The sequence below is a fragment of the Biomphalaria glabrata genome, chromosome 5 (genome assembly GCF_947242115.1).
Source record: "Biomphalaria glabrata chromosome 5, xgBioGlab47.1, whole genome shotgun sequence".
Classification (NCBI taxonomy): Eukaryota; Metazoa; Mollusca; class Gastropoda; family Planorbidae; genus Biomphalaria; species Biomphalaria glabrata.
The window spans coordinates 6,075,236-6,197,131 of NC_074715.1; the positions used below are offsets into that span (position 1 = coordinate 6,075,236).

Here is a 121,896-nt window from a genome sequence, read left to right on the forward strand (position 1 = left end):
AAGGTTGAGAATAAGCTCAAGATGGACGAAGACAAGACAGAAATAATTAAGATTGGTACTGGGAACAACGTCTCAAAAGTTTTCTTCGACTCAACATGATCTTTCGACCCACACATAAGTCAGCTCTGCAAGGGTCTTAATCTGCAGCTGCGCATATTAGGCCAGATCCGACCATATTTAACAACGGCGTCAATAAAAAAGCTAGCTGTGGCATTCGTACTCTCCCGCCTTGACTACTGTAACGCCGTGCTAGCAGGTATACCTGATCACAAAATAGCCAAGCTGCAACGTATTCAGAACAACGCCGCAAGAATAGTCCTTAGAAAAACAAGACGAGATTCTGCTACTACGCTCTTGCGCACGCTCCATTGGCTTCCTGTGAAAGCGAGAATCGATTACAATCTTTACTCCTTCTGATATTTCTCTATTGTATAAATAAATTTTGGACTACTCACTATTTATGCTTGAATCCTAATTTTTTTTTTCGGCGGCGATCCTCAAAGCCATAATCTAAATGTGTGTATCTTATCTTTTCAAGAAACAAATTGGTTGTATTTGCAATGTAGTAATGGCCTATAAATTCATATTAGAATATTTTTCAAGTCAAATATTATTCAAAACCTTCTTGAAAATTAGATATTTTTGTGCGTTAAACCATCATTCTGTTGATGACTTATGCTGACCAAAATAAGCCTACTACAAGAGATCTCGCTTCACATGAAGATAATATTACGACAAATACGCCTAATAAAGATAAACTTACGCCACTTGTGCCTCGATTGTCAGTCACACTTCAGGATAGGCCCTCGCTCCCATGTTACTTTATTCTACTTATTTTTGACCTGCCTTTTTTTAATAGGATGAATAGCTGTAGTTGTCAGGAGAATGCGTTTCTGCAGTGGAAAACGCTTGGCGTCGGGGCCCCGAACCTCGCCGGGAGAGCTTACAGCGCTCCCCCAGACCCCCCCTAGCTGTTAAGAAAAGGCCTTAACATGGCTGTTTGTTGTTTTGGTTTTTTTGCACAGGGTTAGGGTTCGGAAAAAATCGCCCGCCCCTCCCACTCCAAAGTTCTGGATCCGCTAGTGCACGGAGGCCAACAAGGAAAGCGCACGTCCTCATATAATTTGGCTCCACACTTTTACACATGGAGTGCGGCACCTCCACTCATGGAGGACCTCAGAGCATTGGATAGCAAGTGGGTAGAGGCTAATTTGTTTCTGTAACCAAAGGTGTTTTCTTCTGAAATACGCACTCTTCTAATTACGTGCTCTTAGTATACTCGTACTCCTCTGTTTTCAAACATGTGCTCTTCTAAATCACGCGATTTTCTGAAACACGTACACTTCTTTACTTAATTACGATCTCATTGTTTCTAAAAAAAAGCGGCTCCTCTTTTTCGAAACACGTTCTTTTGTTTTCTAAAGCATGTGTTGTTCTTTTTCGAGAACGTGTTTCGACAAGTTCTTTTGTTTTCTAAAGCATATGTTGTTCTCTTTTGAAACACGTCTTTTCTATTCTAAATAATGTATATATCTCTTCAAAAACTTTTGCTCTTTTTAAAGGCATCCTATTCTCTTCCGAATCATTTGCTTTTCTCTTCTGAAACACATGATCATCCTTTCTAAAATAAAGTGCATCTCTTTTTTTTTAAAACGCATGATTTTCTAATTTACGTTCTCTTCTTTTTTTAAATCATTTGCTCTTATAAAACACATGGTTCTTTCTTCTAAAAGATATTTTAACGATTGTCAATATCTGGCCTTACAGAAATCGATGGAACGTCACTCCACCATTCAGGTTGATCATGATGCTGCCAAGGTACGTGAACGCGTCCAACTCTTCAAGCTTTGACTCGCTAAGTCTGACGGGGGCACCCTTTGCCTTATATCCCACTCGCAAAATTTTAGTTTTATCAAAGTTTATGCGGAGGCCAATTTTGGGTGCCTCTCTATCTAGGCTCTCCGTCATTTCTTGTATGCCTTTATTTATAGCCCCGAGTAGTGCAACGTCATCAGCAAAGTCCAAGTCTGTCATTCGGTTTTTGTTCACGCCATGGAATACCAAAGGCAGTCTGGTTCATTGCTCTCATTATGAAGTCGATGGCTAGGAGGAAAAGGAAGGGAGATAAGATGCACCTCTGTCTCGATGCTAAAAAGTCGGTTGTTCCTTCTGCTGTTTTAATGCAGCAACTAGACTGACTTGTGAGCTAAAAGGTGGTCAACGTAACAGAAGCGCCCCATGGAAACGATTCAAAGCCCAGCTCAGGCGTCAACTTTCTTTGGCTGACATAGAAGAGAGCACCTGGTTGCATGCGGCATCAGAACGAGACAGCTGGAGGTCACTCACGAAGGCCGCGGGATAAACATTTGAGACCCAAAAAAAATCCGCTGCCAAGGACACATGCAGACGACGAAAAGAAAATCTAAATCGACCACCTGCGGACAATGGTTATGCTTTCCCTGGGTGTGGCAAAATATGTAGGTCACAGCTGGGGCTGCGCAGCCACGGGAAATACTGCACTCCTCACTAATCTTTGGACTCGAAGACAAGCCTTATTTATTATTAGTCTGACTGTATAGGTGTCGTAGGATCTGGACGAATTTTTCTGGGATGCCGTATTCTCTAACTATTTTCCTTAGTGATTCTCGGAGGACACTATCATACGCTTTCTTAAAGTCTACGAAACTGATCGTTAGCCGTTGTTGGTACTCAAGACTTAGTTTTATGATATTTCGTAGAACGAAGATCTGCTCTGTACATGATCTGCCTCTTTTCTGAATCTCTCATCTACAGACTGTTGAAGCCGTCTCAACAAAACAGTGCTGAAAATTTTGCCCGGGACAGAGAGGAGAGTAATGCCCCTCCAGTTGTTGCAGTCTGCCAAGTTGCCCTTTTTTGGAAGCTTTACAGTCACTCCTTTTTGCCAGTCCTCGGGGACTTTTGAAGTCCGCCAACAGAGATTTAAGAGATCAGTCATTCTGTTAACAATGCACTGTCCTCCATAATATTTTAGCATTTCTGCTGACACCATGTCTAGCCCTTGTGCTTTGTTGTTCTTTAGCACTGCAATGGCCATAGTAACGTCCTCAGCAGTTATTAGGTCTGTCTTGACCTTGAGATCATTGTCCAGAGAGGAGCCCTTGAATGTGTACGCCAGGTCTGACGACGGTTGGTTAAGGGTCTCTTTGAAGTGCTCTACCCATCTTGCATCCTGTTCTTCTTTCGTTAGCAAAGTTTTGCCTTGCTTGTCTTTTATCGGTGTCCACTCTTTGCTCCAGTGAGATCTCGGACAATACGATGGAGAGTTTTTGTGTCATTTCTGCATGCAGCTGCTTGTGCCTCTTAACCCTTCTGTTCAATCCAGTCCCGTTTATCTCGCCGACAAAAAATATGAGTCATTTTTTCCACACATTCTCATGATTGTCATTTTCCCCCATTTTATCAGCTTTTCTTTAGCTAGAATCGTTATAGTTGCTATTTATTATAACGTCACCGATAGCCCACAGCCTAAGGATAAAATATACGTTAACATTTTAAAATAATTTTCAAAATTAAGGTCGCTAATTAAAGAGTGCCTAATTAACCGGTGCCTAATTTTCCACTTTGTCAAAAAGTGCCTAATTATCCGGTGTCTAAATTTCCGGGTGCCTAATTATCCGGGTGCCTAAATTTCCGGGTGCCTAAATATCCGTAAATATGCGGTGCCTAAATATCCGTTGCCTAAATTTCCTAAATTCGTCTGTATGATGGGCAAGCTTGTTGGTGGAGGTTAGTAATTAGCCCTATCTCTTTTTTTTTTTTTTTTTTTTGACGATTCGGTTGGAAAACAACGTTGGTGCTGTGTCTGGGTATAAATCCGAGACCATCCTTACGACTTTCCAGTGCACCTACCAGACGACAAAGTAGCCATTCAAGTAAAAGACACTATCCCACGATAAATGTAATTATCGCTATATCTTAAAAATATGTGTTGGGCCTATAAACCTCCTTCCCAATACAGTCACAATAAGTAGATAAAAAGTCAACATCTTTAATGTTTCCCAAAGTAACAAACAGAATTTGATGTTTCATTTTCTTGTTTAATACCTATTTTAAGTCTAAATCTAGAGTTCTGGTAATGGAAAAAAAAGATCCTTACTTTATAAAAAGACAGTCAAAATAGGTACTACTATCAACGGCTTAATTAACATAGATGAAAACAAAAGAAAGAAGGAAGTATGGGACCCAAACGTCACGACCAACGCACCGTCACCGCATTATAATAAGCTTGATGAAAGCAGTTCCCTACAATGACTCCAACTGAAAAAAAAACGGGTTAATGTTTTGAAGTTAATATAAAGTTTGAGATGACGTTCAGGATATTTTAAGGAAACTTTTAAATTTTTTTAACCATTTTGTTTTTACAAAATTGCAGTGTAGGGCAGGCCAACTCCTAACAAAATAAACAAAAGATACACATTCAAAAATAGTATGGTACACCGCTCTAGTCATATGTTACAACTATGTAAATAAATAGCCATCAACTCACTGGCCTTCTCTATACAAAATAAACAAAAGATACACTCAAAAATTGTATGGCACACCGCCCTAGTCATATTATATATACACTGTCGTCACATTCTGGAAATCACACATCAGTGTAGAAAAATAAAGGTCACAGGCCTCAGGTCAACACATGACCACTTTTGACCATTCTGGGGTTACAGACTTCAGGCTTACACAGCCAACTGAAGGTCACAGGCATCAGGTCGAAACACGACCACTTTTGGCCACTCTGGGGTTAGGCTTCAGGCCGACACAGCCACTTTTAGCCAAAAAAAACAAAACATAAGGGTCATGATGTACTATAAGCTTCAGGGAAACCTATGAGCCTACAAGCTTCATAGAATCCCACCTATAGACATCCGTTAGGTAGGGTCTATCTGATGATTCAGTACAGGTTGAATCCCTCAGAAACAAGGCTATAAAAATGTCATATTAGGGAGTAGCCCAGGATGCAGAACATCAGGGTTAAACATGCTGCCTGGAAATCATTTGAGGCTATATCTACTAATAAATACATTATATAAAATACTACAATGACTAAAGATATATTTAGCCCAAAGATCTCCAGAGCAGGGCACACTTCTCCCGAGTACCCCAAGACACACGACCAATAACAGAAAAAAAAAATTACAACACAGGTCCAGTGGTCAAGCTGGTAACTCAGGAGCAAGTGGCAACTAAACACGGTCTACATGCTCTTATATAAACTTCATAAGGGGAATCACTCTAGTCTTTCCCCATTATGTAACAGTCAACAGTGTAAAAATTGTGGCTTGTGGTCCAGACCCTTGATTGACATGTTATCTCCATATAAACAAACTCATATTAAGTAGTGCAGACCCTTATAAAAATTCTTCTCGAAGTAGACAAACTAAGTTCCCTCATAAGATGTAACCTCTAGACTCTAGACAGTGTCAACACGTTGACATCTGGCTAAATGTGGTCAGCTGTGAAATCAATGTTATGGACTAAATAAACAAAAGGAGGTGGGGGTTGCTCATCTTTACCTCCGCACATCTAGACAGATTATCAGCGTTACGTAGTTAAGGAATATTCCATGTTTACTAGAGCACTCAAAGGTCATGACAAGCTTTTAAAAGGTGTCAGACATCGCTGCTACGTATGTAATGCGAATTTATAGTGTAATGTTTTATTTCTATGTCTAACACGCCTTGTCTTTGTACTAAAAGATATTTGGTGCATAGTCATAGTTTATGGTTTTAAAAACAAATTCTTACATTAGAACTGACATTATTGAATCATGTCCACTTTATGAATATTGGTATATCCTATACTCTTAAGCGAGCAATTCTTGTATGTATGTATGTATGTATGTATATATATTTATATTTATATATATATATAAATTTTATTTCGAAAACGGCTCTAACGATTTTCTTTAAAAGTTCATGGTATGTGCATAATAGTGAGAAAAAAATTCTCAACTCATTGGCAACCATGTGCTCTCTTCTATGTCAGCTAAGTCAAGTTTGCGCCATAAGCTGGTCTTTTAAGGGTTTCGGTGTTACGTCAACCACTTTTTAGCTCACCAAAAAAAACACTGCCTTTGGCATGCGTTCGTCTAAGATTCGTCTCCCATATAGGATACTGCTCTGTCCAGCGTAACTGTCGGACTTAAAGAATTCCCTCTATACAAAGGCCGCGGATACACATTTGAGACCAAAAGAAAATTTGCTGCCGAGGACAGACGCAGACGCTAAAAGAAAATCTTAATCGAGCATCGCGGACAATGGTTATGCTTGCCCTGGATGTGGCAAGATATGTAGGTCACAGCTGCAATCCTCATTAATTTTCGGACTCTAAGACAAGCCTTATTATTATTATTATTTTGCTGGTGAATTATTACCATGTGTTCATGCTTCAGTGTCTACCTCTCCTGTACCAAAACAAAGGAACTGGTCATAACACAGCTTCTCTACGCCTTACTTGCTCACACTAAACATGATATCCATCTAGCGGTCAACGAGTTTGAGTACACTGCAGCCTCTTTTGATTTAACTATAAACCTCGGTAAAAAGCTTGGAGTTAGGGCCAGGAGAGATCTGAATGGATGGATGTGTAAAAGCAGGCCATAGTACCACAAGGATGGATGGATGGCAAAAGCCGGTATGAACTTCCTATAGTCAGGCTGGGCAGGGCACGTATCCCGTATGGGTAACGAGCATATTGTTTGGCGTAACAGAGGTGCCCCACGGAAACGTTTCTTTAGAAAACTAATGCCATGATTTAAGTCTAATAAGAAAAAATGCGCCATTTTACTTTGTCACTAAGTGCATGTTTTACCCTATAACGTAGAGAAGTTACATTGCAAAGACTTTCTTCCAAGCCAATAATAGTAAGCCTACAATAGTTTTACGCAAAAGATAGATTGTAAAACTATAAGACGGACGTGAGCTGTAGTTTGTCTAGACTGTAGGAGGACTTAAAAGACTTTAAATTTAATCGACATGTACAATTAGGCCTACAATTAGAACTAACAGAACACTAAAACAACTCTTCAGATTAGTAGTCTTTATCCGATCGTTCATTTTCGTAATTACAAGAATATTCCCAAAATGACTTCGGGTATATAACCTTCCGAAATTATTTAACAGAGCGAGGTTCGGCCACCTGGTACAAAAATATTCTCAAAATGACTTCGGGTATATATCCTTCCTTAACAAATTATTCATCCGAGCGAGGCTCGGTCACCTGATATTTTTTATTAACGTGGAGATTTAGTTTGGCGACATTCGACGATTTCCTTCATTGAGTATTAAACTTATTGTTCGACATTATTTATCAGCGACCTTTTTATTGTTTGTCTTTGGCCTGTGTTGTTTCGATATTTAAGTGTTACCTCCGTTTGGCGTATCTGGAAAAGACTTAGCGCGGAGGCGCCTAACAATATTAATAGAAATATATGTTCTACGCTGTAGTTTTTACTATCCAGTTTACTATCCGGGAGGGATATTCGACCGGAGCCGAATATTGCCGAGTAGTGAAAAAATGCCGAATATTCGGCAGAAGACAGAGCCGGAGCGACTATCCGGTGCATCCCTAATATATATATATATAGCGGAGGTGCACTGGCAGAGCGGTAAAGTGCTTGGCTTCTGAACCGGGGGTCCCGGGTTCGAATCTTGGTGAAGAATGGGATTTTTATTTCAGGATCCTTGGGCGCCTCTGAGTCCACCCAGCTCTAATGGCACCTGATTGTCCTGACATAAGTTGGGGAAAAGTAAGAGCGGTTGGTCGTTGTACTGGCCACATGATACCCTTGTTAACCGTAGGCCACAGAATCAGATGACCATTACATCATATGCCCTATAGACCACAAGATCTGAAAGGGGAACTTTACTTATATATATATATATATATATATATATATATATATATATATATATATATATATATAATTAATAGATTTTATTTTCAATTAATTAAATGATTTTAATACATCAAATCATGACTAGTTTTGTAGACCTCTCTTTGGTAGATCTAGTATATAGCTTATTTAGATTCTTTCTAAATATTCTATAAATATTTAGATCTACATTCTCCTAAATTCTAAATAACTAGATCTAGATTAGTTGTTGTTTTTTTTTTTGTTTAATATATATAGATCTAGATGGCATACTGCCGCATACTAATAGTACGGTGACTATCATTTACTAGGTTTAGTATATAGTGACAATTTAATCCAGTCTATGTTTTAATCTTAGTATTTATGTTAAATATCGTAATAACTTGAGGGAGGCAACTCAACGAGACATTGATGTTTATTTACATGGAGACATGACAACACATAGGGCATCTACCTTGAGCACAGTATCTTCATCAGCTCTAGACTTGGGTGGAAATCGTTCTCCCTTCTCATAATTCGTAGGGACAAGAAGGAAAATGATATTGTTTCTGTAGCTGGAGAGACTATTGAAATTGTGCAAACCTTTAAATACCTTGGTACTATCCTAGACAATAAACTAAATTTTACTGCAAATACTGATTATATCAGCAAAAAAGGGCAGCAAAGATTACGACTACTAAGAAAACTGTCCTCGTTTAATGTTAGTGAAAAGGCCTTGGCTATGTTTTATCACGCTCACATCTGCAATATTTTAAGTTTCAATATCATTGCCTGGTATGGCAATCTGAGCATTAAAAATAAAAATAAACTTAATAGAATCCTAAATGCTGCTGGCAAAATCATTGGCAAAAAACAAACCCCATTTGGGCAGTTGTTTGAGACAAACATCTATAAAAAAAGCTAACAAGATCCTCGAAATAAAGAATCACCCTTTGTGTCAGGATTTTGTGATTTTACCATCACAAAAGAGATACAAGACACCGATAGCAAAGACAAACAGACACAAACACTCTTTTGTTCCCCTGGCAATCAAATCATTAAATAAGAACAATCTGGTATAAACTTTGTCACATGTAAATTATGAGTGAGTCTGGTGTGAATATACACTTTGGTTTCTTATAGTTATAATGTTTTTTGTTTGGTGTAATGCACAAATTGTAAGACAAATTTCCTTACGGATAATAAAGATTATTATTATTATTATATTAATGTCAACATCCGTTTCTGTCTAGTTTCTGGCCGTGCGCACCTTCTGCACTATCTTGGACTGCGGTGTGCATGGCGGGCTTATAACATTGCCCCCTTCTTAGCACTTTTCGTCCCGAAAAGAAACAGTGCAGTAGAGGTTTGACAGTTCAGGTGGAGGTCGATCAGTGGGAGTCACAGACGACAGGTAGCGTGTTCCCCACGAAGCCATTCGCACTGTTTTTCTCCGGTGCCGCTTTCTCTTTCTCCAGTTGATCAAGCTGTTCTTGAGACAATGACGTGGCCGTTAGGCACACACAACGATAGTGTCGAGCACTGTTTTCTTCAACACAGCCGTTGATCGGACACATTGTATCAGCAGACCCTCCCCACAGACGCCTCTTATTGGAGCTGCAGATTCACATGCAGCCACGTTGCAAACAAAGTCCAATGCGCCGCAGTCATCATCAGCTAACAGTCTCACTTCCAGGAAATAGGTCTCTTCAAGTTCAAGTTAAAGATGTCTTCCTCTTGCCAGCTCAGATTTCGCCTGGATTGATTGACATTCGTCTATGCCAATGTCGTTGATGATGGCAGAAGTACACATGTCCTGTTGGTGGCTTTCTTGGCATCTAAATTCTATGTGTGATGCGCCACACGTACAGTTCATGCTAAACTTCTGGATGCATTTGTCAAGCTTCGAATTTCCCTCGTGAACACCGGCAGATAGGCAGAGGTCTTTAAGGTCCATAGCAACAGGCTTGGACGCAGATCCGACGTTGTCTTGATCTGTCCAGCTCATTGATGTACTCGTAACAGGTACAACAGGAACAAACGCTTCAGGCACATAACAGACTTCAGTTTCTTCATTTATCTCTTTCCTTTCAATTTGGTACATCCCGTTGAGATCGTCGCAGCGATCGTTGTCACGTTTCTCGTCTAGAAAGTCACGCCCACAAAACTTGCCCACAACACAACCATAGACGGCGCTCCAATCCCCAGCATCTCCGTCACCACTGTTTGTGCAGCCACAGTCCTGACCATGCAACTTCACCAACGAGTCTACAGACAACTGCTCCTTCACCAACGCGTCTATTTCTGCTTTCGCTTGAGACACCATTTTATCTACCTTGTTACCCATACTGTTATTTTGTTCACACATTGCATCAATACCTTCATGTATCCTGCTAAAAAGGCATAAATCTCCGGTTTAATTTCAAATAGGTAGGTATCCGGATCTTCGTCTTCATCGATCAGAGCTTGCCGAAGATGAGCTGTAAGCACCTCCTTGGTACCACCATGCTTCAGACGTCGGTAACGAAGTTCCTAAGACTAAGACTGCTTTATTGATCCTTACGGAAATTTATTGTGATTACAAGGACTCTTTTCTCATATAAAGACAACACAACAGAAAAATACACATAAATACAACAGACAACAGAGTTCATTCAGCGACTACACACAGGTATCTTGGTGCATTTCATGTTCCCTGATTAATGAGTGGCGGTGATAGAGTCTGATCGAGTGAGGTACGAACGAGTTTTTGTACCGCTCCGTTCTTGTTTTGATTGACAGCAGTCGCCAACTTCGCGACGACCTGACGTAGTTCTGATGGAGCGGGTGGCCGTTGTCTTCCAAGATTTTTTCGATTTTTCTTAGGCACTTTTGTTCAAAAAGTTCCTTTAAATGTGGTAATGTTGTGATGTTTTCTAGACGTTGCAACAGTTTAGATGAGGCGTTGCCTTGCCAACAAATTATTCCGTATGTTAGCAGATTTTGTATAGTCGCGCCGTAAAAAGTCTCAAGGATCTTCTTGTTTAGTTTAAAAGCTATTGAGTTTGTATAGAAAAAGAGTCGCTGGGCTGTTTTCTTTGTCAGAGTTCCAAGGTGGTCTTCCCTTGAGAGCTTGTTGTTGATGATAACGCCTAGATATTTATATGCCTATACTTGTTCTATAGATGTAGTGTTTATTTGCAGTTCACGTATAGTTTGTTTTTTCTTTCTAAAATCTATTATAAGTTCTTTAGTTTTTGTGACATTCAGTTCTAGAAAGTTGTCGGTGCACCAGTTTGTAAACTCTTCTATCGAGCTTCGATACTGAGTTTCGTCTCCTGAAATAAGACCGACTATGACAGTATCATCAGCGAATTTAATGAGTTTAACTGAGTAATAGATGCTTCTTATGTCATTAGTGTAAAGAGTGTACAGTACAGGAGAAAGTACACAACCTTATGGAGCACCAGTACATAGTACTCGAGTTGACGATTTGGTGTTGTTGACTTTAACATACTGGGGCCGTTGGGTTAAAAGGTTTAGAACCCATGCTTGTAAGTAAGGGGCTTACATTTAAGTTACTCGCTTTGTTTATAATTAGATATGGCTGTATGGTATTGAAAGCCGAGGAGAAATCTACGAAGAGGACTCGTGCATATGTTTTGCCTTAGCTCTTTAACTAAGAGTTGGTCTAGTTGTTTCAAAGATGCCATTGTGATCGAATCGTACCTCCTCTCGTTGAGTCGCCTATAATCCCACTTCTGACACCAATGTAATAACTGAAGGGAAGCAACTCAACAAATACCAACAAATTTCTAAAAACTTAAAATATAAAAAAAAAAAAAAACATTTGACCATTAATATTCCATATTACCCCCAAGATAGAACACATAAATTTTGATATTACAAGATTTTAAACATTTATTCTTAATATTAAAGTATATATTTATTATCTACCAAAATTATTATGATGGGTTTGATTTTAAGCATTTATACATTAAAAAAAAACAAGGGGTGTAATGTAAAGACAACTAACAATTTTTTAAGAACATTTTATTAGACTACTATTGCAATTTACAATTTGAATTTAAATTGCCGGTTTTGTTTCTTAGCTAAAGATTAGTTTCCACTTCGTTAACTTTATATAATACAAAACTTTGAAAAAATAGGCCTACAAGAAATCTTATATTGCCCAACTTCTCATATTACAACAATTTCCGCTACCGCTATATTTTAAATATTTCGTATAAAAAAATCAAATGGGTTCAATATTACTATTTGAGTTATAAAAAAAAATCATTTTAATATTCACTATTAATCTCCATGAATTGGTCATATGGGATACCCAACCAATGACTAAAAACTTGAAAACAAAAAAAAAAAACAACGCTGGACCGCATATTACCCACAACTTAGTATCCCATATTACCGCCAAGTTAAAACACTGAAATTTTGATATTACGAGATTTTAAAAATGTATTCTTAATATTTGATTATATATTTATTATCTACCAAAATTAATATGATGTCTTCAATTTTAAGCATTTGTACATCAATAATAAATGTAATGTAATGTAAAGACTATTAATACAAGATTTTAACATTTTTATTCTAAATATTTACTTATGTATTCATTAGCTATCAAAATTAATATGATGGTTTACATTTTAAGCATTTCGATATCCTTAAAAAATTTGATTTAATATAGAGACAATTAACAATTTTCTAAGTATTGTTCATTAGTTTAACATTGAAATTTACAATTTGAATTTAAATTGCGGATGTTGTTTCTTAGCTAAAGACTTGTTTCCACTTCGTTAAATTGTATATAATACCGAACTATGAAAAAAATACAAAATAAAATACTCATATTGCGCCAAATCTCATATTACCGTACTTCCCGTTATATTTAAAATAAATTTTCTTCAAAAAATCAGATACATTTTGGAATTACGTTTACAGTTATTAAAAAAAAATCATTCTAGTTTTCCGTATTACCCTCCATGATTTGGTTATATGGGATACACTTAAAAACTTAAAAAATATTTTAAAAAAAAACATGAAACCATAAATTAACCCCAACTTGGTATCCCATATTACCCTAAAGATAGAACAATAAAAAATTTGCTATTAAAAGATTTTAAAAATGTATTTTTTATATTCACATATATTTATTTTCTACTAAAATTAATATAGTGGCTTACATTTTAAGCATTTAGACATCCTTAGAAAAATGTAATGTAGAGGCAAATACCAATTTTCTAAAAATATCTATTAGACTTCTATTGCAATTTACTATTTGAATTTAAATTGTGGATGTTGTTTCTTAGCTAAAGTCTTGTTTCCACTTCGTTAACTTTATATAATACAAAACTATGAAAAAATACTAGAAATCTTATATTGCCCCACTTCTCATATTACCCATTTTCCGCTACCGTTATATTTTAATTAAATATTTCGTATAAAAAATCAGATGAGTTCAAGCATTACTTTTTGAGTTATTAAAAAAAAATCATTTTAATATTCCATATTGCCCTCCATGAATTAGTCATATGGGATAACCAATTACTAAAAATTTGATAACATAAAAAAAACATTGTACCGTAAATCACCCCCAACTTATTTGTTATGACATGATTAGAATTTAGTATTTGTTTCGGGAATAAGGGGAAAGTTTTACTTAGAGACAAGTGAAGTGAAAGATATTTAAAAAATAAGAACGCTCTAAGTTAACGAGCACCAGAACCAGAAACCGTACCACCGAAGAACCGAGCTGTTGCAGACCAGTACCGAAGGACCTTGGAGAGCCGGAACGTTCGCTATCCTTACCAGAGCGTTAGTGAATACATCGCCGTGAGCCTTGCCGCCGGGACAGACGTAGCGTAGGAAGAGTCGACCCGAGACTGACGAGTTATCGCCGCTTCTTAGACAGATAAGTCAAGTGTTATTTAACTACTTTCTTCTTAGAATAATTAGAGTCTGTAGGGACCACTCGCTAGATTATCACTACTAGGTTAAATTGTGGTGGATTGGGGTTGTGGATCATTTAGTTAAGCATTTTTTTTTGTAGTAACGTTATTAATTGTTTGCAATACTCCCGTCTTAAGTCTTACTGTCAGACAAAATTTTTCTCCCCCCCCCCCCAACCCCGCCCCCTAGCGAATTTCTTTTTTTTATTTATGTGTGTGTGTGTACATCATCTTTATTACATTCTGACCCTTCATTCTTTCGGAAGACGTTTATTGTGCCCTAGAATAGGTTCTTCCTGGAGTGAGTGGAAAAATTGTAGATTTCCTGCCAATGCCAGCAAGGGTGTCTGGTGGAGCGCTAGGAGCCCCCCCCCCCCATCGCGGGGCGGAGCCCCGCCGCCAATCTCTATTTCTGGTATTGAAAGCCAACAAAATGCATATTCTGAGGTATCTACAGTGCATTTTCCTGCTATTAAAAAGTTTTATTTCAAAAACCTAATGTGCTATTCTTACTGACCCTACCGCGCCGTTCGGAGCATTTGACGTCAAGCTGTTTCCATAAAAATCTGTCACTGGTAATGTCTGAAGCCTCTTCCCACCTGCCAGGAGGACCTCAATGAATGAGTGGCGTCAAGTTGTACTAGGATATCATTGCAACTCTTCTTATGCGTAATTCATTTTGTCGGAGAACATGTCCCGCAAACCTCATGCGTCGCTCTCTCACAATCTCTCTCACAATCTTACTAAAGGGTCGACTCCCAGTTCGGCATAGGATTTCCTTGATTTAAACCCGATCTCTATAACTGACTCCTAAAAATTGTCTTAGCCATCTTTGTTGAGCCACATTTAGTGTTTTTCAATTTCGGCAGATGCCTATTCATTGTACTTTATTAATGGAGCCCCGCCACTGGTAGAAATGTGTAACCTATCTTGAATACGCTCTCGGAATTAAGTGACTGTAGTTTGCTTTAGATTTTATATCGAAAAGGGAAGTTTTATCGTCAAAATCATCTGTTGGGGGTTTTAAACTAAAAGTTTTTTTTTTATTCAAAACCCCATTTAGCTGCGGTAATATAATTTAGTAACTGTAGTTTGCATTAGAATAATATTGAAGATAAACGTTTTCCACCTCAAAACACTCTGTAGGTGAATTTTAAACTCAAAATCATCTGGAGGGGTTTTAAAACTTTTTAAAAAGCCATCTATAGGAAAGGGGTTTAAACCTAAAAACCCCAATAAGATTGGCTACTCTCAAATAATTTTAGTGTGTAATTTGCTTTTTTATATTGAAGAGGTATTTTTTAGCCTCAAACCCCTCTGAAGGGGGTTTAAACTCAAAACCCTATTTGGCAACGCTCATAGCATTTTGAGTGCGTAATTTGCTTTTTTTCTTACACTGAAGATGTGTTTTTTAGCTTCATATCCCGCTGGCGGAGGTTTTAAACTCAAAATCCCTTTTGGCTACGCTCAGTGGCGTAGCTACCAATGTGCGGGTGGTGCGGGCCGCACAGGGCACCAAGTGGTGAGGGGCCCCAAAATTCCCCCAGTGTGTATTATTTTCCTATTTGCCTGAGCGTTTCAGTAAAAACGACTAATTGTATGGACACGAACAAAAATAAACATTTTATTTTAAACATGAACTAACGATTTTTAAACTAGTCATGTCGAAATTTTGTTTCATCTCCTTGACTATTTCTTCAATACAATGTAAGCTATAGAATCTAATTTACAAGATTTATTTCGGACACACGGCACATGTTGTTACTACACTGATCAATGCTCTGTAATATAAAGAAGAAAAAGAAGATAGACCAACCTTTTTTTACTTCATTGTTTAGTCCACTGGTTTAATCTAGATATAGAGTTTATAAATATATTACTAAACTCTAGCTCTAAGCAATTATCTTAGTTTATTCATTTCTTTATGATTCTTTATAGTTTAATTTTGGAAATAATTCTATTGTAATGTCAATATTTTTAAATAAGCTAACCTTTGTTTTATACGAGCTTTTTTTTTTTAAACTAACTAAAAATAGAAAAACATGAGACCAGCAGAGCTCACATTCAGTCATCGCTTGCTTGGAGGGAACTTGAAGTTCGCCTGGGAGTAGTTAACAGTATTGACAACAAGGCCCGAGATTTGATTATACAAGAGACGAAAACCTGGAGAGACTACCTGAAGAGAATGTTGGACATCATTCGTTTTCTCTCAAAGCAAAATCTGGCACTCCGTGGGCATCGCGAGCGAGCTGAAGAAGTGTTGGAAGGGCGAAATCAAGGCAATTTCTTGGATTTAGTAAAATTACTATCAAAGTACGATCCACTCTTGAGGGAGCTTTGAACTAAGCTTTGTTCAAGACCGAATACATACATGTCTCCACAAATACAAAATGAATTTATTACAATATTGGGGGATCACGTTAAAAAACAAATCATACAGCAAGTAAAACAAGCCAAATATTTCTCTATTATTTTTGACCTGACATCTCAAAGCTGGATCAAACTTCCCAAATTTTACGGTACGTTGTCATGGATAATGACGGGGTGCAGGTTCGTGAGTCTTTTATTGACTTCATCGACGCAAAGTACAAGCATGCTGCTGGAATCGCTGAGATGATTCTAGAGAAACTGCGTTCGGATGTATTAGACATAATGGTCAAGGCTATGATAATGCTGCGGTCATGAAAGGTCAAAACTACGGTGTCCAAAAACGTATTCTAGAAGTCAATCCCAAAGCACTATTCATTGCCTGCTCAAACCATTCTCTTAATTTAGCAGGAATTCGAGCTGCTGAAGCCGAAGTCGATTCGGTAACATTTTTTGGTACACTGGACCGTTTGCACGCATTTTTCTCAACTTCAACACACCGCTGGGATATCCTCATCAAAATAACCGAAACTAGCCTTAAACGTTTAGTTGAGACCCGCTGGAGCGCCAGAGGAGAAGCCGTCAAGATGGTTAAGGATAAATTTTCTAAAATTATAGAAACTCTGGAGTCATTAACTAGCAGAGATGAAAATTCATCGACTAGATCTGAAGCAGGTAGATTATTAGTTGCTATTCAGTCTTTTAATTTTCTCACATATCTTGGATTTTGGGCTCCTGTATTAACTGAAATTAATGATGCGCAAGTCTACCTTCAAAAAACAAGGATTTTCTATTCGACACTGCTCACTCAAACTAAAAACAGAGACATTTTAAAGTAGTAATTGAGAGGACATCGCTGAAGCCAGCATTACCTTTGCCGAAAGCATGTGCTCAGATCTGACAATCAGTACAGAACCTTAAAAAAGTATTGGCCATAAGAAAAATGTGCCTGGTGAGAAAAGTGACGACTCTGTACTTACACACAAAGAAGAGCTACGAAGGGAAATTTATTCTACCTTAGACAGGATTGTTCAAGAAATAATCACCCGATTCGAGCAACTTCATGATGTAGCAGATAGATATTAATTTGTGTCGCCTTCCCAGCTATTAAATCCTCAGGTCGAAATCAATCTCGATAGTACTCCTAGCGACATTGATAAAAACGAATTTCTGTTGGAGCGAATCGCTTCAACGGTTTGTCATAGTTTCACCAGAAGCCTCTGAACTTCCAAAACAAGGACCTGTTGAGCTCTTGAAATTTATAAAAAAATATCAGCTAGATGATTCAGTCACGAAATTTGGTCATCATGATTCACATATTTTTGACTATTGCGGTAAGCGTCGCTATATGCGAGAGAAGTTTTACCAAACTGATCAAGAATTACTTGCGATCAACGATGTCAAATTTACGACTCACTAATTTGGCCATTTTTTCCATTGAACAAGAGCTGGTGGAATAAATTGACTTCGATAAAATTATTGATACTTTTTCCAGCAAGAAAGCGTGTAAAATTCACTTGTAGTATGTTTATGTAAAAGTGATTTTTTTTGAATTAACAATATTTGATTAATGAATATATATTATTTTAAACAAAAAAGTAAGGTTTTGCAATGTTATTAATTAGTTAGCTTTTTTTAGGGGGTGGTGGGGGAGGGCATCAAAATGAGGTACCGCACCAGGCATCATATACTCTAGCTACGCCACTGGCTACGCTCATAGATTTTAGAGAGTAATTTGCTTTTTTTTATATATTGAAGAGGTATTTTTTAGCTTCATACTCCACTGAAGGGGAGTTTAAACTCAAAACCCCTTTGACTACACTCATATCATTTTGAGTGTATAATTTACTTTGTTTTTATTATTAAAGAGGTATTTTTTACCTTCAAACCCCGCTGAAAGGGGGGGGGGTTAAACTAAAAATTGAGTCAAAACCTATTTAGCTACGCTCATAACATTTTGAGTGCGTAATTAGCTTTTTTTATATTGAAGAGGTATTTTTTAGCTTCAAACCCTACTGAAGAGAGAGGGGGTAAACACAAAACCCTTTTGGCTACGCTCATAGAATTTTGAGTGTGTAATTTGCTTTTTTTTATATTGAAGAGGGGGTTTATCGTAAATTTTGGAGGGGGTGTTTAAAAGCAAAATCTTCCGAAACTATGCTTTTGGAATTTGGGGATTGTCGTTTGCATTTTTTAAAATTTGTTTTATACAACAGGGGGATTTAACTGCAAAAAAACCCTGGTAGGGTGTTTTAAACTCGACCCCCCTGGTTGGGGCATTTAAACTCGACCCCCCCCCGGTAGGGTGTTTTAAACTCGACCCCCCCCCCCCGGTAGGGTGTTTTAAACTCGACCCCCCATGATAGGGTAGGGGAATATAAGCTCAAAACCCCTTGGTTGTATTGGGGCAAGTGATGGTTTAGTATTAAAATCTCACCTAAAATAAAAAAAAAATCAAAACAAAAAATCAGTCACTAAATTCCGATTCCCCCCTGCGGGGGGGGGGGGGGAGGATTTCATTTCGGGAGGGGTTTGAACCCCCCCCCCTGGCTACGCCCATGCCTGGCTGTGAAAGCAGGTAAGATGTAACTAAGATCTAGCGTAATCTAGACTAGATCTGAGGAACAATCGAGGTGAAACCTGTTGCCCATTCGTAATTTTGGTATTTGTAAATAGACAGGTTGGTCTATTTACCGGCGACTCGTGTTGAGTAACACGTAGTCAGTTGAGTGTGCGTGTGTCGCACATCGTTTTCAGTCGGGTCAGAGTGTAGCCTACACACTTGTACCAAGGATACTAAGTTTATCTTGGGAAATGGTGAAAGTGATTATAAGTCTAAGTTGGTAGTCTAGACGCCAAGGGTCTAGAGGGACGAATTTAATTCGGTTGAATTGAGAAATATTAGTAAGCCGCGGAGCGAGGTTAATTAAGCTCAAAAGATAATTCTATTTATAGAACATAGGTAATAGAATCTATTAAGCTTTGGTGCAAGATAATTTAGCTAACAAGCGAGGAAAAGTAACATAAAGGTAATATGGCAACTACTTCAGGTTACGACCTAGAAGATTTTAGGAAAAGGTTGATTCAAGAGGCCAAGACGGAACTAAAACTGCGCGGCAAAGAACTAACTGCCTATGTGCAGCAGATGGTGGCGGCGGAAGCAGAACGCTTGGAGAAGGAGAGAATTAGAGAAGCAGAAAGCTTGGAGAAGGAGAGAATTAGAGAAGCAGAACGCTTGGAGAAGGAGAGAATTAGAGAAGCAGAATGCTTGGAGAGAGAGAAAGCTAGAGAACCTGAAAGAGTCAGAGAAAAAGAAAAAGAAGAAGCAGACCGCATATAGCGGGAACGAGTTAGAGAGGCAGAAAAGTTGGAGGCGGAACGGATAGAGAGAGAGAAAAAAAGGAAAAAGCGGACAGAAAAGTAAGAATTCAAGTTGAACAGATGAGGTTAGAGGCTGGAGTAAGTGTGCCCACTGAAGGTAACAGTAACAATAGCGCCAACACAGAAAACCAGAGTAGCGCCGCATGGATCAAGAAGAAGATACAACCTTTTGTGGAAGACAAAGACGACATTGGCGACTATTTGAAACGTTTTGAGATCAAGTTAGAGAAGTTTAATGTACAAGAGAAGGAGTGGTCCAAAATCTTGTTGGATTTCGTGCATGGGCAAGCTCTCGCGATTAGCCAAAACCACGACCACTGGATGCAAAACAGCTATCAGGTATTAAAAAAGGAAATGCTTAACGCCTACGGGCACAACGCTGCAACGTTCCGAAAGAAGTACTACGAGAATACACCATTCAGCCAAGTTGATCCACAAAAACCATCAACTCAGAAAAGGATTTCTTCAATAAATGGCTCGGATTCGAGAATGTGGAGAACACCTATGAGGGGTTGAAGAACTTTATTCAATTTTATCAATAAGTGCGACCCTCAGCTACAGCCCTTTATAAAGGAAAGAAACCCTAAAACAATTGAAGACTTGGTAGAAATCATTAGGACCTTTAGAAACGCCTACCCAAACAACCCACTTTCAGTTGGAGACCACAGAAAAGTCATTGACTTGGTAGGGTACATTAAGGGAAATGATGTTAGTGATAGGGAGTATGGTAGAAAAAATTATGTTAATGATAGGGATTATGGTATAAGAAATGATGGTAACAATTACCTATGGTAGGAAAAATAATAGGTACAGGGAACGTGGAAGCAATGGTCGGGATAGTTTTGATGGTATGATAGACCTTGGGAAAATGAAAACAATGGCAGGGAAAGGTTAGATAGGAGACTAGATAGACCTAAATCGGGTGTTAGAAACCTTAGGGATGTGACATGTTTTAACTGTCAGGGAAAGGGACACATGGCATACCAGTGTAGGAAACACAAAGGTAATGGAGCTGGCAATAGAAATACACAGGGTAACAGTAGCACTAGTGACAGAGGAGGTAATCAGGGAAACCGTAGACAGGAGAGGGATAATCGACCACCAGATAGGGTTAATTTTGTAAGGAGCATCCTAGGCAGTGAGCAGGATAATGGGGATTGTGAACCAGATAAAGAAATTAATTATGTCGACAGTGGTGAAAATGAATTTAAACTATAGGCCTATGGGAAGCGTGGTCGAGATCACGAGAGGCTAAGTGCGCTTGAACTTGGCTTGTCTTGGCTACCTAGAAGGGGGCTCGAGGTTCGACACCCGACTCGGGCAGAGTTGCGTTTACTGAGCGCCTAAAGGCAGCACAGAAAACCAACTCCTAGATACCCCCCTCCACTGGTCCACAAATGAGATTGGACCAAAGCGCTCTGAGCATGCTATAAGCATGAAAGTAGCGCTATATAAAAGCTATAATAATAAAAGCTATAATAATAATATCCGGGCAGCATAGGTAATAAGCAGGTGAATGTGATCCGGACACAGCTAGCACGACGCTCGCAGTTCGAGGAGGATTAGTTAGAGATAAAGATTATTTGGGCTATACCAAATCAGTTAGATTGGCAGACGGCAAAATTAAGAGGTGTGAAGCATGCAAAGTGTTCCTTCAATATCCATTGTACACAGGGTATTTGCGAAGGGGTAGCCATGCCGAGGTTATCTAGAGATGTTTTACTTGGAAATGTAGAAAGTGTCAGAACTGCTACTGACAAACAGGTTAAAAGGAGAAGTAGGTGAGGCGAACATGAGGCGAAACAAAGGATATAATTAGTTTTAATTGCCATAAACATGGACATGTCACTAGAAAGTGCTGGGGTAGAACAGAACAGTATGAACAGAAAATTGCGAGTTCGGATAGGAGGCGCAGGTCTAGGTCCGACAGGGATGAAAGAAGAGATCACTAAACAGGTAGAAGGTCATATGAGTTTGATAGTGGAGTAAGAAGAGATGTAAACATGGGCGTAGCCAGGGGAGGGGGGGTTTGGGGTTCAAACCCCCCCCCCCCGAAATGAATACCCCCCCTTGGGGGGGGATCGGAATTTAGTGAATGATTTTTTGCTTTGATTTTGTTTATTTTAGGTGAGATTTTAATACTAAACCATCAATTGCCCCAGCACAACCAATGGGGTTTTGAGTTTAAAAACCCTTACCAGGGGGTTTTGAGTTTAAAACCCCCTACCAGGGGGGTTCGAGTTTAAAAACCCCTACTAGGGGTTTTGAGTTTTAAACCCCCTACTTGGGGTTTTTGCAGTTAACCCCCCCTCTTCAATATAAAAAAAAATTAATTACGCACTCAAAATGTTATGCGCGTAGCTAAATGGGTTTTGACTTACTTTTTAGTTTAAACCCCACTTCAGCGGGGTTTGAAGGTAAAAAATACCTCTTTAATAATAAAAACAAAATGTTTTGAGTGTAGTCAAATAGGTTTTGAGTTTAAACTCCCCTCCAGTGGAGTTTGAAGCTAAAAAGTACCTCTTCAATATAAATAAAAGCAAATTACTCACACTAAAATCTATGAACGCAGCCAAAGGGGTTGAGGTTGAGGCTAAAAAATACATCTTCAGTGTAAAAAAAAAAAAAAAAAGCAAATTACGCACTCAAAATGCTATGAGCCTTGCCAAAAGGGGTTTTGAGTTTAAACCCCCATTCAGAGGGGTTTTAATGCTAAAAATACCTCTTCAATATAAAAAAAAAAGCAAATTACACACTAAAATTATTTGAGAGTAGCCAATCCAATCGGGGGTTTTGAGTTTAAACCCCTCTTCTACAGATGGCGTTTGTTTAAAACCCCTCCAGATAGTTTTGAGTTTAAGATCCCCCTACAGAGCCTTTTGAGGTGGAAAACCTCCAACAGATGATTTTGACGATAAAACTTCTCTTTTCGATATAAAATCTAAAGCAAACTACAGTCACTTAATTCCAAGAGCGTATTCAAGAGTGGTTACACATTTTTACCAGTGGCAGGGCTCCCTTAATAAACTGTAGTGAATAGTCATCTGCCGAAATTGAAAAACACTAAATGTGGCTCAACAAAGATGGCTAAGACAGATTTTAGTAGTCAGTTAGAGAGATCGGGTTTAAATCAAGGAAATCCTATGCCGAACTCGGTCGTCCCTTTAGTAAGATTGTGAGAGAGCGACGCATGAGGTTTGCGGGACATGTTCTCCGACAAAATGAATTACGCATAAGAAGAATTGCAATGATATCCTAGTACAACTTGACGCCACTCATTCATTGAGGTCCTCATGGCAGGTGGGAAGAGGCTTCAGACATTACCAGTGACAGATTTTTATGGAAACAGCTTGACGTCAAATGCTCCGAACGGCGCGGTAGGGTCAGTAAGAATAGCACATTAGGTTTTTGAAATAAAACTTTTTAATAGCAGGAAAATGCACTGTAGATACCTCAGAATATGCATTTTGTTGGCTTTCAATACCAGAAATAGTGCTTGGCGGCGGGGCTGCCCCGCGCTAGCACTCCCCAGACCCCATTGCTAGTAATGGCAGGGAATCTACAATTTTATGGAAACAGCTTGACGGCAAATGCGCCAAACGGCGCGAGAGGGTCTAAGTCAGTAAGAATAGCACATTAGGTTTTTGAAATAAAACTTTTTAATAGCAGGAAAATGCACTGTAGATACCTCAGAATATGCATTTTGTTGGCTTTCAATATCAGAAATAGTGCTTGGCGGCGGGGCTTTGCCCCGCGCTGGGGGAGCTCCTAGCGCTCCCCCAGACCCCCTTGCTAGTATTGGCGGGGAATCTACAATTTTTCCACTAACTCATGGAAGAACCTATTCTAGGGCACAATAAACGTCTTCCGAAAGAATGAAGGGTCAGAATGCAATAAAGATTATGTACACACACACACACATAAATACATATAAAAAAAAATTTCGCTGGGGGAGGGGGGTCGGGGGGGGGGGAGAAAAAAATCCCCCCCCCCCCGAAAAAAATCCTGGCTACGCCCGTGGATGTAAACTCCAGTTGGAGAGAGCAAACGCATGGCTCGTGCAGATAGCGGATATGACATAACGCTATACGACCAGAGTCTGTACATAATTATGTAAATATATGTTATTTCAATTATTTCATTCTTAATTTGTAATAAATTGACTTGTCTAGTATTTATTACTAGATAGGTTATAGGTGGACTCTAGTTCCGTTCAGATAGTGTAATGTACATATAGTTAATTTTGTAATTTGGCTGTTAGGTTGGCTCAGTTGGTTGGTAATTATATATTTACTTATTGTGTAGGTATGCTTAGTATGTATGTACGACTAGAAAGGGCATTAATAAGGCGACAGTGTAATTTTTACCACGGAGCGAGTAAGTTTTATGATTTTGCATATTTTATGTGATCATACATCAGTAAAGAGTTAGATCGTGGTGTAACAAGTGGAGAGAGAAAATTGGTGATATGTATAGCTAGACGTACTCATGGTGTCTGCATGAACTATGTCTACGGCCTACAGTCACTTGCGAGATACCACATTGGACAGTACTACATAGTAACACCTGGTGGAAGCAGGGGTGCAGATGAACTTGATTTTGTGACGTTTGTTTGTAAAATGTTTTACATGTTTCGGATGTTACTTCAGAGTTGAAGTAAATTACTTCCTGGTCCAAACCTCCCACAGGATGACGGGGGATGGGAGCGGGCAGGATTTGAACCCGGGACCATCGATAAATCTGAACGACAGTCCAGCGTGCAAACTGCACGACCAGGCAGCCATCGTTGGAGAAGTTGAAGCCAGACTCAAGATTCAAGTTGTGTTGTTGTTTATGTTTCCCTACATTTTGGCCCTTGCACAATGTAAGACTAAGACAGTAGATAAAAAATTGACAGGTAATTTTGTTTAGCTGGAGGGGGAGGAGTTGTTATGACATGATTAGAATTTAGTATTTGTTTCGGGAATAAGGAGAAAGTTTTACTTAGTGACAAGTGACGTGACAGATCTTTAAAAAAAATAAGAACGTTCTAAGTTACGCTACAAACAAGACGCTTTGTGTAGAACAGTAGAAATAACAATTAATAGATATACGGCTTTACTGAAAGACATTGGACGGATCCCTTCTTAAGTATTAAAGTGTTTATTATTGTTTGATATTAGCGTCGACTACTTATATTGATTGTTTGATTATTTCGCCGGTGTTCCTGATTTAGTTGAAGGCTACCTCCTGTTTATTTCATTGATTGGATTCGACACCGCGGAAGAGCCTTAACATGGTATCCCATATTACCCCAAAGGTAGAAAACTGAAAATTTTGATATTACAAGATTTTAAACATGCATTCTTAATATTTGATTATATATTTATTATTCATCAAAATTAATATGATGATTTATATTTTTAGCAATTAAGCATCCTTGAAAATGTGATGTAATGTAAAGACAACTACCAATTTTCTAAGAACATTTTATTAGTCTTCTATTGCTATTTACAATTTTAATTTAAATTCCGGGTGTTGTTTCTTAGCTAAAGACTTATTTCCACTTCGTTAACTTTATATAATACAAAACTAAAAAAAAAATACATGAAATCTTATATTGCCCCACTTCTCATATCCGCTACCGCTATATTTGAATTAATACTAGAAACCTCATGTTGCCTCCTTCTTATATTACCCCCCCCCATCTATTTTTTTCCCATTATAGGCTACTCAACCGCTATAATTGAAATACATTTTCTTCGAAAAATCAGATGGATTGAAGCATTACTTTTTTATTTATTATAAAAAAAAATTCTACCTTTTTGTATTCACTCTATGACTGGTTAATATGCCTAAAAACTTAAAAATAAAAATAACAAGGTTACAAACGACAGTTTGTGTGGAAACAAACTCAAAATCGGCCCCCGAAGTGGTCCACCCAGGCAGGCTTCAATATTTTCAGAAAGAACATCCAATTGAAATTATATCAAAGACAAATGAGAGATAAAAATGGAGAAAGAAGGTTAACAGATCTTGCCCCAACGGTGCAGCAGATCAAAGGATAGGTGAAAGTGAATGTAAAGTTAGATGTGAACCTGGCCTAACTAGTTCCTATTTTAGACCTTGTGGTATATAGGGCTGATGATTTAAAGTTCATCTGTTTTTGTGGCCTACGGTTAACGAGGGTGTCATGTAGCCAGCACAACGACCAACCGCCTTTACTTTTCCCCAACTAATGTCAGGTACCCATTAGAACTGAGTGGACTCAGAGGCGCTCAAAGATTCCAAAGTTGAAAATCCCAGTCTTCACCAGGATTCGAACCCGGGACCCCCGAGCCTCCCCTGGCCTAACTGATGTCTTATTATTGATCTAAATGTTTTGAAAAGGTTCAATCTCTTAATCTGATCCTCAAAAAAAAATACAAATTTTAAGTTGCAAAAATTTCGACAATAAATAAAATGGCCTTTACAAGATTACTATTCGTTTTAAATTAGGTCTAACTTATAATACATACTTTTTCTCTTTAAAAAACTGCTTGCATAACTGATTTTAAAAATTAGATTTTTCGCTTTCAGAAAAAAAAAAGCCGATGCATCAGAACTTTGAATGGTCTAAAATATTGTGATGTCGGATTTTTATATCTTTTCTAGTTTACGAGATCTAAACGGGACAGACGGACAGACATTTCGCACAAAGCTAATAGCGTCTTTTCCCCTTTCGGGGGCCGCTAAAAAACATTAAGCCATAAATTACCCCAACTTGGTATCCCACACTACACCCAAGTCAGAACACTGAAAAAATTGTTATTAAAAGATTTTTAAAATGTATTTTTAATATTTACACATGTATTCATTATCATTAAAGCTGAATGTCTTCCAACTCCGATGCCTAAGGCGGATCTTTAAAATAAAGTGGCAAGATAGGAAGTGCTTCGAAGAGCAGGGTACCAGGACATCGCTCTGTTATCAGCAGCAGACGCCTTGGCTGGCTTGGCCATGTTAGTAGAATGTCTGTAGGTCGACTTTCACAGGACATTCTGTATGGCGATGTAATAGAAGGCAGGAGAGCCGCTGGTCGCCCACTTTTACGTTATACGGATATATGTAAACACGACATGAAGCTCTTCAAAATCGACACTTGCAGCTGCGAAGAGATGGCACTGGATAGATCCACATGGAGAGAGAGCATAAAGGAAGGGTCACGGATTGCAGATGTCATACACAACAGAAGCAGAAAGAAGGGTGAAAATGCAACGGCGCCTGGTGGTTACATATGCCCAACCTGCAATCGCAGCTGTGTATCAAGGATTGGCCTCTTTAGTCACACAAGAAGTTGCAAAAGGAAAAGATCGTCTCTCGAGACGTAAAATGCTACAGATTCATTATCTACTAAAATTAATATGATGGCTTACATTTTAAGCATCCTTAAAAAAATCTGAATTAATGTAAAGACAACTACCAATTTTCTAAGAACATTTTATTAGACTACAATTGCAATTTACAATTTGAATTTAAATTGCGGATGTTTTTTCTTAGCTAAAGAATTGTTTCCACTTCGTTAACTTTTTATAATACCGAACTAAGAAAAAAATATTAGAAATCTTATATTGCTCCACTTCTCATATTACAACAATTTCAGCTACTGCTATATTTAAAATAGTACTAGAAACCTCATATTGCCCCCTTCTTATATTACCCCATCTCATTTTTCCACCTTTTCCTGTATCGCTATGTTTGAAATAAAAATTTTCTTCGAAAAATCAGATGGATTGAAGCATTACTTTTTTAGTTATTATTTTTAAAAAATTTATAGCTTTCCTTTTTACTCTATCAATGTAGGGATACACAACCAATGTCAAAAAACTTATTTTATTTATTTATTTATATATTCATTATCTTCCAAAATTAATAGGATGGTTTACATTTTAAGCATTTAAACATACTTTTAAAAATGTGAGGTAGTGTAAAGACAAATACCAATTTTCTAAAAACATATTATTAGACTTCTATTGCAATTTACAATTTGAATTTAATTTGCGAATGTTGTTTCCACTTTGTTAACTTTATATAATATAAACTATGAAAAAATACTAGAAATCCTTTATTGCCCCACTTCTCACATTACCCCATTTTCCGCTACCGCTATATTAAAATATTTCGTATAAAAATCAGATGGGTTCAAGCATTACTTTTTGAGTAATTCAAAAAAACATTTTAATATTCCATATTACACTCCATGAATGGGTTATATGGGCCACCCAACGAATAACTAAAAAACTTAAAAACATTAAAAAAAAACATTGGACCATAAATTACCCACAACTTGGTATCCCATATTTCTGTGGCATTTTACGTCTCGAGAGACGATCTTTTCCCTTTGCAACTTCTTGTGTGACTAAAGAGGCCTACTGGCATTCTATGAACGTGGCCAAGCCAGCCAAGGCGTCTGCTGCTGATAACAGAGCGGATGTCCTGGCATCCTGCTCTATGTAGCACTTCCTCATTGGTTATTTTCTCTTGCCACCTTATTTTAAAGATCCGCATTAGGCATCGGAGGTGGAAGACATTCAGCTTTTTTTCCTGCCATTAGGTTGACCATGTTTCACTTCCGTACAGCAAGGTGCTAGTCAGCAATATGTTGTCCTAGACTCTTTTCTGCAACCGTGACATTGTGGCCATTGCCTTGGCTATCCTGTTGTCTTTATCCAGTAGAGTGTTGTTGGATATGATGGAGCCAAGGTAACAAAAGTGATCAAAAATTTCTAGTGGTTGGCCATTAATGCTTACTTGAGGTGCAGTGTTTGTGTTTTGGACAAGTATCTTAGTCTTGCTTTGACTGATGTTTAAGCCGAACTTCTGGCAAGCAGCAGATAGTTTGTCAACCATGGACTGTAGCTGAATATCAGAATCAGCCACAATAGCTGCATCATCAGCATACAGGAGTTCCCTGACGAGTAGCTTCCTAACCTTGGTTTTCGCCCGCAGCCTTGATACATTAAATAGTTTTCCAGAGGATCTTGTATGGAGAAACATATTACCCTTAAGGTAAAACAATGAAATTTTGATATTACAAGATTTTAAAAATGTATTGTTAATATATATATATTGTTATGACTCTGCCATGCGCACCGCCGTCGAGGCTAGTGCAGAGATGCGCACTTCTAGTAACCAGACCAGAAAAGGATGTTGACATTAGGAGACAATCGATTTTCGCCCAAGTTGAGAGCCTAGATAAAGATGCTGTGATCAATACATGTTGTTCGATGTGCCTCGTTGAGTTGCCTCACTTAAGTTATAATAATATTAACTTCCAAAACTTAATATGATGGCTTTAATTTTAAGCATAAAAAAATGTAATGTAAAGACAATTAATATAAGATTTTAAAAATGTGTTCTTAATATTAACTTATGTATTCATAAGCTTTGAAAATTAATATGATGGTTTACATTTCAGCAATTTGACATCCTTAATTTTAAAAATATTATGTAATATAAAGACAATTAACAATTTTCCAATAACATTTTATTAGACTAATAATATTGCAATTTAAAATTTGAATTTAAATTGCGAATGATGTTTCTTTGCTAAAGACTTGTTTCCACTTCGTCAAATTTTATATAATGTTCAAAAATGAAAAAATACAAAAATGCTCTTAATGCCCCCCATCTCATATTACCCTGCCTTCCGTTATATTTGAAATAAATTTTCTTTGAAAAAACCAGATAGTTTTTGAGTTATTATAAAAAGAATTATTCTAGCTTTCCGTATTCACTCTATGAATGGGTCACCCCATTTTCCGCTAACACTATATTTGAATTAATACTAGAAACCTCATACTTTTTCATATTACCCCCCATTTCATTTTTTCCCATTTTCCCGCTATATTTGAAATAAATTTCCTTCGAAAAATCAGATTTCAAGCATTACTTTTGAGATTGAAAACTTACCCTCCATTAATGGGTTATTTGGGATACTCAACCAATGACTAAAAACTTAAAAAACAAAAGAAAACAAAAAAACATTGGAGCATAAATTACCCCCAACTTGGTATCCCAAGGTAGAATACTAAAAAATAAGATGGGGTTATTCATTGGTTACTATATTTGGATCTGTGCAGATGTCAAACCTATGATTACGCAGCCACAATGAGAGGCCGTCTGTCTCTTAGAAAAAAAAATCCGAAGGCAACATTTCTGAACTGTAATACTCACTCTCTGAACCTGGCAGCTCTTCATTCTGCTTAGATCAAGCAATCGTCACCTTTTTTTTGAACTGTACATGAATCATGAATTATTCAACTTTTTTTTCCAATTCACCCCAGAGATGGGCCAAACTGTAACAAGCTGTAGCCGGGAGTTTTAAAAATGTGGTCCGCAAGAGAAGAAGCTGTTGGAGAAACTTACTGAATCAACAACTGAAATAACGGACACTAGAAGCAATGAACAGAGATTTCTTCATGCAGTGGAAAATTATGATTTTTTTTTCTTATCTAGAATTCTGGCCAAATCGATATAGTTCAGTAGAAGCTACAAAAATCTGGACCACATACGTGAAGATGCTGAAAAAATTAAAACCCTTTCATGCTTTCAATGCAGAAAGTGATATGAATTGAAATAAACAACGGTATTATTTATGAAAAGGGTGTTAATGATTATATCCTGTTAATTTCACTGATATACTGTACCAATTGGAATGTAGGGTTATATATTTATTAAGTACTATCTCATGTCATGATGTCAAATGTCAAAATGCAAGAGCCCCGAAAACCCAGTGGCGTACCCTGCCGCAAGACGAACATTTACCAAGATGGCTGCACTCTTCAGTCTTGTTCAATAAACTTTCACATATATTTTTTAGCTTTAAAATAGTTCGTAAATGAAAAAAAAAAAAGAAAAAAGAAATGTAAGATTCTTTGTGCGGATCTAGAAGAAAGAGTATTCCTGAATCATATTACAATGCGCTTGCTGTATTTATCTTATTGGAACTACATAGGGTATAGGTAACCCCTAACCCTATTGAGAGTTCGAATTATAGAATTATATGCTTCAAACGATAGCAATACCCCAACTTTCGAGAAACGAATAGATGAGTTTGAATCTTTTTTACACACAATTATCATTCATGATCTATTTTTGTTTAAAGCCTAGTAAATATGAATTTAAAAAGTCGTTTACATTGCTGTCAACTACATTATATGATTCGGTTAGTCATTCTAATGCTTTTATTTTTGTTATTCCTATATCACAAAGAATATGAAGACGGCTATAAAGAATGGGCTAAAAAGGGCGATAAAGATGTACAGAAGAAATTGATTTGAACAAGCATAAACGAGTAGAGGTATTTGTTAAAACTATGTATGTTCCCAAAAATTACACGGTAGCATTGGGAGACCTGGATCCATCGAAAAACGCATCCAAGACGAACATGCAGCGATCAAGTGTAATGTTTCATCCATAACTATAGGGTTTGTAATATAGTAATATTATGGAATTGCAGGAAACAGTTGCAGAGTTAAATTATGCAAGTAGTGAAAAGAAGGGACTGGCAATCGTTAGGTGCATAACAAATTATGGTTTGTGTTAGGATTTGCTAGGGCAGCATTAAGATGTGGTAACGTTGTTTCCATAAAAGTGTGGCGCGTAATTATGAGCATGTCTCTTTTTGTACTTTACAAGCCCCGTTCGAGCCATGATCCATGATTAATTTTGTCTTTGCAAAGAGTTAAAAGATAGTTTCTTCATGTTGCATCAAAACATTTAAATTAATTTGCTGTTTTTCGACGACATACATTGAAAAAAAAATCTTGAGGGAGAACTGACAACGTTCATTATCAATTCATATTCATATTCATACCGGTACCGAGAAGTTAAAAAAAAAGAAAAAGATTCTCAATTTCCAATATATTGTAATGTGAATTTTTGTGTGAATATTTATGTGAAAGTGAAAGAATAATTGCCTTTTCCATTCAAAATTTCTAATAATTCCTTAACGAATTTTTGAAAAAAGCAATAAAATTTGTTAAATGTATAGAATAAACAACAAAACCCCTAACCCTAACCCTAACACCTACATCTCAACGCCTGGCATCAATTTCTGAAAGGGACTTCAAGGAAACGTTGACTGACACCGGACTAATGAACAGATACCAACAATCCCAAAACTAGCAAGTGTTCGAGTTGAAAAAAAAGTACAGTAGTTTACAAAAGTATGAACTGTAGAATATTCGTATCACAAATAACAAACTAGTGTTTAAGAGGGAAGACATTTGGAACTCCATTTATTACGTAAACTAGCGGTATTGCACCGACGCGTTAGTGTGCAAATATAATACCAATATTTTAACTCAAAAATAACTAACAAACTAGTCAACTAAAAAGTCAATTCACAAATCGTGTTACGTAAGGTTCATGCGGTCTAGAGGTGTATTTTATAATCTTATGTCCTCTGAAAAGTCATAATTATTGTCAAAAAATCTGTTTGCTTTTCTCAGAAGACTTTCTAATGTGTTTTCTGTTTCTTCTGTAGCCTGATCTAGGCTTAGAATGTTTCGAAAATAGTGTTCCTGGATTTCACTTTGAATTACATTCTGACTGCCGTTCCGTCTTGTAGTGGATTTTGATTCTTAACTCCTTTCCTCTTGTCATAATAATGTTTCTGAGACTGTCTCTCTGAGTCAAACCGATCACAATCCAACCATGCTGTACGGAAGGTCTGGTGTCTTGGTAGGTATTCGGGTATTCTGACACATTTTGATTCTCATGTTCAGCACACTGCTACAATCCCTAACTGTAACTTCAATGCCTGGTCAAAACAGGACTTCTCTGGCTCTCTGCTTATTCAATATTCAGATTTAGCATGTAAGCTTGGTTGCATGACTATTCTCAGAATTTCTCAGAAATTGATAACTGAAATGGAGTTTTTTCTTCTTTTGTCATCGTCCCCCTTTCACACACATTCGCAAAAATCCAGATTTACACTACAAAGCACGTAAAAAAAATCTAAATTCTCAGAAACATAGAACCAATAAACAAAATCATACACAATGTCATGTTAATGCTAACACAATTCTAAAGTTAAATAACATTTATAATCATCACAATAAAAACTGTTATTAGGAGCAACTTAAACTTATGTTAACATAATACTTCCAACTCATAATTAAAATCTAAACCAGCTCACTACCAATTTCTATTCTGTGAACTACACTCCGTGCCAGTCTTTTCTTGTAAATGTGCATTTATAAAAACTACACTATTTCTCCCCAAAGTACAACGTGAGAAATTATCTACAACATTTCTCTGGTATTGTCCTGACCTCAAATTTATAGTTCTATTTAAATTATTGAATGCCAACGGACTATGATGACTACAAATGGAATTTAGCCGCCATCAGATAAAAACTTTACTTTGTTATACACCAAACCAGTGATGCCCAACCTTATTTGGTCTGCGGGCCATTTTAATTTTCGGCATTCGTGTCGCGGGCCATAACACCAAAAAGAAAAAAAATATATTTATATAATAAGCTATTTTAATAGTTTACATAAATTAATGTGATGCATGAAGTTTATCCAAAACCATCTTCTCAATATCTGGCTGCATAGATGAAACACCAAGTCGGAGCACTGAATCTAGATGTTCATCCGTGAGGCCATTACGTCACATGGTTTTCGCCCGTTTCATCATTGAAAAAGTTTGTTCACACAAATAAATGCTTGAAAACATTGTGATCATCCTTAGTGCTTGTTTTCGAAGATGTGGAAACGCTTCCTCAGGTAACATGGAGTAGAAGTCAATGGTCTGCATCACTTGAAATTTGTCAAGCAGGGATGTCTGGCTTTGTAAGTCAATCGGTTCCAGTTGCAGATCTCTCGGGGCACTTGACACATCGGCAGCAAACGGATTTTCAAAAAGACGGATTTCATTTTTTATATTCTGAAAAGCTACAAATCTTTCACTGAAATGATTCATCAAGAGCCTCAGAAGTTAGATCATTCTTTTTTTTAGGGAAAGACATATTTAGCTGCTTATCATTTTGTAGAGTGGTACAGGTTGGAAAGTGGACAAGATGCACCTTTTCCGCCTGTTGAATGAAGAGTTCAAATTTTGTTTGGAAATCACATATGTCTGCATACACATGCAAAATCAATTTCTTTCCCTTATAGTTTGGTGTTGAGTTCATTTAGATGTGATGTGATGTCGCATAAAATAGTCAAATCCCACAACCATGAGGGGTCGTGCAGTTGTGGATCTTGTTTTGATATTTACGTCATAAATATTTTAATTTCGTGTCTGAAATCAAACAAATGTTTTAACCAGACTTCCCCCCCCCCTTTCCTGCACTTTACTGTGAAATAGAACGTCTTCATATTCGGACTCTATTTCTGTTAGAAAATATTTGAAAATTTTGTGATTCAACGCTTTTGTGATTTGATGAAATTTACAGTGTTGAGCACAATCATCATCACATGGTCGTCCAAATTCAAAACCTTTCCACAGAGATTTTGTTGGTGAATGATGCAGTGAAGCCGCAGGGGTTCAGTTCCATTTGACTCAAAAACTTTTAAAATAACTCTTGCTGTCATTCCGCTGTGACATCCAACCGTATTTCTAGCGCCATCAGTAGTCACTCCGAATAATTATTCCAAGGAAGAGCAAGGTCCTCTATGATGGTTAACACTTCTTTGAACAGATCTTCTCCAGCTGTAGTCCCATGCATGTTCCTCATAGCTGTTTGCTCTTCTGATATATCAAAATTGCTGTTTGTACCGCGAATAAATACCAAGAGTTGTGCAGTATCCGTTATGTCAGTGGACTCGTCAGCAGCAATAGACATTTCGAATTCTGCTGCTCTGTCTTTTAATTGTGAATGAAGATTTACCCCCATATCTTCCACTCGCCTTGTAATTGTCATGGGAGAAAGGCTGACAGCTTCTACTGCATTCTTCTTTTCAGGACAAATCAATGCTAGCAAACACTTTTTTACACATTCGCCATCGCAAAAAGTCTTTATCGCTCTACGTAAGATGTAAGCAACTCTGTAGCTGGCCCTTGTCGCAGACTCATTTTCTTGTCTCTTTTTGTGAAATATTCTTGTCAATCCCCCAATATCTAGTCGTAACTTGGCAATCTTGTCTTCGGGGCTCAAACCAAGAATGCCACTGTTGTGACACGGTTACTGTATATTCCACACAACAAAAGTAAAGATCTGTCCACTTTACCTGAAAGTTTCTACATTTAGAGTCCACTTTTCGTTTCTCTCCCATTTCATTAAATCACAAACGTTAAACACTACGGTACCAATCGCTTTGACATCAAAAGAACACGAACCCAAAATGATGTATCAATGATGCTCTGTGTTGCACACAAAAGGTGTCAAGGACATGGCTAGTTCAAGACAGTAGAGGAATTTTCCAAGAATTAAAAATAGCTATCAAGTTTTATCGCCATTGAAAAAAAACAACACTTGTGTTCTTACAATACAAAAAATAATTATTATGAATATTAAAATATCAAACATAAAAATGGAATTCATCAAAGAATGAGTAAGAAGCCTAACTTAAAGAGAATATTTTTTCAACATTATAATTTTGTACATTTTTTTTTACATTTTGTTCCAATGCTTTGGCGGGCCGGATAGGAGCACGTCGCGGGCCGGATATGGCCCGCGGGCCGTAGTTTGGGCACCGCTGCACCAAACAATTGCCAGTCCCTCTTTTTTGACTGTAAGTGTTCGTTCCAGTCCTCATTAAAGATGTAGATATTATCCAAATAGCAAATGGTTTCTCCTCTGTGTCCAAATATCTTTGCTAAACCTAAAATCATCACATTCCACTGAAATACGCCGAACGGTCTCTTAAATGCAGATAATGGTTTAGCCTCTTACTTTAAAGGTACTTTAAAAAACGTGGTGAAAATTTTTGCTTTTTTTAATTTAGTAAACTTTTCCTCCGCCTGCGGCATTTCAAATTATATAACTTTATTTGTATTTGGTCTAAATTTTTTTTTATAACACGACTGGTGCAGCACATGCTGAATTAGTTAGTTCTATCACTCCCAATTAAAGTAGCTCATATATTTCTTTCTGTAACGTTTCTGGTACAGCATATTGTGGAAGTTTATTTGGGGCTCTGACTGTCAATTCGTTCTTCCTTGTAGATTGGTAAAAATGTTCTTAAAATCTTCCTTAGCTCTGTCTGACGAGATTCCATTCACTTTCACATCTCCATGTCAGCATTCACGGATTCACCCATGATCAATGAGTCTTCTTTACTGATTTTCTCTTTGTCGAGGCAATTCTTATAGCATATCCACATGAAATATTTCAGCCTTGAATCACAACAGTTTCGTGGATCCCCATATGGCCTGCATCATGCCCATTCTTAGCATTTTTAAATTCAGCTGGTACAACACCAATAATTTTTCTTCCTCATGACTTCAGATCAATTATCAGCATGCATCAACCATTCCAGTAAAATATGGTGTATTAATTTTAATGCTAGCAACTGGTAATTCTACGGTCTTGCTAACAAACATCTCAAAGTTCTGGACTTACCGGTATATTCTTGTTCTACCAATTTCCTATTAACTCGTCCTTCCTAGTTTGTTTCCAACGAAGGTCTCTAGGCTTCATAAACATGTTAACATTGACAAGCTTTAATCTAGCAGAACCCAATCATGCTACATCCTTGATACGGATGTCTGCCTTTTAAAATCTTCAAACAATCTGGCGCTCTAAGGCACTATCTCTACATAACAAAATACGAATCTATAATACAAACGTAAAGTCTGACCTTCTTTACCAGTCTTTTTCAAACTGTGCCGCAGGAGTTTTCAAAACGCCACAGGTCTGCCTAAATTTTTATTTTACGTTACAAATACAGTGATGACCAGTAATAGTAGTGGATCGCTCCATTGTGACGAAAAGTGGTGTTAGCTCTTCAGGTTATGGAATTTTCCAATATATATATAATATTTTAATGACTCAAATGAAGGCCACCTTTGCAGTTCTTGAAAGGGTAAATTGTTTAGGTGTATGCTAATAATAACAAATTATCAATAAGCGTTATTCATTGTTTATAAATGGAGGAAATACGTTAGCAAAAATGTAACTTCGAAACGAAGGTACAAAGAAAATTACATCGGATGCTCCATTGCCATTCCGTCTTATCTGCAATGCAATGAGGCGCTTGTTCCAAGCAAATTGAAAAGACACTTGGAACATCCAGCTGTAAAAGCGCAACAGAAGGAATACTTCGAAAACATCAGGTCAACAAAATAAACAAGCTAAGAAACTTACGAACTACCTAAAGCTGACAGAAAAGGGATTGATTGCAAGTTATAAGGTTGCTCAGTTATTAGCGAAACGCAAGAAAGCACACACAGAGGCTGAATCAGTCATTGCACCAGCATTAGCAATAGGACCCGATGCCGCAGAAAAAGTTAAAGTTCCGGCTGTGGTCTCTTCACTTACACTTGTCACTTACATTAGCGACAAAGTCCAGCTGCTAGCTTTTATTCGGTTTATAAGGGATGAAAAATGTGTCAACGAATTCTTATTTTGCAAAGACTTACAAACTACGACAAAAGTCGTGAACGAAAACATTTTGCTATTCAAACTACAGTGGAAAAACTGTCAGCGTTTGCACTGATGGCTGTCCTTCCATGCTAGGTAACAGAAATGGATTCGTCACTCTTGTGCGTAAAGAAAATCCAAATATATTGCTGAAAGATTTGATGCCTGTTCTTGATCAAGTGATTCATCTCAACCGCTTACATCCCGACTTTTCTCAGCTTTGTGTGTATCACACCAACGTTCGTTAGCTATCCAGGGGAAAAGTGTTAAAGCGTGTCGTCCAACATCAAGGACCATCGGAACCATCGGAAACCATCATCACTGCATCATCAAAACTGAAGTCATTTGGTAAAAAATTGTCTTTGTGGTAATGTAAGATCTTGAAAGGAATCTTCAACTGCTTTTCTACTTACAAAGAATGAGCTTCAAATAAAGAAAACACCCCCGAAATTCTTGACACTACTTTTCAACAGTTGGAAGTAATGAATATGGGTGGGTCAGCTATCCATTTGGAAACAATGACGCTACTGTCAGACACCATTTTTAGAACCCCTCTAAGATTTGGTTTGTAGTATTTGACTATTCCGTGCAGTTAGCACGAGATCATTTTTTGGTCAGCAACTGACCACGGGGTGAAGACCACAGTTGATCTTGGATTCCTTTAGAGAGAGGAGCGTTATAGTCTCCCCGAGTATAATGTATAACTATTAAAGTAATTACTATTGTGTACGCAGAGTTTATTTCATTGGAGTAATCTGAAATGTGAAATAGAACGTATAATTTCTGACGGCTGAAGTTGCCAATATCTTTGCGAATTATTTCATGTAAATAAAAACCATGTCTGCTAACATCGCGTCCATTAATAGTTTGCTGAAATGTTGTGGTAGGAGAGTTCAGCATGTTAGTATTCTTACGCACTAGCAAATCTAGTGCGTGTCTCAATGTATTTAGTTAAGGAGACAAAGAACATTATAATAATACCAGAAGAGGTATCTAAATCACACAGAGGCAGACCAATTCAGGACCGTCCAGGCTGGTACAAAGTATCCAGTCCGTGACAGCTACAAATCTTACAACGGAAGAAGGTTTTAAAAAACTATTTTGGAGCCTCGATTTGATTAAAAAAAAAACGGCACCCTTCACATTAAATGAAATACTTAAAAACAGGTAAAATAATTTTTCTGTTTCTGTTTCTCTTTGTGGTGTGCCGCGAAATTTTTGTTGTTTTTTTATTGTGCCGCCAAACGAAAAGTTTGAGAAACACTGTTTCTATACGGTTCAGTAACTTGGAGAGTTACTAAAACAAATATGGAAAAGCTCCAGACTTTTGTTAACAGATGACTACGCCGGATATTTGGAGTTAGAAAAGATAACTACTATCGATTTGTGGGAAAGAGGAAAATGGACAGACCCAAGCAAACCTGGAAGAGGTCAGTCAGATAGAATATAACGGTGACGGCATTGGTCCAATCAGATAAATCGCTATTTTACTAAATGGTCTATCTGGTAAATTCACCTGGTGCTTTTATTTTTCTTGTCTTTTTTATTTGACATACTTTGCACGAATCACATAGTTTTTTATGTCCTTATGGCCCAAATAATTCTTATATTCTTTGTTTCGTTTTATGAGAATATGTCCAGCGTGCGCTATATCGTGCCCGTTTTCCATAATATGCTGCCTAAATTCTCGAATTATTTTTGGAAAGGAAGTCTCCTTTCATCAAGCATTCGCACCATTCCACATTTACACTACGATTCGCACGTAACAGGACATCATTTTGCCGTGCAAAAAGATTTTTCAGGTGCTTCGGATACAATAGATGAAGTCATGATGGTAGTAAATAAATGGTTGATCTTTAAACATTCACATTATCAACGTGTAAAGGTTTCAAATAAGAATCAAAGCCAACGCGAAGATGAGAAAACTTATGAAACATTTAAGATAGAATATATATATAGTTGTACCAAACAATCTCAGATACCTGAAAATCCAAGCTTCTGCTGTGTAGTAGCGAATTTTTACAAGAAAGAACCAGTGACAGAGCCTACCGAAGGGTGAGTCAGATGGCGATAGTGGAAAATGCTAATAGAAAAATTTGGAATACATTTTTACTAAGGCTATAATCTTGTTTCTTTAGATTTCAACGAGGCCATCGGAAGCTTTCTGGCATGTTAGGATAAACACAGCGTCATCTAATTCGACAAGCAATTATAACCCCTTTTGGTAGGTACAAATTTGGTCTGAAAGTGAAAATGAAAGACTGAAAGGCTGTTTCAAATTATGTTGATAGGAAGAGGAAGAAGCACAAAGAAATCCTGTTATTAACCTTAGAGAGCATATGTCAAGAAAAAAGAGTCAAATCAAACACGAAAAGTCTACAGAAGCAGGAATTAAACCAGAATGCACCTAAAGATATCGATTCTGTGGCAAGACGTTCCAGACCTGTCGACAGATTTACAGCCCATAAGTTGACGAGGAAGAACACATAATTTGTTTGGTCTGATCAGTGCACACTAGCTTGGAGCAGCGAAAATTTGTCCATAGCTGATAAACCCTGATACATTTAAAAAAAAACGTGAAACGACATGTTGCAAGTAAAGATGAAGAAATAAGTTATCGTTATTGATTTTAGTGGTAGAGGTGGATAGAGCAACCAGCATCCTCAATAAGCTTTGAAATAATGAAAATGTAAGGTTGTTATGGTTAAATATGATTTATTTATTTTTAAAAAGCCTTATATCAATTCATTCACATCTCATAGAAATAATATCACATTGATCGAATTTTTTTTATAAAAGCAGAACATTGAATGAAAAGACTGTCCAGCCTAGCTCTGCATATTTTATGATAATTGGGTCCAGTTTTCTTTCTTTCATTTTCATATAGTTCAAAAATAATAAATTTATACTATTATATGGTCGAGACATTTTTGTTTTTAAAATTTCCGAAAATCTAATCTTGCGCTAGTTTGTGGAAGCAAATTTCTTGTGTTATGACTACTTTTTTTTTCTAAAAAGCACATTTTAAAAAATTAACTTTTAGTCAAGACACGGGGTCACATGCGGCTCTTTGGATGTGAAGTTGCGGCTCTTTGGATGTGAAGTTGCGGCTTTCATAGGCAGATGATATTTATTGTGACACGTTTTATTAAATAGTTTTGAATCGTTTAACAAGGATAAAGGCACCAATTCTATCTCTCAGCCACTTAACTCGCTTTTCACCCATTAATCACACTGAATTAGAGAACGACAAATAGTTTTTCAAGGTCTAAAGCAGCATCGCGATAAAATCAGTGGAACGTTTGACACGAATTAATTTACAGATGAATTAGCTGATAGATTTGAGAAGTACAAAACTACAAAACCATTCTATCATTCATAGTAAATCGGTACAATAGTACCGAAATCCACATTAGGGATAGATATTGCATCTCTGCAAATGCAATTGGTCGATTAAAAAAGTAAAGCTTTGTGGAGTGGACATATTCGTGGTAGCAAGCGTTCTCTTGCATATATATATAATTAAACGTAAGATGCCCACTAACGAAAATTTAAAATTGTGTTTGAAACTAAAAAAAAGTTATGAGCTAAATTTATCCAAGCTTTCTTAAACCATGCAAAGAAAAGGATCCCATTGAATTTGTTTGCTCAATTGTTTGTTATTGAAGTACATGTTAGTGTTTTAAATAAATGTTTATCTGCTTTAGTTGTTACCGAAATAAAGAAATAATAATGTAATAATGCTACACATATATTTTCTAATTTGTTTTCATAAACACTACGTTTATATGAATGTTTTCTTTTTCAGTAAAAAAAAAAAAATTGTGTCAGTACTTTGTGGTTCTTTTAAAACGTCGAAATTTTGTAAATTGTAATTTTTGGCTCTTCCGACTCAATAGGTTGCCGACTCGAAGTAAGAAGCAAAGTTGTTTTTTTTACAAACTTTTCTTTTAAAACTTTTGTGCTTCGTAACTGTTGTATATACCATCTGAAATCTACGTCTAAGTTAGTGGCAATTTTGAAAAGCTTCCTTTCATGTTTGCACCATGTAAACCAGAGTCTCTCATTGCAGCACAATTATTTATTTAGGCTTTGGAGATATTTAGTTTTATGTAGTTTTATTTACATTTAGACTACAATGACTTTTAAGATTATTTTAAAAAAATTAACATTTTAGCTCATAAATTTCATAAAATTAACATAACTTGAATCATCATTAACGTTCACTAAAAGAAAGTTTATTATTAAAACCACTGTGTGCTGATTTTCTTGTTGATTTTCCAAGTTGGAGAGAAACTATTACAATTTTATTCAGAGTAATAAATAATAAAAATCAAATAATTTTGTAATTTTTTGGTCGAGAATCTATTTGCATTTGCTTATCAAACAAGTTCAAGATAATGCTTAGTTGCACTAATTTTTATAGGCTTAGATCGCCTAAATCTAAAGGTTTAGATTTTATTGGGCGTCTTCGGTAAACAATCTGTTTTCGGAGCGCTAGCCGAAGATGGAGTTCAGTGTTGGTGAGATCATTGAATGTTTTTGTGCAGACAACTTAATGAAGATCAGACTTTCAGACTGCAGATCTGCAGATTTGTTTTTAGCTGTCACTTCTCCATCAGCGTTTACATTATTACAGCTTATATGAATTCGTTTTAAGATACCAACTCAGGTTTTACGCAAGTAGAACGAAAACCTTTTTCTTGTGAAGTTGAAGATGTCCACCAGCTTAGATGGTTTCATGGCGTGATTATTTAAAACTTTGTTGCATAAAAAGCACATAGGCGATACAGGAAATTAAAAATAAAAAAAAAAGATTACGTCCAACGAGTCACGCATCTAATCCATTCTTTTCATCTTTAATTATTCTTTTGGTCTTACTACTTTTTATTAGTCTGTATTTGGGAATGTCTTTCCACCATATTAATATTAATTGTAATGTGCTCTGTGATTCCTTATTATTTCTCATGTGAATGTGTTGGGGGGTTTATTAAGGGGTCAGGTCCTCACAATGGCAGTTCATTTTCTCCTTTGTCTCCTTTTTCAGTGGTATTTAGGATCTCATTAAAGTATCTCTCGATTAACCTGCTGTTTTCAGTGTGATCCAGCTTGCAATCCGTTCTTTTCATCTTTTTTTCATATACGTTCGTTAAGTTTCCCTCCTTTGCTAGTTCATTTGAGAAATGTTTTCCCATTCCCGTTTTTTTCTTTCTCATAACTTTTGTGGCCCTTCTTGCTTCATTGTATTGCTGTCTAGTGTTTGTGGTTTCTCTTTGTGGCATTATCATCCGAGCATTGTTTTTTCTCTTCTCTAATTTGTCTGCATTCATCATCATTCTCGTTCTTTTGTTTAAATCTTTGATGTGTTAATGTGTTTCTTATTTATTGTTGACACATACAGACAGAAAAACACACACACATCTGTGACCTACATTTTTTGCCACATCCATTGTCCGTAGGTCGTCGATTTAGATTATCTTTTAGCCGCCTGCGTTTGTCCTCGAATGCGGATTTTCCTTTGGTTTTTAATGTGTATCCCGAAGTCTTCATGTGGCTGTGTAGCCCTATTTTGGAGAGACACTCCCGTCCACAGATAGCGCAGATTAAGGTGGCTTTTGCTTCGGTGGTTTTTCTTCCTGAGCTGAGACCCATGTACTTTCACTATCCATAGCTTTCTTGGTCACTGTCTCTCTCCATCTGTTGCGGTCTAGAGTTATGTCTTCCCAATAGTCAGTATAGATGTTCACTGATTTGACGTCACGTTTATGTATGTAACGGAGGTGGGGGCCACAGTTTTTCTTGTGCCAGTCGCAAGTTGTCCATAGAGGATAATTTTCGGGATGCGCTTGTCCTCCATCCGGCGAACATGTCCAAGCCAGCGCAAAAGGCGTTGTCTAAGGGCTGTAAAGTTGCTTTGGAATGAGTTCAGTTTTTTCTCTTGCTTTGCGTAGGTGGTCCATGCCTTGTATACTTCCATTTTGGTCACCGTAGTTAGCTTGTGACTCTTGGCCTGAGTCTAGCGGGTTTTTTTTTTATCTCTTCTAGTGACAGGTCATCGTTAATCGTGGATCCCAGATAGCAGAATTCGTTTACTGCGTCCAGCTTGTTATCGTCTATGAGGATGGAGGGTGGTGCTGTAGCATTTGGTCCCATAACATTGTTTTCTTCGTGCTAATAGGTCTTTTCAGAAGCGGGACATTAGTGACTGAAGTTCCTCTTGCGTGTGTGCCACTACCGCTGCGTCATCCGCGAAAATCTCTTAGGAGGGTGGCTCTGATTTTAGTTTTGGCCCTCAGTCTGGCAATATTTAGGAGTTTGCCATCAAATCTGGAATGGATGCCTTCGGTGGATTTGTCAAACGCATTGTGGATTAGCAGTGAAAATAGTATTCCAAAGAGGGTTGGGGCCAGGACACATCCTGTTTATACTGAAACTTTCAGAGCTGGCACCGTTGAATTGCACTGTACCCATCATATTTTGGTGGAAAGATACGATTACATTTAGTAGCTTGGGTATTATCTGTAAAATTTTAAAGAGGCCATCTCTGCTGACTAGATCGAAGGCCTTTGTCAGGTCAATGAACGCAATATACAAAGGCATCCTTTGTTCTCTGCACTTTTCCTGGAGTTGGCGGATGGAAAAAATCATGTCAATCTTGGATCTCCCTGAGCGATAGCCGCATTGTGATTCTGGATAGACCCGATCAGCGAGTTTTTGTAGCCTGGGAAGTATCACTCGAGCAAAGACTTACGATACTTAGGAGGGAGATTCCCCTGTAATTGTTGCAGTTGCTTCTGTCACCTTTGTTCTTATACAGTGTAATGATCTTAGCATCCCGCAGGTCTTGTGGCACAGCACCTTCTTGCCAACATTTGCAAAGCAGTTCGTGTAGAGGTTGGATTAGAGTAGTTTTGCATTGTTTTTTTTAGAAGATCTGGGGGGATACCATCGCATCCGGGTGCTTTGCGGGCAGCAATATTGTCTATGGCTTTGTTGAGTTCTGACAGGGTGGATGTTTCGTCTAGCTCGTTCATTGTGGGTAATTGTATGATAGCCTTAAGGGCTGAGTCAGAGACTGAGCTTGTTGTGGCGTAGAGCTCAGAGTAATGTTCTACCCAACGTTTGCATTTGTTGGCACTTGTATGTGATAATTTCCCCAGTGGATGATTTAAGAGGTGCTGTCTTGTTTTGGCAGGGTACGAGAGCCTTCTTATGTTGCCCACTTGGGCTGCGAGCTGAATATTCTTACTGAGCTCTACCCAGTATTCATTGGCACAGATCCTTGCTGTCCTCTGTGCATTGTCATGTAATAATTACCAATTAATCTAATTGTTTTGTAAAGGGTCAATGTCTTATTCAAAGCGTCAAGAAAAAAAAACACCCCAACATTTCCGTATGAAAAAATAATTCTTAAGTGTAAGTGTCTTATTTGTACTAAATATTGTTTTGTAAATGTAGTAGTTAGTATAACGGAACCTACTTAACAATGCATTTGTAAAATTTTTTTTTGGACAAAAATCTAAAACCGTTTGCAAAATTGTGTTGAAAATATGGTACATTGTCATCTTCCTTACTAAATAGCCTCCCGTAATTGTTACTATTAATAGTTTTAAAAGTGGTGTATTTTTATGAAAAAAAAATTGCTTGCATACTTGAATTTAAAAATTAAATTTTTCGCTTTCAGAAAAGAAAAAAGTAACCGTTGCATCAGAATTTGCACTGTACCCATCATATTTTGGTTGAAAGATACATTTAGTAGCTTGGGTGTAAAATTTTAACTGCTAACTAGATCGAAGGTAGGTCAATAAACGCAGTGTACAAAGACCAATCCTTTGTTCTCTACACTTTTCCTGGAGTTGGCGGATGAAAATCATGTCGATCGTGGATCTCCCTGAGCGAAACCCGCATTGTGATTCTGGATAGACCCGATCAGCGAGTTTTTGTAGCCTGGGAAGTATCACTCGAGCAAAGACTTACAATATTTAGGAGTGAGATTCCCCTGTAATTGTTGCAGTCGCTTCTGTCTCCTTTGTTCTTATACTTACTTAGACTTAGGTCCTCCCGCGCCGTTCGGCGCATTGGCAAGCTGTCTCCATAAAGATCTGTCACTGGCAATGTCTGGAGCCTCCTCCCACCTGGTGTCCACTGTTCTGAGGTCCTCCATGAAGGTGTGTCGCAAAGTAATACGAGGACGTTCCTGTTTGCGCTTTCCTCGTTTTGGCTTCCATGTTATCGCAACTCTTGGTGTGAGTAATTCATTTCGGCGTAGAACATGTCACGCAAACCTCATGCTACGCTCAGTCACAACCTCACTAAGTGTTCGACTCCCAGTTCGGCATAGGATTTCCTTGTTTGAGACTCCCAAAATCCGTCTCAGCCATCTCGGTCTTTTCTCAATTTTGACAGATGACTTCCACGTCTCTCATGCATATTTAGCAGTTGGCTACAATGACGATTGTGTTGAGAAGGTCTCGAGTCCAATGGCTTGGCTAGTCCAAATAGGCTGCAGCTTTTGGAAAACGCTCCCTGCCTTACATATTCGGCTCGCTACATCATGGTAAGCATCTCCATCATTTGTTATGATGCTGCCAAGGTACGTGAACTTGTCCAGCTATTCAAGCTTTGACTCGCCAAGTCTGACGGGGACACCCTTTGCCTTATATCCCACTCAGCATTATTTTAGTCATCCAAGTTTATGCGGAGGCCAATTTTGGGTGCCTCTCTGTCTAGGCTCTCCGTCATTTCATGAATGCATTTATTTGTAGCCCTGAGTGGTTGTTCATGCCATGGAATACCAAAGGCTCTCCTCATTAGGTAGTCGATGGCTAGGAGGAAAAGGAAGGTAGATAAGATGCACCCCTGTCTCACACCTGTCTTGATAGTAAAAAAACTGTTGTTCCCTCTTCTGTTTTAATGCAGCAACTAGACTGACTGTAAATGTGTCGTAGGATCTGGACGAATTTTTCTGGGATACCGTATTCTCTAACTATTTTCCTTTCTCTACATCTAACTATGTTCTTCTCTGAGCCTTTCATCTACAGACTCTTGAAACTGCCCGGGACAGAGAGGAAAGTAATGCCACTCCAGTTGTTGCAGTCTGCCAAGTTTCCCTTTTTTTTGGAAGCTTTACAATCACTACCTTTTGCCAGTCCTCTGGGACTTTTAAAGTTCGCCAACAGAGATTTAAGAGATCAGTCATTGTTAACAATGCACTGTCCCCCATATTTTAGCATTTCTGCTGATATCATGTCTAACCTGGTGCTTTGTTATTCATTAACACTGCAGTGGCCGTGGGTCTGTCTTGACCTTGAGATCATTGTCTGGAGAGGGGTCGAATATGTAAGTTAGGTCTGGCGACGGTTAAGGGTCTCTTTAAAGTGCTACCCATCTTGCATCCTGTTCGCCTCTTGTCCCTTCTGCTCAATCCAGTCCCGTTTATCTCGCCGACAGCTTCTCTTTACTTTCAGATCTGCTTCCCTATATGCTTCTTCCGCTAGGCTGCGATTCTGTGTTTCATTTTTCTGATCTCTTCTACGTTTGGCCTCTTTCCTCACATCTATCAATTTCCATGTTCCGTCTTGTATCCACCGTTCCTTGTATGAACCTCGCCTCCTTCCGATAACTTCTTCCGCGCACCCAATAGTGGTATCTTTGAAGGGTCAATATATCTGCAAGAGCCTCAAAGCGGTTCGTTTGTTTCAATTGGAACTGTGCTGCAGTATTGCCGTCTTTAAGCTTCTCTACATTAAATGGGCGGGGTCGTGTGGCTCGTTTTGGTTGTTGTTTCAATCGGAGCTTACATTTGCCACTGACAAGGTAGTGGTCTGAGCCGATATCCGCTCGTTTGCGGGTCCGCACGTCTAACCTGAGATGAACTATTGAAAAATCAGAGCAGGAAGGACTAGTTTTCCCGTAGTGCTCTGGCAAGAAAGCCGTCCGGCGTAGTGCCTCATAGCTACCATACAAGTCGAGGGACTGCACAGGCAAGTCCCCCCTTAACTCGACGCTCTCTCTCCACAGTGACGGCAACGGGAGTCAAAGTTAGTGCAGAACCGGGCAAAGTATGCCCCAATAGGACAATGTTCCGTCCTGCACTGCGCAACTATTGACTGCTCTGACCTCCTCAGTCGCCACCATGGATCGTCGCGATCTGGGTGACGCATGCGCTGCCAGACACCACGTGCTCTGTCGGATTCCTCCCACTTCTCATGAATGAGTGCTCGGATTTGTGCCGTTGCTTGTAAGTACGTGCTTGGTGCTTCGAGGTGTGTGGCTGCCATAGCACCCTCCCTTGCGAGGGCGTCTGCCGTTTCATTGCCCCTCACGCCGCAATGTGAAGGCGCCCACTGCATAAAAACGACAGCTCCAATAGCTCGGCGGATGTTATCTGCGGCGCCGATTGCATCTTCTATTACGGGCGACCCTCCTCCGCCGCCACCCATAACTTGAAGACTGGAGCGAGAGTCAGTGACCAACACCACCGTAGTGGCGCTAGTCTCGCGTTGGAGCATTCGGGCCCTAATGGCCTCGAACGCCCTAGTTATCCCTGTGAGTTCGGCAAACATGGAGCATGTGGCGTAGCCGCATGGACCAGAGAGCCTATCTGGTTCAGTCCGGTCGGGGTAGACAATCTGTCGGGGTCCCTCATTACCGACCCATCGGTATAACAGAAAATGGCTGTAGGATTTTATGGTTATGGATGCCAAGTTTTGAAGAATGGCAGGTGTTAATCGCCTCTTGGTGGCTCCCTTTGCCCTAACAGGGACAGGTTTATTTGTGGGGCCGGCATCTCCTCCACGGAGGGCACGTACTAATTCTCCTAATAGGGATTCTATCAGTGGAGAGCCCAGCTGTTTTTGATGCGGTTCCTCTCTCTCTCCACTGTCGCACTAAGATTGAGGTGGGTAGCCTAGAGTCGCCCCTTTTGTAGCGCTCATAGGCCGTAAGTACTGCCATCTCCCTCCTAAGATGTACGGGTGCCACGTTAGTTAAGATTTCAGAAGCGTTTGTTGGGCTTGTCCTAAAGGTGCCACAAATGAACCATAGAGCCTGTGCTTTTGTACTCGGTCGAGTGATTCGAGGGCAATTTTACTAGCATATACTTGAACTGTATAGCTGTACTCAATTTGTGATCTGACTGCCCCTAAATACAATGTGCGTAGCACGTCAGCTTTGGCACCCCACTTTGTGCTGGCCAGTTTTCTTAGTAACGCTAACTTCTCCGAGGCTTTTCGTTCAACATCCTGGACGTGCTGGAGCATTGACAGTTTTCTATCCAGGGTCACCCCTAGATATTTTGGCGTATTTTCACGCTGGAGTCGCAGCCCACCGAGTTGAAGCTGGAATGGAGCCTTAAGAATGTCGATCCCTAGGCTGAACAGGGACCAGGTTGTTTTGGCAACGTTTAACTGAATCTGCTATTTGTCGCAATAAGAGGAGATGGTATAGAGGTCTGCTTGAAGTGCCGCCTGAATTTGGCCGGCTTTCTTCCCCGTTAACCAGAGGACAATATCATCAGCATATAGCAGTTTTTTTGGACCTTAGGCCATTGAGTTGTTTTGGCTTGCTGGTATTTTGTACGTGTGCTCCCAGACAGAAAGGATTGTATCCAATTGTATATCTTGCCCCGCACACCGATAGCTATTAGCTTAAGTAGAGGCCTTGCTTCCACACACGGTCGTAAAGCCTGTTTTAGGTCTACTGCGTATGTGCTCTCGGACCTCTGGAACCCGTCGGCCACCTCCTGTGCGAATGTTGTGACCTGGTCGATAGGGCTCGAGCCTGCCCTAAAGCCGGCCTGTTCTGGCGCCAGGATACCGGCACTCTCAAAGGACCAAACTAGCCGCTCGTTAATCATTCGCTCAACTTTGCCAAGGGTTGAGGTTAGTGAAATGGGTCTGTAGGACTCCACGTTAGTCGCGTCTTTTCCCTTCTTAAGGACTGGCACAATGACATCACTCTTCCAGGCCCCAGGCAGTCTGGACTCTGCCCAGGTTCGATTCATAAACTCCAGGTGTTTTACCATTTCAGGGGTAACCTTATCTGGCCCCGGAGCTTTTCGGTTTTTGCACTTAGCTATCGCTCTGTCCAGCTCAGCACGACAGAAGGGCGCGTTGCACGTTGCTTGGCTTTCAGGCTCATCTGGCTCCCCCTTGGACATGGCAGACTTCTTTTCGGGCTTGCTGATTTTACCGTAGAGACCGGCCCTCTGGGTGACAATAGAGGGGCAGCCGTTTCTGTGTCAATTAGCCTCTAGGTTTCGCAGAAGACGCCAGGCTTTCAAGGAGTCCCGAAGATCCATCCCGGCGCAGGCAGCGTTCCAATGGTCCGACCGGACGCGTCGGGCCAGTTCACTCGTGGCTCTGCAGAGCCGATTGTACTCCCGCCGGATTTCAAGGGTACCCTTCCGTTCAGCAAGCGCACGGAGCCTGTTCGTGTCTGCTCTTGCGCGCGTTTTTCTGTGTCTGTGCCTATCATGGTTGTATGGTTAAGGCCGTTGGCGGCTTTGATCCAAACACCGTCATCAGGGTTTGGCCGCCCTCGCCGCAAGTATAGTTTTCATTGTGTCGAGTTTGCCGTTTCTGTAGCAATAGTGGTTTTACAGGATGGGGTCGCTAGCCCCACGCCAAACCCTCCTCCTTTTTCAGCCGGGCTTGGGCGGAGTTTGTTCTTATACAGTGTAATGATTTTAGCATCCCGCAGGTCTTGTGGCACAGCACCTTCTTGCCAAGATTTGCAAAGCAGTTCGTGTAGAGGTTGGATTAGAGTAGTTTTGCATTGTTTTAGAAGATCTGGGGGGATACCATCGCATCCGCGTTCTTTCCGGGCAGCTATGTTGTCTATGGCTTTGTTGAGCTCAGACTGGGTGGGTGTTTCGTCTAGCTTGCTCATTGTGGGTAATTGTATGACCGCTCACCCCCACAAGCTCAGAGGGCTAGAGTGGAGATGGCAGAAGAAGAACCCCCCCCCCTCCTTATCGAATCGGCCAAGATACCAGAAGGGTAGTGACATAATATAAAAATTATATGTAATTCAACTAATTTTGTTTATAAACTATGACTTCTCCATGAAAGTAGAACCACCCATCCACAAGGGTTTAGGTGGGAAGATGTATTCGCCCCCTCCCACCCAATCGGCTAACAGGGGAACGATATAAAGATCAGTTAAAATACTAATAACGTTTTAATCATAGATATTTAATTGATTCTGTTACTGTCACAGTCTCAGTTGACATTGCATGATCATTGCATTTCACGTCAAGTTAAGAGTTTAAAAATTAAAAGACACGTGGAATTCCTGATGTAGAAAACAGGAAGTAGAATGAATAAAGTTGACTGATTTCAGTCATGAGAAGTCTGTCAAGTGGTATCCTTTAGACCGGGTGGTCAAGACGGACAGTAGCGACTTAGAAAAGTCGAGCAGTATTTACAGTATCTTTTGGGCAGTTGATGCCAGTGTTTCTTTTGAGATATGTATTTGTATTATGGATTATTCTGTAGGCCTACAGTGTTGCCCGCTGAGATGCGGACGTGATTTGTAAAGTATTGGATACATTTGATACCGCTGTTATGCGGATAGGATTGTTTATTATTTCTTGACGTATAACAAGGAGTGCAGTATTATTATGTTGTAAAATAAACTTTATAATTGTCTGCTGAAACGGACTTGTCAGTTTGTAGTATATGTAATTGTCACGTGTCAAGGGTACTCCAAGAAGCACGAACCCAGCATTCCACGACATTTGCATTCTTCCACATTATACCATTTAACATCATTTACAGTTACCAAGCTGTGATTTCTACAAATAAATTATAACTAAATTTCGTCCACCCCCCCCCCCCACCACGCCTTCGGGGGGAGGTCGATCAGCCCTATCGCCCCCCCCCCCCCCCCCCCCCCGTATCCACCAGAGTTAAGAAGTGAATCGGATGCGAACAGCATAGTACACCATTACCCGGTACCAGTAAACCTATCAATCCAGAAATTTAGGTAGTTCAATAAACATTTCAAACTCAAAATATAGATCTAGTAATAAAACCTATAATGCTAGGCCTATATGGTTGAAAAGGGCCCGAAAAAATATTTCCAACCGCACTAAATTTATCGTATGAAAAATGGAAGGGGAGATATTAATTTTTTATTATTTTTTTTTGCGAGGGGGAAAGTCATTTCTAGCTCACTACCGGAGATTAAATTTAATTGCGAAGTAGATCGAGAATATTTTTTGTTCGTGTTGCCAATGTATCTAATTTGTATGAGGAATGAATCTTAATGATTTTTTCTCTTTATTGCTGTTATATTTTATTAATTTTGAATGTATGGATAAAGTTAATTATTATTTTAAAATACACTTATTGTGTACGCTAAATGAATATACATGAAATAACTGGTAAAGCGCTTGGCGTCCGAACCGGGGATCCCGGGTTCGAATCCTGGTAACGACTGGGATTTTTACATTCGGGATTTTAGGGCGCTTCTGAGTCCACCCAGATCTAATGGGTAACTGACATTTATTGGGGAAAATTAAAGTGGTTGGTTGTTGTGATGGTCTCATGGCATCCTCGTTATCCGTGGACCATTGAAACAGATGACCTTTACATCATCCCCATAGATCCCTTGGTCTGAAAAGGAAATATTACTTAATGATGATATAAAAAAAAAAACGACTTCGTTATTGAAAAAGTACTTATGTTTCATAAAAATTCATTTTGAAAGATTTCAACTTTAAAAGAAAAATTTATTTAAATTAATGTTAATATTATTTTAGTGCCCAATGATTATTAAAATTTTATTACTTTCAACGAACAAAAAGTATGGCTTGATGCTCCTGGTCCATTGGGAATTCAATGGGGGCTCTGAGTTTGCGTGATAACACAAACTTTGTAATCTTTATTTTTTTGTTGTTGTTGGATTAAAATAAAACCATTCCCTCATGGATTGCGTTCCATATATGAGAAATACTGGCCTCAAAATAAAAAAAAAAGAACATTCTCAACTGTTAACAATATAAATTTTAGATCTAGCACTAATATCTTAATATTGTCTTATATTGTTTATTTTATTGAACGATGTTATAACAGTTTTACTGGTATAGAATCATCTGTTAATAAATTATAAACTGATATAATATTAAAATTTATTATTCTTGGGGAAACATGTAGGTACAATTGTAGGCTACTTTAGACATAACATATTATGAGCATATATTAGCAAGGCTGATATATTATAGTCTATTATTTAATGACAAAAGATATGTATCGAAGGAATCGCTGACAAATTATTCTTCAGATGAGAAATCGATGACTCACCGACTGAGTCGGTTCCACGCCTATTCGTTCCCTGACAAATCGTTCACTAGATAGTAACATGTTAATAACAAAAGTTTTAATGTAAACAAATTAAACGCGACGAGAATATATAATATTAACAATATATATGGACTCAACCAGTCGACTATATGGATCATCTCATGGAAATGAGATGAATGCCTGGGCATTAGCTTCGGTCGCTTACATATCAGTTCCCCTTTCTCCGCGCAGCTGATGTATACAAAGGAACGGCAGTGCCGTTACCGTTTGGGGTCAGTGATGCCGTATCAAAATTCTTTTATAAAAACAATATTGTAATCAATATTTCATTCCACGAGTTAGTAAATAAATGGAAACTATATAAGTTATTAATGAAGAAGTCTAACCTATTTAAAACACATATCTCCCCTGAAGTTTTTCATCTAAGAGTGTTGTTTTTTTTTTTAAATCTTGCATAGATAATTTTAAAATCAAATGGTTCACTTTCGGAAAAAAAAAGTAGCCGTTGCATCAGAACTTTGAATGATCTAAAATATCAAGATGTCCGAGTTTCATTTTCTCTTCTAGTTTCTGAGATCAAAACGGGAATGACGGACGGACAGACCACACAACGTCTATTCCCCTTTAGGGGGCCGCTAAAAACAGTTTTTGCACTGTGACTATTAATAAAGTAAAAACATTATTACCAATGTGGTGGTGTTTTCCCGGAGTGATGGTTTTATCACGCTGTTCAGTCTGCATGCAATCAAGCACGAAAAAATCTGTTCTTAAGCATGACCTTCACAAAAGGGCTCTCCGCTTCGGAGGTGTGCTTCACGGTGGTGCTTCTTTCTGAGTTGGAGGAGCAGTAGAGGGTGGTGGGGTTGATGTGTGGCTATGGATTTTCCTATAACCACACTAGGTCTTTGTAAAGCCGAATTGGTCCTTGGGGAGGGCCAACACAGCTGATTTTTGCCTTGCTGAAGGTACATCCGTTTCATGACTTGTACTTCTGCATGGCAACCTCCTGTTCCACACATGGCAGTCCTGGGGGGGGGGGTGGTGGCACATCGACACAATTTAGGCCATGTCGTACCTGTAATCCTTGAAGGATTACTTCCTTCATATCACCAGAGCTAAATTCCATACGGTACAGTTAAATCATTAAAAGGAAGGTCTATTCACAGTTAAAATAGTAGTTTATAAAAATTTAATAATTTAGTAAAAATCTTTTGTAAATATTATATGTTCAGAATTTCACAAATCTTAAGTTGTGCGCTCTAAAAATTGTTCCCCTAATATCCTGGTATCTGAGGCAATCAATGAGGATATGTTCCACAGTGAGACAAGAGTCACAGTACTCACAAAGTGGGGTCTCCTCTCTCTTCAGCACAAAAGAGTACGTGATGTAGGTGTGGCTAATCCTAAGTCTGGACATGGTCGTGCTACCACACCTTGTCAGACCCTTAGATGTGGGCCACAACCTGTCTGAGTTTGTTGTGGGTCTCAGCCTCCCACCGATCCTGCCACTCTCGATAGGTGGCAGCGGCAATACTTTGTCTGGCAGTCCTTGGAGTAGGCTGAGTGGCCAGTGTGACATTGGGCTTTTGAACTGGGCTGTGCATTCCTTGTCCTCGTGACCCTTCCCAGCACATCTGGCATACTCAGTCCTTCCAAACTGCCGCGCAGAGTCCATAACCCTGTCGCTTAGGTATCTTCCTTGATGTATTTTGGCGGTATCCTAGTTCTGAATGTGAGGATAATACCGGGTAGTTGCTCAACATCACTAGGCTTTGTAATGCGCTGGGCATGGCTGAATATTTCAATTCCTTCCACTATTTCCTTATCAGAACATTCCAGCAGGTCTCTAGAGCTGATTACAACTCTGCTGGTGTTCAGACTCTTACGAGGCATAACTTCCACATGCGAGTCTCCGGCATCGTAAAAGCCCATCTATAAAAAATAAATAATTGTAGTTCAAATATCAAATCTGCTATTGGCTGAAATTTATTAATGGAGCCCAGTTACTGCAAGAAAAACATAAATGTATGAAATGTTTTATTTTGGGTAGGATAAAACCTCAAATGACAGTAGTTTGCTTAATTTTTTAAAGTTTTAGGCTTGAATTCTCATAGATTTACTTTATTAATGTGTTAAAAAACTGGCAGAAAAAACAAATTTATAGGCTAAAATGGTTACTATAGTTTCGATTTTTTTTATTGGGGTGACCACAGAACCCCTTTTGGCTAAGCTCGTGGAATTAGCGATCTTTTTTTTTTTTTTCTTTGCATGAGTTTTAATATTAATTCTCTTTTTGCTACGCTCATGGACTATAGTGGCTGAAGCATTGGTTTTTTTTTATTAGAAGGGGGATTTTTACATCTAGACCTCCTTGGTTCTACGATTATTAAATTTGGTGACTAGTTATTTTTCAGTTTTTATTTTTTTTTAAAGAGGGGGGGATTAAAAAAACAAAACAAATTGGCTATATTTATGGGTTTTAGAAACTATAATTTTCCATTTTTTATTGGTGGGAGTTTAAACTCCCCCCCCCTCCCAACATTAGTGACTTAAGTATGCTTTAGTTGTTTTTTTTTTTTGAAGTGGTTGGTTTTAACTTCAACCTCTCCTCCTTGGCTAATAGAATTTGGTGATAATAGTTTTTTTATTGAAAAGGGGAGGGGGGGGGGTTAAAACTCAAAACCCTCTGGAGGGGGATTTTAAACTCAAAACTCCCATTGGCTATGCTCATGAAACTTTTGTCTGTAGTCTGCTTTAGTTTTCTTAACAGTTTTAAGCCTATGCTCATAGAATTGGATGACTGTTTGCTTTAATTTTTTTTAAAGTGAATTAAGGGCTTGAGAAAGAAAAAGTCTATACATTTTCTGAAAACCAGACAAATAGTAATGATAAAACCTTTGTAGTCAGGAATGTTTTTGTAAGTGTAGTAGGATTGGATTATTTTTTCAATAAGACAAATTAACACAAAAGTGAAGTAGTAATTTTAAAAAATAATACAAAATTTGCTGCATGATCAAAATAAATCTTGTTTTTTTCGGTCTTGCATTTATATTTATCACATCCGAAAACTTTTTGAACAGGGTACGGTTATAAGAAATATCATTCAATTGGCTCTGTTTTAATTGAATTGCCAGGACAAGTAATTGATTGTTTTGAAATTCCAAATTGAAACGAATCAATGAGATGTTTCTCAGAGAAAGCTGACTCAAGCGATGAATATGATTGATTGACACTGTCCAGTGAGGCTGAGGAATCTGTTTCCTCTGAGTGAGTTTCATAAGGAACATTATGTTGGTTTGCTGATGTAGCGATATATTTATCTTCATCACAAATATTAATGATTGAATGATTCAGTCCTTTAGTTTTAACACGACTTGGGAGTATCACTTTTTCAGTATCAATACCATCTGAAAAAGAAAATATACAAATGAATATATATTATATATATATTTATAAACAAACAGATTTTAGATTAACTGAGCAAATAATTGAACATTTTCATGTGTTTAATCAGCACCTTTTAATGCTGAAAGAATTTCTATCGAAAAAAGGGTTACCAACATTTGCTAATAGCATTTTTAGGTAAGTAGATATTGGATTTGCTTTTTTTTTTCCTGTGGTAATAATTTGTCAGTAATAATAATAATAATCTTTATTGTCCATATGGAAATTTGTCTTACAATTTGTGCATTACACCAAACAAAAACATTATAACTATAAGAAACCAAAGTGTACATTCACACCAGACTCACTCATAATTTAAATGTGACAAGGTTTATATCAGATTGTTCTTATTTAATGATTTGATTGCCAGGGGAACAAAAGAGTGTTTGTGTCTGTTTGTCTTTGCCATTGGTGTCTTGTATCTCTTTTGTGATGGTAAAATCACAAAATCCTGACACAAAGGGTGATTCTTTATTTCTAGGATCTTGTTAGCTTTTTTATAGATGTTTGTCTCAAACAACTGCCCAAATTGGGTTTGTTTTTTTGCCAATGATTTTACCAGCAGCATTTAGGATTCCATAAAGTTTATTTTTATTTTTAATGCTCAGATTGCCATACCAGGCAGTGATATTGAAACTTAAAATATTGCAGATGTGAGCGTGATAAAACATAGCCAAGGCCTTTTCACTAACATTAAATGAGGACAGTTTTCTTAGTAATCGTAGTCTTACAGAAAAAATATCATTTTCCTTCTTTTCCCTACGAAAATCGATTATCATTTCTTTGTGTTTTTTTACATTTAGTAATAAAAAATTATCTTTACAGTATTTTTCAATGTATTCTATTTCTCTGAAATACTCATTTTCGCCTGAGCTCTCTGAGAGCAGGGCAAGAAGAGCCACATTTTGTGAAGGAGCAAAAAGGACTATCGGATTGAAAATCATTGGTGTACAAAATGAACCACAATGGGGATGTCACAGCCACCTGGGGCGCCCCTGTGTCAACTATACGTTTATTTGATATAACATTGTTTACCCTAACCCTCTGCGATCTCTGGGTCAAAAATTCATTAGCCCATAGTATTATGTATGGACTAATCTTCAACGCTTTCATCTTTTCAATGAGTAAATGAAGTTGTATAGTGTTAAAAGCTGATGAGAAATCAATAAAGAACAATCTTACATAAGTGTTCGGTAAGTCCAGATGTTTGTAGACACAATTTAAAATATTTAGGATGGCATCGTCTACACCTTTACCCTTTTGGTAAGCAAATTGTAAAGGGTCTAACTTACAACAAAGATCATTCAGAAGAAACATTTTAACCAATTTTTCTAAACATTTAGACACAATGAGTGAAACAGGTCTATAGTCATTCATTTCCTTCGGTTTGGAAACCTTTGGCACATGTACAATTATAGATGACTTCCACACAGGTGGTAACTCATGGTTTAGTAATGAAGTAGAAAAAATATCTTGGAAAGGTTCAGCTAGTTGTTCAGCACATTCTTTTAAGATTCGCCCTTTTATTCCATCAGGCCCACCAGCTTTCATTGGGTTGACGTTTTTGAAAATGTTACAAACTTGCTCTTTAGTAATTGCTAATTCTAAACAGTTGTTAACATTGACATCCTCAAGGGCTTTGAGTCTGAGATAATTAAAATCTTTCGTGTCGAAGCGACAACAGAAATCATTTAACTCGTTGGCTAATGTTTTTTCGTCTCTTGTAGCAAGATTATTTTTAATTTTGACTTGTGCTCCTGCCATTTTGTTCATGATGCCCCACGCCCGTCTCATGTCACTTGTCTTAATAGAGTCTTCCAGCTTGGTGCGGTAGTTTCTCCTCCCTTCCTCAAGAACGACGGTGAGATTTCGTTGAGCTCTTTTCCTTGTCTGTCCATTGCCACTCATATGTGCTCTTTTCTTTTTTATTATTTCCCGTTTTATTTTTGCAGTGACCCATGGTTTATTGTTGGGGTATATCTTGATGTTCTTAGTACTGATACACATGTTTTCACAGAATTTGATGTAATTTGTCACTGCGTCGATCCATTCTTTAAACAAATTCCAGTCAGTGCAGTCTAGACATCCCTGTAGTTTGAGAATATTGTCTTGAGTCCATTCTTGTACATTTTTTTAAATGATCTAATTCTAAAATCATCTAAAGTAGTAAAAACATCAGAAGAAAAGGGATCAAAAGCAAATTATGTTGTATTTGAATTTTTTTGGGGGGGTTTGAGTTTTGGCACATCGGCACAATTAAGGCCATGTCGTGCCCATAATCCTTTAAGGATCACTCTCCCTTTAAATAACAAGGGCTAAATTCTATACAGTTAAATAATTAAAAACAAGGTCTATTCACAGTTAAAATAGTAAAGGTAGTAAAAATTTAATAATTTGGTAAAAATCTTATGTAAATATTATATGTTCACAATTCATAAATCAGATCTTGTTAGACAATCCCACCTCCCAGACAAAGCCCAGTACCTTCCAAGGGTCGACATTATCGAATAGTGTTTTTAAGTTGTGTGCTATAAAAAAATTTAAGCCTGACATTCCTGATATCTGGGGCAATCAATGAGGATATGTTCCACGGTGAGGCGAGAGTCAGTACTCACAAAGTGGGGGCTTCTCTTTCTTCAGCACAAAAAAGTGCATGATGTAGGTGTGGCCAATCCGAAAGTCTGGACATGGTCGTGCTACCACGCCAAGTCAGACCCTTAAATGTGGGCCGCCACCTGACATCCGCCAAAATCTGCCTGAATTTACTGTGAGTCTTAGCCTCCCATCAGTTCTGCCACTCTCGATAGGTGGCAGAGGCAATACTTTGTCTCAGGTCCGAGCAGGGAATTAAGGTTCCTGACAGCGCTTGATTTAGGGCTCTCTTTGCTTCTCTGTCTGCTGCTTCATTTCCCTCAATGCCCACGTGGGAGGGGACCCAGATGAAGGTGACATCCCTACGGTTGGCTGTTATTTGGTCCAACAGCTTCAGGCTCTTATGTACCAATGAGATGTCAGTCTTCATCCGCCCCAAAGCTTGCCATGCAGATTTGGAGTCGGAGCAGATTATAAATTTCCTCCTTTCTGATGCTTTGACGGCCATAAGTGCAAGCGATATTGTATGTAATTCGGCCATAAAGATGGAGCAGTCTACGGGAGATTGTTTTGTGATTTTTATTTGATTTTGATTTTAGGCACATCGGCACAATTTAGGCCATGTCGTGCCTGCAGTCCCTTAAGGACTACTCTCTCTCTCTCTCTCTACATAACAAGGGTTAAATTCTATACAGTTAAATCATTTAAATCAAGGTCTATTCACAGTTAAAATTGTAAAGGTAGTAAAAATTTAATAATTTGGTAAAAATCTAATGTAAATAGTACATATTCACAAATTCATAAATCAGATCTTAGTAGACAACCCCACTTCCCGGATAAAGCCCAGTACCTTCCCAGGGTCGACATTGTCGAATAGTGTTTTTAAGTTAGTGGCTCTAAAATATTTTTCCCTGACATCCTTGTATCTGGGGTAGTCAATGAGGATATGGCGAGGCGAGAGTCACAATACTCACAAAGTGGGGGCTCCTCTTTCTTCAGCACAAAAGAGTGCGTGATGTAGGTGTGGCCAATCCTAAGTCTGGACATGGTTGTGCTACCACGCCTTAGATGTGGGCCGCCACCCAACATCCGCCACAATCTGCCTGAGTTTATTGTGAGTCTCAGCCTCCCATCGGTCCTGCCACTCTCGATAGGTGGCAGAGGCAATACTTTGTCTCAGGTCCAAGCAAGGAATTAGGGTTCCTGACACCACTTGATTTAGGGCTCTCTTTGCTTCTCTGTAAGTGCGAGCGATAGTGCATACAGTTCGGCCGTAAAGATGGAGCCGCCATCGAGGAGTCGACGGGAGATTGTTTTGTTCCGAAAGGAGCGGCACACGCGACCTTTCCATCCATTTTGGATCCGTCTGTGTAGATGGTGCCACAATCTCCGTAGCTCTCTTGCATTTCCCTAAAGTGGACTTGTAGTATGCTTGGGTCTGTATTTTCTTTTTTGAAATTAAGGAGGGATAAATTTAATTTGGGTTTATTCATTAGCCAAGGAGGATTCTGTGGGGTTTCTATTTTAGAAATTTGGTCAATGGGTGGGGTTAAATTTTGGATGGATTCTCTCATTGGAAGTCCTAACAACTGTGTGACGTTGGGCCTTCGAATTTATAGTTCAACATTTGTAGGATTGAATATGGAGTCGAAAGCAGGGTTCGTGGGGTTGGATTTTAGCTTGACTATGTACTGCATTGCAAGCTTTTTCATTTTTATGTCCATGGGGAGTTCTCCAGCCTCTACAAGGAGACTTGGAATTGGTGATGTACGAAACGCGCCGAGTCAGAGGCGCAGGGTAGCATTTTGTATTGGTTCCAGTATTTTTAGATAAGACTTCCTTGCCGATATAGAAGCAGAAAGGTATCTCTGTCAGCTCCCCAGTCCGTATGGCTGAGTACTCTAAGTATGTTTAATGAACTTTTTCCTAAGTTCCTTAATGTGGGGGTGAAAATTAAATTTGGAATCTAGGGTGAGGCCTAAAAATTTTGTAGTTTTTATAACAGGGATCTTTTTTTGTGTATGAATAATTCAGGATCTGGGTGGGGGTCCCCTTAAATTACAAAAATGCATGCTAACTGTTTTGGAGTCCGAAAATTTAAAACCATTATCATTTGCCCAATTTTGAATTTTGTTTAAACTTAGCTGTAATTTTTTTTCTAAGGTGTTCATGTTTTTCTCATAAGTGTCAGAAGAGGAGTTGCCCACTCAAACCTGAAATTTCCGATCTTTGAGGAATTCCCTCACAAAGCAGGGAAGGTGTCCCTTAAGCCCCATAAGCTCCAGGTCACGTAGAATGCCATGTTTCCAGGTTGTGTCATAGGCCTTTTCTATATCGAATCCAATCCCTCCCCATGTGTAAAATGGCTGCCTTCAGTACAGAATGACAGAAGGCGACGCTTGATGAGTCCAAGGTGCAAGGAGATACAACCACGACGTCATTGCAACAAGATGAAGATCGACTGGAGGAGAAGAAAGCGTCGTTGGCTGTGATCGAGGATGGCGATACGACCACGATGTCAGTGCAACCAGCAGGGTTAGTAGCACTTTTCCATGAAAAATTTTTAGGAGATTTTAGGAGGTTTTTTAAGGATGAAATGTATGATATGTGTGTGTGTTTCCCGTCCGTTTGTGTGATACACAGTAAAACATAAACAAAACTAAGCATTTATCAAATTAATTATTGTTATTTGATTTTAAAAATAATAAATTTCTTGCCAATATGCCACAGAAACAATGTTATCAGCTGTGGCATGTCCACAGAAAATGTAATGAAAGTTATCTTTTAATCAAGTAACAACTTGACTGTCATCCCAAAACATCAAACAACCATTTTTTTTCAAAGATTTATTTAAGAACATTACAAATGGTTGCTATTCCATTTTTTTAAAATAAGAAACATTCTTAGAGATGCTATCATAATGTGTATTCTCTGTGATGGAAATGTACATTATTAGTTCCTATGTGTATCTTATAGATACTAGAGTCATGGTGTGCATTTGAGGTAATGTTTTATTCTTCTATTAGTTAACTTAAATCCTTCTCATAAACAGAGCCAGTAATATATAGGGCAATATAGGCCTATTTGAATGTTCAGTAGACATTTGCTTACTAAAAAATGGCTTTTGGATTGGGGGGGGGGGAGAGGGAGGGGAAGGGAAATTCGACCTATTCGCGTTTTTTTTTTCCTAGCAGAATCTTTTTCAACCGTATAGTTTCCCTGGCTTTTACGAGTGAAATAATTTTTACGGACTTTTCACTGCTGTATACGAAATATTTTCGTTAAATCTACAGTAGATCTAGACTCTTGATCTAAGTCATTAAAATGCGCGGACTTTTCACGGCTGTGAGAGAATTATCTTCACTGAATTTACAGTAGATCCAGACTCTAGATCTAAGTCACTAAAATTCGCGGACTTTTCAGGGCTGTGAGAGAAATATCTTCACTCTATATATTCTAGTGATTTAGCGTAAATCTAGAGTCTAAATCAAAGTCACGAAAATTGGCGGACTTTTCTCCGCTGTGTGAATATTATCTTCACTAAATTTACAGAAGATCTAGACTCTAAAGCTAATTCGCTAAAATTCGCGGACTTTAACTCTTAAGTCACTAAAATTTGCGGACTTTTCGCGGCTGTGTGAGAATTATCTTTACTAGATATACCGTAGATCTAGAGTCTAGATCTAAGTCACTAAAATTTGCGGACTTTTCGCGGCTGTGTGAGAATTATCTTCACTAGATATACCGTAGATCTAGAGTCTAGATCTAAGTCACTAAAATTTGCGGACTTTTCGCGGCTGTGTGAGAATTATCTTCACTAGATATACCGTAGATCTAGAGTCTAGATCTAAGTCACTATAATCTAAAATTCGCGGACTTTTCGCGGCTGTGTGCAAATTATCTTCACTGGATATACCGTAGTTCTAGAGTCTAGATCTAAGTCACTAAAATTTGCGGACTTTTCACGTCTGTGTGCAAATTATCTTCACTGGATATACCGTAGATCTAGAGTCTAGATCTAAGTCACTAAATTTGCGGGCTTTTCAGTCATTATCTTCACTAGACTCTGAGTGATTTAGCGTAAATCTAGAATCTAGCGTATTTCTTAGAGTAATCTAGACATTAGATGTATCGAGATCATTAAATTGACAAAAATTTACTGAGTTTTCAGGTTACGTGCGAATTATCTTCACTAGATCTAACTCTAAATCTAGATACTATTACTAGATACTAGCTAAATCTAGAAGATTAACCGACTTTCCACGCGAAGTCACTCATACACTTACAACAAGAACATTTTAGGTGAGGGAGGGCCCGGAGGGGTGTAGCCTGCAAATTAGGCTGGTAATTGCTCTAATTATAGACAATAGTCACTACAGACTAGATTTAGCGCGTCTTTAGTGGTAACAATAAATGGAAACAAACATTTCTACGCTGACTTCAAAAAAAAACTGCCAGGTGAAATGCTTGTTTGAGCCAAGGCCATCTTCAATCACGAGGTCGCGCTTCACAAGTGGGTGAAAGGCGGTGTAGACGGGTCACTGGTCAGCTCTTTAACACAGCCAGCCCGTAACGTCATGCGATCAGAATGCCTAGTTACGCTTTTTTTTTTTTTTTTCCCCGCATTTTTAGTAAGAAATAAGCAAAATTATATTTTAAAAAAATATTGGGTAAAAAATTTAGGAGCGTGGACAAAATTTTAGGAGACTTTTGGCAATTTTTAGGAGAATTTTAGGATTTTAGGAGACTTTTCATTTTTTAGGAGATTTTAGGAGTTTTTAGGAGCGCTACGAACCCTGAACCAGGTGAAGGTCAACTGGCAGAGAAGACGAAAGCGACAGTTGCTGAATTCAACATGGGTGACTTCGTCTAGCTCAAGAGGCAAGCCCACTGTCACCCCCACCGATCGACCTCCACTGCAGTGATGAAACTACACATCCCATGAGATTGATGCTGTCCGGGACGGACAGATCTAAGGAGGGGACAGTGTTGTAAACCTGGTGGTGACACAGATGGGGGTAGTGCTGTGTTGTTTTAGCCTACCCAAATCACCACTGTCCAGCGCAGGACAAGCGGTCAACCGAGACCAGTGACAGTACACGCCAGTTCGGCAAGGACCAGTGTCGTAAATATTACGCATGCAAGTCACGGCAAAAGTGATCAACTGGAGTGGTCAAGAAGGTTTGAGGCCAGTAGAGACACTATATAAGAGCGAGTAAGTCAGAATCACTTCTCTTCATGTTACCTCGCTGTGACAAGTACGAGGCGAGAACCAGCACGGTGTGTGAAGTCAGGCGGAGCAAGACTATGTATTTGTAAAGACAGTGTTAATGTTGTTGTCAGTTGCGATGTATTTGAAATTGAACTGACTGATACTTTGGAGCCCTGAGTTGTGAGGTTCTTTAAGTTCGTTGTGTCGTGTGGTGCAGTTTGAAGAGAGCCTGGATAGTGGGAGAGTCGTAACAATATATTTTATTCTATGGGGCTAATACTGATAGTTTATGATACCGTTATACAATCAGTCCAAACAGTATATGAGAGAGATATATTGTAAGAAATATATTGTAAATATATTGTTACAAATCTCACTATCCAGGCTCTCTGCAAACTGCACCACACGATACCACCAACTGAAAGAACTTGACAACTCAGGGCTCCAAATAACGTAATAGTTTAATGTCAATAAATAACAGCGAAAACTGTACAATTGGCAGCATGTAACACAAGACTGTACAAATATCTCTTCGTTAATAGCCGTACCGCCGTATCAACTCTTGCAATGGTCTCTCCGTCTCATCTCGGACTTGTACTGAGCCATTGTAACAAACCGTAGATCTGGAAGTTGTGACTGACTCGTCTCTGATACCTTCGCTCTTTATATAGGCCTTCTAGAATCGGGCAGAACGTCGCTCGACCATTCTGGGTGGTCAGATGACTACATCCCTGGTGACGCTCCTGAGCTCTGTTTCCGACACCGATCCTTCCTGAACTGTCATGTTGATACTCGTCTCGGCTGACCGTCGTAACTCATCACGGTTGACCGCTCGTCTAGCGTTGGCCTGGGGCGATTTTCAGCGGCTGACTACACACACACCACCAGGTTTATAACAATATTTAAAACTATACTTATTTCTAACCAAAAACAAATGTCAGTCTTACCTTTTTTAGCTAATCTTTTGATTTCTTTTCTTCTGTTGCTAAACCAATTGGAAACATTGATATGGGTCATAAATTCTTTTTCACCCAGTTCTCGATTAACTGAAAACAAGGAAGTAACAGTTTTTTTACTATTCCTTAATGGATCTAATAGAATACAAAGCTTATCATAAAAGTCACAACAAATGGAATTATTTTTCAGAAAATAAAACTAAATGTTTGAAGTGACACACATTCACAATATATGAGATATATGAAAAACTTCAATGGTTGAAAGAGATTTTTTTTAATGAATGGAGTTCATAATGCTTCATAAGACACACCTTGATAACTGGACTGGCTTCAAACAACACAAGATTATGATTACCTTATCTTTACAAAACACTTTTGAAGAGGTCAGGTAATTAGAGTATGCCATTAACCATGCCATGGCTTATAACATATGCACTGAAACTCCTCGGGGAGATAGTGCTAATGGAGAAAGGCTTTCTCCAGCGCCAAAATTGAATGTATTCAAAGAACACAAGCTGAGTGCGGAGACTGGTAAAAGATGCTTCTTTTGCGGAAATAACCCAGCCTGTGATGCTACATGCAACTTGTTTGAGAAGAGAGGTCATTTCCAGAAATTCTGTAGATCAACAAAAGATAAACCCAAATCTATTTGAGCTGTAAAAGGACCTAATTTTAAATACCTCAGTTGTATAATTCTTATAATACTTGACCTAGATAGGGGAAATAACCCTTGAGGGATTATGGGCACGACAACTATTAATGTACTCATCAATGGAGTACTATTGACGGCTCTTGTAGGTATGGGGAGCAGTGAAAGCTATATATCTTCTTCAATTGCTGAATGGAAATTAGAATCATCCAGAAACTGAATCTACATAACCTCTACACATCTTTATTGCACTACTCATGGGCATATTTTCACTAAGATAAAGTATAAAGATGAACAATAAGAAAGTGTGAATCTCTCACTACTAGATGTACTACTGCCTGATCCTAGGGATAGATTTCATCAGCCAGCATGAAAAACTGATGATCCCATTTGAGGAAAAAGGAGCACTCTCCAGGTCTGCACGCTGGAAGCAGCATGAGTGAAAGCCCAACGCATCTTCGCGAATCCTGCTACTGATTGTTACTCGATTGCCACTAAATCTAGAAAAATCTCCAAATTTATTAAAATGATTTCTATCGGTCAAAATTATTGAGCATTCCACGTCCCCATAGTGAGTCCAAATAATTGTGACATTGAATGAAAGACACAAAAGGAAAATGGTTATCGACTATAGTCAAACCATCAATCGATTCACTTACCTCAATGCATGTCCTGTGTCAAAAGTTGATGAATAGGTTCTGGAAATATCTAAATACTCAATGTACAGACGTTCGACCTTAAACCTTACCAGGGCAAGATGAAGAACTGGAACTTAGGAGCTTCCAATTTATCGACTGGGAAAACAAAACGCAGAAGCGGACACTTTTTTAAGAAACCACTTTGCGTTCACAATGACTGGTGAAGACCAAAAATTACTACATAATAATCTCTGTCACACAGGGATTACTAGACGTCTCCTTTATATTGAAGAAGGTACAAGTTTTCTGCATGAGAAGGGAGTAGCTACAAGTAGAACCACCCCCTATGACCCCCCAAGGCAAAGGACAAGGCTAAAATCTATGAAACGCTGTTACTTAAGCACTGAGAGACATTTAACATTTTGGGGTTTTTGGCACATTCGAACAATTTAGGCCGTGTTGTGCCTATAATCCCTCAAGGGCTATTAAGAGTATACAACTGAGGTATTTAAAATTACAACTCAAATAGTAAAAATTTTAGTAATCTAATACAAATTAGAGAGAACCACTGCCAGGTAGACATTGATATTTGTAGGCAGGCAGAGCGATTTATTCCGCCAAACTCTCGCCTGGATGCGTCCAAAAGCACTACTGGCCACGGCCAGATGGTTATCAACTTCCCTTGAAAGCAATGCATCATTTGATACTATTTTTCCTAGATATGTGAAGTGGTCTACAACGTTAAGGGGCTGTCCATTTACGATAGGTTTTATTTGGGTGACTTCTGGAACACGACTTCTGTTTTCCTGAGGCAGCGACGTATGCAAATTTGTTGGAGATCATGTTTGTTGTGAGCTAGCAGGGCGCAATCATCGGCATAGAGAAGCTCTGTTATGACCATTTCTTTTTTTCTTTTTTAAAGTGACAGTAGATGTCGAAGATTGAACACAATGCCGTCTTAGTGAAATCTGATGTAGATGCCTTTGTGTAATAGCTGCCTCATTTGACCTAGCATTACTCCAAAGAAGCTAGTGAATAGAGTAGGAGCAAGTACATAGCCCTTGCTTTACACCATTTTTTATTGGGATGAGATCAGAAAGGTCTCCATTTTGTCTAATCTGGCCTTTTTGTCCCACAAGAAACTATTTGAGAATGGATAGGGATGTATGTGGGTCTAACTGCTCCAACGATCAAGGCATTACACTTTGGCATGAGTCTTGACTGACTAACCCACTCTATAGTGGACGAGGTGCTATCTGAGAGCCAATTTGGCTTTATAGTGGTAGAGGTACATCTGACATGATATTTGTTCTGCAACAATTACAAGAAAAATGCAAAGAGCAGAACCTAGGCTTTTAACACAGTTGTGATGGCTTATTGTATCTACACTAATATGATCAGAATTAGCACTTTTAATAGTTTAGATTATGCTGATCGCGTCCAATCCCCTTCCAAAGTGATACTACCATATACTTAATAAATAAATCTGCTCCCCTAAGCTGTCAGAAGCTAAGCTATTGCCTTAATGATTTATGGATGTAAATTTTGTTCAAATTATTAATACATTTATATCTAAATCTATATCTGGGCTCTATTTAGTCTAATTTAGATTGTTGTCAAATGTGTAATGAGGAAATGTAAAGAATGCACGTTAATAAAATTAATTGTTTAACTAAAGTGAAGTTCATATAAAAAATCTTTTTATAAAAACATTTGAAAAATCATTTTATTAAATGAGTTAATAATTAAATGAAAAAGATATTTAATAATGAGTCATTGATACTTTTTCCATTGTGACCTTAGAAGCAATTTTTTTCTACCAATGTGCGAATCTATGAATGAAGCTATTAGTTATTAATGAAGTCTGTGACAAGCATTTGAAATAGCAGCTACCACACTAGTAAACTACCCAAGTACACTAAACAGCTAAATTGTCTTACTGAACCATGACGAAACTGTTCTTCAAAGCCTGAAAAACTCTTTTTCTTATATATAATGCAAATCAGTACAGCTCTTGTAAACTACAAAAAAAAAAAAAAGCAAGGAAACTGTTCTTCAATGGATTCCAGCACACATTGAAATAGAAGGCAATGAAAATGCATACACACAGGGAATGAGAAAACAAATGAAAATTCCTCTCTACCCAGAAGAAATGAATAAACGAAAAATGGACAAGCTCTCATCCCAATTACTGAAAAAATGATTATTATAATTATCCCGACATGACCAATTCTTAATTTTTCGCCTCAGAACTGGACACAACAGAATAAGACAACATATGTTCCAAAAGCTAAAAGTGGGGACTAACAAAACTTGCCCTTGTGGAGCATCACAAGAGGATGCTGATCATGTCCCCCAATGCTGCATACTCTATGCCCCTTCAAGGAATATTGCTGAATGTAAGAATGACTTTTGAACAATTAACCCATCACAAATGTACAAGCAGTACATGTACTTCGAATGTCATTACCAGTGTCACCCTGTGACATCCATTCTTAATTTAACTTTATTACACTTGTGCTTTTTACAAAGCTTACATCAACTCACTCTATCTGTGTGGTAAAAAGTTATTTCTACCACATTCAATCTCGGATCAAGCTGAAATTTTGCACTATTATTTCTTTAACCAGACAACACAAGAATCAATAAAAAAAAACAATTAGTTAATTAACTATTGGTGATTAATTATTTTATTTGGTATCTTGAACAAGGGAAATAAATTTTACTTGACTGAAGTGGTGGTATAAGCCGAATTAGTCCCCTTAATAGATTGCCGCTTTAATTACATTTTAGACCCTAAAACTGAATTTCTAAAAATTATAATGCAGGAAAACACTTAAACACTCAGCGTAGAGCTCAGCCCTGGACCTCCATCCCAATGGGATAAGGGAAAGAAGATGCAAAAGTTGTTCTTTTTGGTTGAGTACAAAATGACCAACATGCTTATAATTGTACTAATCACCATAAAAAAAAAATGTTTAAGTTGCTGCATATTTTTATTTTTACATCAATCATTAAATGTTAAAAATTATCTATTTGTTACAAAATTTTATATCAACTCACTCTGTCTGTCTGGGAAAAAGTTTGAACACATTATTTCTCCTGCACCCATTCTCAGATCAATTGAAACTTGAAAAAAATATTAATTGTACCTAACGAAGCATGAATCAATTAAAAAATTAACCAATTAGTCAATTAATCATTGGTAATTAATATTTTGTTTGATATAAAAAGGGGAAAAACTGCTATATTGTTGACAGATATAGTAGTAAGTGTGGAGGCTTTCCCATAGATAAATTGTTTTTTTACACCATGAGCTTACCCCATCAACCCTGGTGATGCTGGAGACATTGATTAATAATTAGATAAACAAATTAAGCATATTATAAATTAAAATTTTAATAATTAAACAGAACACGTCTAAGTTAATGTAACATTTGTTTTACGTTTTAGGTGCTCCTTCAGATTCTGAAGATTTTACATCCTAGCCCAAACCTCCCACAGGATGATAGTGGAAATTGGAATCCTGGACCTTCAAGACAACCAAATGACAGTCCAGAGCACATACCCAATAACCAGGCAACACAATGCATTAATTGTGCAATAAACTGTTGTTATAGCAATGCTCTAGCATTACACTTACATTGTGCCTAAAAAAATAAATCCCAACTACTGACTTTTAAAAAAGCAAATTGGTGGTTTGAAATGTATTTAAAGATGTTTAACATGTTTATATACTCAAGAAGTTATTCAATTAATACAGAGTAAATTTAACTTCTATAGATGCCAAAAATAAATTAAAGGTTCAAGCATAATGACTTAACATGCCGTGTGCACCGAAGTTAAAAAATAAAATTGGGTTCAATCTAAATGTAATTATTGTAAATAGATATACAGTAATGAAAAATTGGATTTAGAAATCTTGACGACATCTAGATCTATAAATTCAAGCCTTTTAAAATTTTTATTGAAACAAAATAGGACTGGGTAATAACAAAGTTAATTTAAAAAATGGAAATAAGCATTGAAAATAGTTAAAAATGTACTATTAACAAGAATACAAGTCATCATAACAATGTGTGACAGAGGTAGGTAGCCTTAGCACTATGTGGGGCCTGGGTGAGTGACACTTGCAGAGTCAACAGGATTTGTTCTTATAAATTCTCTTTTACAGACTTCATTAAAAAAAGAAGATATTTATGTCCTATGCATAATCCTTGTGTTACTCAAGTCATTGATTTTCCTGGCTGATTTCAGAAAAACCAGTTCTATATTTTAATGACACTAGGAAAAAACACTTGAATGAATTCAATGTCTGTGGTTAGCGTGTCTCGATAGAAGACATCTTCAAAGGTTAGTCTTGGCGGCCCCTAGGTCAGACTCGCTCCAGAAGCTCAACATATAGCATGTCTTTAGGGATTCTTTCATCTGGCGACATCTCCGAGCCAGTGTAGTCTTCTCTGTGTCAAAAGAGCATAGAAGTTGTGCATATTGGCCAATTTCAATATGTCCTGATTAGAGACATGATCCTTCCTGGAGATGCACATTATATCTCACAAGCAGCGTAAGTGAAAGTTATTTAATCTGTGCTTTTGATACATGTATGTTGACCAGCTTTCACTACCATAAAGAAGAGTGCTCACAACACAGACATTGTAGACTAGGATTTTGGTTGCCATGGTCCAATTGGCATTTTCCCAGATATGTTTAGTTTTGCCAATGCTGCAGAAGCCTTTCCTATTCTTTTTGTCAGTGTCTAAATCTAGGTTGCTGGCAATTGCTGATCCCAAGTAGGTAAATTTCTGCACCACTGTAAGGTAGCACAGGTATTTCTGCGAAGTCTTGTGCCAGAATTCCAGTCTTGGAGAGGCTTATTGTAAGGCTAAACTCTTGACATGCAGCTGCCAAAGCATTCACAGGCCTTTGTAATCCTTCTTGTGAATGAGATATGAGTGTGGTGAATCGGCGGTGAACATCAGTTCCCTAATCTTTTCATTTTGGTTTCAAGAAATGCCAGGTTACAAAGTGTGGATATATACTCCATTTTCCAGGGATTTAAAAGCACTGATGAGTAAAAATGAAAAGAAGATGTCGAATAGTGTTGGAGCCAAAATACATTCTTGTTTTACTCCACTCTTGATGGAGAATGGCTTAGAAGTGGAACTGTCAAACTGTAAAGTGACGTGCATATTTTCATGAGAAGCTAACACTAGTTTCAGTAGCTTGTTTAGCCAATTTTCTCTAATACAGCAAACAGACCTCTTCTGCTGACAAGGTCCAAAGCCTTGGTCAAATCAATAAATGCTATAAAGAGAGGCTGCTTTTATTCTCTGTTCTTTCTTGTAGCTGCTGCAAGGAGAAAATCATATCTGTTGTAATTCTAAAACAACACTGCAGCTCTGGATAAACTCATTCCACCAAGATCTGCAGCGGCTTTAGTATTACTCTAGCATAAAGCTTTCCAACTATGCTAAGCAGTGAAATGCCTCAATAACTGTTGCAATCAGAGCGGTCATCTTTATTTTTATAAATTGTAACTATGTTTGAATCCTTTAATTCCTGGAGGACAATTCCTTGCTCCCAGCACAAGCTTAGCAGTTTATATACATTAGTGTTTCATGTATTATTGCTTTTTGCATTTGAAACAGTTAAAAAAAGGGCTTGATGAATGCCCAAGTCTTGTTGAGGTCAATACTGCAATAGGGAAGCTCAAAAGTCATCAAGCGCCTGGTTCTGATGGTCTTACAACAAATGGGTGGTGCTGCTCTCACCGAAAGGTTAACAGACCTACTAACTCTGTGCTGGGACAAATGTACAATCCCAACTGACCTGCGCAATGCCATCTTGATAGCGCTGTACAAAAAAAGCAACAAGTCCAACTGCTAAAATTATTATTATTATAGCTTTTATATAGTGCTACTTTCATGCTTATAGCATGCTCAGAGCGCTTTTGGTCCAATCTCTTTTGTGGACCAATGGGGAGGGGGGGGGGGAGGGGTATCTAGGAGTTGGTTTTCCGTGCTGCTTTAGGCCAGTGTATCTCAAACTTTTTTTTCTGCCGGCACAGTAAAAAAACTACTAAAATTTCGTGGCACACTAGGATGAACAAGAGGTGTTTTATAACAAAATGAAAAATTATTTTACCTTTTTTAAGTATTACATTCAATGTGAAAGGTGTGCCTGTTTTTGAGAAGAAATGTGATCTAATCGAGACTCCAAAGTCGATAGACAAACTCACATTTCATCGTCTATTGTAGAAGTCTCTCTCTTTTCTTAGACTTGATTTCAGTCAGTACTGAAAATCCAAATTCACAAAACCATGACGATATAAATTGATTGCATGATATAACTTGTTGATTGAAATCCCAAACATAGATTACCAATCTCAGCAAAATGTGACTTCAGAACTGCATCATTTTTTTTAAATCAATGAAATGCTCTTCTTCTTCATTTTGTAATATTTGTAGCTTCATTGTTTCCAAATGGATAGCTGACCCATCCATATTCAAGACTGTTAACTGTTGAGAAGTAATGCTTAAATGCTGACTGCAGGTATGTCAAAGTGTTCAGAATTTCGGGGGTGATTTCTTTAGTTGAAGCACATTCATTGTAAATAGGAAAGCAGTCAAAGATTCCTTTCGAGATCTTTCTTTGCCACAAAGACAATTATTCACCAAGTGACTTTTGAGGATGCAGTGATGGTCCTTGAAGAATTAAATTCAATGAATTTAATTTGTCAAATAAATCAGAGACCTTAACCCACCAGATCTTGTCATGAATAGAAAATCCAAAGTATTTTTTTTTCAGCCTCCAAGAATGAAATTAGCTCAGCCTTGAGTTGGACGACACGCTTTAACATTTTTCCCCCTGGAGAGCCAACGAACGTTGGTGTGACACAGGAGGCATTTGTAGTCTGAATCCATTGCTTCACAGGGCTGAGAGAAACGTCAGGATGCAAGCAGTCGAGATATGATGAAGTTTACAACTTCAATCACTTGATCCAGAACAGACATCAAATCTTTTGGCAAAGACTTGAAGGCAAGAGCTTCTCTGAAGATCATGCAGCAAACAACTAATACATTTGGATTTTCAAAAAAAAAAACTTGCTTTTTCTGCAGCATTGGGTCCTAGAATAGTTTCAACAACAATTGCTAAAGCTGGTGCAATGACAGATGCAGCCTCTGTGTGTGTGTTCTTGCACTTTGCTAATAACTGAGCAACCTTATAACTTGCAATCAATCCCTTTTCTGGCAGCTTTAGGTAGTTCGTAAGTTTGTTAGCTTGTTTATTTTGTTGAGCCCTGATGTTTTCAAAGTATTCCTTAGGTTGCGTTTTTACAGCTGGATGTTTTGTTTCCAAGTTGCTCTTCAATTTGCTTGGAACAAGTGCCTCATTCGACAGAGTTGCACTGCAGATCATACAGAAAAGCAATGGAGCATCTTCAGGTCAAGAAGATATGAAAAAATATCCATTGTAATCTTCTTTGTACTTTGTTTGGTTCCTTGCTTTTCATTTAACGCTTTTGCAGTTTCATTCTTGCTAACGTATTTCTCCATGGATAACAATGAATAATGCTTATTGATAATTTGTTATTATTAGCATATACCTAAAACATTTACATGAAACGCATCGCTTATTAATATTGTTACCAATTCAAAATTGCTGTGCGTCTGCTTAGGCGGCCTAAATTTTAGTCAGCATAATAATAAAAGTATAGTGGAAAATTTAATAACCTAAATGGCTAACACCCCTTTCCGTCGAAATGGAATGATCCGATTTAGCAGGGCAGAGAAAATGGGACAGTGCGGACTACTATTACTGGTCATTACAAGTGGGGATGTCGTCACAACATTAAATAAAAATTTTATATTAGGTAGACCTGTGTAACGCTGCACGTATGGCGTTCTGAAAACTCCCGCGGCACATCTGCAAATCTTCGGCGGCACACAGTTTGAGAAACACTGCTTTAGGCGCTCAGTAAACACAACTCTGCCCGAGTAGGGTGTTGAACCTCGAACCCCCTTCTAGGTATCCAAGCCAAGCCAAGTTCAACCGCACTTGGCCTCTGACCACGCTTCCCACATTATTATTATGGCATTACTTTACTAATACTGTCACAATACAATTTTAACCAGAATACTCATTAACTAAATGACAAACTCCTTAGAAGGAAATATGCTCTCTGAAAGAAAATATGATTTTTGAGCTGGTAGAAATATATCGGAAACGACATTTGTTTTGGGTCAGATGCAGGAAAAATGAAGGAAACAGAACCTGGATTTGTATGTTCATTCTATTAATTTCACCAAACTCAGTGAGTCATGATATGTAAAGGATTTTATCTTTGCTTGAATGCTCCCCAAGATTTTTCTATGTTCTCAAGCAGCTGCATGAGTGTCAAAAAGGTCAAATTGGGTACAATAGCGACTTATCAGCTGATTACTTTATAGAGAATTGTGTTAAGCAGGGGCATGTACTTTAATCAACACTTTTCACAATATTCTTTGGAGCAAAGCCAAATGAAGTGAGGCGACCACAGCATGCTGGCATCTACATCAAGTTTGCACTAACAGCAGCATACTTAACTTATGGTAATTAATCTCCCAAACTTAAAGAGACAACTGCAATTGAACTTCTCTATGTAAATGATTGGGCCTTTCTTGCAAAAACAGAGCTGGAATTTTAACTTGCCGTCAATTTTTTGAGGCTGCTGCCTCATGGTCTTTTTATCAACCTCAAAAATTTCCAAATGGAGCCAACATAGCTCCACAAATTATTGTGAATGGCCACCTCAATGTTGTCAACTACTTTGCGTACCTTGGCAGCAATGCACAACTGTCTAAGAAAAATAGACAACTGACTGCCTAATACTAACAGTGCTTTTGGTTGCCCCCAATGGAGCATATGGCAGAATACACCTACCAAAAAAAATCAATGCTTATAAAGCTGTGGTTTTCCACACTTTTGAAACATGAGTGCTCTATTACTATGGATCCTTGAAACATGAGTGCTCTATTACTATGGATCCTAGAATGCTTCCATCAATGATGCCTTAGCTGGCAAGACTACCTTACAATAAACCATGTTCCGCTGGAGTCCAGTGTGGACAGTATAGAAGCACTACTAACCATTCAACAGCTGCACTGGGATGGACACTAATCCTGAATGGGAAATGACTGCACTGCATGCAAAATGTGATTTTTTTTTAGAAAGCTTAAAGTAGGATGGTGTAACAGAGGAGACCCCCCATGGGCCATTTTGACCTCACTGGCATAGAAAAAGTAGCTGACAGCAGTTGGTCTCTGAAAGAGAGCTCACGAAAGCAGTGGGACACACACTTGAGGCCCAAAAAAAAAAGACAGGCAAAGAAGTGGAAAAGTAAACTTAAATAGACCCAAGGTGGTCAATGGCTTGTCTACATTAGATGTGACAAAATATCCAGGTTGAAAGATGACTCGTAAGGTTGCTTTTAAGTTTGTGTTAAGCAATAAATTTCCTTGTACTTTTGTTTACACATTTATATTTTTAAAACTTAAAGTTTCAACTTGATCAGAGAAAGGGTGTGGGAGAAATAACGTGTTCAATTATCTAAGGGGATGAAACCCTATATATTCAGCCATAACTGTGAATACTGAAGGAGTAATTTCATTTGTTGGTATCAAACAAAAAAATTAATTTTCAGAAATTAATCGACTTGAAGAAAGCTGCTAAGGTGGAAAGCTGTGTTTCCCTGGGAGTTCACAAGATTAAGTCAATTTATTGACTAATTGGTTAATTTTTTTTCAATGATTCATCTCTTGTTTATGCCAATGAATATTTGTGCAAATTTTCAACTTGATCCGAGAATGGGTTTGAGAGAAATAATGTGTAATGTGTACAAACTTGTTACCAGACAGAAAGATAAACAGAGTAAGTTGATATAGGCTTTGTAAAAAGGGCTTACAGACTAATAATTCTATTATTTGGTTTCTACACATTACCTTCACTGGCCATGGCTACATTACATTCATTGGCAATTTGTTCTTTTTCTTCTTGAGTGGGATACTGGCCTCTTTTAAAAAAGAGTTCCAAAATATATAAATGTTTTTCCTTAAAAGTAAATCTTTCTCTTTTTGGAATGAAGTGAACATCAAGAGCATCTGAAATGATGATAACAACAATTAAGTTCTATAGAAGAAAATATTTTTCTTTTATAAGGTCATTTGACTATGCTGTGGAGGAGGGGGCACCTATACTGTATAAGGAATTACCATACACCTAGTTAATCTTTTTTTCTGGAAGTTAAATGAGGGACAATGTAAGAGAAGTAATCCTGAAAGCACTGAAAAGACAAGCTCAGATTGAACAGGTATCAACCACGATCAAGGTGAGATATAAGTTGTCTCAACCATAACAATCTGTTCAACACAAACAATTTTATGATAGCATAACATACAACAGCTTTCAGCTTGGATGGCTGCCTGGTCGTGCGGTTTGCGCGCTGGACTGTCGTTCATATTTATCGATGGTCCAGGGTTCAAACCCTGCCTGCTCCCATCCCCCGTTGTCCTGCGGGAGGTTTGGACTAGGAAGTAATTATTTTCAACTCTGAAGGAACATCCGAAACATGTAAAACATTTTAAAAACAAACAAACAAACATTTCCAGGCCGTCAACACAACTAGAAAAAGACATTGAAGTCATCTGTCAAAATAGAGAAAAGACTAAATGTGGCTCAACAAAAATGGCTGAGACGGATTTTGGGAGACAGTTACACAGACCGGGTCTCAAACAAGGAAATCCTATGCCGAACTGGGAGTCGAACATCTTAGTAAGGTTGTGACAGAGTGTCACATGAGGTTTACGGAACATGTTCTTCGACAAAATGAATTACACATATCAAGAGTTGTGATGACATGGAGGCCAATACAAGTAAAGCGCAAACAGGGATGACCTCGTATAACTTGGCGCCACACCTTCATGGAGGACCTCATGGTGGACACCAGGTGGGAGAAAGCTTCAGACTTTGCCAGTGACAGATCTTTGTGGAGACAGCTTGCCGCCCAAAGCGCAGAACGGCACGAGAAGACCTAAGTAAGTACTAAGTCTGTCCAGTGGAAGTGTTAAAAACTTACACTGCTTCCTGACCAATCACAAGCAATAACTGAACTTGTTTTCTTCTAGTATCCATTCCACGTGCTATTGTATAGATCTGAAAGTACTGCTTAAACTTTTACTAGTTTTCTATGTTGCCATTTTATTTCAATCAGTCAAATTATGTATCATCATGTATCAGACATCTAGCATACCGGTACACAAAAAAACAAAACTTAATGACTATCAACAGTTAACTTTATTATTCTTGAAAATATTTTTTTTCTAGGGAAAACAATATCACTTGTATTTGCAATGTAGTTAGACCTATACATTCATATTTTTGATTATTGATCAAGTAAAAACATTATTCAAAAGGGAGTTCTTAAAAATTATGCATTTTAATATTTGTCAGCCAAATTTTGTTTGTGTGTGTTAAATGTTAAAACAACCTATTCAGTAGACGTCCTGTGCAGATCAAAACAGGTCTACAAACAGAAGTCTTCCTAAAAATCAAGATAAACTTACAATGAATATGCTAAATAAAGACATACATACTTACTGTGCATTGATTGTCACTCACACTTTAGTATCTGCCCATGAAACTCCCTTAGTTCTTAGTTTACTTTACTTAATTTAACCTGCCTTTTTTTTATAAGCATGGATGGTGAGCTGTAGTGACACCAAGAGTTATAGTAGCCTGAACACAGATCTGTGACGAGGCAATGAGCAACACATTGAGCTATACTCAAGAGAATGCGTTTGTGCATCTAAGAATGTAAGAAATGCTTGCTGTGGGGGCTTAGGGTTTACTAGGGTTACTTAGGGTTTATATTTATTTAAATTGCAACAGCGCCTAGTGATTACATATGCCCAACCTGCAACTGCAGCTTTGCATCAAGGATTGGCCTCTTTATTCACAAGAAGTTGCAAAGGGAAAAGATCGTCTCACGAGACGTAAAATGCCACAGAATATATATATATATATATATTATATGTGTGTGTATGTGCGTGTGTATACATAATTAATCTTTATTACTTTCTGACCCTTCATTCTTTCGGAAGACGTTTATTGTACCCTAGAATAGGTTCTTCCTAGAGTAAGTGGAAAAATTGTAGACTCTTTGCCCTTGCAAGTAAGGCAGTCTGGAAGGGAGCTCACATTGCTCGCCGCCAAACATCATTTTTGGTATTGAAGAGGGGGGTTAAAATCAAAACCCCCTTAGCTATGCCCTTGGAGTTTGGGAATTGTCGTTTACATTATTTTTGTTTTGTTTTATAGAAGAGGGGGATTTAATCCAAAACCCCCTTGGCTGCACTGGGGCAAGTGATGGTTTAGTATTAAAATATCTCCTAAGATTAACAAAATCAAACCAAAAAATTAGTCGCTAAATTCCGACCCTCGCCCCCTGGAGGGGGGCGTGGGGGGGGGGTTCATTACAGGGGGACCCCCCGGCTATACAAAAATTGCCTCCCCCCATCAAAATTTTTGGATCCCAGAGTGCTTTGTAATACATTACAACATATCTATTTTTATCATCAAATGGATGAGGAGTTTACATACACTTTCAGCTTTTTCCTAGCTAGGTCTAATCATTATGGAGCTATAAAATTAAAGAATAAAATGGAGGCAACTGTGCTTATAATGTTCGAAAGAATTTAATCTCCACTATAACCTGCATTGAAATTAATGGCATTTCTATCCTCACCAACTTTTATCTCTGGAATTATGGAATATTGGTCTACCATTGAAAATGCAAAGCAGTCAGCATATCTTTTGGAGATGGAGATGTGATATCTTAGACTTAGACCCTTCCTTCTTCTTCTTCTTCTTCTAGCCAGCTTTATTGCTGCTGAGCTGTGAGCTCTTTTGCAGACTGTGCCAAGGAAAAAAAGTGTGCTGTTTTCTTCAGCTGTTCAGCACTGCCGTACAGGGTGTTGGTTATGTTGGGCTGTAGTGGAAGTAGGGTCTGCCTAAGGTGGATTAGGGAGGGGCATTCAAAGAGGATATGGTTTACGGTTTCAAAGGGGTGGGCGCAATGTCTGCAAAGGGGTAGTTGTGTGGAGTTTATTTTGTTCAGGTGGTAATTTAATAGTGGTGTGTGTCCTGTTCTTAGTTGGAATTTTGTAGATTGTTCTTTGCGGGGGAGGAAGTTAATACTGTCCAATTTGTTAGGCGTAGTCATTTCTCTGTACATGGCTCTGCCTGTGTTTCCTGATGCCCATTGGTTAAGCCACTCCTCTTTGTGATTGTTGACTAACATTGACCTTAGGGTAAGGTAGTTAACAGGTCTGTCTGGTTGTTCCATAGATGAACCTGCCTTTGATAGCTTATCTGCCTTTTCATTTCCCATGATGCCAATGTGTCCAGGGATCCACTGTAGTGTAATATTGATATTTAATTTTGATATCATCTGGTGGATTATCACAATGAGTGTTGTCAACTCTCTTGGGCTGTTTGAGGTGCTGCTGTTAAGTGCTTGCAGAGTAGATTGGGAGTCTGTAAAGACAACAATATCTGATGGTGGTTGCACTCCTTCATATAATTTGTTTTCCACTGTCTGGAGTGCTATGGTAATTGCCTCAATTTCGGCTTGGAAGTTTGAGCAGTAATCACCACAGGGACCCTTCCACAATGTGTTTCTTTTAATCTAAGGAAATGTCCCACAAACCTCAAGTAACTTTTGGTCAAAACTTTGTTAAGTGTTCGTTGGACACAGAATTTCTCTTGGTCAGCTACTGATCACTTTATCTGACTTAATATTAATATCCATTTTAAACATTAATGCTGAGCCACAATTAGCCTTCTTTTGATTTTTGTAAAAGACATCCATGTCTGATCACTTTTGGATGAGGATTGTTAAACAGCTGAATCTTCATCTTTAAGCCAATTGCTTTGCATGTCTATATAGGCCATAATCTTTGAAAGATGGCCTATGCTTATATTATTTGGTATACAGCATCATGATAGGCATCCCAATTTTTTGTATAAAGATGCTGCCTAGGTATGTAAAATTTTGTACCTGTTCATGTTCTGTCTGAAGTTTGTCTTGAGGCCCATTTTGAGTTCTCCTCTATCTATACTGTCATGTGCATTTTTTCAAAAGTGTAATGATCACTCCTTTTTTTCCAGTCTTCTGGGATTTTCATGTTTGCCAGCAGAGATTTAAGAAATCAATCTACCTCAGTGATTCCAAAGTGGTCTATATAGATTCCCAGGGGTCTACAAAGACTTCCAAGGGGTCTATGAAAGTGAACAAATAACTTGGGGGTCTATGAGATGTCCACGGGGGTCTACAATAATGGATTTCATATAAGCAGGTCGTGACTTTATTTTTCACATCCCATTAATGTAATTATTTCATAAACTAAAATATCTTAATTTTGTCTACATGTTTAACAAAAAGAAATGTACATTGTACAGCATTGATTATATACAGTTTGGAATCAGCAGTGTTACAGGCTCTGACAGAGTGTAGCGCAGTGTGCCTCAAACTAAGGGTTACCGGCTTATAATTTTTCCTCAGGGTTGACTCCCGACGCTTTTTCTGTGATTGGATATAGCTACAAGGCAACAGAGGTTTGAATTCAGAGTTGGGTAGCCGACCCTGGCTAATGAACCCTTCCTGTCAGAAGCTTACTGGTTTAGGCAACAGTTATTCGCCTTCGCCTCTTCTCCTATAAGTGAAAACTGTTCCACGGACCCAATATTTGAGCCACACGTGAAAGATCAAGAAAAACACACTTTGCAAAAAATTTGTAAATAAACCATATCTTGCTCACTTCAGTGAAGTTTTTTAAAACTCCTAGCTAGTCCAAGCAATCTTTCTTCAAAACATCCTGGAGGCATCTTAAAATGTATCAATTAACTTTCAGCACAGGGTGATTATTAGTCAATATAATAAGCTCACAGACAACCTGTAGTCATCAGATAGTATTGGAAAGAATGCAAATAGCGAGGTCAATACAGGTGCAAGAACCAAATCCTTATCAAATTATTCAATATCCATAAATCATACATTTCTTTGAGTTTGTAGACCTCCCACCCACATTGTGTTTTGGGCATTTTATGTAGAGCCAAAGTAGCTGTTAAAAACATTGTCACATTCTGATTTTTTATTTGAGGCACATCGGCACAATTTAGGCCATGTCGTGCCTGCAGTCCCTTAAGGACTACTCTCTCTCTAAACAACAATGGCCAGATTCTAGACAGTCATATCATTAAAATCAAGGTCTATTTACAGTTAAAATAGTAAAGGTAGTAAAAATTTAATTATTTAGTAAAAATCTAATGCAAATAGTACATGTCCACAAACTCATAAATCAGATCTTCGTAGATAGCCCCACTTCCCGGATAAAGCCCAGTACCTTCCCAGAGTCAACATTATCAAATAGTGCTTTTAAATTAGTGGCTCTAAAATATTTCTCCCTGACATCCTGGTATCTAGGGCAATCAACGAGGATATGTTCCACGGTGAGGCGAGAGTCACAGTACTCACAAAGTGGGGGCTCCTCTCTCTTCAGCACAAAAGAGTGCGTGATGTAGGTGTGGCCAATCCTAAGTCTGGACATGGTCGTGCTACCACGCCTTGTCAGACCCTTAGATGTGAGCCGCCACCTGACATCCGCCACAATCTGCCTGAGTTTACTGTGAGTCTCAGCCTCCCATCGGTTCTGCCACTCTCGATAGGTGGCAGAGGCAATACTTTGTCTCAGGTCCGAGTAGGGAATTTGGGTTCCTGACACCGCATGATTTAGGGCTCTCTTTGCTTCTCTGTCTGCGGCTTCGTTTCCCTCAATGCCAACATGGGAGGGGACCCAGATGAAGGTGACATCCCTACGGTCGGCTGTTATTTGGTCCAACAGCTTCAGGCTCTTATGTACCAATGGGATGTCAGTCTTCATCCGCCCCAAAGCTTGCATTTGGAGTCGGAGCAGATTATAAATTTCCTCCTTTCTGATGCTTAACAGCCATAAGTGCAAGCGATATCGCATGCAATTCGGCCATAAATATGGAGCAGCCATCGGGGAGTCTACGGGAGATTGTTTTGTTCTGAAAGGAGCAGGCACATGCGACCTTTCCATCCATTTTGGATCCGTCTGTGTAGATGGTGCCAAAATCTCCGTAGCTCTCCTGCAGTTCCCTAAAGTGGACTTGTAGAATGCTTGGGTCTGTATTTTCTTTTTTGAAATTAAGGAGGGATAAATTTAATTTGGGTTTATTCATTAGCCAAGGAGAATTCTGAGGGGTTTCTATTTTAGAGATTTGGTCAATGGGTGGGGTTAAATTTTGGATGGGTTCTCTCATTCGAAGGCCCAACGGCTGTATGACGTTAGGCCTTCGATTGTATAATTCTACTGTGGGGTTAAATATGGAGTCGAAAGCAGGGTTCGTGGGGTTGGATTTTAGCTTGACTATATACTGCATTGCAAGCTTTTTCATTCTTATATCCATGGGGAGTTCTCCAGCCTCCATATGGAGACTTGGGATAGGTGATGTACGAAACGCGCCGAGACAGAGACGCAGGGCAGCATTTTGTATTAGTTCCAGTATTTTTAGTTAAGACTTCCTTGCTGCTCCATATTTTATGGATCCGTAGTCTATCTTGGATCGAATTAGACTCAGATAAAGCAGCAGCAAGGTATCTCTGTCAGCTCCCCAGTCCGTATGGCTGAGTACTCTAAGTATGTTTAATGACTTTTGGCATTTCTTCTTAAGTTCCTTAATGTGGGGGAGAAAATTAAATTTGGAATCTAAGGTGAGGCCTAAAAATTTTGTAGTTTTCACGACAGGGATCTTCTTTTTGTGTATAAATAGTTCAGGGTCTGGGTGGAGTCCCCTTAGATTACAAAAATGCATACTAACTGTTTTAGAGTCTGAAAATTTAAAACCATTATCGTTTGCCCAACCCTGAAATTTGTTTTAACATAACTGTAATTTTCTTTCTAAGGTGTTCATGTTTTTCCCATAAGTAAAAATGACAAAGTCATCAACATACAAAGAGCACTCTATGCCAGGGGACAGCGCATTTATGATGCTATTTATTTTAATGTTGAACAGGGTGACTGACAGAATGCTGCCCTGGGGTACACCCATTTCCTGGTCATGAGTGTCAGAAGCGGAATTGCCCACTCGAACCTGAAATTTTCTATCTTTCAGGAATTCCCCCACAAAACGGGGGAGGTGTCCCTTACGCCCCATAAGCTCCAGGTCACGTAGAATGCAATGTTTCCAGGTTGTGTCATAGGCCTTTTCTATATCAAAGAATACAGCTACTAGATGTTCTCTTCTGAGTAATGCATTTCTAATATAAGCTTTCAGCCTTACCAGGTGGTCAGTTGTTGTCCGCCCCTGCCAGAATCCGCACTGGTAGTTGGAGATCACTTTATTCCTTTCCAGGTACCAGACCAGCCTACTGTTAATCATTCTTTCCATGGTTTTGCAGATGCAGCTTGTTAGTGCTATTGGTCGATAGTTAGCTGGGTCAGAGCCGTCTCTTCCCGGTTTAGGTATCGGTATAACTGTGGCTTTCCTCCAGCTGTTTGGGAAAGCGCCTGTTTGCCACACACAGTTATAGACCCCTAGCAGGACTGCCAATGAGGGTTCGGGAAGGTGCTTGAGGAACTGGTAATGGATTTCGTCTTCTCCAGGCGCTGTGTCATGTGACTTGTCCAGCGATTCCCTCAGTTCCTCAAGTGAGAATGGTTTGTTGTAGTTTTCATTGTTCTCTGACCTGAAATCAATGGGGTGTCTTTCCTCCTTGGTTTTGACTTTTTGGCGTGTAGTGTGCAGTGGATGATTTTTCTGCTATTGAGGATGCAAGGCAGTCAGCTATTTCTCTGGGGGACGTGACAGTTCGTCCTTGGTTTTTCAAATGCCCTATTGCGTTTGATTCTTTTCCTTTGATTCGCCTTACTGCCTTCCAAACCGCTCTAGCAGAAGTTTTGGCATCCAGACTGCCGACGAAACTTCTCCAGGAATTCCTTTTGGCTGACCGTATGGTTTGTCTAGCCTTTGCTCTAGCTATCCTGAATAGCTTTAGGTTTTCCTGGGAAGGATTCTTTAAAAATGCAGCCAGTCGTTTTTTCCTATCGCCAATACCACTTTTGCAAGCTGTATCAAACCATGGTTTGCTAGGCCGTTTTGGATTTGCAGAGGTTAGGGGTACAACGTTCTTGGCTATACTTAGTAGCTTGCTAGCAAAGGTTTCAGCTGGATTCTGTTCATCGAGAATATTTTCTGTGATATCCTCTGAGCATCTTTTTTGGAATTGTTCCCAATCGGCCTTATTCAGTTTCCACCGCTGAGGTCGTCCCAATGAAGGGAGATTATTAGTAATGATGATTGGGAAGTGATCACTTCCCCGTAGATCATTGCTAACTGACCATTTAAAGTCGTCCAGAAGTCCGGGGACTCATACGGTGAGGTCAATGCATGTGAGTGATCCAGTTCCTGGGTGCCAGTAGGTCGGTGATGCATCATTAAGTATACATAAAGCATGTTGGAGGAAGATATCCTCCAGCATACGACCTCTTGTGTCGGTATTGTTGGATCCCCATATCATGTTATGGGCGTTGAAATCCCCAAGGATTAAATAAGGCCGGGGGAGTTGTTTCAATAGTTCCTCCATGTGTGTTCGGTTTAATGGGGCGCCTGGTGGTAGATACAGGATGCAGCAAGTGATAACCCTGTGAAGGGTTATCCTAGCTGCTACGGCCTGTAGTGTGGTCTGTAGTTCTACCCTCTCATGGGGGATGCTATCCTTCACAAGGATACAGACTCCACCTGATGCTCTCTCTGCATCCTCAACATTCTTGGTGTAAGCTCGGTAGCTTCGGAAGCTGATGCAATCTTTCAGAAATGTTTCCTGTAAGCAGACAGCTACAGGAGTCTCAGAGTCCATCAGTAGCTGCATTTCCTCGTAATTGGCCTTGAGGCCTCTACAATTCCACTGTACAATTCTGGAATCCATGGCTTATTCTAGATGACCTACTTGGAGCTATTTGGCCTTGGGAGGCCCCCCGGAGGGGTTTCCCTTTATTCCAGTGACCTTGGTATTTTTATTCTTGGGTTTGGATGGAGAGGAGGACAACCCCCTTTTGGGGGAAGTCTTTCTCTCTGGAGAGGGGAGATCCCTCTGGTTAGAGCGGAGGTTATTTCCTCCTCTCTCACCTCGGGCATCCTCTCCGCTTTGATTTCTCCCCTTAGGGAGTTGGTCAACCTCTAACTCGGTAGAGGTTGGGGTGTCTGGCTGGGTTCTCTGAGGAGAACCTGTGTCAGACATGATGTCTCCGGGTTCTCCCGGAGTATTGGTTTTGACATGCTGCCCAGTCTCCATGCTCTCATCAGCGAGCACAGAGAACCTGTTCTTTAGCATGACAACAGGGCTTTCTTGTTTCTTCAGAGGTGTGTTCTTTGGCGGTGTTTTCTTCTGAGTTGGGGGAGGAGGAGGGGGTGGTGGGGTCAATGTGTCCGTCTGTGTGGCTATGGATCTTCCTTTCTTAGCAACAGCCTGGGCGTAGGTCTTTGTCAAGTCGAATTGGCCCTTGGGTAGGGCCAGTACAGCCGATTTCGCCTGGCTAAAGGTACATCCGTTTCTTGCCTTGTACTCCTGCACGGCAACCTCCTGTTTCCACACAGGGCAGTCCTTGGAGTAGGCTGAGTGGCCAGCTTGACAGTTTGGGCATTTGAACTGGGCTGTGCAGCCCTTGTCCTCATGACCCTCTCCAGCACATCTGGCACACACAGTGTTCCTCTTGCCGCGCCGTGTCCATAACCCTGGCACTTGAAGCACCTCATGGGGTTAGGTATGTAGGGCCTCACTGGAACTCGTAGGTATCCTGCCTTCACATACTCTGGCGGTGTCCTAGTTCCGAATGTGAGGATAATAGTGGCGGTTTTGACCTCCTCACCCTCCCTGCGCCTGGTAATGCGCCGGGCATGGGTGACTCCTTCAATGCCCTCCACTATTTCCTTCTCGGAACATTCCAGTAGGTCCCTAGAGCTGATTACACCTCTGCTGGTGTTCAGACTCTTGTGTGGCATGACTTCCACTTGGAGATCACAGAGTCTTCTGCATCTTAAAAGCCCATCAGAGTGTGTCTTGCTGTCTACTTCTACAAGGAGTTCCATTGTTTTGTCGTTATAGATAATAAAAGGGCTCAGCTTTGTCAGGCTTTTCCCCTCCTCTGTGCACCTGACCACCAAAAATGATGGCCAGTACAGTTTTTGTGGCCTCCTCCTTTTTTGCCTCAATATGTCGTCTCTTGCCCAGACTTAAATCTGGGGCAAGTAGTTTATTGGGGTTTTTTTATCCATATATATTTTCTTGTTAGTTCGGCACCTGTGCTCCCCACCCGGCATCGAGTCCAACAAGGGGACGTTCCATTCGGATGTCCAGAATGAGCCCGCCAGGGCTACACAGGTGCTATACTCAGTCAGCTGCTGCATCGGACATGTGTCCGATACAGCAGCTCCCTGATTGACCCTCCAGCATCGACCTATGCTGGTAGCTCGGCATGACCAGCCGGTTGACCCAGAGCGGGCCATCTGGGCCTCAGGTCTAGGGGAACTTGGAGCCAAAGTATTGTGTTGTGGTGGTTTATCCACAGATAGCCACCACTCAAACACCAGGATCTCTTTATCCCCCCTTACCCGTCGCAGTCCACGGCAAACGGACTGGTCTAGGACGTAGTGAGATATTTAGAGATAAGGAGACAGAGTGATGATCAATGAAGGCAGACTTAGGAAAAGAGGAGGCAGACACAATGATAGAAAAGAAGTAGGGCACTTTTGAGCTCCAAAAGTGCTAAGGAAAGAGGAGCGCAGTTTAACGTCATGTCTCGGGACGGTCTGTCACATTGAATGTCATGACTGGGAGTAGTGGCTACAAGTAAATGTTTTATGCAATAATATCTGAACTCCTTGGTCTGTAGCAGCACATTATCTTATTACTATTTTACTAAAAGTGATATATTCCAAAATTTAATACATCAGTATTCCTCAGGAAAATTTTCCTTTAAAAAAATCCACTGGTGACTTGGTCTACCAGTACATGCACTTCCTTATAATAGGCCATAAGGTCTATACAATTCCATTTTACATCCTGACCTAATTTTTGCAACTGTTAATGTAAAAATTGGAAAAAGTTGTATTCACCTTGATAACTGCAGAGATGGGGGAACTCCTCTAGAAACCAATCAGTCTGTTTTAACTTTTCAACAAACCATTCTAGAAGTTTTTGTCTTACATTTGAACCAATAGACTGAAGTTCACCTGACAGAAACAAATGGAAGTGCAGGTCTCCAACACCTGCAAAAAATATCTTTTAAATTTAATGGAAATATTAGTAAAATGATCATATTTAGTCAATTCGTTTTTATTTTCTAATTAGTGCTTGTTTTTAGATTTCATTCTTTATTAATTTCTTACAACACAGAGAGTTATAAAAATAAAATTAAAAAAGCTAGCTTGAGGTTTTAGTAAACAAAATTTATTTTAAATTCTTAGATAATTAGTTAAAAGTAACAAAATACCTTAGTTTTTGATCTAGAAGTAACAATGGAAATGTATAATTAACTGATTAGGCAGACTATTAAATACAATTAAATTACTGATTAAATAAAGTAAATATAACTTAAGTGATGAAATAATTATAATATTCTAAATGTTGTGACATCAACCTTTTCACATACAAAATATAATCCAGTTTACCTAACTCCATAACTTGCTGCTTTAAGTCAGAAGATGTCTGTGATGATAAGCATCTCTGCATCAATCCCAACAAGTTTTCTTTAGTTTGACTAAAAATATTAATTAATTAAAAAAAAAAGCAACTTAACATTTTTCAATATGACATTTGAAAGTTACCATAAAGATAAATATCTTTTTTTTGTTACAATTTACCTCAACAGAAATACAATGTATTTGTCTGGTAGTGTTTTTGATTCTACTGATTTCACTAGTTGATTAGATTCTTGAGAAGAAGGTCTATAAAAAATACTAGTGCTACTTTTTATCTTGATTTGATTGGATCTTGAATGATCTAGAAAACACAGTGTCAATATTTGATTGGTTATACTGCAATATGTATAAAATGGTTTATAAATATTTGAAAAAAAAAAGTTTAAAGATGAACACAAAACATCAGTGGGTGTATTACCTAAATGTTGACTTGATTGAGGATTTTTTGTCACTTCAGCAGATTTTATGTGTCCAAAATTCTAAACAGGATCCAAATATTAAAACCATTTTTAAAACTATTGGAACAAATAAGGTCAATGAAATAATCCAATATACTATCAAGATAATATGTTAAAAGGGAAGAAGCAATAAAACACATCAAATTATCAGGAGTTGGCCTATTTGGCTATATCTTAAAAACAAGATCAAGATCTACCTTGCTTCATACAATCCTTTTTGTTCTATGCAATACAATTTTTTTTTTAAAGTAAAGTAATAATGTATGCTCACTAAAATAAAAAGATTCTTACTTGAGTACTTTTGTTCTCTGGAAGATAATACAAGTCACCAAGCTCTTGATCTAATCTATCATAAGACTGAAATACTTGTAGAATCTGTTCAGCAGTTATTCCACTATTTCTAAGTCTTCTGATCAGCTCAATTTGTTCTACAGTAAAACTACTAGAAGAATGCATTGGCTTTGCAGTTTGTTTATTAGTTTTTTTTATTTGATCTTAAAATATAAATAAACAGAGAATTAGCAAGAAGCAATATTTCAATATCTGGTAAAAAAAATTCTGGTTAATAAAAGAGTATCTAGATTATTGTTCCTGCTATGTCAGTCCAGTCATTTGATAGTTTACAATAATGAAGTTTACACTGTGGCTTAACAAGAGAAGTGAAAAGCTATTAAATTTGTCTTGTGTATTTAATAAGAAATTTATTGCAATGACATTTTGTTTAAGTTAACTATAACAATATAATTCTGAATACACTCCTCTGAATCTGAAAGACATTTTCATACTGGTTTGGATGATATGGGCAATATAAAAAAGTATTGCAAAGAAAATTTTCAGCTATCCAATTTTAACGTTATGGTGACTAGAAATTATAATTAAATTTGATGTAATTGACCAATGTAGATTGAATTGAGCACATTAATGCCAGGACGTCTTAACTTTGTCAGAATCTGCTTAGGTAGGTTATATTAACCTTAAGCTGCAAAACTTATTCATACGATATGATAGAAAGATATATGCCACCTTAATAAAAATACCACAGGAAGTACATGATTCTACCAGCTATCTACCCTATTGCATTTCAACAGACAAGACAGTAAATTTCAATTGAATGATCCTATAGAAAAACTTATAAAAATATCTGCAATAATCATTGACATCGCAGTACTGGTATCTCATAATGTTAAAAAAAACAATTAAGAAACCACAAAATATGAAAACCTACGCTTGGAGATTAAGCGACCATGTGGACTAAAAGTATCATCATCTTTCAAGTGTGATCCTCGTGGAACATAGGGCCTTAGTAAAAGCATGCCACCCTACACTTTCTCTTATTTGCTTTTTAATGGCTTCCTAGCTCTATCCTGTCATCTTTGCTTCATCTAGTACATTGCATCGCAACATTCTTTTTGGTCCTCCTCTGTGTCTTGTGCCCAGGAGGTTCCACTCTAAGGCCTGTCTAGCTCTGTTGTTAATATCTTTTCTAATAGTGTGACCAATCCATCTCCTCTTTCTCACTAAGATCTGCAACTCTAAATTTCTCTGTCCATCCATCTCCAACAATTTGGTTTTTCTATTTTGTCATACCAGTGTATTTTCAAGATATTTCTCAGACATCTGTTTATGAAGGTCTGTACTTTTTTTTTTTGTTGCTTCAGTTGTTCTCTATGTTTCAGAGCCATACAGTACGACCTCCTTGAGATTAGAGAAAGATTCTTATTTTAGTCTTGTTAGAAATGTGGGGAGATTTCCAGGCAGGTTTTAGGTGTGTAAATGTCTGATGCACTAGATTTATAAGACGTTTAATGTCTTCATCTGTTTCACCTGATACAATGACTACACTCTTAAAGTAAATAAAACTATCTACTTGGTCTATGAATCCAGTTCTCCAATTTGCTTGTTGTTTACTTTAAGTTTAAGGTTGTTGTTTTTTTCGTGGTTTATTTTGAGGCCTACTCTTTTTCCTACTTCACTTAAAACTGACCATTTCATGCATATCCTGTAGTCTGAGCAATATGTCATCTGCGAATTCCAGATCCCCCCAGCTGTTGTGTAAAAGTTCATTGAATTCCTTTCCCTGAATTAGAGTAAGCTTCTTTTATGCCCAATCCAATACTAGAAGGAACATGAATGGTGAAAGAAGACATCCCCGTTTCACAACATGAGTCATGTTGTGAATGGAAATTCCTCTGACAATTTGCCACTATGGACTACCTGGCAGGTGAAACCATTATAAAGGTCTTTGATTATTGTTATTACTTTATTTGCGATACAGTAGAGCCTCATTACTGCCCAGATAAATTCTCTGTCAATACTATCAAAGGCCTTTTTAACATCAACAAATGTTGCATAAAGAGGAGATTGCCATTTGACACATTACTCTACAATTATTCTGAGTGTTGCTATTGGTCAGCACAATATCTTCCTTTTCTGAATCCGGCCCTTAGGTGAGTGGTGCCACAGGGGGATGCGGCCTGCACTGGGTGACACCCATTAGGGGGGGTGACACCCAAGTAAAAAAATTAAAATATGTTTAGTCAAAATAAAAAAAAAAGTATTGTTATAACCCTATTTGCGACGCAATAGGGTTAACTGTGTGTGTCAGTGTGATCAGCTGACATTTGTGACACAGGCCAGCAATACAGTTTAGTGTGCTTTATCGAAGGGCAAGGGACAGTACTGGCATGAACTTTGCACATGAATAGCGCCCGTGTTATGGTCATCTGATCATAATCCTGCGCAGATGAGAAACACAGTGTGTAGGAAAGCGGCAGTTCAAGACCGGAGAGATTGTTGAGACCGGGACTGTTAGTTTGCCATGAAGTCGGTCCCGGTGCAGTCCTCCAATGAAATGTACAAGTCCAGAAAGAGACAGTAGAGTTTATGAGTTTAGTAAAGTGATATACAGTCTAACTTTGTAGTAGTTGATTGTGTTGCCAATTGTGTCATATTGGCTGTTTTATTTGACCCTTATTAAAGTACCAGATTTTTGGAGCCTTGTTGTCAAGTTCTTGATGTGTTGATGTGTACCAAGCAGTCTTGCTTTTCTCAAGATGCCATCTCTGAAGTGTTCCTCAGCATGGTCAAGTTGGGTTTTGATTTTGTCATTAATGCTGACATGATGTTGAGCTTAACAATGTTAAGTTGGACAGACTTCAATATCTGGGAAACTTGCTCAAGAACAGATGAATAATTGACAACAATTAAAAGACAAACCAGAAAGACTTGAGGATTTGTATGCCTCAGTCCATTGTGTTTTAAACAAAAAATTTATCACCAAGGCTCTCGCTTGTGACTGTTATGGAAGAAATAGATAGTCTTCTTGATGACACTAACAGCATTACGTATAACTGAAACGTCATTCAGGTCATTGATAAAAAGGTCTTTAAGATAAAGAATGGACAAAGGCTGCTTTTGGATATTTTTAACAATTCCTTCCCTGAACACAGTTCTAGTCATCATGGAAAAGCCATCATAGCCTTGGACGAATAGTTTGTCCATGTCTAGACTGTACTTAATGTATTCACTGACAATGACAGATGAAGACAGTGCGTCTCTCTGAACAACAGGGACAAAACCATTAAGACTTCTTGAATACAATGGCAATCAACAAACCAAACATTCAAAGATATCTGCTCAGTGCCTGAGACATCTCTGCAGTTTAATCATCAATGGACCTAGCAACTGCAGTTAATTCATGATTCTGCTGCTTATAATTTTTGTTTTTTTGCTGCTGCTAGTGCTCTGTTGATACAAATCAGCATTTTGACATTATGTGCAAATGAAAACAAATCCTCTGGACTAACGTGCTATAGAATATTGGACATCCTTTATAGTGCAAGGAACATGGTTGGCCATCAACTCCTAATTAGTCTACTGAACAATTAGGGACCAAGTTATAGATCTAGATCTAGTAAGTTCAGATGTATGTGCATCCTTTTGACTTTTGAGTAGCTACTAAGAACTAGATTTTAATTGATTTGGTGGTGCCCAAAAAAATGACTAGAATTTCGGTACTCAGAATCCAGGGCATGGGCATAGCCAGGGGCCCCCAAACCCCTAAAGAATCCCCCCCCCACCCAGGGGGTGGGGGGGATTGGAATTTAGTGACTGATTTTTTGCTTTGATTTTGTTTATTTTAATTGATATTTTAATACTAAACCATCACTGGCCACCTGTCACCTGATGCACATACCTTGCCGTGGTGTGACAGCTTGAGTGCCTCAATGACCCTCAGAGCTATACCGGCGGGAGCTCATCACTCCTGGCAGGTACTACCAAGCCGGACAGGTCTGTTAGGAAAGAGGCCAGACAAAAGGTGCATCCCCCTCCCCGGGACACAGGGTTTGTGCCATAGGCTAACAACCTGTCCATGGAAAAAAATAGTGTTATAGAAACCAGAACAAAAGCACAAACACTAAACATTGTCAGAGGCGAAAGTAGAGCTCCACAAAGGAGACTTATGAAGCTATGCAGGGAAAGTCGAACGAATCCTGTGAGGCCGACCACTCTACTTAAACCAATGAAAAAGAAACACTTCCTTATTCAGAAGGCAGCATTTAACTTGGGAACATGGAATGTCCGCACTTTACTAGAACCAGGTAGATGTGCACAAATTGCCAAGGAAATGGCCAACTACAAACTACAGATCCTGGGAATAAGTGAAGTTCGATGGAACACATTCGGTGAAACAAGACTGCAATCAGGAGAAACCCTTCTCTTCTCTGGAAAGGAAAAAGAAGATGACTTACATGAAAATGGTGTAGCACTACTACTAAACAAGGAAGCTTTCAAAAGTCTTTTAGAATGGGAACCAGTTTCAGAACGAATAATTAGAGCCAAATTTTTGTCTAAGTTCAAAAATGTTCACATCATTATGTGCTATGCTCCCACCAACCTTGCAAGTGATACTGACAAAAATACATTCTATGACCAACTGCAAAGTATAGTTGACAAAATACCTAAATACCTACAAGAGATGTTTTGATCGTCATGGGAGACTTGAATGCCAAAGTGGGAAGTGACAACAGAGAGAGAGAGAAAAGTATGGGCACCCATGGACTTGGCACCATATACGAAAATGGAGAAATGTTTGCAGACTTCTGCACATTTAATGAATTAGTGATAGGAGGCAGCATTTTCCCCCACAAAAAATGCCACAAAGTGACATGGGTTTCACCAGACAATAAAACAGAGAATCAAATCGATCACATTACCATACGGCGGAACTGGAGAAGCACATTACTAGATGTACGAAACAGAAGAGGAGCAGATATTGGCTCAGACAACCACCTAGTTGTTGCCAAACTAAAAATGAAGCTGGCCAGCAATAAAACAGAAAGAAACAAAAGGAAAAGATTTGACCTAGACAAGCTCAACAACACCCAGATTAAAAAGGAATTCCAACTATCCCTTCAAAATAGATTTGCTGTGCTACAACTAGATGAGGCCAAACAAAGCATCGATAAATCTTGGCAAAATTTCAAAGAAATTATTACTGAAACAAGCAATGAAGTACTAAGCCTTAACCCTAAGAAGAAAAAACAGTGGATTAGTGACGAGACATGGAAATTAATCGAAGTAAGGAAATGCGCTAAACAGGCAGTCAACCTAGCAAAAACAAGAAACCACAAGCAACAATCAAAACAAGACTACCAAGCAGTTTCACAGAAAGTCACCAAAATGCTTAGACAAGACAAACGATCATTTTACAATAATCTGGCAGAACAGGCAGAAGAAGCAGCAGGTAAAGGAGATATAAAACAACTATACAAAATCACCAAACTTCTCAGTACCAAAAAGGCTAATTGCAATGTTCCAGTCCGAGACAAATACAGAAAACTACTTTCTTCAATAAATGAACAACTTGAAAGATGGAAAGAATATTTTCAAGAAGTGCTCAATAGACCTAAACCACGAAATCCACCAGATCTAAATGCAGGACCAACACTAGACATAAACATGGAAGAAATAACAAAAGAAGAAATAAGGAATGCACTCAAACAAATGAAGACAGATAAAGCAGCTGGAATTGACAACATACCACCCGAAGTCCTAAAAGAAAGAGGAAGTGAAATAGTTGACCAAATGCACAAACTATTCAACAAAATTTGGTTAACAGAAACACCTCCGGATGAGTGGAAAAAGGGCTTGCTAATAAAAATACCAAAGAGTGGAGATCTATCACAATGTGAGAAATGGCGAGGCATCACTTTGCTGTCAGTACCAAGCAAGATTTTTAGCAGAATCCTACTAAACAGAATAAAGGGAGCATGTGATGAACACCTAAGGGAAGAACAGGCCGAATTCAGAAAAGGGAGATCTTGTGCTGACCAAATAGCTACACTCAGGATAATTGTAGAACAATGTGTCGAATGGCAATCTCCACTCTATGCAACTTTTGTTGACTTTGAAAAAGCTTTTGATAGTGTCGACAGAGAATCTATCTGGACTGTAATGAGACATTATGGGATCCCCAATAAAATAATAACCATAATCAAGAACCTTTATGATGGTTTCACCTGCCAAGTAACCCACTGTGGCAAGCTGTCAGAGGAATTTCCAGTCACAACAGGAGTCAAACAGGGATGTCTTCTTTCACCACTCCTGTTCCTTCTAGTACTGGATTGGGTCACAAAAGAAGCCTACTCTAACGCAGGGAAAGGAATCCAATGGACTCTCACACAAAAGCTGGAAGATCTGGAATTCGCTGATGACATAGCCCTTTTATCACACAGACTACAGGATATGCAAGAAAAGGTCACAGCTTTAAGCGAAGTAGGAAAAAGAGTAGGCCTCAAAATAAACCACCAAAAAACTAAAGTACTTAAAGTAAACAATAAACAAAGTGGAGACATAGTATTGGATTCTCAGACAATAGACCAAGTAGAAAATTTTATATACCTTGGGAGTGTAGTCAGTATATCAGGTGGAACAGATGAAGACATTAAACGCCGTATAAATCTAGCACGTCAGACATTTACACAGCTAAAACCAACCTGGAAATCCCCTTACATCTCAAACAAGACTAAACTAAGAATCTTTAACTCTAATGTCAAGGCTGTCCTACTGTATGGTTCTGAAACATGGAGAACAACTGAAGCCACAACACATGGAGACTTGGGATAGGTGATGTACGAAACGCGCCGAGACAGAGACGCAGGGCAGCGTTTTGTATTGGTTCCAGTATTTTTAGGTACGACTTCCTTGCTGCTCCACATATTATGGATCCATAGTCTAGCTTGGATCGAATTAGACTCCGATAGAGCAGCAGCAAGGTATCTCTGTCAGCTCCCCAGTCCGTATGGCTGAGTACTCTTAGTATGTTTAATGACTTTTGGCATTTCTTCTTAAGTTCCTTAATGTGGGGGAGAAAATTAAATTTGGAATCTAAGGTGAGGCCTAAAAATTTTGTAGTTTTCACGACAGGGATCTTCTTTTTGTGAATAAATAGTTCAGGGTCTGGGTGGAGTCCCCTTAGATTACAAAAATGCATACTAACTGTTTTGGAGTCTGAGAATTTGAAACCATTATAGTTTGCCCAACCCTGAATTTTGTTTAAACATAACTGTAATTTTCTTTCTAAGGTGTTCATGTTTTTCCCATAAGTGAGAATGACAAAGTCATCAACATACAAAGAGCACTCTATGCCAGGGGACAGCGCATTTATGATGCTATTTATTTTAATGTTGAACAGGGTGACTGACAGAATGCTGCCCTGGGGTAAACCCATTTCCTGGTCATGAGTGTCAGAAGCGGAGTTGCCCACTCGAACCTGAAATTTTCGATCTTTCAGGAATTCCTCCACAAAACGGGGGAGGTGTCCCTTAAGCCCCATAAGCGCCAGGTCACGTAGAATGCAATGTTTCCAGGTTGTGTCATAGGCCTTTTCTATGTCGAAGAATATAGCTACTAGATGTTCTCTTCTGAGTAATGCATTTCTAATATAAGCTTCCAGCCTTACCAGGTGGTCAGTTGTTGTCCGCCCCTGCCGGAATCTGCACTGGTAGTTTGAGATCACTTTATTCCTTTCCAGGTACCAGACCAGCCTACTGTTAATCATTCTTTCCATGGTTTTGCAGATGCAGCTTGTTAGTGCTATTGGTCGATAGTTAGCTGGGTCAGAGCCGTCTCTTCCCGGTTTAGGTATCGGTATAACTGTGGCTTTCCTCCAGCTGTTTGGGAAAGCGCCTGTTTGCCACACACAGTTATAGACCCCTAGCAGGACTGCCAATGAGGGCTCGGGAAGGTGCTTGAGGAACTGGTAATGGATTTCGTCTTCTCCAGGCGCTGTGTCATGTGACTTGTCCAGCGATTCCCTCAGTTCCTCAAGCGAGAACGGTTTGTTGTAGTCTTCATTGTTCTCTGACCTGAAATCAATGGAGTGTCTTTACTCCCTGGTTTTGACTTTTTGGAACTCTGGCGTGTAGTGTGCAGTGGATGATTTTTCTGCTATTGAGGATGCAAGGCAGTCAGCTATTTCTCTGGGGGACGTGACAGTTCGTCCTTGGTTTTTCAAATGCCCTATTGCATTTGATTCTTTCCCTTTGATTCGCCTTACTGCCTTCCAAACCGCTCTAGCAGAAGTTTTGGCATCCAGACTGCCGACGAAACTTCTCCAGGAATTCCTTTTGGCTGACCGTATGGTTTGTCTAGCCTTTGCTCTAGCTATCCTGAATAGCTTTAGGTTTTCCTGGGAAGGATTCTTTATAAATGCAGCCAGTCGTTTTTTCCTATCGCCAATAGCACTTTTGCAAGCTGTATCAAACCATGGTTTGCTAGGCCGTTTTGGATTTGCAGAGGTTAGGGGTATAACTTTCCTGGCTATACTTAGTAGCTTGCTAGCAAAGGTATCAGCTGGGTTCTGTTCATGGAGGATATTTTCTGTGATATCCTCGGAGCATCTTTTTTGGAATTGTTCCCAATCGGCCTTATTCAGTTTCCACCGCTGAGGTCGTCCTAATGAAGGGAGATTGTTAGTAATGATGATTGGGAAGTGATCACTTCCCCGTAGATCTTTGCTAACTGACCATTTAAAGTCGTCCAGAAGTCCGGGGATGCATACGGTGAGGTCAATGCATGTGAGTGATCCAGTTCCTGGGTGCAAGTAGGTCGGTGATGCATCATTAAGTATGCATAAATCATGTTGGAAGATATCCTCCAGCATACGACCTCTTGTGTCGGTATTGTTGGATCCCCACATGGTGTTATGGGCATTCAAATCCCCAAGGATTAAATAAGGCCGGGGGAGTTGTTTCAATAGGTCCTCCATGTCTGTTCGGTTTAATGGAGCGCCTGGTGGTAGATACAGGCTGCAGCAAGTGATAACCTTGTGAAGGGTTATCCTAGCTGCTACGGCCTGTAGTGTGGTCTGTAGTTCTACCCTCTCATGGGGGATGCTATCCTTCACAAGGATACAGACTCCACCTGATGCTCTCTCTGCATCCTCAACATTCTTGCTGTAAGCACGGTAGCTTCGGAAGCTGAAATGTTTCCTGTAAGCAGACAGTCCATCAGTAGCTGCATTTCCTCGTAATTGGCCTTGAGGCCTCTACAATTCCACTGTACAATTCTGGAATCCATGGCTTATTCTAGATGACCTACTTGGAGCTATTTGGCCTTGGTAGGCCCCCCGGAGGGGTTTCCCTTTATTCCAGTGACCTTGGTATTTTTATTCTTGGGTTTGGATGGAGAGGAGGACAACCCCCTTTTGGGGGAAGTCTTTCTCTCTGGAGAGGGGAGATACCTCTGGATAGAGCGGAGGTTATTTCCTCCTCTCTCACCTCGGGCATCCTCTCCGCTTTGATTTCTCCCCTTAGGGAGTTGGTCAACCTCTAACTCGGTAGAGGTTGGGGTGTCTGGCTGGGTTCTCTGAGGAGAACCTGTGTCAGACATGATGTCTCCGGGTTCTCCCGGAGTATTGGTTTTGACATGCTGCCCAGTCTCCATGCTCTCATCAGCGAGCACAGAGAACCTGTTCTTTAGCATGACAACAGGGCTTTCTTGTTTCTTCAGAGGTGTGTTCTTTGGCGGTGTTTTCTTCTGAGTTGGAGGAGGAGGAGGGGGTGGTGGGGTCAATGTGTCCGTCTGTGTGGCTATGGATCTTCCTTTCTTAGCAACAGCCTGGGCGTAGGTCTTTGTCAAGCCGAATTGGCCCTTGGGTAGGGCCAGTACAGCCGATTTCGCCTGGCTAAAGGTACATCCGTTTCTTGCCTTGTACTCCTGCACGGCAACCTCCTGTTTCCACACAGGGCAGTCCTTGGAGTAGGCTGAGTGGCCAGCTTGACAGTTTGGGCATTTGAACTGAGCTGTGCAGCCCTTGTCCTCATGACCCTCTCCAGCACATCTGGCACACACAGTGTTCCTCTTGCAGACTGCCGCGCCGTGTCCATAACCCTGGCACTTGAAGCACCTCATGGGGTTAGGTATGTAGGGCCTCACTGGAACTCGTAGGTATCCTGCCTTCACATACTCTGGCGGTGTCCTAGTTCCGAATGTGAGGATAATAGTGGCGGTTTTGACCTCCTCACCCTCCCTGCGCCCGGTAATGCGCCGGGCATGGGTGACTCCTTCAATGCCCTCCACTATTTCCTTCTCGGAACATTCCAGTAGGTCCCTAGAGCTGATTACACCTCTGCTGGTGTTCAGACTCTTGTGTGGCATGACTTCCACTTGGAGATCACAGAGTCTTCTGCATCTTAAAAGCCCATCAGAGTGTGTCTTGCTGTCTACTTCTACAAGGAGTTCCATTGATTTGTGTAGCTTAGACACACTCTTGGGCTCTCCCACTACTGACTTGAGTCCCTTATAGATAATAAAAGGGCTCAACTTTGTCAGGCTTTTTCCCTCCTCTGTGCACCTAACCACCAGAAATGATGGCCAGGTGGCACAGCTTTTTGGGACCTCCTCTTTTTTATCATCAATTCGACGTTTCTTGCCCAGACATAGGTCTGGGGCAAGTAGTTTTGTGTGTGTTTTTTTGTCCATATATATTTTGGTTAATTCGGCACCTGTGCTCCCCACCCGCCATCAAGTCCAACAAGGGGACGGGCCATTCGGATGTCCAGAATGATCCCGCCAGGGCTACACAGGTGCTATACTCAGTCAGCTGCTACATCGGACATGTGTCCGATACAGCAGCTCCCTAATTGACCCTCCAGCCACCGCCCTCCAGCATAGGTCGTCGACCTATGCTGGTAGCTTGGCATGACCAGCCGGTTGACCCAGAGCGGGCCATCTGGGTCTCAGGTCTAGGGGAACTTGGAGCCAAAGTATTGTGTTGTTGTGGTTTATCCTTAGATAGCCACCACTCAAACACCAGGATCTCTTTATCCCCCCTTACCCGTCGCAGTCCACGGCAAACGGACTGGTCTAGGACGTAGTGAGAATTTAAAGTTAAGGAGACAGTGTGGTGATCAATGAAGGCAGACTTAGGAAAAGAGGAGGCAGACACAATGATAGAAAAGAAGTAGGGCACTTTTGAGCTCCAAAAGTGCTAAGGAAAGAGGAGCGCAGTTTAACGTCATGTCTCGGGACGACAATGAGTGATAGTTGAGTGATACTAATAATTACTATGAGTATGTACTATGTTACAGTATGTATGAGTATGAGTATAGTACTATAACTTACTACTATAATTATAAGTCTAGAGTGACTAGAGTCTAGATTACTCTTAGTTACTCTAGATCTATAATTAGTATAATTATTTTTAGTAGATGTAGATCCTCAGTAGATCTATATTATAAATAATAATAATGTATATAGATGTGTACTTTACTTATAATAATACTTAAGTTATGTATTATATATAGATCTAGATCTAAATATTTAATAATTATAATGGAGTCATAGAATTCATGGAGTCTAGATCTACTCTAGTAATTGTTAGTAACGTAAGGTAGAGTCAATTACTTAAATTAGATAAACCTGAACTTACATACCAAGATACATGAACAGGCGACATGTCGACTTAGATCTAGATTCTAGTAACAAATTGTTAAAAATAACAGATTTATCGGCTATATTGAGCTTTTATTTATTTATTTTCTTTCGGATGTTGTCAACTTAGGTGTTTTACGTCAGTTGTTACTTTAATTAAGGGAATCAACACAACGAGTGTTAATGAACGGTGATATGGCTATTTATTTCAGCCTTTAATGAAGCATTCTGTGCTTATGAGGACACCACAAACATAGAGTCCTGGTCATGAGGGGGTGGTGTTAGGTGTGCTTATGCACTACCCTGGATTCTTAGCTTAATTCTATCCATTTTTTTGCACAATCAAATCAACTAACCCAACTGAACATGCTTCCACTGAAATACAGTTGTTAGAATAAGACAATAAGTTAATGTAGGCCTAGTCATGGGCGCCCGCAGGATTTTTTGCAGGGGGGTGCAAGCTGCCACCCATGGCTCAAAGTCGTAGCCTCAACTTTCTTGGTATAATATTAAAGAAAAGAACTGCCCCCCCCCCATTCGGGCTCTCATACCTAATCGATATTAAATGCACATTAAATATTTTTTTCATTAAATAAAATAAGAAACTAACCATGTGAACAAAGTATTCACTGTACACATTGTTAACTTTATCCCTGAGGCCCGTGCTTCCCTACGTTCGATCAAATAAAAACTGCAATGTTGACTGTATGCAGAAACTGTCAATAACTTTACAAATGAATTGCTTTAGGTCGCGATGGACAAGCTGGCGATGAACGCTTATCGTGCAGTTCTGATATTCTTCTTTGCATTGCAGCTTTTGCATCATTTTAGAATGAAGACAAAAAAAAAGTTGAACTGACCATTATTATTGCTCGAAAAGCGAGACGTAATGAAGAAACTTAAGAATCAAGATATGTAATGTAAATCCGTGTTCTGTAATAACTCCCAAAATCCAAACATGTGTTTTTTTCTCAGTGTGTCTGTCGACTGCGAATTCTCGGCAGCAGCAACTCAATATCCTCTATCAAGTTTTTCTGCCAGCAGTCTCTCCTTCCTCAAGATGACACCTCTGACGTGTTCCTCAGGATGGTCAATATTGGTTAAGTTGGTTTTTGATTGTGCCATTAATGCAACTGCTGATGTACTGTTGATCGCCCACTATGTTAAGTTGGAAAGACTGCAACACCATGGAAACTGGTTCAAGAACAGATGAATAATTGACGACAATGAAAAGACAAATAAGAAACATAAGAGGAGGAGATATTTACTACACAAGGGCAGTTTGTTCGGTTTCACTTGCAGTCGTTATTTTAAGATCCGGCAAACAGTCAAAGATCTCTAAGTTGAGACTTAAAGCTCCAATGCATTCCTATTTTTCAGTTCATTGTGTCTCCCACAAAAGAGGTAAATTTAGCACCAATGCTATCGCTAGGGGCAGTTAGGAAAAAGAATGCTAGACTTCACGGGGCAGACTTGGCCGAGTAGTTTGTCCATGTCTAAACTATACAATGCAGTTAGACACATGCAGCGCGTCTCTCTGGACAACATGAACTAAACCAATGAAGTCGAATACAATCACAATCAACAAACCGAACACTAAAGACTTCTGCTCAGTGCCTGAGATATCTGCACTAAAATACCCAGCAAAGGCAGTTAATTTATAATGCTGCTGCTCGTAATTTTGGGTTTCTTGCTGCTGCCAGTGCTCCGTTGATCCAAATCAACGTTTTGACTCGAACGATGGAGTGTGAAAAACTTTTTTTTTTATATCTTCTATTGTAAACTGGTGGACGTGTTTATCATGTTATTTTATCGAGCGCTGACACCAATCGCAACTCCGAAAGACTCTTTACTTTTGTTCAAAGAAATATAAACATTTATCACTTCGAAAGATAATTGGTTTAAAAAATTATTCTGGACCTTAACTAAATATTATAAAAATTAATTGTGGCATTTTACGTCACGAGACGTTTTTTTCCCTTTGCAACTTCTAGTGTGACTAAAGAGGCCAATCCTTTGTACTTTCACTCTTCTTTCTAATATCATTGTCTATAGCATCTGCAATCCAATACTTTCTTTTAATGCTTGATCTTCATATGGATCTATCCAGTGCCACTTTTTCCCAGCTGTTAGTGTCGATTTTGAAGAGCTTTATGTCGCTTTTGCATACATCAGTATACCTTAGTAGTGGACGACCAGCGGATCTCCTGCCTTCTGTTAAATCACCATACAGAATATCTAGTGAAAGTGACTTTGTGGCATTCATAATGTGCATTTATAAACAAATCGTCACGACTAACATGCTATAGAATATTTGACATCCTTTATAGTGCAAAGAATTGCAAGCCTATAATAAATCGTACATGGTCGGACATGAACTACAGATTTGCCTATTCTAGTTACAATAATAGCATACCTTTACAACTGTATCAAAATACATGAAGACTGAGCTGGACACTTTACTTAAAGCGCTCTTTGATTTAAATTCATTTTTGTAAACCATTCCTTTTTCTTTCAAATTCGCATCATTGTCGTATCCCCATGCCCTCTAAGATGTTTTGTTTTCAATTTTAACATTTTTTTAAAACAATGTAATGAAAAAGAAAAGAAACTTAATATTAATTATAACATAATATTTAGGTGTTTTTTTTTTCATTTATATTTTTAACATCGGAGACAGTATTTGCATGATAATACCTAATTGAGCCCTAATAAATATTTCAGTTACTAAACCATTCAGGCCAGCATCGGACCGATATTGGCACAATAAGGGTTATCCCTAATTGAACCCTAATTAATATTTCAATTACTAAACCATTAGGGCCAGCATTGGACCGATATTGGCACAATAAGGGTTATCCCCAATTAAACCCCAATGAAAATCTCAGTTACATTGGGGCTAGTATGGGCTTGATTAGGGCGCGATTCTGGAAATCCCCAATGAATCCGGAAGTGGGTTTACCCATTCTGGGCCGATATTGGCACGATTAGGGTTGCCCGTATTGGTCCCTAATGGGAACCTAATGACGCCAATGTGCAAACGGTATGCGCACCCATTAGGGGCCAATTGGGGCTATTTAGGGCTGCAATTAGGGCAAAGGGGGATAACCCTAATTAAAACTGATACTGGGCCGTAATGGGCATGTTTAATGGGACTATGTATAGAATCCAAATTTCACCAAAAAAAAAAGGGCATTTTTTTCCCAAAATAGTGTTACCTACATAAATTTTAAGCGTTGTAAAAGTTTCTTCATGGAGATAGAATTGAAGAAGGTTTTCGTTCAAGTCGGCAAGGAGTTTAATTCCGGGCGGGCGCTAAGCGTCTGGTGGCCAGTTGCTCTTAGTAAGACGAAAAGGCTAATAGTGATGGTTTCATTTCAAACGCACTAATAAAAAAAAAAGTCGAGGGCCATATTGAATCTAATAATAAAGAGGCAGCCCAGGCCAATAGTATTAAGCGAGGTACATTCTAGGTAGGCCTACATATTGCGCACGGACGTCTATAATGGGCGTGATCTTTTTAAAAATATCCTTAGAACGGCCAATTAGAGGTACGGTACTCGCCCCCCCCCCCGGGGGGAGGACCCAAAGTTTGAGAAACGCTGCATTAAAAATACTGATGATCAATAATGTAAAACAGAATAATAGTAATAATAATCCAATACGGAATACTTTCACTATTTGTAAAAATAAAACACTAAACAGAAATGTAAATGCCTCTATATATAAAATTATTAAGTAGTTCTAGTATTAAATATTTATAAAACAGATTCCGTTTTTATTTAATTCTATTAGAAAAAGAAGATAATTATAATTTATTTTAAACTGGAACATAAAATGGGTATGTTAATTAAACATCTGGACCGCTATTAAGAAGATAAGCAAATATGGGTAGGTCGAACTAGACTACATGATTACATGATGGACATGAGTGTAAAAGAAGGCCCACATGTTGAAAGTAAAAATGTTACCTATAGTAAAGTGAGGTCCCATTTAAATGTTTCAGCTTGCTTGTAAGATCTCTTTTTTCTTTTAAGTATAATTTTTTATCACATACTTTCCTCGTTAACAAAATATTAACAACAAACAAACAAAAATTTACAAAGAATTTCGGATCAGGCCCGATCTCTAGCAATTTTTTGTTTTTGGAAATATCCAGTGAACGATTTGTCTGTGAACAATTTGTCTGTGAACGAATTGTTAGTGAACGATTTGTCGCGTGAACGATTTGTCGTGAACCAACTGTCGGTGAACAAGTTGTCGGTGAACAAGTTGTCTGTGAGCGAATAGTCCGTGAGCGAATAGTCGCGTGAACGAATTGTCGGGTGAACGAAATGTCTGGTGAACGAATTGTCGTGTCCCCATAATTCCTCGCGCGCCTCTTTTTTTTTCTTTTTAAAGTTTCTAAAATAACTTTTTGTACGAATATCGTCTTCCTCCCCCCCCCCCCCCCAAAAAAAAAGTTTTCAAATGATAATGGAATCATAAGAATTTAATTTTTATTGTTGAACCAAAAATGTAAAAAAAAAAAAAAAAGGAATCTTGAAATAATGATTTGGCCGCCCCTTACATTCGGCCGCCTGCGTGCAATGCACACATTGCACAATAGGTAGCGGCGGCCCTGAGTGGAAGCACTACTTGTTATAATTCCTATGATAGGCCTTTAGATTTGACTTAGAAGACGACGCGCAAAGTTTTCCTGAACATTAATTTATTAAACCCTTGAATCAATAATGCATGAGAACCCGTAGGGGGGTTTATGGTGGTGCACTTGCACCCCTTCCCCCCTGGATTCTGACTAAATCTACATCTACGTAATAAAAATAAACAGATCTGGAAGATGTATTTCATTATAAAATTATTTTTTTTAAATGGCTAAAACGTGGCTACTCATAATTCAGAGGCGCGCATGTACATGGTTGGCCAAACATTCCATATGCTTAGGCTTATCTCTAATGCGTTAACCAGTGGAAGCACTACTTGTTCGGTTTCTACTTAGAAGTTAATTGATTTGATGGTGCGAACAAATGGCTAGAATTTGGCTACTCAGAATCCAGGGAGGTGCAAATGCACCCCCTTGCACCTTCCTGCGGGCGCCCATGAATGTAGTACACTAGTACAGTGTTTCCCAAACTTTCTCTTTAATGGAACAGTGCACATTTGGAGAATTTAGTGGAACTACATGTTGATATGGTGCGCAAAGGTGCACGCGTTTAAAATAATAAAGTATCGTTCTCCGCCATGACACTGATGGTTGTTGATGGTTTATTGCTGACTGTGAACCTAGATCATAATTAACATGGTGGCAGCGGTGTATTAATGATCAGAGGTAATCATTAATCAGTATATAGATGTATATTGTTTGCAATAATAAATAGGCAACAATTACAGGGCTACGCCGTGCAATGGCAGCTAGAAATTTCCTTCCTGTACCGAGCCGCTCGAGGTAGAAGGAATCATGGCCGCTAATTGGCAAAAGTTTCACCGGGGCTGGCGAAACTATGAGTTAGCCACTAAATTGTCAGAAGAATCAGAGGTCTGAGTGGCCACCTTTCTAACAATTATATGAACTAAAGCGATAGACATATATGAAGGTCTTGAAATTGAGAAGGGAAAAGAAAGAAAGATGGAAGAAATAGTGAACAAATTTGAAAGTTTTTGCATTGGAAAAACGAATGAAACTTATAAGCGCTAAGTTTTCAATACTCGTTAACAGCAAGAAGGCGAGGACATTGAAAAGTACATAACAAATCTGAGAAGACTAACAAAAACGTGTAGTTTTGAACGCCTGGAAGATAGCTTGATTAGAGACAGAGTAGTTCTTGGTGTTAGACATGAATGCCTCAAAATGAAATTGTTACAAGATAGTAATCTCACATTGGAAAGGTGCAGAGACATTTGCAGAGCATACGAGACCGCCAACAAACAGTTGAGACAAATACAAGCCGACCCTCCAATCATTGAGAAAGTATCAACACCCTCAAGAACAAACATTCAGAAAGGTAAATGCAGGTATTGTGGAAGGATTCACGAATACATTAAGGAAAAGTGCCCTGCATGGGGTTAAATGTGCATAGTGTGCAAGGGGAGACATCATTTTGCCGTTATGTGCAAAAAGAAAATTTAGCAGGTGTCAGATGATATGTCTAACGATGAAAGGCAGCTGCAATCGGACACAAGAGATGATGTCATGATGGTAAAAAATGAATGGGTGATGTCTTTGGAGAACCACAAAACGAAAAGGATGACAGCAGTTATGACAGTGAATGGTCACCGTGTAAGGTTTCAAATGGATAGTGGAGCTGATGTAAATACCATCCAGGAAAAATACGTAAATAAGAATCAGATACAAAAGGCAACGCAAAGATTATTAATGAGGAATAAAACTGAAATGAGCCCCATAGGGAAAGCCACTCTAACGACGAGAAATGAGAAAACTAACGAAACATTTGAGGTGGAATATATAGTTGTACCAAATAATCTAGCATGCCTTCTAGGTCATGAAACTTTAACAAGAATGAAGTTAATCAAAGTCAATAAAGATAGGTTCATAGCATCAGTTGTGAATAACCAAGAAGAAGACTGTAGTTCAAAGTTTACTAGTGATTTGGGTGACTTAGGAGAAGTGTCTTTAAAGATTGATAGCAGCATTAATCCCAAGGTTCTGCCGTGTAGAAAGATCCCTATTGCTTTACAAGAAATAGTTGAGGAGGAGTTAAAGATCCTAGTGCAGAGAGGAATCATAGACCAGTGATAGAGCCTACAGAGTGGGTGAGTCAGATGGCAATTGTGGAAAAAGCTAATGGAAAAATTAGGATTTGCATAGAACCACAAGCTCTGAATAAAGTTTTACTAAGGGAATTCTTTTTGCTACTTTAGATGACATATTGGCAGATTTGAACGATGCCAAAATATTCAGCAAATTGGATGTGCAAGAAGCTTTCTGGCATGTCAGGCTAGACACAGCGTCATCTAATTTGACAGCAATGACAATCCCTTCTGGTAGATACAAATGAAAGCGATTACCATTTGGTCTGAAAGTGAGTTCAGAAATTTTTCAGAGAAGATTAAATCTAGCACTAGAAGGATTGAAAGGCTGTTTCAATTACGTTGATGATATTATAGTGGTAGGAAGAATAAGAACGAAAGAAGAAGCACTCAGAAATCAAGATATTAACCTACGAGAGCTGATGAAGAGATGTCAAGAAAAGAAGATTAAACTGAACCACAAAAAGTCTGTTTTTAGAACAGCTGAAATTAACTTTTTGGTCATATTATTACAGATGCAGGAATAAAACCAGACCCGAACAAAGTATCTGCGATTTTGAGTTTGAATGCTCCAAAAAGATATTTCCTCGATCCGAAGATCCTGTGGCATGGTTCAATATCTTTCAAGATTTGTTCCAGACTTGTCGACATATTTACATCCCATAACAGAGTTGATCAGAAAGAACACATCATTTGTTTGGTCTGATCAATGCACACGAGCTTTCATCAAGATAAAACAGAAAATATCGACTCATGGCACACTGATATATTTTGACCCTAACAAAGAGCCTACATTACAAGAAGATAGTAGCCAAAATGGTTTGGGAGCAGCGTTATTACAAGATGGCAGTCCAATAGCATATGCTTCTAGATCATTAACTGATACTCAGAAAAGATGGGCACAGATTGAAAAAGATTTGTTGGCAGTGGTTGTTGGTTTGGAACGTTTAGACCAGTATACGTATGGCAGGACAGTTATAGTTCAGAATAACCATAAACCACTGGAAAACATCCTTCAAAAAACCACTCAGTTCTGCTCCGCGAAGGCTACAAAGTCTAATGATTACGATATCCAGTTTCAATATGTCAAAGGCGAAAACATAGACATAAATATAGACTGGCCGATTAAAGAGTTTTATGAAACGAAAATGTGTGACTCGCAATTTTGTGTACTTTATTATACAGCATTTATGAGCAGTATAAAAGTTAAGTATTGATATCTGTTACGTCTTCATATTGGATGAGACTCTTTAGACATGGAAATGACAAATCACAGTTTATAAATACTTTAATCTTTATTAACACTGAAAACACTTTCTTGTTCATATTCCTCCATTTTGGTTCTTCTTTTCCTTTTAACATACATTCGCACCATTTCATATTTACACTAAGATGCGCACGTAACAACCCCCCCCCCCCTGTTTAAGTTCGATGTTCTCCAAAATACAAATCACCACATATCTTATCAGCCTATTCCAATTTAAAAAATAATCTAAATTCTCTGTAACATAGGGAACCATAATGTCATACAAAACAAAATCATACACAATGGCATATTAATACCAATACAATTCTAACATTAGATTTAACATATAACATTTATATTCACCAATTGTGACAGTAACCATCACAACACTAATTGTTATTATGAACAATTGACACATATATATCTATACATATCTCTATGTAATCATGCAGATTTCGTTAATACCACTCCCCGCCTATAATTCAATTCAAATCTATATCTGCTCACTCTACTACACTCCGTGCCAGAATTTACAAATGTACACAATAAATAGCTTAATTCTTAACAGAATGTCAGTAGTCATGATATACTCTACACAATCTCCCCAACCTTTAAGTATAGCGTGATAATGTATCTGCCACAACATTTTCTTTCCCTGGTATTGTCTTGATCTCAAATTTATAGTCCATCAGTTGTAACGCCCACCTAGCAATTCTATTATTACCACATTTATTTAAATTAATTAATGCCAACGGAGCATGATCAGTCCATAATTGAAATTTAGCCCCCATCAGATAAAAACTTAGCTTTGTTATGCACCACACAATTGCCAGCCCCTCTTTTTCAATAGTTGCATAGTTTAACTCTGCAAGGGTTAGTTTCCTGCTTACATAAAAAAACAGGGTGTGCAATTCCACTATACTCTTGCACCAAACAGCCCCCTATAGCTATGGATGAAGCATCCGTTGCCAAAATAAATTCTCTAGTACTATCGGGCAATTTTAATATTGGTTTTTCAGAAAACACCCTCTTAATCTTGTCTAGCGATCTTTGACATTGTTCAGACCAAACTATAATGTTAGATTTCCCTTTCTTTGTAAGATTTGTAAGAGGTTCAATCATTTCTGCAAAATTTGGAACAAATTTTCTATAAAAATTGCAAAGACCTAAAAGACTTCTAATTTGTTTTTTTGTTTTTGGTATACTAATATCCATTATTTTTGCAACTGTTTCTTCCAGTGGTGTAATTGATTCATTTTTTATCTTTTATCCCCAAAAAGGAATTTCACTAAGTCCAATTTTTATTTTTGTTGGTTTCAATGTCAAATTGTTTTCCTTGATAATAGCAAATATCTCTCTTAGACTCTGTAAGTGTTCGTTCCAATCCTCACTAAAAATGCAGATGTCATCCAAATAGCAAATAGTGTCTCTTCTGTGACCCAGTATCTTTGCCATCATCCTGTTAAAAGTGGCTGGGGCATTTACTAAGCCAAAACTCATCACATTCCACTGATAGACGCCGAACGGTGTCTTAAATGCGGATAGTGGTTTAGCCTCTTCCTTTAGAGGTACTTGCCATTATCCTCTAGAAAGGTCCAACGTGGTGAAAATTTTCGCTTTTTTCAGTTTAGTAAACATTTCCTCCGCCTGTGGCATTGGGAATGGGTCAAATTCTGTAACTTTATTTAGTTGACGGTAATCCACACACAGCCTAATGTTGCCATATTTTTTTTAACCAGCACAACTGGTGCAGCACATGACGAATTAGATGGTTCTATCACTCCCAATTTAAGTAGTTCATCTATTTCTTTCTGTAACGCTTCTCTGTGATGCAATGGTACAGCATATTGTGGTAGTTTATTTGGAACTCTGCCTGTTAATTTGATATCATGTTCTATGATATTCGTTCTTCCTGGTAAATCTGTAAAAATATTCTTAAAATCTTCCTATAATGTTGTTACTTCCTTAGTTCTGTCTGACGAGATTCCCGTCACTTCCACATCTTTCCATGTTTGACTGACATCAGTTGAAATTGTTTCTATGTGTCCCAATCTTTCCTCTGTCTCAAAGTCTACACTCACGGATGCACCTACGACCAATGGGTCTTCTTTACTGCTTTTTTCACTTTTTTGTTGCGACCTAAATTCTTTTAGCATATTGACATGAAATATTTTCAGCCTTGAATCAATTTTAATTTCATAATCCACATCACTAATTTTCCTTGTTACCTTATAAGGACCCAACCATTTCGTGAATAGTACATTCTCCTTATCCTTTAGTAATACCAAAACATCTTGACCTACTTCTAGTTTGGTCAATTTCCTGTGTTCATTCACCCTAGACTGTGTTAGTTCACTTTTATCAAGTACATGTTTGCTCGCTTCCTCACAAGCCTTTATTACTTTATTTCTGGTTTCTGTCACTATATCGTAACTTTCTTTATTTCCAACATGTTCTTGTGGGAGTATTATTTCTTTTAGGATTGCCATTGGGTCTCTTGGATTTCCTCCATAAATCATCTGAAATGGCGAAAACCCCGTGGTTTCGTTACGGCTCTCTCTGTATGCGAAAAGGATTGAGGGTAATGCCACATCCCATTCTTTGGGATTGTCATCTGCTACTTTCGATAACGCTTTCTTTAACGTACAGTTAAAACGTTCACATAATACCGTTGCTCTGGGGATGGTACGGGGCTGTAAACCTTTTGCCGAATTCCAAACATTTTCAAAAATGTTGTCGTTAGTTGACAGTGACCTCTTCAGGAAATCCAAACCGTGTAAATAATGTATATAACGCTTGAACTATGTCACTGGCTTCAATTCTTTTAAGTGGAATAGCTTCTGGCCATCTTGAGCACACGTCTTTCACAGTTAGAATATATCGATGACCCCTATTTGATATCACCGGCATGGGTCCAATCAAATCAATCGCAATCTTACTAAATGGCCTTTCTGGTATATCTACCTTTTGTAATGGAGCTCTGATTTTTTAGTGCCTTTCATTTGACAAACTTTGCACTACAACACATAATTTTTAATGTCTTTACTAATAGATGGCCAATAAAAGTCCCTAAATATTCTTTGTTTCGTTTTGTGAATTCCCATGTGGCCTGCATATGCTTCATCATGCCCATTCTTCAATATCACCTTTCTAAATTCAGCTGGTACAACAACCTGTATAATTTTTCTTCCTTGTGACTCAATTTCTCTTACCAAAATTCCTCTTTCTATATAAAATTTTCCTCCTCTACCTCCTTTCTGGGCCAACTGACGCATCTCTGGGTCATTTTTTTGTTCTGTAATAAACCTTTCCTTGTCGAATACTACATTATTAAGTTCTAATGTTTCTGAGTTTTGTAATAATCCTTCTTTTTTTTTCTTATCTGGTAACTGGAATAATTTTTCCAGATCTCCTGCATCCAGGTCCTTACATTTGGATCGAGTAATACTCATTCCGAAACACTTTTTCCAATTTCCCATATCCTTTTCATTGCAATTCTTTATACCTGGAATATTTCCAATAATCAAATCAATATGAGCATGGTCTATTACACATGCATCCACAATTCCAGTAAAATATGGTGTATCAATTTTAATTCTAGCAACTGGTAATTGTACAGTCTTCCCATCAAACATCACACAATTCCTGGTTTTGCCGGTATAGTCTTGTTCTTCTACTAATTTCTTATTAACACCCACTATTGTACTGCCTGAATCTCGTATCGTCCTTGCTATTTTGTTTCCAATGAAAGTCTCAAAATACTCAAGGCTTCCTGCACATGTTAACATTGACAGGCTTTGATCTCTTCTAGCTCTTACTCCGCCGAATCGTCCCTGTACATTTCTTTGGTATCGACCTCGGTTACTATAAAATTGTCCTGGTCTACTACCCATTTGGTTCCTTCCTTGTCCTCTAAACCTGTTACGATGGACACTTAAATATAAATACACTTGAAATAATGACACTCTCAGGTAAACACAAACAAGTTTAATTATTCATCTTAATTACTGGAGTAGTTTCCCCTGTGCATGGGCACAACTCTTCCTAACCTATAACATTCCATCAACATCCCCTCTCCTCCCAAAAAAAAAAACTAAAAAAAAAAGGAAAGTTGCAACAAAAAATAATAATAATACAAAAATAAAAAATAATATAATCAAATTGACAAAACGTAAATATGTTCCAAGTGAAATAACTAAACTCAAATCAACAAAACTATTTCCAACAGTAAATATGTACAGTTCTTAAACATAGTCTTCATATCTCGACGTTTTCTGGAGAGTGGCCCTAGGTCGCAGAGAGTACTGATGAGTGTTTTGGGCGTTGGGTGGACTGTTAATACACTCATTCTCTGCGTCTGGGAAAATGTCAGAACAATTACTTTCTCTGTCTTGAGAAAAGTCTATGTTGTTAGTGGTGTCAGGTCTTATGTGCCTTCTGTTTCTTTGGTACTTGAAACCATTTTCACCTTCTATAATGTAGGCACGTTCGTTCACTTTCCGACATACTCTGCCTTGTCTCCAGGTAGTATCGTTTGGCGATTGATAGAAGACCTTCTGTCCGACGTTTATAAGCTTCATGTCACGAGCTGTTTTGTTGTAGTGTTTTCTAACACTTTGCTGTCGCTTCTCCCGTTTGGCCGTGGCTTCTTGGTGTGACATTCTTGCAGGATGCTCTCTTCTTGGCAACAGCGTTCTTGTTGCCCTTCCAAAGAGCATCTGAGCCGGACCTAAATTGGTATCTTGCCTGGGTGTATTTCTAAACTCTAGTAGGACTTCATAAGCATCTGATTTACTTTCTTTGGATTTTTAAATCAGATTCTTTAATATTTTCACTGCTGCCTCTGCCTTGCCGTTTGACTGATGATGTCCTGGTGAGGATTTTAAATGGTGGACACCCCATGCTTCCATAAATGCGGTGAATTCAGCAGATGAAAACTGAGGTCCAAAATCACTGATGCACACTTTGGGGACCCCATATCTGGCAAACAAATTTTTTAGTTTTCTTATAAAAACTTGACTTGTTGTCGTGTGGAAATGTTCTACTTCAATAAAATTTGAATAGTAGTCAACTATGGCAAGGTATTGTTGGTCAAATATTTGAAACAAATCTATTCCAACTTTGTCCCAGGGATTTGAACCCTCATTATGCTGTATTAAGCTTTCTTTCTGGTTTGCAGGTTTACTTTGCTGACACGGTTGGCATGCATTAGCTATTTCTTTTATTCTTGCCGCTATTCCCGGCCAGAAAACTGCGTCCCTTGCTCTTCTCATCATGGCATCATACCCTAAATGTGCTGCATGTAGTTTGGTTTCTTTTCTTAATGCTCTTGGGATAACTATTCTCTCCCCTTTCATTAGAAGGCCATCCTCATAGGTCAGTACATCTGCAAGTGACCAATATTGTTTAAGTTCTGGTATAATATGATGCTTGTCTGGCCAACCATTCAGTATGTACTGTTTCAACATCTGCATCTCATTGTCTATTTTGACTGCATCTTTAACTTTATTTAACATTATATCTGGGAGGGCCAGTACTACAGTGTTGATAGAGGTGTCAGGAAAATCTTCCTGCTCTGGCAAAGGGTCTCTGCTTAGCGTGTCGGCAATCTGTAATCTGTTTCCTTTGGTATACTTGTACTGAACATCGTATCGGTACAAACGCATCATTAAGCTTTGAAGCCTTTTAGGTGCACAACTGAGGGGTTTATTGAGTATATTTTCCAATGGTTTATGATCATTCTGTATTATTATTGTTCTGCCGTACGTGTACTGGTCAAATTTTTCTAGAGCTACCACTACAGCCAAGAGTTACTTTTCGATTTGAGCCCACTTTTTCTGAGGCTCTGTGAGTGATCTTGATGTGTATGCTATGGGTTTGTCATCTTGTAGTAGTACAGCTCCTAAGCCATTTTGACTGCTGTCCGCCTGGATAGTTACTTTCTTCTCCGGGTCGAAATAACTTAGATTTCCATGATTGGATATCTTCTGTTTGACACTATTAAATGCTTTCTCACAGTCATTCGACCACACGAATAGCTTGTGTTTCTTAGTCAGTTCTGTTATTGGTTGTAGGTCTGCTGAAAGACCTGGGATGAATCTTGATAGATATTGTATCATTCCACAAAATCTCCGAACCGATGTAATGTCTTCAGGGGTTTTTAGATTTGTTATGGCTCTCACCTTGTTTGGGTCTGGTTTTATTCCTGACTGGGAAATAATGTGTTCCAAAAACACAATTTCTGACTTTCGGAATGCTGATTTCTTTTCATTTAGTCTGATTTTTTTTTCCTTGAGCCTATTGAGCAATTTTGATAGGTTTTCCTCATGATTTTTGCGAGCCCCTTCTACTGTATCCCCCTTTCCAATTACCATTATATCATCCACCACGTTAAAACATTCTGTTAGTCCCTCCAACGCATCATTCAAATGTCTTTGAAAGACTTCCGAGCTTACTTTGAGACCAAAAGGAAGTCTATTCCATTTGTATCTACCGAATGGGGTCGCCATTGCAGTGAGACCTGATGAGTCCGGGTCTAGTTTGATATGCCAAAAAGCTTCCTGAATGTCGACTTTGCTAAATATCTTGGCGTTACCCATTTCAGCCAAAATGTCTTCTAGTGTTGTTAGGTTGTAATGCTCCCTCAGTAGTGCCTTGTTCAAGGGTTGAGGATCAATGCATCTGATACTGCCATCTGATTTCTCTACCAATGCCATTTGGCTAACCCACTCTGTGGGTTCAGTTATTCTTTCCAGAATTCCTCGTTGAACTAATGAGTTTAGTTCAGCTCTGACTTTCTCTTTTAATGCTATCGGAATTCTTCTACATGGTAGGACTTTGGGCTTCACTGTTTTGTCTATTTTCAATGTAGCCACGCCCAAGTCACCGAGTGCGTCAATGTTTCTATGTTTGTTTCCTGTGGCTTCCACTTTGGCAATAAATCGGTCTTCATTTATGTGAATGAGTTTCATCTTCCTCAGAGTTGATAATCCTAGCAGGCATGTTAGATCATTTGGTACTACCACATACTCTACATTGAATTTCTCATTGGTCTTTAGATTGGTGGTTACCAACGTAGCTTTTCCTTTTGGCTCCATTACCGTCTTATTCCACATAGTTAACCTCTGGGACGTCGGTACTATCTGGTCTGGGCACACATATTTTTCGTTTATGGTATTGACGTCGGCGGCACTGTCCACTTGGAATCTGGCTCTTTGGTTGTTGATCATCATAACGGCCGTCATCCTATGCTTTTTGGGGCCATTCATTGCCATTACCCATTCAGTTTGGAATGTAACTTCATCTTCTTCTGTATCTGAGTCTATGTTGCTCTGTGTCTTTGCCTGAGTAATGCTGTATATTTTCTTTTTGCAGACTGAGGCGAAATGATTCCTGCCTCCACAAATGTGACAAGATTTTCCCCAGGCCGGACATTTTTCCTTTATGTATTCATGGTCGCCCTTGCAAAATTTACATGTTTTCCTTTGTCTTGGCCCTTTGTCACTCTGTTGATATTCCTTCCTGTATTTTGGGCCTGACTTAGATGTTGAGATTCTTTCAATCGTTGGTTTGTCCAAAAGTTCGTTTCTTCCTTCTCTGATATCTTTCATTTGTCTTTGTGATCTTTCATATATCCTACACACGTCTATGCATTTCTGTAGGGTTAGTTTATCGTCTTGCAACAGTTTCGTCTTCAATTGTTCACTTCTAACCCCTAAGATAATTCGGTCCCTAATCAGACTCTCTTCTAGTTTATCAAAATTGCAGCTGCTTGCCAGTTTCTTCAGGGCAGTTATGTACGAGTCAATGTTCTCGTCCTCCTCTTGTCTTCTCGTATTGAAGACATATCTCTCATATGTTTCATTGGTTCTCCCAACATAGAACTCTTCAAAACTCTTTAAAATTTCATTTAATTTTGTCTCCTGCCCTTTTCCAAATGAATCAGACACGTCTGCTGCCTCACTTCCATTTATGGTCATTAGTGTTGCTACACGTAGGCCTATATCTTCTGTCTCTGTAGTGAGTTTCGTGGCCTTTTCATAGTTATCCCAGTCTCTTCTGAATCTTTTCCAATTGGCCGCCATATTGCCTGTTTGTAATAGCGGTTGTGGTACTGTGATATATCTGTTAGAAGTTGCCATTTTAGCTACTGATTTCTTATATTTTCCTCCAAGTTTCTCTAGGTTATCGTTTACCTTTATAAGATGTGTACACCGCTGCCACCATGTTACGATGGACACTTAAATATAAATACACTTGAAATAATGACACTCTCAGGTTTAATTAGTCATCTTAATTACTGGAGTAGTTTCCCCTGTGCATGGGCACAACTCTTCCTAACCTATAACATTCCATCAACAAAACCTATTTTGTTCATCATATCTAAATCGTCTGCCGTTGTTGATGTAGTTGTCTCGTGTATCTCTTGTTCTGTTAAATGCAACTATTTCTTCTATGTCGCTGCCTCTGGATAGTTTCTTATCGGGATGTGCCACCTTATAAACCCTTATCAGTCTTACTATGTCTTCTATGGATTTTGGTTTCCTCTCCAACAAAAATATTTTTAATTCCTCCTGACACTCATAAATTGCTGTGTCTATCATTAGAAATGTCTTTAGACCGTCAAATGTCTTTTCTATTTTAGCGGTTTCAGTCCAATTTTCAAAACTACTGGTCATTCTGTCCATGAATGTCTGTGGGTCATCATTTGTTTCTATCGTACAGTTCACGGTAGTATGCCTCTGTTTTTCCGTACGTTCGTAGTAATTGTTCTTTCACCACGCTATAGCTGCTCTGGTTCATGCATATCTTCGATGGAACCTCTGCTACAAATGACTTTGATAATAAGAATGACCATTTGTCTTCGGGGTATTCCAGTTCTCTCATTTCAATTTCAAATTTCTTCAAAAAAATGTCAATGTCCATTTTAGCTTCTTCAAATATCGCCCCTTTATATTTTGCTAGTTTATTCCCTGTAGTTTCCCCCTTTCTTTTATCACTCTCTTTTTCTTGGTTTGTTTTTAACTTTTTCTCTGCTGTCTCTTTTTCAAACGCTAATCTTTCTCTTTCAATGGCAACTAATTCATTTTTCTTTTCCCTTTCAATTGCTACTATCTCCTTATCCTTTTCTCTTTCTCTTTTGTCCTCCTTATCTAATCTCTCCTTTTCTTTTTCTCTTTCCATCGCTAATCTCTCCTTTTCTTTTTCTCTTTTGTCCTCCTTATTTACTCTCTCCTTTTCTTTGTCTCTTTCCATCGCTAATCTTTCCTTTTCTTTGTCTCTGTCCATCGCTAATCTCTCCCTCTCCATCAACCTTTCTTGTACGTATTTTCTTGCCCCTTCAAGCTCCAACAACCTCCCCTCTTCCTTCAACGCTGCTACCTCAGCCTTGTCCGCCATAGTCTATTACTAATAATATCGAATCGAATGTTCTCCTGTCTCTAGATCTAGACTTTACTATCTCTACTGTCTGCTGACAGGAGATCCCCTGTGTATAGAGGGATACGTGGGTTTTACCTTTGCGTTGGGCGCCACTTGTTACGTCTTCATATTGGATGAGACTCTTTAGACATGGAAATGACAAATCACAGTTTATAAATACTTTAATCTTTATTAACACTGAAAACACTTTCTTGTTCAAATTCCTCCATTTTGGTTCTTCTTTTCGTTTTAACACGCATTCGCACCATTTCAAATTTACATTAAGATGCGCACGTAACAATATCTATTTCAGCCATAACCTATATAAGTATTACAATATTTTCACTAGTGTTTTTTTTTTTAATCTCTAAGACTGAAGATCATGCAACTTTTCAGAATTCGGAAATCCGACAACAATAGATGTACATGTTTTCAAGTTACATGAAGTTACTTCCTTTTGCCAGTCTATATTTATTTATGTCTATGGGCGAAAAATTGTTCATAGCTGATACTTTGAGTAGAGACCCATCTTATCTTATCTTATCTTATATAATACAGACGTTACTTCAAAAAAAGAAAATGATTACGTCCTACGCGTCATGCATTTAGTCATGCATATTAGCCAATGACTTAAATTCTGCCAAGTCACTGGTTTTCCTGGCTAGCTCAGGCAACTCATTCCATGCTCTAATAGCACTAGGGAAGAAGGAGTATTTGTACAAATTTGTCCTAGCATATGGGACGAGGAATGTGCCTTTATCTTTGTGTCTTTCAGGGTATTTTATTAAACTTTGTTTTTGTATTTGAAGATTATGGTTCGGTGTTTTATGTATGATTGCTACTTTACTTTTGAGCCTTCTGTCCTGAAGGCTTTCTAAATTTAGTGATTTTACTAAAGGTGTTACTCTAGTCAAATATGAATATTCGTTTGTTATGAATCTCACTGCTCTATTTTGTGTCTGTTCCAGTTTCTTAATGTTTTCTTGAGTTGAGGGGTCCCAAACGGAGGTTGCATATTCTATTATTGGCCTAACCAAGGTTAAATAACATTTTAGTTTTATGTTCTTATTTGATTTATAGAAATTTCTTTTAATAAATCCTAATGTTTTGTTTGATTTTTTTGTAGTTTCATCAATATGTGGATTCCATGACAGTTTTTCATTTATTATAACACCTAGGTATTTTGCGTTTTTAGTCTGTGTTACTGGTTTGCCATGAATAAGATAAGTGGAATTAATTTGTTTTTGTTACTCTTAACAACTGACATTTTTCTGGGTGGAAAGACATGCTCCAATTTGATTCCCATTTCTGTAATTCATCTAATTCTCTTTGTAAAATATCTGTGTCTTGTGTTGTTTTTATTGTTCTATATATTATGCAATCGTCTGCAAATAATCTGACTTTTGTTCCTGAACTAATGCAATTTAGTAAATCATTTATGTAAATTAAAAATAGTAGTGGACCCAAGACTGTTCCTTGAGGTACACCTGAGTTTACTGTTATCGGTGTTGATTTAGAGCCATTTATTATTACAGTTTGTTCTCTCCCTATCAGAAAATCTTTAATCCACTGATGCAGTGGACCATTAATGCCGAAATATTTTAATTTTTTAAGCAAACTATGGTGGTGAACTTTGTCAAAAGCCTTAGAAAAATCTAGTAAGATAGAATCTATTTGTTCACTATTATCCGAGGAAAAGAGTGATATCCCTGATGTTTGTGTCAATACAGTCGGACTGGCAATACCAGATGCAGTGCTGGAGAAAGTCAGAATCGAGACAGAGAAAGATAGAACGATGCAAACACTTATTCAGTATATCCTAAATGGATGGCCAGACAAACATAATAGTCTACCTGAACTCAAACAATATTTTTCACTAAGAGACATGTTACCATACGAAGACGGACTCTTGTTGAAAGGAGAACAAACAATCATACCAATATCACTTCGGAAGGAAATAGAAGAAAAACTCCATGCAGCACATCTGGGAGTAGACTCAATGAAAAGAAGAGCAAAAGAAACAGTTTTCTGGCCTGGATTGTCAGCTCGAATAAAGGAAATAGCCAACTCATGTTACATTTGTCAGAAAAACAAACCAGCAAATCAGAGAGAAGAATTAATTCAGCACGAAATGGGTTCTAATCCGTGGGACAAGATTGGAATTGATTTATTCCAAATGTGTGACCAACAATATCTAGTTATAGTGGACTATTATTCAAATTTCATAGAGGTAGAAAACATGCAGTTGACAACAACACACGCAATTAAAAAGAAACTGAAAGTTTTATTTGTAAGATATGGGGTGCCCAAAGTCTGTATATCTGATAGCGGACCTCAGTTCACATCGGAATATTTTTCCAAATTTATGATGGAATGGGGAGTGACTCATTTGAAATCCTCCCCAGGACACCATCAATCCGATGGAAAGGCTGAGTCAGCAGTTAAAATTTTGAAGAACATAATGAAGAAATCCAGAGAATCAAAGTCAGATGCTTATGAAGCTCTTCTTGAATTTAGAAATACTCCAAGGCAAGACACAAATCTAAGCCCAGCTCAGATGTTTTTTGGTCGGATGACTCGAACGCTGATACCAAACAAAAGGAGTAACATTAAGATTTCTACATGTCAAGAGAACATTATGAGAAGGAAAGAAAAACGTCAGATGAGTGTAAAAACATCTTATGATAAGAGGTCAATAAATTTAAGTCAGCTGAGAACTGGACAGATGGTCTATTTCCAATCTCCTAATGACCCTACATGGAGACGTGGAAGAATCCAGTCTCAAGTCAACCAGGGAGCTTACATTATTCGAGGGGACAATGGTGCAGTATACCAAAGAAACAGAGTGCATATCAACCCGAACAGAGAAACAGAAGAAGATATATTCCCCGATACTGATGAAAACTTACAGGACAATAGAACTCATAATCAAAACATTCGCCACTCATCAACTCATCATTCCCTGCGACCAAGGGATCAGTTGAAGAAACCGACAAGATTCAATGAATGACTATGTGTCTTAATGAACTATTGAATGTTGATTTTTAAATGTGTACCCCTTGCACCTCCCTGCGGGAGCCCATGAATGTAGTACACTAGTACAGTGTTTCCCAAACTTTCTCCTTAATGGAACAGTGCACATTTGGAGAATTTAGCGGAACACTGATAATTTGTTTAGGTTGATTTTGTTTTTATTATTTAAATTTAAAAAAATTAAACCATGCCGGTATTTTAAATTAAGCATTTTTTTTTAAAGTATAAGACACACACATGTGGGGGAGAGAAAAATCACACATACACCCGAGAAAGAAAATCTGGCTACCCCTTCGAGACATATTTGAGATCTAAATCTATCCTCTATTATTATACTCTTAAACGAGCAAAATTTGAATGTATGCATATGTGTGTGTGTTTGTGTCTGTCTGTGACTGTGTGTCCGTGTGTCTGTCTGTGTTTGTCCGTGTGTCTGTCCGTTATGTCCGTCTATGTGTGTGTGTATATATGTATGTTTGTATTGTATGTATGTATGTATGTTTGTGTGTGTATACATTTTATTTCGAAAACAGCTCTAACGATTTGCTTTAAAAAGGTCTTTGTATATAAATGAGAAAAACATTCTCATTTCATTGGCCACTTTGCAAAAACTCAAGGTCGACCGTTATGGCTTAAACATGTTTCATTATAGTAAAATTATTACTGGCTACACATATTTTATGAATGAAACTGTTTCGAATGATGTCAAAGGCAAAAAAAAACAAAACTTGACACCGCATACGTCACTCAACCTACAACAAGAAAGGAAAAAAAACACTTACGGCACTGGATTACTGCAGTACACAAGCATTTCATTAATAACTTGTAATGAATCAATAGGTCTAATTAAACACCATATTATTGTAGGCTCTATTAGCCTTCTCACAAAAGTAAAAGCTACCTACACGCAGAGGCGGTCTCAGCAGTGCGCGGGGCCCTGTGCGAATGTTATTTGCGGGGTCCTGATCCATAAATGAAGACCGCATATATCGTACTACGTCACGCTAACGGGATCGCCCTCCTCTAACGCTGAAGGCATTATTTTTGTTACAAAACATACTACCTTATGTAAGCACTGTAGGCTACTATTGGCCTTTTAACTACATAAACTTTAAGTTTTCTCCACCTTAAAGGCCTAATAACTTCTTGATCTGAAACGTCAACAACAAAACGCTATGTAAAAGACATCTGTTCTTTGGGTTCCACGACAATTCGTTCAACAGACATTTCGTTCACCCGACAATTCGTTCTCGCGACTTATCGCTCACGGACTAT

General features: G+C 38.6%; 2 protein-coding genes across 4 annotated transcripts; both read right to left on the minus strand.

Annotated features, from left to right (window-relative positions):
- Nucleotides 1-55,453: 55,453 nt before the first annotated feature.
- Nucleotides 55,454-100,440, minus strand: LOC106052847 (homeobox-containing protein 1-like). 3 transcript variants are annotated; one of them, XM_056031336.1, is made up of 9 exons: nt 100,153-100,417; nt 88,509-88,711; nt 88,178-88,238; nt 87,922-88,060; nt 87,730-87,818; nt 87,175-87,327; nt 75,924-76,082; nt 64,648-64,746; nt 55,454-55,859 (listed from the first exon to the last, which is right to left on the minus strand). In XM_056031336.1, exons 2-9 carry the CDS (start codon nt 88,671-88,673, stop codon nt 55,552-55,554), a joined length of 1,173 nt encoding a protein of 390 aa, XP_055887311.1. In that variant the 5' UTR covers nt 88,674-88,711; nt 100,153-100,417; the 3' UTR covers nt 55,454-55,551. The 3 variants fall into 3 exon arrangements, with proteins under 3 accessions (XP_055887311.1, XP_055887310.1, XP_055887312.1); XM_056031335.1 differs by having other exon boundaries at nt 100,157-100,416; XM_056031337.1 differs by lacking the exon at nt 55,454-55,859 and adding an exon at nt 65,012-65,272 and having other exon boundaries at nt 100,157-100,440.
- A 12,536-nt stretch (nt 100,441-112,976) lies between these two features.
- LOC129926206 (uncharacterized protein K02A2.6-like) lies at nt 112,977-113,834 on the minus strand. Its single transcript, XM_056028672.1, has one exon. The coding sequence runs from the start codon at nt 113,832-113,834 to the stop codon at nt 112,977-112,979; it is 858 nt and encodes a 285-aa protein (XP_055884647.1).
- Between the last annotated feature and the right edge of the window lie 8,062 nt (nt 113,835-121,896).

Bases quoted from the DNA above. Each gene is read 5' to 3' on its own strand.
- LOC106052847 (XM_056031335.1), bottom strand. The intron at 88,239-88,508 runs GTAAGAATCTTT...GATCCTGTTTAG, and splicing joins CAGAGAACAAAAGTACTCAA to AATTTTGGACACATAAAATC. The intron at 55,860-64,647 runs GTAAGACTGACA...TTTCTTTTTCAG, and splicing joins CAAAAGATTAGCTAAAAAAG to ATGGTATTGATACTGAAAAA.
- LOC129926206 (XM_056028672.1), bottom strand. From the start codon at position 113,834: ATGCGTTTGTACCGATACGATGTTCAGTACAAGTATACCAAAGGAAAC.